Source organism: Martes martes, assembly GCF_963455335.1.
Source record: "Martes martes genome assembly, chromosome: 1".
In the NCBI taxonomy this organism is placed as follows: Eukaryota; Metazoa; Chordata; class Mammalia; order Carnivora; family Mustelidae; genus Martes; species Martes martes.
Window position 1 is genome coordinate 130,429,270 of NC_137888.1, and position 144,179 is coordinate 130,573,448.

General features: G+C 40.3%; 1 protein-coding gene across 1 annotated transcript; it reads right to left on the minus strand.

The window, feature by feature from the left end:
• Positions 1 to 17,399: 17,399 nt before the first annotated feature.
• Positions 17,400 to 114,292, minus strand: LOC308345533 (collagen alpha-4(VI) chain-like; the record flags this gene model as incomplete). Its single annotated transcript, XM_080807767.1, has 36 exons — positions 17,400 to 17,575; positions 23,620 to 23,684; positions 24,189 to 24,285; positions 25,327 to 26,010; positions 27,290 to 27,380; positions 40,320 to 40,813; positions 43,545 to 43,581; positions 44,548 to 44,583; positions 45,783 to 45,845; positions 47,148 to 47,210; positions 47,315 to 47,350; positions 52,297 to 52,347; positions 54,572 to 54,634; positions 55,172 to 55,234; positions 56,306 to 56,368; positions 58,131 to 58,193; positions 63,451 to 63,486; positions 63,604 to 63,657; positions 70,285 to 70,350; positions 70,685 to 70,747; positions 72,815 to 72,868; positions 75,102 to 75,146; positions 76,745 to 76,771; positions 77,834 to 77,905; positions 85,892 to 85,945; positions 88,175 to 88,267; positions 88,428 to 88,573; positions 90,124 to 90,202; positions 91,213 to 91,547; positions 95,160 to 95,714; positions 96,058 to 96,603; positions 101,408 to 102,037; positions 105,848 to 106,453; positions 107,155 to 107,742; positions 110,109 to 110,711; positions 114,217 to 114,292. The coding sequence occupies 36 exons, from the start codon at positions 114,290 to 114,292 to the stop codon at positions 17,400 to 17,402; spliced, it is 6,873 nt and encodes a 2,290-aa protein (XP_080663893.1).
• Between the last annotated feature and the right edge of the window lie 29,887 nt (positions 114,293 to 144,179).

A 144,179-nucleotide genomic window follows, 5' to 3' on the forward strand; every position in this document is an offset into this window, starting at 1 on the left:
GATTGAAACAGTCATCGAAAATCTCCAAACAAACAAAAGCCCAGGGCTAGACGGCTTCCCAAGGGAATTCTACCAAACATTTAAAGAAGAATTAATTCCTATTCACCTGAAACTGTTCCAAAAAATAGAAATGGAAAGAAAACTTCCAAACTCATTTTATGAGGCCAGCATCACCTTGATCCCAAAACCAGACAAGGATCCCATCAAAAAAGAGAATTACAGACCAATATCTTTGATGAACACAGATGCAAAAATTCTCACCAAAATACTAGCCAATAGGATCCAACAATACATTAAAAGGGTTATTCACCACGACCAAGTGGGATTTATTCCAGGGCTGCAAGGTTGGTTCAACATCTGCAAATCAATCAATGTGATACAATACATTAATAAAAGAAAGAACAAGAACCATATGATACTTTCAGTAGATGCTGAAAAAGCTTTTGACAAACTACAGCATCCCTTCCTTATCAAAACTCTTCAAAGTGTAGGGATAGAGGGCACATACCTCAATATCATCAAAGCCATCTGTGAAAAGCCCACTACAAATATCATTCTCAATGGAGAAAAACTGAATGCTTTTCCGCTAAGGTCAGGAACACGGCAGGGATGTCCATTATCACCACTGCTATTCAACATATTACTAGAAGTCCTAGCCTCAGCAATCAGACAACAAAAAGAAATTAAAGGCATCCAAATCAGCAAAGAAGAAGTCAAACTATCACTCTTTGCAGATGATATGATACTATATGTGGAAAACCCAAAAGACTCCACTCCAAAAATACTAGAACTTGTACAGGAATTCAGTTAAGTGTCAGGATATAAAATCAATGCACAGAAATCAGTTGCATTTCTTTATACCAACAACAAGACAGAAGAAAGAGAAATTAAGGAGTCAATCCCATTTACAATTGCACCCAAAACCATAAGATACCTAGGAACAGACCTAACCAAAGAGGCAAAGAATCTGTACTCAGAAAACTATAAAGTACTCATGAAAGAAATTGAGGAAGACACAAAGAAATGGAAAAATGTTCCATGCTCCTGAATTGGAAGAAAAAATATTGTGAAAATGTCTATGCTACCTAAAGCAATCTACACATTTAATGCAATCCCTATCAAAATCTCATCCATTTTTTTCAAAGAAATGGAACAAAGAATCCTAAAATTTATATGGAACCAGAAAAGACCTCGAATAGCCAAAGGAATATTGAAAAAGACAGTCAAAGTTGGTGGCATCACAATTCTGGACTTCAAGCTCTATCACAAAGCTGTCCTCATCAAGACAGTATGGTACTGGCACAAAAACAGATACATAGATCAATGGAACAGAATAGAGAGCCCAGAAATAGACCCTCAACTCTATGGTCAACTGATCTTCAATAAAGCAGGAAAGAATGTCCAATGGAAAAAACACAGCCTCTTCAACAAATGGTGTTGGGAAAATTGGACAGCCACATGCAGAAAAATGAAATTGGACCATTTCCTTACACCACACACGAAAATAGACTCAAAATGGATGAAGGACCTCAATGTGAGAAAGGAATCCATCAAAATCCTTGAGGAGAACACAGGCAGCAACCTCTTTGACCTCAGCCGCAGCAACTTCTTCCTAGAAACATTGCCAAAGGCAAGGAAAGCGAGGGCAAAAATGAACTATTGGGATTTCATCAAGATCAAAAGCTTTTGCACAGCAAAGGAAACAGTTAACAAAACCAAAAGACAACTGACAGAATGGGAGAAGATATTTGCAAATGACATACCAGATAAAGGGCTAGTATCCAAAATCTATAAAGAGCTTAGCAAACTCAACACCCAAAGAACAAAAAATCCAATCAAGAAATGGGCAGAGGACATGAACAGACATTTCTGCAAAGAAGACATCTAGTTGGCCAACAAACACATGAAAAAGTGCTCCACATCACTCAGCATCAGGGAAATACAAATCAAAACCACAATGAGATACCATCTCACACCAGACAGAATGGCTAAAATTAACAAGTCAGGAAATGACAGATGCTGGCGAGGATGTGGAGAAAGGGGAACCCTCCTACACTGTTGGTGGGAATGCAAGCTGGTGCAACCACTCTGGAAAACAGCATGGAGGCTCCTCAAAAAAGTTGAAAATAGAACTACCCTATGACCCAGTAATTGCACTACTGGGTATTTACCCTAAAGATACCAACGTAGTGATCCGAAGGGGCACATGCACCCAAATGTTTATAGCAGCAATGTCCACAATAGCCAAACTATGGAAAGAAACTAGACGTCCATCAACAGAGGAATGGATAAAGAAGATGTGGTATATATATACAATGGAATACTATGCAGCCATCAAAAGAAATGAAATCTTGCCATTTGCGATGACATGGATGGAACTAGAGGGTATTATGCTTAGCGAAATAAATCAATTGGAGAAAGACAACCCTCATATGATCTCCCTGATATGAGGAAGTGGAGATGCAACATTGGGGGTTTGGGAGGTAGGAAAAGAATAAATGAAACAAGATGGGATCAGGAGGGAGACAAACCATAAGAGACTCTTAATCTCTCAAAACAAACTGAAGGTTGCTGGGGGGAGGGGGGGAGGGAGGGGGGGAGGGAGAGGGGGGTGGGGTTATGGACATTGGGGAGGGTATGTGCTATGGTGAGTGCTGTGAAGTATGTAAACCTGGCGATTCACAGACCTGTACCCCTGAGGCTAAAAACACATTATATGTTTATAAAAAAATTAAAAAATTTAAAAAAAAAAGAGAGATGAGGGACTTGTCTGTGTTTGAACTAGAGATTTAAAGGAGGAGTTTTGAATACCTATGTATCAAGTAGGGTTCTGACTGGTGGCTGGTTCCCAAAAGCCTAGTAAATAATAGCTCATACAAATAAGGAATTTATAATCAAATGACTAGAAGTCCAAGATAGGCAGTAGACACTGGTAGGTTTGACAACTCTAACAAGATTACAGACTTTTTCCAATTTTCTGCCATCCTTAGCAAAGAGGTCTTTGTCTGCAGGCTCATGTCCACATTGTAGGCAAAAAGAGCAAGGAAGTTGAAAGGCAGCACAAGCTCCTATGAACTTCTGAGTCACACAGCTTCCCTGGCTACAAAGGAGTCTGAGAAATTGGGCTATCAGCATTTCAGGCTATAGAGTAGAATAGGGTTGGAAAGGTTGAAAGCCAAGGAGACAATGTGATAGTGGGCAGTAAGAAAAAGAGGCAGTAAGAAAGGAAGTCAGTACTCAAGAGACAGAATTTGTTTTGTCAGGTGTTTTTCCAGCTGGGAGATTCTCATCCCATTGCCAGTTTGGGAGAGTCCTGGGGAGGTACAGATTGTGGGGAGCTGCCACTGTTAAAAGAAATGATCATCACAAACACCATTCTATATTTTGTTTAAATAAAAGAGAAAAGACACAAAAAATACACAAAAGGAGAAACCATAAAGGAAATGATTGCCAAACTGGCTACATAACATTGGAAAACTTCCACCCTCTATATTTCATATATATATGAAATCATATCTATATATGTGTATATATATATAGATAGATAGATAGATATGATTTCATATATATATGAAATATAGAGGGTGGAAGTTTTCCAATGTTATGTAGCCAGTATATATATATATATATATACACACATATATATGTATGTATATGTATATATAAAACAAGGTCTAAAAACTAATGACAAACTATCAAAAATATTAGTTACGCATATGACAGAGAATTTTCTTTATTTACGAAGAGATCCTATTATCAGTAAGGAAAAGATAACGAACTATGTAGAAAATCTGACTTAAAGACTATAAATAGGCAGTCTTTAGAACAAACAAACAAAAAAAGAAATCCAATTAGCCATCCCAAAAAAGGTGATCATATTCATAATTAAAGAACTATAATAAAAATGAGTTACCATTTTTAATATATCAGATTTATCAAAATTTTGAAATTTGATGAAACCAGTGCTGATAAATGTAAGAGAAAGTGGGCACTCTCACACCACAGGTGGGAATTTAAATTAGTGCCATCATTTCAAGGGCTATTTGGCAAGATCTATTAAAATTTAAGATAGATGCCTCTTTTGTTGCAACAATTTCATTGCTAGTAGTGAATTTATTTATCAACATTTGTCAGAACACAGTGCGATCAAAACTGATATTCAACCATTATATGTTGATATGGTCTTCTGCTGGTGTCCATCTGTATGATAAGTGTCCATGTAATAATGTCTTTAATATCAGTCTTAGTGTTTATATACTAACTAAAAACTGGAAATTACCAGTTCATCTGTATGTTGGAGACTAGTTAAATAGATTGAGGTCTTCCAGTCCAAGAATATGTGATATCTTTCTATTTCTTGGTGTTGTCTTCAATTTCTTTCACCAATGTCTTAATAAACTTTAGTGCATCAGTATTTCAACACTGTGGTTTAATTTATTCCTAAGTATTTTATTCTTTTTGATACGGTTGTAAATGTGACTGCTGTCCTAATTTCTTTTTCAAATAGTTTGTTGTTTGTGTGTAAAATGCAATTGATTTTTTTATGTAGACTCTGTATCCTACAGCTTTACAGAATTTGTTTATTATTATAACAGTTTTGGGGTGGATTATATAGGTTTTCCAAATATAAGACCACATCATCTGCAGAGAAGCCATGTCTGATTTGGATGTCTTTTATTTCCAACTTTTTTTTCCTAATTGCTTCTGGCTAGGACTTCCAGTACTATGTTGAATAGGAGTGGGGAAAATGAGCACCTTTGCCTTATGCCTGATATTAGAGGAAAAGCTCTTGACTTTTCACCATTGAGTATGATCTTAGCTGTAGGCTTGTCATATATTTCTTTATTAAGTTGAAATACATTCCTTCTTTACCCAATTAATTGAGAGTTTCTATCATAAAAGGATACTAAATTTTGTCAAATGCTTTTTCTGCACCTATTAAGATGATCAATTTTATCCTTTGTTCTGTTAATGTAGTGTATCACATTTATGGATTTGTATATGTTGGATCATACTTGCATCCCAAAGATGAATCTCACTTGATCATGGTATATTATCTTTTTAATGTGCTGTTGAATTTTGTCTGCTAGCATTTTGCTGAGGATTTTTGCATCTATATTCCTCAGAGATGTTGGTCTGTAGTTTTCTCTTCTTTAGTGTCCTTATTTGGCTTTACTAACAGGGTAATTATTATCTCATAAAATGAGGTTTGTCAATTTTTTGGAAGAGTAGGAAAAGGATCCTGTTAATTCTTTAAATTTTTGGTGGAATTCGTCACTGAAGCCATCTGATTCTGGGATGTGGTGTAAATGCCTGGTGTAATTAGCTTTTTTGACTGTAATATAAGTGCCAGACATTAAGCTTCTCATTGCCAAGTCATCCATTATAAACACATTCATCTCAAATAAACATATTGCTATCACACAAGACAAAGAGCCAGGACGCCTTACCCATGAAAGTCTTGGTTTACCTACATAATTAACCATTTGAATGACTCTGCTTTTCCCTTCTTGTGACTTAATTCCTGGTCTTATGTTTTAAATTCACCAATAAAAATTGAGCCTGTGAAAACTTAGGCACCCCTCCTTCAACCCTAATAGATGCAAAACTGAGGTCCACCCTCTCAATCTCTCTCTGCACACAGCTTTGCTGTGTGGCCCTGGGGCATTCTGCCTGCCCTCCAGCTGGTAATAAACCTTGCTTTTTTTCAAAGTTCCCAGATAGTTGTTGCTGAGGTGCATCTTTCAATCATAATAAGAACCTCAAGGGCCAATGCAGCTATAACATTAGTTCTGGCAAGAGAAATATCTGTCAGGACTCACCAGCCCATGTACCAGTCCAGGTGAATGCCCCCACTTATTTCTAGCCCATAGCATCACTATTGATAGGTTGAGAATAACACAAAACATGGGCTTTTCTTTTTTGGGAGATTTTTGACTACTGATTCAATCTTCTTATTTGTTATTGATCTGTTCAGATGTTCTATTTCTTCATGATCAAGTCTTTGTAAGCTGTTTCTAGGAATTTATTCATTTCTTCTAGGTTATTCAATTTGGGTATATAACTGTTCATAGTAATCTCTTTGGATCCATTATATTTCTGTGGTATCAATTATAATGTCTCCTCTTTCTGATGTTATTTGAGTCCCCTCCGTTTTTTTCTTAGTCCAGCTGAAGGTTTGACGGTTTTATCTTTTTAGAAAACCACACTTTCTTAGGTTGATCTTTTCAATTGTCTTTCTAGTCTCTGTTTCATTGATTTCTCCTCAAATATTTTTTAGTTCCTTCCTTCTGCTAACTTTAAGCTTAGTTTGTTCTTTTTTTATGTTCTTGAGGTATAAAGTTAGGGTTTTTGAGATTGCTTTTTTCTTACTATAGACATTTATTTCCATAAACTTCCCTCTTAGAACTGCTCTTACTACATCCCCTAAGTTTTGATATGTTACAATTCCATTTTCATTTGTCTCAAGATATGTTTTTATTTCTCTTGATTTTTTCTTTGACTTACTAACTGTTCATGAATAAGTTCTCTTTGATATTTGACAGTTTTTTCATAACGTATCTCAGTGAAGTCCTCTTTGTGTCGAATCTCTTTGAGGACTTATGAGCTTTATGTACCTAGATGTTCATTCATATCACTCCTCACATTTAGGAGGTTTTTAGCCATTATTTCCTTAATAATATTTCTGCTCCTTTCTTTCTCTCCTTCTCCTGAAGTTCCCATAATGTAAATATTATTTTACTTTGTGGTGCCCTACAATTCACTTAGGCTCACTTCATTCATTCATTTTTTCTTCTTTCTTCTCTGACTTGATAATTTCAAATGACCTACCTTTAAGATCAGATTCTTACTTTCTCCTTGTTCAGTTTGCTGTCGGTGCTCTCTATTGCATCTCTTAATTTAATTTGTTATATTGTTTAGCTCTAGAGTTTGTTTGTTCTTTTTAATGAATTCTATCTCTCCGTTGAGCTTTTAATTTTATTCACATATTGTTTTCCTGATTTCATTGAGCTGTCTGTGTTCTCTTGTAATTTGCTGGGCTTCCTTAAAACAATTATTTCAAATTCTTTGTCAAACAATACACAGAGCTCTTTTGGGGAGCAGTCAGTTACTGGAAAATTATATTCCTTAGGTGGTATCATGTTTCCTTAATTTTTCATGTTTCTTGTAGCTTTGTTTAATGTCTGAATGTTTGCTAAAGCAATCACCTCTTTCAGACATACAAATGGTTCACCTGCAGGTGGGTACTAGGGTAGATGTGGTGGTTTCAGATTTGAGGAGTGCCTACTGGTATAGTCTCTGTGCAACTCAGTTTTGGTTAGTGATGGCAAAGACTGTAAGGGTCCTCAACAATCAACACTTAGACCAAGGTGTCTGTAGCATCAGTAAAGGCTACTGGAATCTTCAGTGGTGAAGACCACTGGGGACCACCTGATCTCTTTTTCTCCTCTAAGGGATGTCATGGTCAAGAGGATTCCTCTTGGTACTGGGTCAAGCTTATGGGTGCCCTAATGGTGGTGGCAGTATTGGTATCTGATGCATTTGTGAATCAGCCACCGAGCTTAAGTCTGGAGCACTGGTGCTCACAGAGTGACAGCAGCTCCAAGGACTGGGCAGTGTCTAGACTGAAGTGGTAGTGTCCCCAGTGCCTCAGGTGTGGGTGTCTGTGGCACAACTGTGCACTTGGGATCTGGAGTATGGGCATTCACAGAGAAACAGTGGCTCTGAGGTCCAAGGCACTGGCTAGCACATGTTTCCTTGGGTGCCTGAGACAAAGCTGAGCACTAAGTGGCCACAGAGCCAGATTCTAAAGCAAAGATATGCATGGGGAGGTAGCACTTGAGAATCTGGGGTGTTGGTTTGTCTGCATTAACAGTGACTTTGGCACCTGAGAGGGAGCCGTATACATAGCAATTATTAAGCCAGGATCTGGAGTGTGGGTACACACAGAGCCAGGGCCTGAAATGCAGCTGCATATGGAGCAACTGTGACTCTGATGTCAGTCAGGCATGGGCCTGTGGGGGACGGGGGGGGGGGGGCGGCGGGCAGGCAGTCCAAGTTCCAGGGCAAAAACAACAGCAGCTCATTCTGAAAGGTGCACAGCAGCGTCTTTCTTCTGGAGGTCCATGGCAGCTATGGCTGTTGGTATGTCAGTGGCCAAAGCTGTTTAATCTCAATAGAGTAGGCTGCTGGGGTCCATGGCGGTGACATTATGGGGTCCCCTGCCATGAAAGCTATGGGGAATCTGCAGCTGTTGCTGGGGCTATGAGGTCCTCAGCAGCAAAGGCAGAAGTGGTCCTCGGCAGAGTAGGCCACCAGAGAGATGGCAGCAAGTGGCACCTGATCATGATAGAAGAGGCCTCCACACCTCTTCTTTGTTCCTAGTCATCTCCAAACATCTCAAGTAAGACAATCTCCTCAGTGATCTTTTATCTGTAGTTATTCATTTATTATCCTAGTGTGTTACAGTAGATTCTTAACAGGGCTCTTGAGCTCTTTCAGGATTATTTTTGTTTGTGGATAGCTGTCTAATTATTGTTGTTGTGGGTATGAGGAGACAAAGGCCAGTATCAACTACTCTGCCATCCTATATTGATCAGCAATGATTTTTTTAATGTGACACGAGAAGTTTAAGCAGCAACAACAACAACAAAATAAATAAATATAAGAGTGGAACAACCTCAAACTAAAAAGCTCCATGCAGCAAAGGAAAGAATCAGTAAAATGAAAAGGTAACCTATGGAATGGGAGAAAATATTTGCAAAATATATATCTAATAAGGGGTTGATATCCAAGATATATAAGAAATTCCTCTAATAGCAAGAAAGCAAACAACCAGTTTGAAAAAATGAGCAAAGTACCCAAATAGGCATTCTTCCAAAGAAGTTGTACAAATGGCCATAGGTAGAAGAAAAGGTACTAAACATCACTAATCATCAGGAAAATGCTAATCAAAATTATGATGAGGTATCACCTCACACCTGTTAAGATGGCTATTAGTAAAAAGAAATAACAGGGATGCCTGGGTGGCTCAGTTGGTTAAGCATCTGACCTCAGCTCAGTGCATGATCCCAGAGTCCTGGAATTGAGCCCCACTTTGGGCTCCACACTTGGTGGGGAATCTGCTTATCCTTCTCCCTCTGCCCTTCCCACTTGTGCACATTCTACTTCTCTCTTTTAAATAAATAAATAAAATCATTCTAAAAAAGAAATAACAAATGTTGATGAGGATGTGGAGAAAAGGGATCCCTTATGTACTGTTGGTGGGAATGTAAATTGGCATAACCATTATGGAAAATAGTATGGAGGTTTCTCAAAAAATGAAGAATAGAACTATAATATGATCCAGCAATCCCACTTCTGGGTATATATACAAAGGAATTGAAATCAGTACCTTGGAGATATCCATGCTCCCACCTTCACCCCAGTATTATTCACAATATCCACTTTGTGAAAACAACCTAAGTGTCCTTTGGCAGATTTAAAGATAAAGAAATTATAGTATGTATATACAATAGAATACAACTCAGCCTTAAAAAAGGATGGATATCTTGCCATTTGCAACAACATGGATGAACTTGGAACACATTACACTAGGGAAATAATTCACATACAGAAAGAAAAATACTCTATGATCTCACTTAAATGTGGAATCTAAAAAAATTCAAATACATGAAAATAGAGAGAACAGTGATTACCAAGCTCAGAGAGGTGGGAGAAATGTGGAGATGTTGATTAAAGGGTACAAAGTAGCAATTATGTAGGTTGAGTATTTAGAGATATAATATACAACATGGTGACTATTGTTAATAATTCTATAAGATACACTGGAAATTTGCTAACAGGGTAAATTTCAGGTGCTCTTTCCACATAACAATAACAACAAAAAAAGGTAACTTTGTGAGCAGATAGAGCAAGGACTTCTTTCTTTATTCTTTACTTATATATCCCAAGCTTAAAGATGTGTTCCTAGCATATAAGAACTAAGGTAAGTAAGTGCTCAGTAAATATTTTTTTGGATAAATGGACATTACTTCTTATTTCTCTCCTGATAAATTTCTTTTTAAGCCCTGTCCAATTCTAAGAGTTGAAATTAAAGCAACCTATTAAATAGGAGAAGATATTTGCAAATGATATATCTGGTTAGGGGTCAGTATCCAAAATTATATAAAGAACTTATACAACTCAACACCAAAAAGAACAAATAATCCTGTTAAAAATGGGCAGAAGACATGAACAGACACTTCTCCAAAGAAGACATACAGATGACCAACAGACATATGAAAAGATGCTCAACATCACTCATCAGCAGGGTAACACAATTAAACTACAAGGGGCTATCACCTCACACCTTTCAGAATGGCTAAAATCAAAAACATTTAAAAAAAAAAAAGGGTTGTTGAAGATGTGGAGAAAAAGGAATGCTTGTGCACTCTTGGTGGGAATGCAAAGTGGTGCAGCCACTCTGGAAAAGAGTATGGAGGTTCCTCAAAAAATTAAAAATAGAACTACCCGTATGATCCAGTAATTCTATTACTGGCTATTCACCCAAAGAATATAAAACACTAATTTGAAAAGATAAATGCACCCCTATGTTTATTACAGCATTATTTAAAATATCCAAAAATATGGAAGTAATTCAAATGTCCAATGATACATGAGTGGATAAAGAAGATGTGTTATTTATACAGTATAATATTACTCAGTCATAAAAAAGAATAAAATCTTTCCATTTGAAACATCATGAATGGATCTAGAAAGTATAATGCTAAGTAAATAAGTCAGTCAGAGAAAGACAAATACCATGTGATTTCACTCATACATGGAATTTAAGAAACAAAACAAAACAAAAAAAGAAGACAAATCATAAAACAGACCCTTAGAGAACAAACTGATGGTTCCCAGAGGGGAGGTGTGTGGGGGATGGGTGAAATAGGTAAAGGGAATTAAGATTACACTTATCTTCATGAGCCTGGGGTTATGTATAGAACTGTTGATATTGTACACCTGAAACCAATAGAACACTGTACATGAATTGTACTGGAATTAAAAAAAAAAAAAAAGGTATTTCAAAGGACTTTGAGATTAAAATGAGTCTGAAGATTCTGACATCACTCTTTAGTTTCCCCTGAGGAAAGTGATCAAGAAATCAAAACCAGGCCCGGTCTGAGTATATCTTTTTGTAAGAGAAGGAACTCTGATGTAATTGCTATCTTCTGATGAATGAAAAATCATGCTTTTAAAATGTGCCCAGTCATAAATGCATAATGAAGAGTTTGCCACCACTTCCAAAGAAGAAAATTAACTCAGACCAACATAGAATATGTTCTACTTTCCTGAATCAAGGGTTCTATGAAGAGAACATTAGCTCACATGTTCTCGCTTCGTATTTCTAAGAAATTTTTGTATTATTATGATGCATAAAGCATAAATTTTAAAAAAGCCAAGAATCAATGGCATAAAACATAAATGTACACTCTAATGAATGCATGTAAAGTAAATACCTATGAAAATAGAGAAAGCTTGAACATTTTCCGACACCCCAGTTGTTTCCCAGTCCCCGGCTCCTCCCTCTGCAGAAGGATAATGGGCTAGGGACCCTAGGAAGTAGTCTCTGGAACAGAGCTTAGCATGTAGGATGTTTACAAGAGAATGCTCTTGAGATCAATGCTTGTGAAAAGGAAGGGAAGAAAATCTAATTAGGCAGAGAGTCATTGGGCTGCACTAGTAGTCTCATCGAAGTTCTCAGCTGACCCCCTCTACCACATTGCCATCCTGACTTCAATGGTAACTGCATCTTTGCTTTTTTTTTTTTTTCCTAGTCTCATCACATAAAGGATAACAATATAATTTAATTTTGTCTGTTTTCAAAGCTTTGATAAATGGAACCCTATTCTGTGGATGCTTCTGTCTTTTTGTCTCAAAAATATCTCTTTTAAGATTCAGCAATGTGGCTGAAACTTAACTCAGTTCCAATAATTCATTTTCACTGTTGTACACTCTGTTTTAAGGTATCCCAGCATGTTTACTCATCTCACTATTAATGGACATGTGGACTGTTCATGACTTTAGGGGTCTGAACTTGGTGATGTGAACATTGCACATAAACGTGTATGAATCCCGGTGATCGTGTTCGTAAGTTTCCAAGGGATATGTGTAAAAGTGAAATTGCTGGTTCGGGATATTTACATTTTAAATTTTAATAGAAAACGTCAGAATGCTTTCTCATTTTCGCTCCATAGAGCCATGTTTGAGAGTCCCCATTGCTCTCCATCTGTATCACTGGGACTAGGCTTTGTAATGCTGCAGTAACATCCCCTAAATCTCAGTGGTTTACAACAACAAAGGTTACTTTCTCAGCCATATTTTGTTTCCATCACAGTAAATTGTTCCTGATCCCTGTAAGATCCAGGCTGATGAAGCAGGCTCTATCTACAGCACTGTTGTTCTTTTAGAACTTTTTACTTTCCCAGAAACATATTCATGTCATCTACAAAAAGAGATTGTTACTTCTTCCTTTCCAATTCTTCTGCTTCTAAAAGCTTTCTCTGGGTGCCTGGGTGGTTCAGTCAGCTAAGCAGCTACCTTTGGCTCAGGTCATGATCCTAGGAGCCTGCAATGGAGTCTCACAACAGGCTCCCTACTCAGCGGGAAGCCTGCTTCTCCCTCTCCCTCTGTCTGCTGCTCCCCCTACTTGTGCACTCTCTCTCTCTGTTTCAAACAAATAAATAAAATCTTTTAAAAAAATAAATAAAACTTCCTCTAACCTAACTGCATGGTGTTTTACATAGAGTAAGGCTATATTATTAGGTGCATACGAATATATAATTTTTTATCATTATGAAGTGACCCTAAGCCAAACACTCACCAGTAGACTGGTGCTTGGCTGTATTCACATGAGCCAGCTCAGCCACAACTTTCATCAAATTATAATCACCCCAAAACTTAGTGTTCTAAAACAACAACCATTTATTTAGCTCATTATGCTAGGGGTCAGCAATTTGTGTGGGACTCAACTGGGTGGTTCTTTTGTCCTCAGCTAGGCTTGCTTCTTTTAGATGCCTAAGATAAGAGATGAGCTAAAGAAAGAACGATTTAGTTTGCATGCATAATTTAGAGAGACTACAGGAGGCAAGAGATGTGCCTCTCTCCAGTCTCCTCAGCCAGAAAAGACTTGGCCCAGAAAAATGGAGTGAGTTGCACAAGGTCACCAGGGAACTCACAGAGGGAATCAGGGGCTGAATTCAAGTACCCCAGTCTTGTTATTTCCCATAACACCATAATTATAACTGTGAATCCCCAGCGGCATTGAAAGCATACCTCTGGGACTCTTCAAAAACCAAAGGAATAATCCACCATGAGATCACAAGATAGAAAAAAATGTAAAAAAGGAGAAAGGCTGGGAAAGTGCCTGGTCAGCATGAGTCCCTACTCAGGAGAGCTCAGGAAAAATCCTTGGATTAATTTTTACGCTTTAAGAGAAGGCTGGGAACCAAGTTCAGAGCCTAACAAACCTAAACCCTGTGATACTCTGGAATCAATGAAATCCACTGTATGTTTAAAAGCACAAAGCAATCAATTCACAAATGATTAAAACCTCTCCACTTTGCCCAGTGAACCAGGCAGATGCCATGTTAAGTCCACACACTTTTTAATTCTAATTTTAGGCCAAACTTATTCATTGAATAAGATTAGATGTCACTTGACCTTTCTACATCTTAATTCATCAGAAAAACCATTATCTCCACAGCAATGCATAGTGACATTGTGATAACAGATCCAGGGAAGACATTAAAAACACATGAAATTTTTTTCCACTTGGCTGCTGGAGCACTGATACCCGGGTGTCTGGAACAAATGCAGAATATCTACAAAGCAGAGGCTTCTTCTAGAGCAAGAGGTATGGAATGAAAGAGTCACACATTGTTGTGGGGAGAGGGTGGTTCATTTCTAATAGTCTTTGAAAACAGAGAGTTACAAATTCAGGACCAAAAGAAAATCTGCCTGACCCTGTGCAGGGCAAGCAGTTTCAAGGTGAAAGGCTCACAGTCTAAAGAGACTCATGGGCAAATGGTGCAAATATGATGGAAAAAAAGACGAATTCTTTCTTGAAAAGGGATGAGTTTTCACAGAGGCAATGAGAGCTAAGCTGGATTTTGATACAGATAGTGGCCCTGGTAGACAGCAAATACCTATGAAATACTTCTCAAACAAATGAATTAAAAGGCCACTACCCACAGAAGTATCACCACAGGCAATGGCATGGATGAATGGGTTGTGCAATTTCTAGGAAACTACACATGATTTATTTAGTATTGCTCAAGAAAACTTGGAGGGACAGAACAACCATCACCATCGATAAGGCTAGAGACTAGAGGCAAAAACCTGATTTCTGAGGCCTTGAATGCTGCACCAATGCTTCCTAGTGAGTCCTGTTGGATTTGGGAGGTTTGGGATGTGGGAAAAAAATGAAAAAGGACATTCCCCACAAAGGAACTGTGATGGAGATGCACCCCCCAACGAATCCCCCTCAGCGGAGGGCTTGTTGCCCCAGCTGTAGGAGTGCAGTTGGCAGACAGCCTTTAGCTGAACCCCTTCAGAGCTGCCTCACCCATGAGCACACCCACTTCCAAAGGTCAGTGGAGCCCACGTCCAGTGGACCCACTTCCAATGACGAATGGAGGCAGAGGATACAAGTCCAGCCAATTCCACACACTCTAGGGCAACTCTGGCAAGCCCTTACCTCCAGAGCTTCCTGAGTTCGTGGAGGCAGTCATTAAGATTCCCTGCACCATAGTTCAACTTTTCTTTCAGTCCATGCCTGCTGCTGCTTCTCCCAGACTTGGGCCAGACCAGAACCCCAGGGGCAGGTGGGGAGCATCTGAGGCAGACAGCAAAGTCAAGCTCCCTTATTTCAAGCAGGAAATTTCTCTCTTCTGTCTCAGTCCATCCTCCTTCTCCCACCACCCCTAACGCCCAGAGCTCTGACTTTCAGAATTCTCTGATGGCATCAAATGCTTTGGAACAGTGGAGTAGAGCCCAAGGAGCCCTGCTCTTGGGATCAAAAGGAATTCAAAGCCAGTTTCTGTCAAGTGCCTGGTCAAGACACTTCACTTTTCTGAGAATGGGAAGAACAACAGGAAAAATAAAGAACAATGCCAACACCCAAGATTTAGCAGTGGGAGTAGGTAAATACTTGAAAGACTGTGGGAAAGCACCTTGTAAACTGCAGACTATCGTGGTTTCCAGTCCTCAGTCAGATTGTCTCTCCACCTCGGCTTTTCAAGTAAACTTTCTGCCAAGGTCAGTAGAGATCCATGGAAGGCTTATACCACCATCTTATAAATGCAGGGAGATCTGCAGGTGGGTCTCATAAGCATTCCAAGGATGAGAACAACCAACACCTGAATGTCTCCTCCCACCATTCCTCTTATATTGAATCTTTGCCTTTGGGTTAGGGAAGGACAGGGTGGGAATAAGAAGTGGAAAATACATCACAACTCAATTTATATACCCTTCTCAGGATAGATACGCTCGACTCCTACCTGCATACCACAGCTGAGGGTATGCCTAAAAGAGAGAAATGCACGATGAGCAGCTCTGTCAAGCAAGATGGAGCATGCGTTATTCCGTTCCCATCACAAACATGCTTTAGCCAAAAGCAGGTACAATGTAGTATATTAAGGAAGGGGGGGAAAAAGATCGTATTCCAGTCATTCCTGGATTATACCAAAATGATTACCTTTGGGAGTAAAGATTATAAGTGATCTTTATTTCTTCCATATGCATTTCTGTGTTTTGCAAATTTGCAACCATGAACACATAGTTACCCTTTTGTGATCAGATAAAAATAATTGCCATGAAAATAGAATAAAAATTTTAATGTTCCTATGATTGTTTCATATAAAGCTGGTTCCCATCCCATCTCCTTTGTCACTGGGCTGAGAGGAAGAACAAATAGGATTCTAGAAATGACAGCTTTTGTTATCAAACCAGGAACTTGCCAGAGAGTAAGTGCCACTTTGTGTCCCTTGGGGAAACCACCAGCTGCTTGTGATCTGTTATGCACTGAATGTTTGTGTCATCCCAAAATTCATATGCTGAGCCCTAACCTCAAGGTGACTGTATTTGGAGATACAGCCTTTAGAGGTAATTAAGGTTAAATGATGTCATAAGGGTAGGGTCTTAATCTATGGAATTAGTGTCCTTGTAAGAAGAGACACTAGAAAACCCTTCCTCCCTCTCTTTTTCTCCTCTCTCTTTCTCTCTCCCTCCCTTCCTCCTTCCTTCTCTCTCTCCACAGAGGAAAGACTATTTAAGGGCAGAGCGAGAAGGCAGCTTTCTTCAACCCAGGAAGGAAGCTCTCACAAGGAACCAAATTGGCCACACCTTGATCTTAGACTTCCAGTGTATCTTAGGCTTCCAGAACTGTGAGAAACAAGTTTCTGATGTTTAAGCCACCCAGCCTGTGGCATCTTGCTACGGTAGCCCAAGCTGATTAGTACACGATCCCCTGAAGGCCCCACACGAGACACCCTCAATACCCAGCAGCTCTAGAATTCCATGCAGTGCCCACTTCTTCCCTGAGCCTGGGCCAGAGTCAGAGGCCTGAGGAATAGAGCCATGAAGCCCAAGGAAGATCTCACAAAACCACAATTTCCTCACAATCTGTATGGAAAAAATTTTCATCCGGGGTGAACCTAGACCCTTCACTTCATATGTGCATTGACGACCTCGGCTTCAGTTGTTGAGTCACCGGGTTTCAAAAGAACAAGAGTCATTGTAATTGACGACAAAGGATGGGTCCCAGGCGAACTCACTGCTTCCTCTCTATCAACAGCTACGTCACAAAATGGAACACAGAATATAACACAATAAGCAGGTATCACACACGGTTTCCCATAAGTGGTTTAACCAAAATACCTTTATTTTTACTTTAAGTGACAAGGATTAAATATCACATGAAAAATCTCCAGACCCCGCTTTGACTAACACTTCCCTGTTCTCTAGTGATAAACAAGAATTCAAGTTTCAACTCATTCCCAAATTAGGTTCTACTCACTGCTCACACTGAGTTTTCTTCTGCTAGAGCCGAAAACAAAATTTTAAGTAATGTTACAGGTCAAGTTAAGTTTCTTCTTCATTCAATTCTCGGTCCTTTACAAACTCGCAGGAAAGTTTTAGTTACTCTTTTAGCTCCTAGAATGCAGTCCTTCTCAAGTCACAAATCATCTGGCCCAAGTCCTCGCTGGTAGGAAAAAATTCAGAGGGTTAGGAATCCTACCTATGAGATCAGAGACTGAGCTACTTAATTGCTGTGTTGTGTGGCACTGTCTCAGGAAAGGTAAACTTGTTTTCATCGGCTATGAGAACAGAAGCAGCCAGAACGAGGTTCTGCCCTAGCGGGGTGTTGGGACACACCGCGCTTCACACTCTCCCTGGGTTTCGAACCGGTTAGCATTGCCCCCACAGCTGCCATACCAGAACTGTTGGCAGGACTGCTTCTTCTTGTCGTAGTACCATTTCAGGGTGTAATCCTGGCACTCCCCTGCCATTGGGTCCATGGAACAAGGATCTGCAGCAAAACAAATGCAGGGAGAATTGAATGTCCTGCATGAGCATGACCACAAAAGAAAGATGGTTTGGAGACAGAGCTTGGGAATGAATCCCAGCCTCACCACTGACTGGCTCTGTGAGCCTGAGCTTATCCTGAACTTATTCTCTCTGAGCCCCAGTTTCTTCACCCATAAAAGCAGTGAAAAAACCCACATCACAAATTCATCATAAGGTGGCATGGAACATACATGAAAAGTGCAATACAGTTACAGCTCTTATTTTGCTCGGTACTCACCATACAAAAGATACATGAGATAATGTGTAAATGAGTGAATGAATGAATGAATGAAGCTTTCTGATGCCAAGAACACCTCGCTTGCCTGTTATGTTCATTTCCCTCTTTTTTCAAATCATATCAATCCCTTGACTAATCCTAAACCCATCCAGCCTTCTAGCGACCTAGCAAAATATCCACCTTATTACATGTATTTCTTACTATAGTACCCTGACACTTGCCCAAGAAGTTAAGATGTATCTATTATAAGAAAAACATGATGTTCCTGAAAAATGAAAAATAGCATTTATAATTAACAAGTTACAACAGAACAAAATCTGAGATGCCCTGAATTTTACATCAGACATTAATTTCCCTGTGTATGTAACTTCTGTCTTCCAGGGAGAACAGATTTCCTTGGATACACTTGATGTCACAGAAAAATACTTGTCTTAGGTCCGCGGCCATAGAATAATGGTATCCTCCAGATAGGATTTCCCCCTGGGCCTTCTAAGCACCACCAAATAAAAATGATAAGGTCTTCAGAAAGCAAGAGGATAAAATTCACTGTCCGTTCCTTGGAAGACAACTCCCATTGCCATAACGCGCCCAGAGCAGTTTTCTTGAAGGAGTGACCACATGTGCTGGGCCCAAGGGAATGAGATACACTCTCAGTGAGGTAAAGAGCTGCTCATGGAAATTGTCCAGAAGAAACCAGAGCAAATGCTTCTCCAAAACTTGTCAGAGTTAATAGGAAAATACTCCAAAGGTGAACTTTTGGCTGTATTCTGTAGATTCAATAAACAGATCTGGGGCTCAGCAATCAGCACCCTCTGCCATTACAAACTAATTTAAACTGACAGCCAAGGACTTGTTCAAACAGATCATTCACAAAGCAGAAATAAACTACTGGGACTTCATCAAAATAAAAAACCTTCCGCTCAGTGAAGGAAACAGTCAACAAAACTAAAAGGCAACCTACAGAATGGAAGAAGATATTTATTTGCAAATGACATATCTGATAAAGTGTTAGTATCCAGAATCTACAAAGAACTTATCAAACTCAATACTCCAAAAATAAATATTCCAGGTAAGAAATGGACAGAAGACATGAATAGACATTTCTCCAAAGAAAACATACAGCTGACCAACAGACACATTAAAAGATGCTCAACATCGGGGCGCCTGGGTGGCTCAGTGGGTTAAAGCCTCTGCCTTCGGCTCAGGTCATCATCCCAGGGTCCTGGGATCGAGCCCCACATCGGGCTCTCTGTTCTGCGGGGAGCCTGCTTCCTCCTCCCTCTCCACCTGCCTCTCTGCCTACTTGTGATCTCTGTCTGTCAAATAAATAAATAAAATCTTTAAAAAAAAAAAAAAGATGCTCAACATCACTCATCATCAGGGAAACGCAAATCAAAACTACAATGAGATGTCACCTCACACCTGTCAGAATGGCTAAAATTAACAACACCAGAAACAACAGATGCTGGCGAGGATATGGAGAAGGGGGAACTCTCTTGCACTATTGTTGGAAATGAAAGCTGTGTAGCCACTCTGGAAAACAGTATGGAAGTTCCTCAAAAAGTTAAAAATAAAGCTACTCTATGACCCAGCAATTGCACTACTAGGTATTTATCCAAAGGATATAAACATAGTGATTCAAAGAGGCACCTGCATCCCAATGTTTAGAGCAGCAATATCCACAATAACCAAACTAGGAAAGAGACCAGATGTACATCGATAGATGAGTAGATAAGGAAGATGTGGAATATGTATCTATCTATATATATATAGATACATATATATCTCTCTCAAAAAGAATGAAATCTTGCCATTCACAACAATGTGAATGGAACTAGAGGGTATTGCACTAAGCAAAATAAGTCAGTCAGAGAAAGAAAAATACCATATGATTTCACTCATATGTGGAATTTAAGAAACAAAACTGGTGAACATAGGGGAAGAGAAGGAAAAATAAGATGAAACAGAGAGGGAGACAAACCATAGGAGACTCCTAACTATAGGAAACAAACTGAGGGTTGCTGGAGGAGAGATAGGTGGGGGGACGGTAATGGGCATTAAGGAGGGCACTTGAAGAAAGGAGCACTGGGTGTTATATGCAACTGATGAATCACTAAATGCTACCTCCAAAACTAATAATAGAGTATATGTTAATGAAATTGAATTACATTTTTTAAAAGTCTTTTAAAAAGTAAAATAAAAATAAATGCTTAATGTCCACTGAGCATTTAAAATGTGGCTATTGCAACTAAGGAACTTATTTGTTTATTTAAATTTAAATAGCCAATGTGGCTAGTGGGTGGTCAGTACAGCTATAGGTGAGTAAATCCTGATGCTTTCTCTCCGAGGTATTCTTTGTAAGACTCCGAGCCCCTGAGTCTTCAGTTTTATCTTATCAGTAGGGTATGGCATTGGGCAATATATGTCACCCAAGCAATTATTGTTAGCCCCCAATTTTACATTTGCATTATTTTTATCATGAACATTAACTTTTACCTTCTTAGAAAGGTTCTACAGCAGTGTTACTCAAGAGGCCCATAAAATCAAGGAATGAAGGAAAAAAAGGAGGAAAGATGAGTGTTGGGTAGGAATGGGTGTTTCTCCTGGTATATATGTCTTATAGTGTAGTCATGGAGGAAAAACAAAAACAAAAACAAAAAATAGATCTGTGTGCTTTGGAGAGATCACTGGAATTGAAAATATGCCAAGATTAGCCTGGTTCTGTGAAAGAAAGGACACTCACTTAATTCTTCCCAAGTAAGTACAATAAAAGATTGCCAGTGTTACGGCAGAATTTGACTGAAGATACAGGGGCACAAAGGAGGCCATGAAAATTTAACACTCCCTGGAGTCAGAACAGACTCTAAGTGGAGGTGAACTTGAGTAGTGAAAGGTGAGTAGAGGTAGTCCAGGTGGCCACCATGGTGAGGAGGCAGACAGGCAGGTGAGGGTGAGCACCTCTATGGTGACAGGAAATAAATAACAGGGCATAAAGGGACAAATACTGCACAAGGCATCTGCAGGGGAGTGGTGGCCAGAGGGGCCCCAGAAGACCACGGCAAGGGTCTGATTGAGGGACCTGTGTGCCTTTCCCAGGCAGAGAGACACTATCTTCTAAATAATGGGGAACTATTGAAGAAGAGAAATGGCATGGTCACACATGTGCAGGCAAACAAGAAAAATTAATTTGGTGCCCAGACAGCAGTTGGAAACAGGACACATTGGAAGAAATGAGATGAGACAGAGAGTTCCGCCATTACCCTAGAAGTGAAAGCCAAAGTGTTGGAAAAAAGATGTGGGAAAGGGGGATGGACTTGAGGGATGCTGAGGAGAACCACACCAAGGTATAGTCACCAGCTAGAGTGGGGAGGCCAGGAAAGGAGAAGGACCAGCATGATGTTTGGGTTTTGGCTTTCCATTCCTGGGCTGATGGTGGTGCATTCCAGTAAAAGAATAGATGAGGAGAAGGTTTGAATGGTAAAGACAAGTGGAGCTCATTTAACTGAGTTTGTTTGAGATAACTGAGGATGTGTGCCACAGCCCAATCTAGAGGGTAGGTGAATACAATGGTCTGCAGCTCAAGAGAGTGAAGGTAGAAGATATGGATTTTGGAGTCATCAGTCCAGAGGGGAGAGCCAAAGTCCTGGCAGAAGAGTTCACCCCAGTGTGTGTGTGCAGAGTGCTCGGGGGCTGACCGCAGGCCCTGGGGGGAAAGCATGGTGGGTTGAGCCTGAAATTAACAAAGCCTAAGCGTCTGTACCCCTCATTTGCATAAGTTTCCTCTAAAGAAATACTCACTTTGTCCTTAATTTTAATATCTTTTTTTCCTATTCTTAAAGACTGGCTTATATGTAAGCATTGTATCAACATCAGATTCCATAAAACCCAGATCCCCCTGTGAGGATGGACCTGGAAAGAGGAGCCCACAAGAATGGACAAGTGAGAAGTGGGAAGACCAAGATAAGAATGCTGTTTCTGAAGCCCAGAGAGGAAGAGGTCTGAAGAGAAAGGTAGTGGGTAAAGCCCCAAGGAGCTCAAGTCAGGTCTGAAGAGGCCCTTTGGTCTTTCTTGACAGCTCGAAGCACACTTGAAGACAAGGGCTGGCTGTTCTTTCTGAAGAGGTCTAGAAACGAGGGCGTGCAGCCAGTCCTCTAGGATGTCACAGGAGGCTGTACCTGGCCACTTTTATTTCTTTTGAAATAAAAAAATACAAAATAAAATAAAATAAAATAAGGGTATCTGCTAGAGAAAGAGACATGGCAGAAGGAACTTGAAGAAGTGGTGAAGGTTTAGAGGGCCCTTGGAAGGCAACAGGAGAGGAACTGGCCAGAGCCATGTTACTGACTATGGGAAATTGGGGGGAACTTCCAGCCTCAGTGTTTGGCTGTGAATAGGATTGGATGAGATGACCGGTAAGCTCTCCTCCATCTCCTTCACCTTGAATTTGTGGGAGAAGGTGCCTTAGAGCAGTAGTTCTCACACTTGGTTGCTCAGTGGACTCACTGGGTAAGTTCCACACGCAGAGATTCTGACTGAAAGTGTCTGGGGTGAGGTCTAAGCATTGAGAAGGTTTAGATTCTCAAGCAATTCTAATTTACAGCAAGACTGAAAATCACTGCCTTAGTAAGATTACCTGAGGACATTATATAGTGGAAATACAAGAACTAGCAAGATCAGTTCTTCTATGCTTAATGTTTAACTGTCCGTGCCAAGAGTGCCAATTCCTGAGCTGTCTGGTTTTGTTATTTCCCTTTGGACATGTGTTTGCTTTGGAATCTAAGAGAAGAGGACATATCATTGGTGTCTTAACAGCTAACTTGTATCCTTCTATGTGGCAAACACAAATTATCCAGTTTTATTCTTAAAATAATCCTATGAGGTGGATATTCACATAATCCCCACCTCACAGATCAGAAAACTGAGCACCTGGAGAACCACCTGGGCACATTCAAAAGTTCTGGGCAATTATCTCTCATTTAATCAAAGCAGGACTGACCCCCACCACTCACTAGAAACCTCTTTCAGATATCTTTTCCCTGCCTTTTCAAAACTTCAGGGTCAAATTTCCCCCCACTATATCTCTTTCTGTGTGTTTACTGTTTTGCTTAGTTTGCTCATTAAGAGGTAAGAGGTAACATGGCATTTGCATGATCACATGCCATAATCAGAATCAATGCTACCATTGTTTTAGATGGATCCAAAACATTCCAAACACGATTCTAAAACATTCTTTAAACTTGTCCAGGTTATATGTAGCCACTGATACAGAGATGAAGGAAACTTCTACTTTCCTTCAAGGTTAGCAGTATGTTCGTCACTTCTGCAATAGATCATTGCTTCTGGGCCATGAAGTAAACACTTTACAGGGTTTGTCTCCATAATAATATTCCCTGAAATAACTGCTGTTCAGTTCTAGTTTTACAGTCAGATGAGAGTCAGCCTTCATATGTTTTCTTAAATTAATGGCTTTAGTTACGTACATGACTTTGTGCATTTGAAAGGAAAGTACCTAAAAAGCCAAAATTTGTACTCTAACACTGTGCACAGGAATTTTTTTTTTTAATGAAGACAATCTAAGGAGCAAGAAATAGTTTGGTTTTTACCATAGGCAGTGCCTGAATTTCCTTCTTTTCCGGTTTGTTTTTGTCTTGTAGACCTTTCTTGTCCATTTCTTTCAGCACCATATCCATTCTTTTCATGACTATCAAGTGCTTCTTGCCAAGTTACAGATTTCATTGTGGCTTTTCTATTCTCCTTTAACAAAACACCTGTCCCTTCAAGTGCTTCCAGATCATCCGCAAACCCAGATCTGCCAAACTGGGGCTTGGGCAACCTGCATAGAAACAATTCTGTCTCAAATTACAAAACAATCACAAAAACTGGGAGGTTCAGTCCCCAACTGGTACGAGTGGGCTCAAGAAACTTCAGGTTTGAGCATTTCCTGATGACTTTGGTGTGAGATTGGCTAGTTTCTTAGGTTTGCAGAGATGTTTGTACAGAAATCAGAATAATATGGTTGGCATTATTAATTTTGCCTCTGAGACATGGAATTAAAGGCTGGGAGGATGTAGTAGAATGGAAAATTGTTATTTCTTTGCTTTTGTATACTGATGTGCCCTTTAAATTTGTTATATTGGTCCTACATTATTCTTAACATTAAAAAATAATAACTTAAAAAAAAACACAACAGATCAAAGTTGTTAAACAAAGGAGCATCCTAGCCCAATGGTTTGGGTCAAGTCAAGGACTTGGCATTGCCTGTGACCTTTCTTTAGGGAAAGAGGCTCCTGCATGGGGACAAAGCTGTGGGATAACCTCAGCTCTGCCTTCAGCCTACCTCCTGATAGATCTAAATGGTTTCAGCAGAGTATCCCCTCGGTTCGGGCCTCCACATTTTCCAATAAGCTCAGGGGGTGGGTATTGGTTTATTCCATCTAAAAATAAAATAAAATAATTAAATCAAGTCAAATCAAGCATAAAATAATATAAAACTTTTAAAAAAATACAGTAAAATAATGTAAAAAAACAAAATATTATCCATTAAGACATAAAATTTAAAAGACAAGAGGACAAAGCATAAAATAAAACAAAATGAAATATACAATACAATAAAATAAAAAACAAAAAAATCAAGCAAAACATACAAACCAAAAAAATCTAACATAAAATGAAAAAAATATATAAATTCAAATAAATCAGAACAAACACCAAAATAAAGGCAAAGAAAATAAAAATCCAACAAAATAAAAACATGAAATTCATTCTATCACATAAATAATATAAAATAAAATCAGAACATAAAAGAGTATACTAAAACATAAAATTAAACCTAACATAATGAAATATTTAAAAATTAAGTAAAATGAAATTGGAACAGACTGGGAACATGATTCCCCCAACCTGCTTCTCCCTCAGAGTCACTAAGCCACCAGCCATCTATTAGAATTCTGTCCTCCACTTCCTACAAAGGTAAGGAATCAGAATCCACATTTTAACAAGATCCCTGAAAGATACATGTGCACATTAAAATTTGAGAAGCACTGTTATATACCACTGGATTCTGTAATCCATATTCCTGGATATAGGAATAATAAAAATTATTCCTTGTATTTGCACAACACTGGTGCTTTCAAAGTCCATTCACATATATACTGGAATGTAGACTTCGCAAATAAGGATGAGACTGTAATTCTCATTTTGGTAAAAGAGAAAATCAAGAGGTTAAAGTAGAAATCTGAGGCCTCTCAGACAACAAAGGAGAGGGCCCAGATAAGAAACCAGCACTAGGCTTGGCATACTGTGGAGTCAATTGATAGCTCAGGGTTTCAGGAAATGCGCTGGGGGTGCTTTCTGGGGACTCCCCACAGGACACACTCAGCAGCAAGGGTGAAGGTTCAGTGGGCACCTACTTGCCCAAATACCAGGCTCTAGTAAGTTCCTCTCCCTCCCCTACCCAGGGCATCCTCAGTACTTACTTTTTAGAAGGTTCAGGAAGGCCCTCGTGAATCCCTGGGCATAAGCTACTTCCTCGTCTGAGATTCCCTCCAGACGCAGCAGGTGCTGCTCAGTGGGGAGACTGGCCACGCCCTCCAGCTCGGCCAGCTCTTGGGTACTCACGCCCGGGCCCAAGGCCAGCACAAACAGAGTGATGCCCTCGCACTTGGCCTTCAGGGACAGAGTCTTTAACTTCTCCTGGTCCCAGCTGCTGGTCTCGCTGGCCACGATGGTGAAGAGGACCCGCACCGGCCTGGGCAGAGGGGCTGCCAGGAGCACCTTCTCCAGCGTCCACTCCAGGGCGTGTCCCAGGGCGGGAGGTCCCTGCAGAGTGCGCCGGAAAGCCTCCCGGATGTACTTCCGCATCCGTATCTTTTGGCCGTAGGAGGTCAGGTGGAAGCCCTCCAGCACAGGGGGGTTCCCTGCACCTGGCCAGAAGTCTGGAGTCGTGTGCATCACCAGGGCAGCACGCGCCCCACGGGGGGACACGCTGGGCTGTGCCGCCACCTCCAGGTCATCGAGCACAGCATCCACTAGACTCAGGGCAGTGCGGTACACATCAGCACCAACGCCATAGGAGCTGTCTACCACAAATGCTATGTCCATGTCCCCTGTGAGGGGTCCTGGCACGCTCTGTTCACACTCTGGGTCTGGTCTGCACTTGTCTGGGGAGGAAGAGCCAGGAGAGACTGGGGTTACCATGCATCCCTTTCCATTCCACGCAGACACATTCCCAGACTCTCAGTAAGAGCAAATGCTGCTGAGTGCGACCTGCATTGTGTTAACAAGGTGAGCTGATGGGCAATGTAAGTAATCATGCCCATTTTTTCATAAGAATGAATTCAGACAGTCTAGTCCTACTGTTAATGTTTTTAACCACTAGGCCATGGCTTTCTAATCTCTGTGTTCACAGACACCTGCATGATTCATCCTGGCTCTCTTATCAGGCGTGTGATCTTGGGCAAATTATTCAGCCTTCCACATGCCTGTTTCTTCATCTGTCAGTTGGATATAATGATGATAATAGTATGTACCTTATGAGGTTGTCTGCGAGGTTTAAATAAAAAATGAGTTAATACAACTAAGTACTCAGTAAATACCAGCCAGGCTTATCCTTCTACAGGAGAAGGAACCAAGACCCAGAGAGACCACATGTCAAATGATTTGGTGGATGTGAAAGCAGCTCATCAACTGTAACATACGCTATAAACAGCAGTCACTGTATTTGACTTGACCAACTTCTCAGGGCAAATCTCCCACGTAGTGTTAGGTCTAAGTGTGGACCAGTAGAGGGAACAATTAAATCCCCTTTCAGTTTCACCTATAGGACTCCCTCTGGCCCTGGGTGCCAGGGGTGTGGATGAGAGTGCTTTGCACTTGGGCAGGCAAGGGCTTCAGCACAAAGTTCTCTCTGGCACAGATGAATATGAGTGCAGGTAGTGATGGAAGCCAGAGACACAGACACATCAAATGACTTGCCAATATCCCACTGGTAGTCAATGGCAGTTCCAGGCTGAGAACTCAGGATTCCGGACAATTAGTTCAGTGGTCTGCTTTGCACACTAAGGGCCCACTAAGTGAGGAACACAAGCCCAGCCATCTACAGGAGCCTGGCTGGACAGATAAATAAGCAGAGCAGACCAGGGATAAGACTACAGGGACAGAAGGGACTGTGGGGCCCTCCAAGACATTTGCCCATCAAAAGAGGTCAAGTACAACTCAGTTCAGGCTGACTGTGGCCACAAAGGAATACAGTGTCTGTGATTCTCAAGATGATTCCTAAGAAAAACTGGAAATCCAGACTTCATAGGAATTCCCAGATCCTAAGACTCTGCACATATTCAAGTGAAAATACATCTGTAGGGCCCATCTAGCCTGTGGCCACCAGTGAATTCATCCTGCTCTAAAGACATCAGTCTGATCAGAAATGCTGTCTGGGCTTACCATAGCAGAGAGTACAGTGGGCCATGTGTTCCACGTCCTGGTGACTCTCAGTCTCCCAGACGAACAGCTGAAATCTATTGGTTCCATCCATCTAATCCAACACATATGCAAGGTTATCAGTAGTGGAATTAAATTTCAGGTCACGTTTTTTTATGCTTTTTCCAATTCAGATGAGAAAGACATTTGTATGATAGTTTTAGAGAATACATGTATTTATATACAGATAAATAATTTGGTATTACCTATTACAGTTATTTATTGTCATTTAGTTCTCTAGTTCTAACCTGACCATTAGACTACTGTTGCTGTGGGGACATGCGGGTCTTCAGACTCCCGATGTGTATAAAACTCAACCAGTGTTGTGTTGTGTTGTGTTGGAATGAAGGTCAGGGAATTGAAGATTCAATCATTTATAAATTCCATAAATGTTTAGTGATTATCCACAGTATGCAAGATGCAATATGGTGGGAGATTTAAACACAAACAGGCAGACCCTTCGAGGAGGTGGTCATGTAGGTCATACACCATTAGAATGGAAAGAGGTAGATACCATAAGGGAGGCCTCTCTAGCATATTCCTGGTGTTCAGGGCTGGTACATACCAAAGCCAGAAGGCAAGAGTGAGGAGGACTCAGGGAAGGCTTTCTAGGGATGGCAAATCTATTTACCTCCTTCCTTCAACCTTTCCAATTATGATTAATGTAATAACTGATATCAAAACTTAAAAGCAAACAATGATAACAACAATAAATCCAACAAATTCATGTGACAACTAGGTAATCAACAAACTCATTCCCTCTTCTTCCTAGGGCCACAAGAGATGACATTTTCCATTGCCCTTGTAGTTAACTGGGACCATGAATGTGGTCTAGCCAATGCCATGTGGGTGGAGGGATCCCATTTCTAGAACATGCATGATACTCTGTGTGTGCACATCTGCCAGCCAAATATGAAGGACTCAGAGAAAGATTTAGAAGCCCCTGTATGAGGTGTCTTTGGTAGAAGCCCAGGTCCTGAAATGGCTGCATAGAGCAAAACGGTCTTCCCCTCCACACTTACATCCAAGGACCCATGTTCCCTTGTGGCAGATGAAGAAAGAATACTTGATTATGTTAAGCCACTGAGACTTGGACATGAATGTTTCTGCACTTAACCTTCCCTGACAGATGCAGATTATTTGCAGGCCTTCCACCTCATGATGAAATTTGGAATACTGTCAGATTATTTATGTCCAGGTGTGAGGGGGTATCTAAGATTAATCATGTCCATCACATTGTCTGCTCTCTGTCAAAATGTGAAAGACAGGGCACCACTAAAGGGCCTCTTCCTTAATCCCTGTGGCCAAGTAGGTTGTAGACCCACCTCTAGAATCAAGGTGCTAGGGACATGAAGCTGTCATGCTAACCCTCAAGCAGAGAAGACAGGCAAAGGCTACTTTGGGAAAGAATTTTCTGTAACATGTCCTCCTAACAGAGCTCTTCAGTCTTTCTGGTTGGGACTACAGCATATCCTCAACTTTAGCTCTCAGAGTCAGCTTACATGAAAGAAAAACCCATGTGGAGAAATAAATATAAAGAGTTGAACTTTTGGAGAGAGGAGCAAGATGGTGGAGGAGTACCTAAATTTCATCTGGTCCCAGGAATACAGCTAGTTATCAAACCATTCTGAATACCTACAAACTCAACAGGAGATCGAAGAAAAGAATAGCAGCAATTCTAGGAACAGAAAATCGACCACTTTCTGAAAGGTAGGACAGGCAGAGAAGAGAATCTGAGGGGATAGATGGAAAGATAGACCACAGGGGCAGGGGCCAGCTCCTGGCAAGCAACAGAGTAGCGGAGTACAAAATTGGAATTTTTACAAGTCTGCTCTGTGGAAGGAGGTCACTCCAGTGGCTAAGCTGGGGGTGGAGCCCTTGTGGGGACAGTGAGGTCTCAGGACCTGCAGGATCATAAAAAACCAGGGGTGTCTGAGTGTGGCAGAGCTCCAAGGTATCAGATGGGGAAGCCAGCTGCAGAGACAGAGCCGAGGAGTGGGCTCTCAGCTCAGGGTTGCCATAAACTGTGATCTGATGCACAGTCAGGCCACTGTTCTTTGAACAGGGATCCCACAAGTGGCAGATCTGGGGAGACCCCCTCCTTCCTCCTCTGGGAGAAGTGGCACAGGAGTGCACTGCAGGAATCTGGGCAGGAATCTGGAGCAGGGGCCTTGCATCAGAGATAGAAATTACCCAGTCAGCTCTGTCACAGACTGGGTAAGCAGAGTGTGGCTGGAGGCCAGGGAGATGGGAGTCACTGACTCCTTTTCTTTGAGGGCACATTGAAGAGTGGGACCCCAAGCTCTCGGTTCCTCTGGGGCCAGAGACTGGGTGGCCGCCATTATCATTTTTGTCCCCCAAAGCTGTACACAAAGCGTTCAGGGAACAAAAGCTACCAAGAGCAAAACCGAGCATATTACTTGGCCTGGCCCCTGGCAAGTCCCATGCAATTCTGCCTCAGGCAAAGACATTTGAGAATCACTGCAACAGGCCTCTCCCCCAGAAGATCAGCAAGAATATCCAGCCAAGACCAAGTTTACCGATCACTGAGAACTGCAAAACTCCAGTGCTAGGGGAATATAGCACCTAGAATTCACAGCTTTTTCCCCATGATTCTTTAGTTTTTCAAAGTTAAATTTTTAAAATTGTCTTTATTGTTTCTTTTTCTACTTTAAAAATTTTTTTCTTCTTTCCTTTTCCAACCAACATCTTATCAATTCCGTTTTAAATATTTTTTAATTTTCATTTTTATAGTCATATTCCATCCCTCCACTGTATTTGCCCTTATTTTTGTATATATATGAGTTTTCTTTCAAAATTTTGGGAGACAATTTCATCTAAAAACCAAAATATACCCAAATCTAGTGTATATTTTTCCAGGGTTGTTGTTACACTATTAGCATTTTGTTCTCATTCATCTATTCTTCTCAGGATAAAATGACAAAACAGAAAATCTCACCTCAAAAAAAGAGCAAGAGGCAGTACTGACTAATCAATACAGACGTTAGTAAGATGTTGGAAATAGAGTTCAGAATGATGATTATAAAGATACTAGCTGGGCTTGAAAAAATCATAGAAGGTACTAGAGAATCCCTTTCTGGAGAAATAAAATCTTACCAAGTCAAAATCAAAAAGGTTGTTAATGAGGTGCAATAAAAAAATGGAGGCTCTAATTGCTATGAATAATAAGGTAGAAGACAGAATTAGTAATATAGAGGACCAAATGATGGAGAATAAAGAAGCTGAGAAAAAGAGAGACAAACAACTACTGGATCATGAGGGGAGAATTCGAGAGATAAGTGATACCATAAAACAAAACAATATTAGAATAATTGGTATCCCAGAAGAAGAAAGAGAGAGGGTGCAGAAGGTACACAGGCGCAAAGTACAGTGGAGAACTTCCCTAATTTGGGGGAAGAAAACAAGCATCAAAATCCAGGAGGCACAGAGAACTCCCCTCAAAATCAATACAAATATGTCAACACCCCATTATCTAATAGTAAAATTTACAAATCTCAGAGACAAAAAGAAAATCCTGAAAGCAACTCAGGACAAGAGGTCTGTAACCTACAACAGTAGAAACATTAGATTGGCAGCAGACCTATCCACAGAGACCTGGAAGGCCAGAAAGGACTAGCATTATATATTCAGGGCACTAAATGAGGAAAATATGCAGCCAAGAATACTATATACAGCTAGGCTGTCATTGAAAATAGAAGGAGATCCTGGATATCAACCTTTTGTCTGTACTATAAAGAACTTCTCAAACTCAACACACACAAAACAGATAATCATATCAAAAAAAGGGCAGAAGACATGAACAGACACTTCTCCAATGAAGACATACAAATGGCTATCAGACACATGAAAAAATGTTCATCATCACTAGCCATCAGGGAGAGTCAAATTAAAACCACATTGAGATACCACCTTACACCAGTTAGAATGGCCAAAATTAGCAAGACAGGAAACAACGTGTGTTGGAGAGGATGTGGAGAAAGGGGAACCCTCTTACACTGTTGGTGGGAATGCAAGTTGGTGCAGCCACTTTGGAGAACAGTGTGGAGATTCCTCAAGAAATTAAAAATAGAGCTTCCCTATGACCCTGCAATTGCACTACTGGGTATTTACCCTAAAGATACAGATGTAGTGAAAAGAAGGGCCATCTGTACCCCAATGTTTATAGCAGCAATGGCCACAGTTGCCAAACTGTGGAAAGAACCAAAATGCCCTTCAACGGATGAATGGATAAGGAAGATGTGGTCCATATACACTACGGAGTATTATGCCTCCATCAGAAAGGATGAATACCCAACTTTTGTAGCAATATGGATGGGACTGGAAGAGATTATGCTGAGTGAAATAAGTCAAGCAGAGAGAGTCAATTATCATATGGTTTCACTTATTTGTGGAGCATAACAAATAACATGGAGGACATGGGGAGATGGAGAGGAGAAGAGAGTCGAGGGAAATTGGAAGGGGAGGTGAACCATGAGAGACTATGGACTCTGAAAAACAACCTGAGGGTTTTGAAGGGGCGGGGGGTGGGAGGTTGGGGGAGACAGGTGGTGGGTATTAAGGAGGGCACGTATTGCATGGAGCACTGGCTGTGGTGCAAAAACAATGAATACTGTTACGCTGAAAAGAAATTTAAAAAAAAAAAAGAAAGAAAATAGAAGGAGAGATAAAAAGCTTCCAGGACAAACAAAAACTAAAAGAATTTGTAAACACCAAACCAACCCTACAAGAAATATTGAAAGGGGTCCTCGAAGCAAAGAGAGAGCCTGAAAGTAACAGACTAGAAAGGAACAGACAATATACAGTAACAGTCACCTTACAGGCAATATAATTCACTAAATTCATATCTCTCAGTAGTTACCCTGAAAGTAAATGGGCCAAATGCTCCCAATCAAAAGACACAGGGTATCAGATTGGATAAAAAGGCGAGACCTATCAATATGCTGTCTGCAAGAGACTCATTGTAGACCCAAACCACACTTCCAGATTGAAAATGAGTGGGTGGAAAGCCATTTACCATGCTAATGGACATCAAAAGAAAGCTGGGGGTGGCAATCCTTATATCAGACAAATTAGAATTTAAGCAAAGACTGTAATAAGAGATGAGGAAGGATACTCTATCATAATTAAAGGGTCTATTCAACAAGAAGATCTAGCAATTATATATATTTATGCCCCTACCATGGGAGCAGCCAATTATAGAAACCAATTAATAACAAAATCAAAGAAACACATTGACAATAATATAATAATAGTTGAACAGTAACACCCCTCTTACTACCACAATGGACAGATATTCTAAGCAAAAGATTAACAAGGAAATAAAGACTTTGAAAGATGCATTGGACCAGATGGACATCACAGATATATTCAGAACATTCCATCCCAAAGTGACAGAAAACACAATCTTCCCTAGTGCATATGGTACATTCTCCAGAACAGGTTACATCCTGGGTTCCAAATTAATTCTTAACCAGTAACAAAAGATTGGGCTCATTCCCTGTGTATTTTCAGACCACAATGCTTTCAAACTAGAACTCAATCTCGAGGGGAAAGTTGAAAATAACTCAAATACATGGAAGCTAAAGAGCATCCTACTAAAGAATGAATGGGTCAACCAGGAAATTAAAGAGGAATTTTTAAAAATTGTGGACTCTGAGGAACTAACTGAGGGTTTTGGAGGGGAGAGGGGTGGGAGGTTGGGTGAGCCTGGTGGTGGAGGGCACATATTGCATGGAGCACTTGGTGTGGCACATAAACAATGAATTCTGGAACACTGAAAAGAAATTTTAAAAATAAATTTAAAAAATTCTTTAAATTAAAAAAAAAATTCATAGAAACAAATGAAAATGAAAACACACTGTTCAAAATCTTTGGATGCAGGAAAGGCAGTCTTAAAAGGAAAGTACATAGCAATACAAGCCTTTCTCAGGAAAGGTCTCAAATACACAACATATCCCCACACCTAAAAGAGCTGAAGAAAGAACAGCAAAGAAAGCCTAAACCCAGCCCAAGAAGAGAAATAATAAAGATCAGAGCAGAAATCAATGAAATAGAAACCAAAAGAATAGTAGAACAGATCAACAAGACTAGGAGCTGGTTGTTTGAAAGAATTAATAAAATCGTTAAACGCCTGCCCAGATTTATCAAAAAGAAAAGAGAAAGGACCCAAATAGATAAAATCATGAATGAAAGAGAAGAGATCACAAACAATAGTGAAGAAATGCAATTATAAGAACATATTATGTGAGCAACCATATGCCAACAAATTAGACAATCTGGAAGAAATAGATGCATTCCTAGAGGTATATAAACTACCAAAATTGAACCATGAAGAAATAGAAAACCCGAACAGACCTATAACCAGCAAGGAAATTAAAGCAATAATCAAAAATCTCCCAACAAACAAGAGCCCAGAGCCAGATGGCTTCCCAAGGCAATTCTACCAAACATTTAAAGAATAATTAAAACCTATTCTTCTGAAACTGTTCCAAAATAGCCAATAGAATCCAACATACATTAAAAAATTAAAATTTCCTCACCTGATTATGCTATTTCCTGACTTAATTCAAATCAACCAAGACTGATTAAACAACTACAAAACAGAAGTTTTAACAATCCCTACAGAGATACAAAAATGACAATCACACCCTCAAAATGTGTAAGACCTAGCAGGAAGGACAGATAAACAAATTTCAAGAAAGAAAGAGGTCAATAATATGTTTTAGGAACAAAGGAAGAGGGGGTTCATTTGAAGCTCAGGAGATCTAGGGAGCCTGAGGAAGATACTGACATCTGGCACTTTGGGAAGAATGAGTAGGATACTTACTTAGCAAAGAAGCAGGCAAAAGGATTAGAATCTGAAGGAATAGCATGTACAAAGGCCCAGAGGTACATAGTGGTTTTCTCTAGAAGTCTCTATTCCCACTCCCTATAGATTAGAGAACGCCCACGTCCAATGTGCAGCCACACACCACATCTGAAACCCTGGAACCCCCTGCCAGATGGTGGAGGCGGACGTGAAGAAAAAGGGCAGAGCTGCCCAAATTCAACATTTAGATCTATTCCACATGGTCATCAGATCTGAGTACTGACCAAACCAAATGGTCCTAATTAATCACCAGGGGTTAGAGAGAACAGTAGACATTTGATAGCTTTCCTGGAAATCACATGAAGCTGCTGAAATCAGGATCCACGGCAGTGTTCCAGGAGCTAGGGGAAGACTGAGATAACCCTAGGAGCACCCATTTTATTCCAAGAGTTGTGGAGAAACATTAAATTCGGGTACATTACTTTTAAATCACAAGAAACATACGGAAATGTGCTATAAAATGCAGTTTGTGTGAATTTTTAAGATTGTATGAAAGACATTAAAGAAATCCAAATATCCCCCCAAGTTTGGTCCCTGAGAAAAGTCCAATGCGGCAGTAACAGACGTGGTGTCAGTATCCCAGGTCTTTGTCCTTGATCTGCCGTGGTTGGCTGTGTGACCTTGGACAAGGGTCTGGTGCCTCAGATTCCTCAGCAATAGAGTTGAGGGCCTGAATGGATGCCACAAGTTTTATTCCTGTATCAACACAGCCTGGTCCTCTGTTTTAATCTTCTGTATTTGCCTCATGTTACCTTGTCTATCTGAGAAACTCGGAGGATGTAACTCTTCCATCTGTTGTCTGCTTATTGGAAAATTACCAAACCCAACTGAATTGGAATAGTTACAAAACTTACATCTTTTTAAAAACTTTTCTTAGGAAGAATAATTTTGTGATCATGTCTAAAATGTTTAGTGTTCTTGCAAAAGTAGAATTGTGGGAACAAGTACACAAAAACACAATGGAAGTCCATAGGGAACTATGATTCAGTATAGATTCATCCATACCCAGTTGTCATTAATGAACCTCTAATTACTTTGAATTTGGGCGCACCAGCGTGGTCCTAGTCACTGATAAGGTAAACAAGATAATTCCCGGGAAAGCTCAAACAGAGAGACAGTGTGGGAGGGAATTCAGTATGAGGAGAGGAGAAAATTGGCTCTATGAGTCTTAGTGAAAACTCCCATCAGCATCAGAGAAGGAAATTTCAAAAACAGAGTACCTTACACACAGACTAAGTGACCTGCTTGAGGCGCAAAGCTTTATGGTAGTTTGAATCAATGCCTCTGGCAAGTTTCTCAACTTCATTCCTGAGTGTCCAGCTGTAGTTTGTTGGGACTAGTTGTGTACTAAAGATGGGAGTGGACGGGAGTGTAGGGAGGGGAGAAGACATGGCACATGGATTTGCATTCACATCCTCTTTTATTTCTTAGACAGAAAGATACTTCTTCAAAGGATTCAGGCAACTCTCAAACTCCAGCCCCCAATTTTTAAAGAAGTCCCGATGAGCCCTGAGCTGGAGAGACCCACAGGGTTCAATCCAATGTTCTAGCTGCTGCACAAAGCTGCCAGGGTCATGGGACAATGTTTATTCCTGGGACTGAGCTGGGGAAGGCTCTCGGCTTGTATGGGAATAGAAGGAAAGAAAGCAAGTGCTGGGGAGGAGGATTTGTCTTGGACGGAGGGAGAGCTAACTGGACCGTAAGGAGAGAGACTTAGAAACCGTCTGGCTTCCAGTTGAGACAAGAACTTGGGGAACAAGGGAAAATGGACAAACTGGCAAAGGAGGCAGACAGAGTAGTCATGCGACCTGTGACTGACCCTAGGAGCTTGAGTCCGGCCCTGGCTCCTTGCAGTTGCCATGACCCCATCCTACCAAGACTGCCGTGAAACAGCTGCCTACTCCTGGACTTCCCAACTACCATTAGGGATTGGCATTGGATTGAGGTGGCAGGTGGCAGAGTGGGACTTGGAAACCTGACAGATTAGAGTACAAATTCCAGGACTATGCAGGTTAAAACAAGTTGCTTTACCTCTGGCCTTCCCTTACCTCATCTGGGAAATGTAGATTATCATTATTAACTTGTGGGATAGATTGGACCAACACTCCTCAAACTTTAACACTCATGCAAACCATCTAGGGATCCTGTTAAAAATGCAGAGCCTGGGATGGTGCCCCCATCAGGCTCTACCCCACTCTCAACGTGGAGTGTGCTTGAGATTCTCTTTCTCCTTTTCCCTCTGGCCCTCCCCCTGCTCGAGCACGTTCTCTCTCTAAATGAATAAATTTTTAAAAATCTTTTTTTAAAATGCAGAGCTCAACTAATTAGATCAGTGGTAGAGTCTGAGATTTGGCATTTCTCATGGACCCGGGTAATGGTCTTGCTGCTGGTCCCAGGACCACATTTTGAGTATTGATGGGTTAAGGTGACAAGGCATGAAAACCACATAGCACGGTGGTTGGAACTTCATAGGTGCTTACTAAACAGAAGCTGTCTAATTTAATAGTTCTTGGGTGAAGAGGCACTCTTCAGGTCCCTGAAGAAGAGATGGTAATAATAATGACTACCCACTAAGTATACACATAGAAAGTGTCAGCCCAATGTCCCTGTAGGCACCACCTCTTAGAACTCTTACAACATATCTGTGAGCTTATCCCCATTTTACAGTTGAATAAGTTGATGTCCCAGTGTCAAGAAAACATGCCCAGATAACATACAGGACCAAAAAAGAGTGTGAAGTCTTATTTTTTTTTTGAGATTTTATTTATTTATTTGACAGACAGAGATCACAAGTAGGCAGAGAGGCAGGGAGAGAGTGGGGGGGAAGCAGGCTCCCTGCTGAGCCAGAGAGCCCGATGAGGGACTTGATCCCAGGACCCTGGGATCACGACCCGAGCTGAACGCAGAGGCTTTAACCCACTGAGCTACCCAGGCACTCCCAGAATGTGAAGTCTTTGCCTAATTTCTTCCCTTGGCTGCTGATCCTGGACTTAGAGGAGTAACAATCTAATGGAAAATAGCAACCCACAAGGCCTCAGCTGCAGGTTATCCATGGCCTCTGAAAGAGGCTCTCCAGGCAACCCAACACTTTCTTAATTTAAAAAAAAAAAAGTCCTCCTGTAATTTTTCTGAATCCTGAAATTACACAAAACTTAAAATTACCCACCCCCATTTTTTGACCATCCTCTTAATGTTTCTATCCTTTAAAGCTGATTTTCTTGTCTCCATGATAGCCAGCACTCCATTCTTTAGATTCTTCTTTTTTAATACACAGAAATAAAAAGAGAGCTAGTTCATAGGTTTATCTCATAGTGTTATAAAGATAAAATGAATTAATACATGGGAAGAATTTAGAACGTCTAAACTCCCTTCCTGTTCTTGACTTTTGAACTCAAAATCTCATTGCTGAAGAAAATTCCAGACCTTGAGCAAGTTATTTAACTTCTCCATGTCTCAGTTTCATTATCTGAGAAATGGTCCCATAATAGTTATCTCACTGGGTTGTTATAAGGATTACAAGAACCAATAAGTGGAAAGATCTTAGTACAGTGTCTGAGTCAATAAACATGAGCTATTTTCCTAGGTACTGTTTCAAGGGGAAATGTACTAGACTTTTCATAAAGAAAAATTAAATTTGAAACCTGGGACTCAAATTTCATTTTCCCTGCAATCCTCTGCTTTTTAACTTTAAAAAACAGGGCAAAGATTTTGAGATACATACAGACAATTGGATCCAGACACAAATAGTCCAATGCTGCAAAACTTTTTTTAGGGCTAAGATGACTCCATGGATGGCTTAAAAACCCATTTTAATATGCCCCACAGCCTCTGAAAACATTTAAATGGACTGAGAAGTTCGGGCATCTGTTTATATAATGATTTTAAATTTAACAACTATCATTTTTCCAGAAGAAGCATGTGGGTGTTGTTTTGTGAAATAAAACAACATAGAGGTGAAAGACAAAAGCCTCACGGAACGTCAAAGAGGTTCCTCAGGCAGATAATTCCAAAGACAAATTACAGGATATTTCTACTCTCCTAATAGGATACCCCTAAGGATAATGCACAGAGTAGGAGAGAGGTTAAGGGCTGCAATTATCTCCAGTTATGAAGAAATGAGGATTTTTCTGACAGGCCTTGAGAATGGAGCTGTCATTCTTATGGTTTCTCTCCTTGCTGGTGTCAACAGAAACGAGGTCATGCATTACATTTGAGCGGGCAAGCAACACTTAGCACCATGTAACATTTCTACTTTGTTACATTTAGGAAACAGAATTGGTTTCCAGCATCCCAGGGCAAGAATATGTCTAAGAAACAGAAAGGAGAGCAGAGAGAGGTGACCGAGCTGAGGTCCAAGTGTACTGAAGCTAGCAGATTCTTTTCACATATGATTATATCCTTTTACCTGGAACCTAAAGCAACTAAGAGGCCGAGAACATCCTGACCAAATATTAACTCTACATCAGATCCCAACAGTCTGTCCAGGATCCTCTCAGACAGCCACACTGCTGGACATTTGAGGAATGTAACTGTACCCTAAGGGTCACTCTCCAAATGTTAGGGAGATGCTTTTTTGAAAATAGATCCTTACACCAGGAAGGGAGCTAGATAACATTTACTTGTGACCTTCTCTCCATTTTAGAGCTGAGCAAAATGAGACTCAGAAAGATGAAGAGACTTTTCCAAAGGCACTCATTGTTGATGGAAGAGCCAATCTCTAATTTTAACTGTTATTTGGTTATACCCTGTCTTTAGGAATCCATTCAGGAAGTTATTGAGGGCTGCTCCATCAACAACACATCTCTGCCCGCACATCTTCCAGGACAAGAGGGATGTAACAGCAAGAAAAGAACTCAGCACTTTGCATTTTAACTTTGTTTCTCAAAACCCAGGGTATGTAGTCCAATGGTTGCAAGCTATCATAATTTTATCTATTGATTCCTAGAAGCATATCCACAGCTGTGATAACAGTGTCTGTCACCTACCATCTCTCTTTAAGAGAAAATTAAATGGTCTAGCACAGCTAAATTAACTAGCTATTAGGCTGAACTATATGACACTTTCATTTTTGCTAGCCCAACACAGTTGAATATTGGCAATGGAGTCTCTTAGAGAACCTGTCTCTATTTTGATAGATCATCCCATATATTCCATGAGAATGTGTTATGTGGGTTTCAGTTAGAAAAGTCAAGTCTGGAGAATAGGTAAATAAATTATGGTATGTACACACTTAGCATAGTTCAGAACAGCAGTAAAAAATAATGATACCCATATACACAACATAGATAAACAAGGAGAACAGACATTATGTTGAGTGGAAGAAGCCAGATACGAAAGAGTACATGTTATAGGATTCAATTGAAATGAAGGTTCAGAACAAGCCAAACTGCTTATTTGACTGCGACAGAAGCCAGAAGAGCAGTGACTCTGTGGAGTGTATAGTTTGGGGAAGCATGAGCAAAACTTAAAGGATGCTGAGAGTTTCATATCTTGAACCATGTCTTGGTCACAAGGGGTTTAACATTTATAAAAATCCATCCAGATGTGCATTTTAAATTAATGTGCTTTACCCACTTTGTTATATGGGTATGTGTTTTATACAAGAAAGGAAGAAAGAAAGAAAGAAAGAAAGAAAGAAAGAAAGAAAGAAAGAAAGAAAGAAGAAAGAAAGAGGAGATGAGGGGAGCGGAGGGGAGGAGAGTAAAGGGAGAGTTACATTCTATAAACCCTCATGATACAGTTTAGCATAGTGTTTAAGCATGGGCTCTGAAGGCAGATCAATCTGCTACTAACTAGATATTTGACTTTTGATGGTATACTTAACTCTCTATACTTAACTCCTCAGTTTTCTTATCTCTGAATAAGATATTTCTTATCTTCTTATCTACTCACCTCAAAGAGTCTTGGGGATATTAAATAAGTTAATGTTTGTGGGTAGCTCAGAGTAAACACTCAAGAGTGGCCAGTTGGTGCTAGTAGTTACACTTGTAGCAGAGTCCATAATAAGAACACCTCCCTCCCCCTGCATACACATCAATGCAGTCCTTGATGGAGGGATAAGGAGCAGGTACTAAGCCGCCACCCCCCAGTGACTCCCCCACTTACCAGCAGGTCATACGGGAGGTTGTGCACCTCTGTGAAGGTGATGATAGCAGAGGTGATGTCCAGCGCGCTGAGCTCCAGGGTGGCGGTGCTGAAAGCATCTTGGTCATGAGACCAGCCCGCCTGGAAGAACACAGCCACTTTCCTCACGAGAAGACCGGAGCGCACACGTTTGAATACATGTCTGGCCACAAACCTCATGGCCTCCCCAAGGTTCCTGCTGCCAGAAGACCCTTGCAGAGGGATCGTCCTGACCGCCTGCAGGAGTGTGGGCTTCCCCTTGTGGTCTGAGAAGCGAACCAGGTAGTCAGTTTTGGCGTTGTACAAAACGATGGCCACTCGGGCACCCGTTGGGCAGTTACTGTCACTTATTTCCATCCTCTCCAACAGAGACAATAGAATGTTTCTCATCCTCTCAAAATCCGACTGGGAGACGTCGTTTGACATGTCCAAGGCAAAGACCACTTCGCTAGGGAACGCTGGGCATTTGGAAATACCTTAACACAATAGACACCCAGATTTAAGATTTTCTGTAATGCCTCTGAACAGGTGATGTCTGAGTGAATAAGAAGATATATTGCCTACCTGTCGAACAAGCTGGAAGGGAAATTGTTTTGGAGGAAAAAAACGAGACATGGTTAGTTTATATAGGCAGTGGTATGGTTTCTAGGTGAGTGCTTCAATATGAAAAACTATCTTCTCTGAGAAATTCAAGCAGTGACCTTCTCTGACTCCTGCTTGAGTTTGGCCAAGACCTCGATTTGCTCCCCAATATCCATTTTCCCTTTTTTCTATAGCAGTAAATCCTCAGTCCCGGGGCATATGGCTGCCCGGAAAAAAGACTCCATTTCCCAGTGGGGAAGCCGGAAGAATGGAAAAAGAGATATGGTAGAGGAGCACCTGGGTGGCTCAGTGGGTTAGGGCCTCTGCCTTCGGCTCGGGTCATGATCCCAGGGTCCTGGGATCGAGCCCCACATCGGGCTCTCTGCTTAGCAGAGGGCCTGCTTCCTCCTCTCTCTCTCTCTCTCTCTGCCTACCTCTCTGCCTACTTGTGATCTCTGTCTGTCAAGTAAATGGGTGAAATCTTTAAAAAAAGAAAAAGGGGAAAAAAGAGATATGGTAGAAACAACTTCAGAAAGATATCCTTCCCCTTTCCCTTTCTTTTCCTGCTGCCTGAAGCTTAGTCAACATCTTGGACTTCGAGCTGATTTTGGAAACAGAACACCCTTCCCACAATGCAGAATCAAAAAATATAAAGAGCCTGTGTCCCTGAATACTGTGGACATCCATTTCAACTCCAGACTGACCCCTTCATGGCTTTGATCTGAGAAATACATTTGTGTCATTATTACTGAGTACTGAGGTCACACTGTACTGAACTTAAACCTGACTAATACATGGAGCTATTCTGAAACTATATATACACACACACATATATACATATATATACATATCTAAAACTGTATATAATACATTATATATATTATATACTATATATTATGTATATAGTATATATACACATATATATTGCTCAAGTAATATATATATTATACATAATATACATATATATTGCTCAAGTAATATGTTTTTATGGAAAATATCAGAAAACAAAAAATTAAAATTATCCTTAATTCATAATGTCTATGTATGTGTATATATGTTTAATTTGTTATTTTATTTTATAAAGCTTGGACTTTAGTATATGTCCTATTCTGAATCTTTTTTCACTTAGTATATGATGAACATGAATTCTTTTCATTGATAAATTTAGAGCAGAATTGCCTAGTCCACTATAGATGTCTCATGATACTCTCATGATACTTAGATTTTTCAATCTAAGAGTTTTTTACATTAGGTTCAATGTATATGAAATATCTGAGCTTGTAGATAAAAGTGATTGAGCAGGGATGCCTGGGTGGCTCAGTCATTGGGCTTCTGCCTTCAGCTTGGGTCATGATCCCAGGGTCCTGGGATGGAGGGGCACATCAGTCTCCCTGCTTGGTGGGAAGCCTGCTTCCCCCACACCTCCTCCCCCTGCTTGTGTTCCCTCTCTCACTGTCTCTTTCTCTGTCAAATAAATAAATAAAATCTTTAAAAAAATGATTGAGCGATTATATATATTTCGACATGACAGAGTTAACAAAATTAGGTCCTTGGCTTGGTATATTGTGTATATTTTTTGCCCATTTTTCTGTTCACTTTTTTTTAAAAGATTTTTTATTTATTTACTTGACAGAGAGAGATCACAAGTAGGCAGAGAGGCAGGCAGAGAGAGAGGAGGAAGCAGCCTCCCCAGCAAGCAGAGAGCTGGATGCGGGGCTTGATCCCAGGACCCTGGGATCATGACCTGAGCCAAAGGCAGAGGCTTTAAGCCACTGAGCTACCCAGATGCCCCTTTCTGTTCACTTTTGACTTCACAGTGGTCTTCAATATAAACAGGTTTTAACTTTTTACATGGTCAACTCTGACATTCTCCCTTTGTGGTCAAAACAATTGTATTATTTTTTGTGATTTCTAGGAAAAAGGACTCCAGAATCTCTTTCAACAGCAACTAAATGGGAATGGACAGAACATGAAGTTTAAATAAGCAGGGCTAGGCATTTGTGGAGAAAAGCCAAGCACCCAAATTAAGCACTCTGCCAAATCAATGTTCTCTCCCTATTGCTAGTGAGTGGAGAAGGGTACATATTACAGGAAGCAAATATCCAGGAATACACTGAAGACAATGAGTAAATTCCAATCTGGGGATGTGACCAAATATTAACATCTGATTATTTGCAATTCCATTGTTAAAACATAAATGCAAATAAAAAAGGACACATTTCTTATTGAAGGCTCCCTGATGATCCCTCTTGTTTAAATGGATGGAATAAGAATAGGAAAGTTTTTCTTTATTTGTTTTGTGATAAGAAGCACTGAGATGCAGACATGCAGGTGTGCAATTGGCATTTCCCTTCATGAGGTGCCACATTATAGTGGAATTTCTCTTCACTATTGAGACAGCATCCCTTTCAGCCACTTCATTTCTGAGACCCCACTGGCAAAGGTTACTTACCCAAAGGGAGACTGAGCCAAATACATTAATTTATAAGAGTCTTTCATGATAGACAATGGCTTCTCCCAACCCTCAGTCAAATCCACAGGTGATTTATGTCCCCAGTCCATGACCATGATCCAGCCTCACCTCACACCACCGGCCCCCACTTGAGCCTTTCCCAAACAACTTACGGCAGTTCTCTTGTATGACAGCAATGATTTCACAAGGCTGTTAGAAAGATGGAGAAAGAGGGAAAAGGGAAACGTATTTAATCTGAAGCATATTCCATCGTTCTCTCATGACTTAGAAATGTCATCTGTGTATTATCAGTTTCTTTCTGAAGCTTTTTAAGCTACAATAGAAAACACAAAAATTGTTACAGCAGATGAAATGATTCAGAAATTATGTTTCTAGATACAGCAGATATTTTGAAACATTTAAAATGTAGTTTATATACCATACAGTGCTCATATTACTAGACATAGATAAATAAGGGGAACTCTTTTTTATTTTTTTTAACTGCCTCAAAAAGCAATGGAATCAAATCTGATTTTGAGGAAGTTTTGATCTAGAAATCTTGGCCTAAAATGCAAAGAACTGTCTTCAATTCCTGGATCTCTATGTCAGCAATTCCTGGAACAATTCTTTAGGGTGAATGCCAGGACACAGACCCCTCACACCTCCATTAGAATTCTGCTTCACTCCTTTGATCTCTTCCTCTGTGTTCTGTTTATCCCTTGGCCCCTTTATTTCTTGGTTCTTGCTTGCCCCCACTTCCTTCCCACCACAGTAGTATTTTTGTGCCTCGGAGATGAAAAATGGTCGTAACTTTTGAGATTGTTTTCAGGTGTGTCATGAAACATGAAGATGGATTCTACCATCTATAGACACTTTATAAGCAACTTCTGAACTTTACAAAAAGGCATATTGTGTGGGAGTTGTAGCCTCAAAGTCTTTCCCTTCGTGTCAGCCAATAGTAGCACTCAGAAACATCCAGATTGCCTCCATGATTTAAAACATTATTCTACTCTTCTCATTGATGTGATTATAACCTTTCAGAGGAAAGTCTATAAACTTAAGGTACTTAAAGAATTTATAAGAGGAGAAACAATAGAATATAGATTTCTACTGTGTGGAAGAGGAAAGCCTCGTGTGTTAAAAAGAACAAGGTTTAGATTTAAAATGTTTACCTACCGTCATATCTGCCAAACCTTTGGGACCCTTGATGCCCTGAGAAGAGAAGAAATGGTTTAAAATGTAAGATTCTGAGGTCTGACAAATTATTCTCTGGAGTTAGCAAAACATTCTCAGAAAGATATCATAGTACATAGACCACCTTCTTCCCCTGCAGTCCTGGCCCTGGAATTCTGGCTGACCCGCTAAGGAAAAAAGTCAGAGTGGATTGGAGGTGTGCTCAGACCTCAGAGTCTAGGATATCCAGGAGCATGGGACATAAAGATTCTTAGAAGATCAGGTCATCTTGAGAGCAAGCCACACAGTTTAGGATCCAATTCAAGAAAAGGCCTGTCAAGATCTCAGGGCCATTCAGAAACAGTTCTAAAGTAGACCCCAGCCACTTCCTATCCCTCCTCCTCAGGCTACCCACCACCATCTTATCCCGGCTCTAGTGCCAAATAAGCCGTCCCTGGAACCCTTCAGAACAGATAGTCCTGACTGGGGTACTCTGGGAGTCTAGAGATCCTTGTTTTTATTTAGATTCTACAAGCTAGTGATTTGTCACCTCAGGCAGGTCACGATGATCTTTTTCAGCCTTTGTTTTCTCGTCTGTAAAATAGGTGTGTGCATCATTCTGCTTCCAAGATTTTTGCTTCTATGACTTTGTGGCTCCTCTATAGTAAATCCTAAATGCAGTGAAACCACCAGGTTCAGCCCCTGGCTTACTCACTCTACCATCTCTTGTGAAAGGACTGCCTAGCCTCATGGGACAAGGGGTAGTGCAAAATGACAAGAGCCCCAGAGTCTTTCCCTTCATACCAAATGACCTCCCAGGGAATTAAAAATATATATTATTTGTGGACTTGCAACATTGTCAGTTTAGTTCAGATTATATAAATGTCACATTTTGTTAGGATTTCCTTCCAATGTTTGCACAAATGTTTTTGCTCATCTTGTTTACATTGATAAGCTCAGTCTCTGGTGAGTTTATGTATTATGTATTTAGACAGGTTTATAAATCTCCAGCTGCTCTAATATCTTCCCGATGTTCAAGTAAACAATATACATTGAATAAATATACTGTGTAAGGACTTAAAGCTAATGTCCTCAAAAGCAAACTTGGCTCATTCCCTATACAGATCCTCTAGTGCCTCCCAAATGTTCATTTCTTCATTCATTCAGATGGCTCTTAGCAAATCCTTATTCACTTTTACACAAAGGTTGAAAATAAAAGAAAGAAGAATCTATGTTACCACTGGTCCTGGAGGGCCTTGGTCACCTGGAGTTCCGATAAGTCCAGGAAAGCCAGCATTACCCTAAAAATATCCAAACCAAAGGAATAAGCTTCTCCTCTTGAATACAACTTGGTTAAAACCATCAGACCCACTTTGAGATACTAAACTGTCATTCTTTCTAAGCTCCAATGAGTCTGCTTTGGACTAGTTAAGTTTATGAACTGTATCCATGGAGTGAGATGCCAGTGGTAGAAAGGGAGGTGGTCTCCTTCAGGAGCCATCTAAACTGCCCCCTACAGACCTAACCTCAGCCAACATGTGGACATACACACAGACACACACTTTCAAACCCGGCCTTAAAGGATGGCTCAATAGTCAGTTTAGACTCCAAGTCATATAATTAAAAGAATATAGGAAATACACACTGAGGACCTGACATAAAGAGAAAGGAAAATTTCTTTCACCACCTTCTGGTCTTTAGAGTCTGATAAAAGGTCTATGCCGACCATGGTTTACTGGTCATCTTATAGGTATCTGAAACATGTAGCCGATGTTTTGTCCTTTTTTACTTGAAACCAGAGACATCAGTTATTTGAAACCAGAGACATCAGTTATTTGAAATCAGAGACATCATAGAGCAGGGCAATATTAGCCAGCAGCAAACCATGTTAGGCATAGCTTAGTTTTTTCCTTTATGCCCTTGCCAGTGTATGAAAATACCAATTATTGAGTGCCTAGATAATAAATATTCTCTTTCCTCTTTTCTGCACCGAATACTAGTCCATGTCTTTCCCAGAAGGCCTTGTTCTCTAATGTCTATCAGCTAAAAACTGTCAAGGTTTTAGATATCCACAGGCTCTTTCCAAAAAGAGCTGCCAGTGATTGTAGCTTTTCGAGACTGAATCTTTGGAACCCGAGGGAATGGATTTTTAATGGTGGACTCCACAAAGCACAGTGAAGACGTGGCTCAAAGTCCACCAGGATGGCAGCCACGTTCCTGAGAGTCTAATCCTAAATTAGCTAAGACGAAGTTAAGGCTTAAAGGAATCTGACAGAAATAGCGATGTTTGCTCTGCAGCTAAAACACTATCCTCCCAAGTGATATCCAGACTTATCATAGATATTGATATTGTGTAACTGAAACTCCAACTTGGATTTTCTTTTATTATGCTTTGATGAGCTTCATTTGCATTCACAAGATCAATGAGAGTGGTATTAATTAGGGGGTAGGGGGAGTGGGGTGGCCAGAGAAAGGTGTGGAATGTCTACTGAGAAGGACAAGAGCTTCCTGCTGAGAAGTCCATTAACCCAATAGAAATTCTCCCGTGAGTAGTGTCATGATATGTGCAGTTATAGATCTTGGGAAATTCCTTTGATTCTTACCCTCCGCCCTCGGATTCCCTTTGCTCCCTTCTCTCCTCCATGGCCTGGGTCACCATCTTCCCCCTTCACAGAATCAAAAGCAAAACCTTGAGTTTGAAGAAAAACAACTACAAACAAATGACACATGCTGCATACCAGTTGCCAGACCCAGAAAGATATCTTCTTACTTGTGCACCAGGAGAGCCAGGAAATCCAGGTTCGCCCTAGTGTCAGAAATGAGATAAGGTTTTGTTTACTGTCATATGATTAAGTCTTTCTTTGACATTCCTCAGGGAATAAGAAGAAACTATAATTTTGAGAAAACAGACTCAAAACAGGTGCCAGGAAAAACAACTATAGTAACAGTTGTTATCTTGAGCTACTCCCAAATGACCATATTTGATTTCTATAATTCAATGTGAAACAACCGGCAAATGATCTTTACCAATCTTCCCCTTCCTTCTTTGCCAGACAGAAAGGGAACTATGGGACTATGTATTACATATTGCGTAATGGAATGTCCTTCTTAAGCATTTTTATCCAGTGGTCTAAATAATCGGAGGTCTGATCCAATGTAAACCAAAGGAAAGGGTACCAAACTGGCTGCAGGAAAGCAGGTGGTCATTGTCAGATCAAAGGCACACTACAAAGCAACTGTTCATTCAACAAGTATTTAGTTAGCCCCTGCTACATGCCAGGCACCTTTCTAGCCACTGGGAATTGAGCAGCGAGAGAACAAAGACCCTGCTATCGTGGAACTTACCTGCTAGTGAGGAAGAAATGTATGTCAGGGAGAGATGAATCCTATTCTAGAAAGAGGATTAAGGGATAAAGAATGACATGGATAGGTTTGGACAGGGGTAACTATTTTATACAAGGTGGTCAGACAAAGCCTTTTGGTAATGGCCGCATTTGGGCAAAGACCAGCGTAACTTGAGGAAGCCAGCCAAACAGGTATCTGGGAGAGAGCATTTTAAGCAGAAGGATGAGTGTGTGAAGAACCCTGAGGCAAGAATATGAATGTGTGCTGTGTTTGAGGAACCCTGGAGCAGAATGGCAGGAGGGGAGCAGGAGGAGAGGATGTCAGGGAGTTCACAGAAGGACCAGATTGTAGAGTCTTGTAGGCCATGTTAACAGAGGGGCTAATTCTGAATGACATCAGGAGCTGAAGCTGGGCTTTGAATAAAGGAATGACATGGTCTGATTATCCATTTAAAAGATGAGTCTGGGGACGCCTGGGTGGCTCAGTTGGTTAAGCAGCTGCCTTCGGCTCAGGTCATGATCCCAGCGTCCTGGGATCGAGTCCCACATCGGGCTCCTTGCTCGGCAGGGAGCCTGCTTCTCCCTCTCCCTCTGCCTGCCACTCTGTCTACTTGTGCTCACTCTCACTCCTCTCTCTCTCTCTGACAAATAAATTAAAAAAAAAAAAGATGAGTCTGGGGGTGCCTGACTGGCTCAATTAGTAGAGCACATGACTCTTGTTCTCAGGGTTGCAAGTTCAAGCCCCATGTTCAGTGTAGAGTTTACCTGAAAATAAAATATTTAAAAAAATAAATATAAAATAAAATAAAATAGGGCTCTGGCTGCTGCTCAGAGGACTAACTAGATGAAGCAAGAGTGGAAACAAGAATGCCAGTCAGGTGGCTTGGTCCAGAGGGTGGCAGTGGCAGGGGTGAGAAGTGATGAAATACTAGATGTATCTGGAAGGTACACTCACAGTATTTGATGATGAGGTAAATACAGTAGTTGAGAGACAGACATTTATTAAAGATGGAGCAAGTATCTTCCTTGCACAACTGGCAGATGGGAGGCTGCACTCCCTGAGACGGGGAAGGCTAGAAGAGGGGCAGGTTGTCAGGGGAATCAGTTTTGACTGACCAGATATTTGATGATATTAAAAGATTATTGTTAATTCTTAGGTTGATAATGGTACTGTGGTTATATTTATAAAGAATCTTTTAGAGATGCAACTTGAAATATCTACTCATGGAATATATGATATCTGGGATTGCTTCAAAATAATTGGGGGAAGGATACAGGTGTGGTGGGTACATATAAAACAAAATAAAACTGGCCAAGGGTTTTTCATTGCTTGAGTTAGGTGATGGGTACCTGGGGAGAGGTGTCATTATATTAGTTTCGCCACCTATATCTGTGTTTGAATTTTTCCATAATCAAAGGTTAACAAACAAAAGAAGAAGAAAAAGGAAGGAAGAGGGGGATGGAAGAGGAGGAGAAGGAGGAGAAAGAGGAGGAGGTGGTGGAGGAGAAGAAGCAGGGAGAGGAGAAGGAGGAGGAGAAGGTTGTTTTGTTACATGCCAGGCTTAAGGTGGAAACATGTTTAGAGTTTACGACACTGGTCCAAGCTGGAGAAGTGCACTGGAGATCACAGGATAGATTAAGGATACTTGATGCCATGGAACTGGATAAGGTCACCTGAGAAGAAAGTAAAGAGGAGAATAACAGAAGTATAAGGAACAAAAAGAGCAAAGGAAAAAAAGAGACAGACAGACAGACAGAGAGAAACCAAGAAACAGCCTCTTAACTATAGAGAAAAAACTGATGGTTACCAGAGGAGAGGTGGGGGAAGGGATGGGGGAAATAGGTGATGGCGATTAAGGAGGGCACTTGTGATGAGCACTGGGTGTTGTATGGAAGTGTTGATCACTATACTGTACACCTGAAACTTTGTTAACTATTTTGGAGTTAAAATTTTTAAAACTTAATAAAAATTTTTAAAAATTAAAATTAAAAAAGAGAAAAGTGTAAGGATAGAGTCCTGAGTTTTCTAATATTTAGAGGTCAAGAACATTCAAAAGAAACTAAAAACAAGAAGCCAGCAAAAAACCAGGGAAGTGGTATGTTCTGGGAGATGAGAGAGGAAAGGTTTTAAGAAGAAGGCCATGATCACCTTTGTCAAATGCTGCTGAGACTTGGAGTATGATGCAGACAGAGAACTGACCACTGGATTTAGCACCATGGGTTTTACCTTGACTAAAGCAGATGTCATTGAGTGGGCAGGGGCCAGGGGTAAAGGTTCAACTGTCATCAGTTCAAAAGAACCAGAGGACAGAAAGTGGAGTTTCTCAACCATGGCACTACTAATATTTTGGACCTGATGATTCTTCTTAGTTGTGAGGGCCTGTCCTGTGTATTACAGGATGAAAAATAGTACCTCTGGTCTCCATCCACTAGGTGCCCTCTGCATCCCCTCTCCTAGTCGTGACAACCCAAACATCTCCAGACATTACCAAATATGCCCTGGAGGGTAAAATCACCATTGGGCAAAAACCACAGATATAGACCTAAACTGTCAAAGAATTTTGCCAGAGAGAAAGGGGACAATGGGACTATGTAGTTAAATGAGGGGTTTTTATGTTTGTTTTTTTCGATGGACTTTATTCACACTTCTTTGTATACTGACAGGAATATCTATGGAGAGGGAAGAAAATTTGATGATGAAGAAGAGAAAAGACCCAAGACCTTAATGAAGCAAAAAGGGAATGGAATCCAGCCCATGAGAGACGCGATCAGTCTTAGATGAGGGCACAGACTCGTATCTATAGCAGTAGGAGGGAAGACAGGGTACAGAGGCAAGTCAGTTGGCCTATGCCATGGCAGATGTATGCAGATGTTCTCTGTTCATTTCTCCTATTTGTTTCATGAAACAAGAAGCACAACTGTCTGCTGAAATTTGGAAGGGAAAGCAGGTCTTGGAAGTCTGAGGGAAGGGGAGAAGGTACGAAACAGTCAATTCAGAGAGGAGAGTGAATAGACATGGGGAAGGTAGCCAGCCAGTCAAGCAACAATGAGGACTGTTTAAAATGAAGCCATTAAGTCTTGCCAGGAAAAACCCACAAAATGTGGACTGAATCCCTGTGTTCCACAGTGTTGACCACACCACAATAAGGAGAGTCTGCCCTTGGATTTAGTGCAGAGCTGGTATGTGGCTTAAAACATGGGCATTTGAATTCTACCTAGAATTCCCCAGCTATGCAAAGTCCCCACTAGAGAAGAAAGACAGAATGTGCCAGGATGGGGCTCCAATGGCATAGCTTCTACACTCAGATCTGTCTCTAACCATGTGTGACCATGATGTGTGACCAGTTGTGTGACCATCGGCACATTACATCACTTCTTTGAATCTCAATTTTCTTATCTGTGAATCAAAAAGGCCAAACTAGATGATCACCGAGGTCCCCATTTTTCATCATTGCACAGATATTTACTAAAAGTTTACTATGTTTTGGGAATTTATGCCCATTAATTATACTCAGGGCATTTTTCTGGTCAATAAAATAGCAGCAGTGCCATCAAGGGAAATAAGAGAATTGCAGAGAAGCCAGCCCAGGGTTAAGTAGCTGGGCATCACTAAACATCCCAGTGATTTCTTATGTTGTGAAGCAATAAATGGTAACTCACAGAACAAAGCACCCAGAATAACTGTAACTATTGACATCTGATGAATTGAAAGCTTCATGTGAGTTCCATTCTTCAAAACCTCTGTCAGTAACCCTTCAACTACAACATGCTAAAATACCATCTTCTTTGGGAGCAGAAATATTCAGACACATTTACTGAGTACCTACTCTGTGCCAGGCTCATTCCAGCAATACAAAACTGAGTAAGATGCAGTCTACTGTCAAGTTCACAAACTTGACAAATACGTAGGGATAAATTATAATACAACCTCAATGGAAAGGGACTACTGTAGAAATATGACTAACACACCTTAGGAACACAGAGTATAGGACAACCAAATCTGTCCATGGAAGTCCAAGAAGGCTTCCACAAAGAGAAGTTGATATTTGAGTTGGTCTGAGAAAATGAGGAAAAATTGTCAAAAGGAGGGAGATGGGTAGGGACATCCCAAATAAAGGCAAGAGTGTTTGCTGAGGTGAGGAGTTGGGGAGGTTCCTGGCTCAGGTGGGACCATGTGGCACAGGTGGAAGATGAGAAAAGGAGTTTGATTTTTAAAAAAGGCAGTGACAAAAAAATCAGTCTTTTTTTTTTTTTTTAAGGAGAGAACTCTGGCAGCTACAACATGTCATAAACAGCATTCAGAAACCATGTCTGGCATACCACTTGGATAGTAAGTCTTATTCTATCTAGTAAAATAAAATAAAAACTACAGTCCTTCATTCAGAATACTTCATAACTTAAGCCTCACCTTTTTTCCTTTTCTTCCTGGATGTCCATATCCATCTGGACCTAAAAGACCCTAAGAAAATGACACAAGATGAATGGTAGAGTTATCCATACCAGTGCTTGGTTAATTATGTTATCTGAACCCTTGGATTAATCAGCAGTGAAAGGAAGTGATCAAAGCAGACGGGCTGGTAGAGGCTTATCTTATCTCATAGGATAAACTCTAAGCTGCCTTTATAGGATAAGGAGAGGATAAGGGCTTAAAATTTTTAAAGAGCAAGGTATAAGCAGTTTGAGGGTTTTTTTGTTCTGTTTTGTTTTGTTTTCAGTTTTTAAGTCCTTCAGCAAGATTCTATACCTCACCAAGATGATACCATAGTTGCAAGGAACCATATCACCATTTAAAATCCCCCTTGGGCTTTTCTTGCAGGATAGAGTAACAATGGCAGAAACTCTAGAACTTGGTAAGTTTCTAGAGATAAAGACAGACTTTAGGAAAAAAGATTGGGATAGAGGCAATGAAGTTGAGTGAATCAGTGCATAGGGCGTAAACCAAGACAGACCTGAATTTTCATTCCATTTCCCAATTGGTTGTATGAGGGGCATTAGCCAAGTTATTCAACCTAAATTTCAGCTTCCTCACCCATTAAATGGGGTAAAACACCATGTACACAGCATGGCTGCTGGCAAGATTGAGTGAGATTATGCATGGAAAGCACTTCGCACAATGCCAGCTCAGAGAAAGTAGTCATTATTCTGCTGCTGATGGTGCAGCAGTGATGATGTTTGCAGAGGAGCAGTAATGATGGTGGAGGTAGAGGCGATGGTGGTGGTGGTGGTGGAGGTGATGGTGGAGGCGGTGATGATGGAGGTGGTGGTAGTAGTGGTGGTGATGGTGATTTTGGTCACAGTGATGGTGTTGTTGGTGGAGGCAGTGACAGTCGAGGTGGAGGTGATGGTGAGGCTAGCAATTATGACTATGTTGATGATACTACTGGGATTTTAGCATCTGTACACAGTGTGCTTCCTATATTAAGGAGTGAATTCAGAACCTTTAGGTGCTTTTTTGCTCAAGGGACAAGAACTGCACCTAAACCAAGTAGTCAACTGCAAAGGACAATTTTAAATTTTAAGCCACAAAGATCATTCTTATGGCCTAAGGAGGAAAGTTTGAAATGTTAGAAAATGAAAAAGAGTAAGATTAAGAAGATTGCCAAAGATTAATTATTGGGAGACCAAAAGAATGCAAATGAGGTTCATTTGCGGTTTTCCCATCTTCTTTCCATTGAAGGACACACAGAGCTTCAGGCATTTATAACCCCAGAGACCCAAATTGTCTATTATGGAGATATCTGCCTCTGACTTTCCTGAAATGACACCTTCCAGGAAGGCACTGCTCCCCAGCTTTGTCTGTCCCAGGGAGAGATCAGTAGGAACAAACTTTGCATTATTTTAAATCAGGATATTTTCACAAAGTTAAACAGTGTTAACTTCATCATCTGGATTGAGTGTAGATGCAGAACACTACTTGTCTCAGATTCTGGTTGACGGTAACCCTGTTTGTTCTTTCCCTTTCCACGTTTAAATTTCTCAGCCTGCTTTTTTCTCCACCTCTGGCTAACAAATGCAATTTCAGTACTGAGTGCAAAACAACAGCAGGTTTTGCCCATTGTTCATAAAAAGAATCTCAGAAACAAATCGAAGCTGCAGGGAAGGCAACATTTTTCCGTATCATAAAGCTCTTTCCCATAAACTGGTGACTTGAAAATAGCCATAAAATAATTAACTTGTTCTCATGTTTAGAAGGATGACTAAGGAAGGTCTAAATGCATAGCTGTGTCTCTGGTAGTTTTACCTATTGAAGTAAACCTCTAACGATCCTTGGTCTCCAAGGGTTATTTCTGTGCTCTGGGCAATTGAGCCCACACACTTAAAAGTTTGCATTCTGATGGCCAGTCTTATTTGTTTCCCTGGAAAAAATGTTTCGTAAAACATGTCTGTATTCCAAAAAGTCTCACATGCCTGTAAAACAGCTTTGTCAAACAGAAGAGGCTCACTGGCACGTCCCTCTTCAACAGCATGGGAGAAGGCAAAATAAATCCCGAGATGACTGTAGGTTCTTTATTTGTAGGAAGAGTTTGAGAATCTTTGACTTTTTAGATTCACAACAGTTCTGGGGACCAGATCATATTTTTGTCCCAAATATTCATGAAGAATATGAGAATTTGGTGGGAAACAAGAAGAAATAAGAAACAAGAAAGTGAATCAAGAGTCCAAAACAGAGAAAGCAGACTTACAGGTTGTCCTCTTTGTCCTTGTGGACCCCGCGGGCCTGTGGCTCCTACATCACCAAATTCCCCCTTTTGCAATAAAAGGTAAACATGAAGTTAATTTTCTCCTGTGAGTTCATGCAATCTTATGACATTTTCCTTAGAGATTCTACACTCACACTTTTCAGGTCCTATTGGCATCACCGTATAGTCCAAGGTAAGTCTCTTCCTCTAGACTTCGTTACACACAGATAATAACAAATAGAGATTTTGGCACTGAAAATTAGCAAAACCAGGTATGAAGCACCAGGAACAGAATTTTGTATTATTCTGATTTTTTGAGGTGTGAATGTGAGAATCTGTATTTGTACTGAATCCATATATGTATCTTTTTATTGATATGTCTTTGCCTACTGATATAGGTGGCCAACTATCCATCCATCTTTCTATATGTCAGTCTATATGTCTTTCCTTCCCTGTATCCATTGGTCCATCTATAAGGTAATGGCCAGTCAATACCACCTCCAACCATATCAGAAACTCCTGCTGGAAACGATCATGTAAGGAGAGATTTGCATAAGGAAACCCAAGTTGCAATTAAAAAAAGATGTGTTTTTCGACATTTACCTTCATTCCTGTTGGTCCAGCTTTTCCTTTGGAACCAATTGGCCCAGGAGGCCCAGGAATCCCCTGCAATAAGATCAGGACTAAAATCACCTCAAGGGGCACAATGTTAACTGTCTGACTCTCTTGCTATTATTGAAATAGTCTGGAACTGGTCCTATACTCACAAATCACCTTTAATGTTTTGTACAATTAATCATATCCTTCAACAGACAAAATGTTTCCTATGCACATTTAATCTCTGGGCTGCATGGTGGGGTGGGGGAGGAGGAGGGAGGCATTCTGGGCAAGAGGTCACATCTTCCAAGTACTGAGCACTGAAGCAATGATCTGGCTGCTAAAGGGAAAAACACCATTTGATTAGGAGATCGAGAAGACAAACACCTGGACTTTCACCCACTCCAAACAGAAAATATTATCAAATGAAAATGAAAACAATACAATGGGTTTACAGGACTAGACTCTTCCTGCTTGAGAGAGAGTCAGAACAGACTTAGAACATAGGCCATCCTGGAGATGTGAGTTTGAAATCTCCAGATCAAGATGCTTCTGCCTAACTTAAATCACGCTGCTCAGTGTTGAAGCCCAGATGCTCCCATCATTAGAAGCCACTCCTCATCACCTGTCTCAATGAGGTCCGACCCTTCCATGAACTGCTGGGATCCTAGGTTAGGAGTAGAAGGGACACCAGAGGGAACCAAGCTGGGAGCCACTTCAGCCACTTCCTATCCAGATGACAAATCATTCTTAATCCCTTTGAGCTTCAGTCACCTCATCTATAAGACTGGGATGGCAATGCTTCCTTTTATGTTTATAAGCAGTAAATTAGTCTTTGATGCCCCTTTTACAGTTCTATTTTTTGTCACACTATAGGTAAGGCACTATGAGCTTGGGTTAAACACCCTTGGGGCTCCAACCCAATCTCGTTGATCACTATATTCCCACAATACCTAGAGAAGGGGGTATACCCAGTGATCAAATTAGCTATTTCTAGAAACCCCTGATACCCACAAATCCCAGGGCAAAGAGCGTAGCTTTACGTTATTCGTCGGGAACACTCAGGTATCTGAATGCCATGGCCACTGTTAACATTGTTAATGAGCAGCTCTGCTGTACCTTTTAGTGCTTCCAACTTACCTCAGCACCCGGTAAGCCTCTTTGTCCAGATTTGCCTGGTGTTCCTTGTCTTCCTCTCAGTCCCTAGTCCCAAGATGAAATTGAAGTTCAATCAATGTTTATGGAGCTATTTATTCCCATGTAACCCCAAAGTCACCTTAGTCAACAATGAGAGCACAAATCAGGGTGTCCTGACCCATCACTAGTGTGTTTATCACACTCCACTCAGCAGCATCTGCAAGGGAGCCCCCCAGGCTCTTTCTACCAGAAACACCAGATGTGAGCCTTTTCCATCTGTACCTATAACCACCTCTGCAGCTGAGTCCAATGAGCCCTAAAATTTCAGAACACTGCTTTTATATTTTAATATGCCCAACTAATTTTAAATTCTAAAAGGGGAATGAGAGGGGCTGCTAAGATACTGATCTCCTTTCAAAATTCAACCTTTGCTTTATATATCCAAGGGCTGAGGACCAGAGAACGTATTTTGATTTTATCAAGAACCAATAGTACAGTTGCTTGTTCACAATAGTACAATAGCCTAATCTCACTGGGCATGTTGCTGGGGAGGTACTCATTTTCTCCCTGACCTATTTAACTTTACTGATTTCAACACTCATTTTTCTCCAGCTTTTCTGAGAAATGCTTTCCTGTTAGAAGCATGGATCGTGGCTTCTATACCTTCTATACTCTTGCGTGAGGCATTGTAATCACCCATTTAAATAGAGCATCATACTCACATCCCAGTGGGTGGGGAAATTAAGGAGAGGTTTTTATTGATTATCTTGCTCATGGTTCATAACACAGCTTGCTCCCCTTGCACTCAGCGGTATGATAAAGTGAACATAAAAAAGAAAACCACGACGCCACAGTGGCAGGGGGTCCAAATTTGAATTATGTCAGTGATCAAAAGAAAGGCAAAAATCCATCTCTCGGTTGTTTCTCCCTATGTTCAGACACTATTTTCCATCATAAAATAAATACAATCTCTAATTACACTTCAATCACCCTTTTCATTCTTTTGTACCTTTGTCAAGTCAAAAAACAACAGAAACCTTTCAAAATTATCGCGTGACGCTCATAGACTTTTTAAAGTTATGGAGAATGATTCAATGTGTTAGTAAGAGTTGTTGTTTTAAAGTTCTTCCATTTAATACTTGGAAACAATTTGGCCTTTAAAAAAAAAAGAGGTAGGACATGTTCCAGAAGGATTTACAGAATGACAGATTTGGGTTATACTTAGAAGATTCCAAAAGAACTGGTTGGAAGTTCAAATTTCCAGTTATCACTGAATAGTTACAACACCCGACTTGAGGACAAGTCCCTTCCTTGCCTTAATGTTCTGAACATCCCACGCCTATTAGCAAATTGCCCTATGTATAACAGATACTCAATAAACCCTTTACTGATTTTTCATGCCAAATGTGAATACTTTGAAGACACAGTTTCAGAGGCAGTAATTAAGAACATATATTTTACAACTAGCCTGCCTGAGTTTGAATCCCATCTTTATCATTCAATAGTTGTGTGAGCTTGGCCAATTTACCTAACTTCTCCATCCCCCCTCCATTTCTCTCTGTAAAATAAGGATAATAACCTTCCGTTAAATGTTGAATGTGTTAATACAAGTGCTTAGGGCCGTATTTAAGACATAATAAGAACTTAGTAAATATTAGTTATTGGAGTTTAACTTGCCCAGGAGAGATACTATACAATTTGCTTTGGAAGGCCCTGGAAAAGAGATATCCAAGGCCATTCTGATATATGTTAAGTCCCTATCCAAGAATCTGTGTGATAATTTCAAACAAATATCCTTTAGCACTAAAAACAAGTTCACTGATACAACCTGTGAGCCTGGGTATCCAAGCTCTCCTTGGTAACCCCGTTCACCGGGTTCTCCGCGCACACCCTGTCAAAATAAGCAAAACTTAGTGAGTTCACGAGGCACTGATAACATTTCTATTGAAGGCAGGTTTTCCTGCAAGATGTCACTTGAAAGCCACAAGAGAAAGAAAGAAAGAAAAAAAGGTTTTGATTGTCCGTGCTCCGTTCTCTTGGGATTGGAGAGGATATGGGAAGAAGAGCCTCCACTTATGTTGGAAAACCAGATTCTTACTGTCTTTCCCAGTCTTTGCACGTCTCCTTCCAATATCTTGGCTGGTGATAAAAGCAAAATTATTTTGTTTAAATAACCCAAGCTCCCACTTCACAAAAGGTTCGTAAAAAGCCCATTCATTCCTTTTAAGTGATACGGCTAAATGCTTGCTGGTGTTAAGGACACTTTGCCCTTGTGAAGAAACTTAGAAGGTTGAACACAGCAACAGGTGTGACATTCTGGGGCAAGGCACATGAAACACATAGAGAAATGGCAGAAAACTGGCTTTTTTTTAAAGATTTTATTTAATTTGAGAGAGAGAGAGAGAAAGAAGGAGCTGGGGGAGAGGCAGAAGCAGAGGGAGAAGCAGACTCCCTGCTGAGGAGGGAACCTACATGGGGCTGGATCTCAGGACTCTGGGATACTGAGCTGAGCCAAAGGCAGACGCTCAACTGACTGAGCCACCCAGGTTGCCCCCAGAAAACTGGCTTTAAAGCCCTACAGATTCAGGGCACCTGGGTGGCTCAGTCCTGGGATAAAACCAGCATCAGTCTCTGCTCAGCAGAGAGCCTCTTTCTCCCTTTGCCCCTCACCCCTCTCATGCTCTCTCTCTGTCTCTCTCTCTTCTGAATAATAAATAAATAAAATCTTTAAAAAAAAAAAAACACCCTACAGGTTCTTACAACATTAAGCTGGCTCTCTAGGCAAAAGGTGAGCTGTTAATGTGATTCATCTAATAACTGATTAATTTCACCCTCAAATTAATATTTTCACTTCTACAGAGAAGATACGTTTTGTAAGATTGAGGATAATACCCATTTTGTGAATTATTCTGCCTTCTTTTTCATGTTATTCAGGCTTTGGGAAGGTTACTATTTATTCATGGATTTGCAAAGAGAAAAAAAATCTTGAACTCAGAATTAATCACTACATAGATCAATTCCTCATGCTTCTGAAGTTTTTAAAACTATTCAGGTAAATGGGAAGGACTTCTCTCAATCATTACTGCTGTATTATTCTGGTCTTTAGCGGTTGATTTCTAGAGTTATAAACATAATTTTTTATAAACATTTTATTTATTTATTAAAGATCACAAGTAGGTGGGGGGGGAGCAGGCTCCCTGCCAAGCAGGGAGCCCGATTCGGGGCTCAATCCCAGGACCCTGCGATCATGACCTGAGCCAAAGGCAGAGGCTTTAACCACTGAGCGACCTAGATGCCCCAACTTTTTTATTTTTTTAATTTAAATTCAATTAGCTAATATATAGTACATCATTATTTTCAGATGTAAAGTTAAAAAAAAATCATCAGTTGTCTGTAACACCCAGTGTTCGTCACATCACATGCCCTCCTTAATGCCTATCATCCAATTACTTCGTCCCCCCATCCACCTCCCCTCCAGCAACCCTCATTTTGTATGTTTTAAAGGCACATAGCTAGAAATTTTGAGATAGGTTGTGAAATGTTTGCCTATCACATTACTGACATTGACAGTGCAACATTCTGAAAACAATTTGGCTCTATGGAACAAAGTTCAGACTCTTTTATTGTACCTCCATGTCTATACATTTATATTAAGGAAATCATTTCAGCAAAGCAAAAGCAGGAACAAGACAAAAACCTTATAATACAGTTTTTCTTTACATCACTGACTATGATATCTAACATAATAGAAATTACCTAAACGCTCAACATAAGAATTGTTTAGCAAATCATTGTTCTTCTACAGAGTATGCTATAATATGTTAAACTGATAACAGGAAGATTGGAAACAGAAAAGCAGACTGTAAAATAGTATACCCATTAAAATAACTCCTTATTATCTATCTAGTACAGGAAACACACAAACATGAAAATAATTGCTGGAGGCTAGTGGGTTTATGGACATATAAAAAACAAATGATATTCTTAATTTTATCATAATTAACAAGTTCAAGTTTTTCCTTATTGCCAAAATAAACTCTGCATTGATTTGTTTGCCATAATACAATGTTTTCCATAAAAAATATTATTTAGGGGGCACCTGGGTGGCTCAGTGGGTTAAGCCTCTGCCTTCAGCCCAGGTCATGATCTCAGGGTCCTGGGATCGAGCCCCACTTTGGGATCTCTGCTCAGCAGGGAGCCTGCTTCCCCCTCTCTCTGTGCCTACTTGTGACCTCTCTGTCAAATAAATGAATAAAACCTAAAAAAAAAAAAAAAAGCAATGTTTCACAAGTGACACACAAGTCACACTGTGTCAGAAACATGCAGAGGGAGAATGAGCATGGACCCCCTCTCCTCCCCCTTAAAAAAACATATTATTTAGAATTCCAGTTTGTTATGTATCTTGTAGATGCCAGCATCTCTAATTTTATAGACTGTAATGAACCACCTTTTTCCATATCCAAGGGATGCTGTGATTCGGAATTCAGCACCTCTGTAAACTGTACTCTGCCAATAGTACTTGCCCATCTTTAGCAAGCTGCAGCCTCAAAACATAAATGCATCTATATGACCAGTGTTCCGACACTGGGTTAACTAGCAAACTACTGATGTGTTGAATAACCCCACTTCACCTTGGAGTCTGCAAATAGTTGGGATTTTATCTCTTATTTTTAAAAAAATTTTAATTAAAAAGCAAAGGAAAAAGAACAAAGACAGGGATTCATCAAGATTACAATGTGCTAAATGGAGAGGCTTTCTATGAAAGGCAGAAGTTTGCACACATTTTTCTCTGCTCCCCAAAAGAGAGGTCACTGTTTTACAATTTGTCCCGATAAGACAACAGTACAGAGGCCCAGAGAAAAATGGATCTGAATTAGAGCAGGAAGACAGAGGGCCCAGGAAGGAGGAAATCCAAGAGAAATATATCCCACCTGTTTGAATACATTGGGAAGTTCTCAGTTTTCTCAAAGAGCTTTAAAATTAACTGGTAATAGGCACGTAGAACACAAAGCAAATAAGAAGAGAGGCTGGCTCAAGGAAAACATATTTGCCCAGCCATATGAGCAATCAGCTGGCTTGACCAGAAGTGGAGAAGTTAAGCGTACGGCAAGGATGAACTGGAGACAAGTGTATGGAGAAGGAAATGCACAGGTTAAGAACAATCTTTCTCCCCCATAGTCAGAAATCGAGAGAAAAATATCCCAAACTGAAAACCAAGAAACAGCAAAATAAGCATGTTGTTTAGAAAAACAGCAATAGAAAACCATAAGAGACTCTTAATCTTGGGAAACAAACTGAGGGATGCTGAAGGGGAGGGGTGGGAGGGATGGGGTCGCTGGGGGATGGACATTGGGGAGGGTATGTGCTATGGTGAGTGCTGTGAATTGTGTGAGACTGATGATTCACAGACCTGTACCCCTGGAACAAATAATACATCATATGTTAATAAAAAATAAAAATAAAATCAAATAAGGTAAAGTAAAAAAAAGAAAAGAAAACCAGCAATAATACCAGAAGGAATTGCCCAGAGATGAAAGAAAGTGTTCCCGAAAAGCTGGAAAGAATGGACAGGAAGATATCTTTCACTATTAAGCTTACAAATGCAGTTTGACTTTCAATATATGCACAGGCTTCACTCTTATTTAAATTAAATTTAAAAAAGAGTAACACAGGAGATGGGGTGACATAGGGAAACAAAAATAACCATGACCCAACTGAGCAGAGAATCCACAGTGAACTGAGTGGACATTTAGATAAACTACACCTAGCATCACAAAAGACTTAAATAATTCAAGAGTAAGAAATTCCTTCTATTGCCTAGAGCCACTTAATTTCCTCAAAACTTAGGCTATTTCTTTCTGCCTTTTGGGGGTAAAAACAATAGGATAAAATGATAGCTCAAGACATTTATTTTGTAAGTATTAAAACCAAATTAATAGTACAAGAGAGTATCGATTTAAGAATTTATTTCAGGACACCTGGATTGTTCAGTTAGGTGTCTGTCTCTGGTCATGATCTCAGGGTCCTGGAATCAAGCCCCACATCAGGCTCTCTGCTCAGCGGGGAGCCTGCTTCTCCCTCTCCAACTGTGCTTGCTCGCTCACTCGCTCTCTCTCTCCCTTCCTCTCTCAAATAAATAAGACTTTTTTAAAAAAGAATTGATTTCAAATCCTAAACATTTTGTGAGAAATAATATTTTACTTGGTGTTGACAGAACTTGTTTGACTTTGAATTTCTCAATATCCATGCTTTTCTAACCTGTTTGATCTGAAGACTAGCAGTTCCATCTTCTTTTATACCTAGGAGGTCAGAAGTCACTACCCAACACACACACACACACACACACACATAGGGACTTAGAGTTGACATAAATCAATCTATGGCTTTTTCTCAATCTCTAAATCATGAGAATGCTAAAAACAAACAAACAAACAAACAAACACAACCAACAACAGCCAAGCATGACCACACTGTGTTAGAGAGAAGACTATATAATAAATTTATTTTGTAAAAGAATTTCTAAGAGCACCCTGATCTTCAGATTTGAATCCTGTTTCTACTGATTATTAGCCATGTGCCCTCTGACAAGTTTTGCTAAATCTGTATCTTTTCTTTTATCTGTAAAAGTTAACCAATGGTGCTCCTAACTCCTGGGGCCTTAGAAGGGTTACTAAAAGTGTTAGAAATAAAGGCATAGCACAGTGACTGATGCTAGATAATTGCTTAGCAAAATACAAGAATCCCCACAGAGATAGCCTCTATCCCACCCACAAATCACATCCTTCCCCTTTGAATAAATGCTAAAAGCTCAATCCTTTTTCATCGTTTAGGGACTATGAGATCCCCTAGCATACCCACAGGAAGTCTCACTTCTTTAAATGAAAAAAAATCATGATTTCAGAGGTAAAACCATTCACTAAGGTATTAGCTTCCTTTCAACCTAAATGAAATATTATACCAGGTTGGAGGGGAAGCAGAGAACCATATTAACTTTTTCTTCTTCATGGAAAAGGTCTTAATGAAAACTTCTCAGTGATCCTCCTGCAACCTCAGACAGCCCAACCAGAACTCCCTTTGACCTCAGAGAGAACTATTTGAAATAGGTATATCTATGAAGTGAGAAGCAAGTCTTTCCAGAAAGCACTGACCTTCAGCCCTGGTGCACCTTGTCTTCCTCTTGACCCCTACGAGTAGAAGGGAAGCAGAGACCTTAGAGAAGGAAACAAGCCAATTTTCAGCCCAGCCAACCTCTCTCCTCCACAAAAACAGCTGAAATAAGACCCATGAGTGGTTGTACTAACCTGAGGGCCAACATTTCCAGGCTCCCCCTGAGGTCCATCAAAACCAGAACGTCCCTGAAAAGGAAGAAGTCAAGGGAATAAAAAAGTTTAGAGGTCTGCACTCTTCTGCCTTTTTTTCTTCAGACACGAGCTCTCCGATACAGAGGCCACTGGTCACAGGTGGCTCTCAATTTTAAATTCATTAGAATTAAATTAAATTAAAAAGGTCGTTTCTCAGTTATACTATACACATTTCAAGGGTCCAGTAACTCCATGTGGCCAGTGGCTACCATATTAGCACAGATATAGGATATTGGAGCTCAGAAAGTTCTGTTGGTCAGTAGTTCTCTAGAAGCAAATGCATTAATTCTGGGGTTTTAAAATAGCCATGTTGTAGGCACCTTTCCCCAGAGATTGTTCATGTGACAACTTTTCAGTGTTCATCATGCTGGGACAGTAGTCAGAGATATTCCTGAATAGCCTGTGCTTAATATTTGAAAAACACCGGTACTTCCCTTCCTACCCGTCATATAAGGTGCAGAGTGGCGGACAGAAACAGAAGGCAGAAGAGCGAGTCTCTGCACGTGCGGAGTGACCAATGCGGACTGATGATGACAGAGGGAGAGGTTACACACGGTCAGGATGAGGAAATGCTCTAGTGCTCTCATTTCCTCAAGGTCAGAAGTGAGAAGATGAGTGATGTCCAGGGAAAATGAGTCCATCTTTCAGGAGAAATGGAAACCACCTTGGATTCCAAGTAGGGATATTTTCAGATACGCAGTAAAGTCACATGCCAACTCAGTAAGAACACATAAATAGGAAGAGAATGTGAAATACAGAAATAAAAACATTTGTGCAAAGCTGTTCTTCCAACTGTTATTTATAATAGATTAAATTCTGAAACAATATAAATATCCCACAGTATGAGGGAAATGTTGATAAAATTATGATAAGAAACGCTTTTTGAAATAGTATGCAATTATTAAAAATTATGTTTTCTCAGAAGCATAAGGAGAAAAAATGTGTCATAACATTCTTTTCAAGTATGTTAAATTTTCTGAAAGAATAATTTATCCCGAATATGGAGAAAGACAAAATGATGTTTCCTCATTTCTTTATATTGTACTAGAACATTTTAAAATAAGCCCATGGGATCCTTATCTGACTTTCTCAGGGAGAGTAGATTTGCCATCAACAAGTTAGGAAAGTTCCGTAAACTGATGTTTTTCTTGGCTACTGGAACTATTAAATTTTTCTCTACATTTTACTTTTCTGTATTCCCAAATATCTGTAGTGTTACTTTTTTTTTTAAAGATTTATGTATTTATTTGAGAGAGAGGAATGAGGGACAGAAGGAGAGAGAGTATCCCAAAGCAGACTCCCGGCTGAGCATGGAGCCCCACACGGGGCTGGATCCCAGGACCCCGAGATCACGACCTGCCCTGAAACCAAGAGTTGGACGCTTAACCAACTGAGCCACCCAGGTGCCCTGGTAGTGTTACTTTTATAATGGGAATTATTTTTAATATGGTAGGCTGTATGAGAAAGGAGTCTTCAGACAAGGCACTCTCATGATTGGTCTAGATTTTTAAAAAGATTTTTTTTTTCTTAAAATGCTTATCATTTTCTCATTTCAATAGTAGACAGTTTTTTGCAGCATAGCAAAGGAATTATCTGGGCAGATGTTGGAATCACTGGGTGAAAGACTGTCGGGAAACAAGAAGTTTACAGTCTCAGAGTATCATCGCCAGATTACTTGATCATTACAAGGAAGGAAAAAGTATGTTTACAATGGATAAGTATGGTGAACCTCATCTTCCTCAGGTGACCAAATTAATGTACCAGTAATGAGACAGCCAACATAGTGTCCCTCCTGATGATCGAGAAGGGTACCGCCTAGGAACATCTGGGTGGCTCAGTCAGTTAAGCATCTTCCTTCAGCTCAGGTCAAGATCCCAGGATCTTAGGATTGAGTCTCACATTAGGCTCCCTGCTCAGCAGGGAGTCTGTTTCTCCCCCTCCTGCTGCTCCCCCAGCTTGTGCACTTTCTTTCTCTCTCACTCGCTCTCTCTCTGGCAAATAAATAAATAAAATCTTTTAAAAAGAAGAAGAAGAAGAAGAGGAAGAAGAAGAAGAAGAAGAAGAAGAAGAAGAAGAAGAAGAAGAAGAAGAAGAAGAAGAACCACCCTAGGGCAAATAATACATTTTATGTTCATTAAAAATAAATAAATAAATAAATAAATAAATGAAAAGAAGAAGGGTACCGCCTTGCTTAATCTGCCAAAAATGCTTAATCTGAGTCTAGTCATGCGGAAACAATCAGACAAATCTTAACTGAAGGATGTTTAGCAAAATAACTGGTCAGAAATATCAATGTCATGGAAACAAATAACTGGACAACAGCTGTGACTGAAGGATACAACCAAGGCAAGACAATTAAATATTCCAAACAGTCCTTGATTAGATCTCAGAACAACAACAATAAACACAGACATGAAGGGCATCATTTGGGCAAGTGCAGAAATCTGAATATGAACTGCATATTAGAAAATAATTTTGTGCCATATTAAATTTTTTGAGTGTGATGACTGTATTTTGTTTATATGAAAGAATGTACTTGTTCTTAAAAGATACTTGCTGGGGGCGCCGGGGTGGCTCAGTGGGTTAAGCCTCTGCCTTCCGCTCAAGTCATGGTCTCAGGGTCCCGGGATCGAGCCCCACATCCGGCTCTCTGCTTGGCAGGGAGCCTGCTTCCCCCTCTCTCTCTCTGCCTGCCTCTCCACCCACTTGTGATCTCTGTCAAATAAATAAATAAAATCTTTTAAAAAAAAAAAAAGATACTTGCTGACTATTTGGAAGAGAAATGTTATAAGACCTTCAATTAATCCTTGATTAATTAATTAATCAAATAACTCAATATCAATATATCAAATATTACCTATGTATTTGTATAGAGAGACATAAAGTAAATATGGCTAAATGATAAAAATTGATGTACACTATGCTGTTCTTGAAACTACAACTTTTTCTGTAGATTTAAAATTTTTCAAAATGAAAAGCCAGGGTAAGAAATAATACAAGTTCGTCATAGAATATTTCAAAAATTCAGAGGGTAAGGTTAAGAAAGAAAAAAAAAAAGCTTAATTTCTGGGTGTTTATCTTTCCAGAACAGATATAGCTATATTCTACTAATTTGGACTCTTGGGTGCCTGGGTGGCTCAGTTGGTTGGGCTACTGCCTTCGGCTCAGGTCATGTTCCCAGAGTCCTGGGATCAAGCCCCACATCGGGCTCCCGGCCCAGGAAGGAGTCTGCTTCTCTCTGACCTTCTCCCTTCTCATGCTCTCTCTCACTCTCTCAAATAAATAAATAAATAAAATCTTAAAAAAAAAATTTGGACTCTTGCTGAATACAGAGTTTTGTAATCTGGTCTTTTCACTTAATATTACATCATGAATGTTTTCCTTGTTATGAAATAGTCTTCTAAACTATTTTTCACGGCTTAGTAATATTTGATTGTGTGCCATTGTTTATATAAACAATCCCTTATCATTGGACATTCAAGCAGTGTAGTGATTTAAAATCTAATAATCTAATCTCCATCCTTGGAGCTGAATTTTTGTGCTGGTCCATGATTAGCTTCTAAATAAATCTCTAGAACTGGAGAGACTGGATCAAAGGACATACACACCTTAACCCTTGGCAGATACAGTTGGGGGCTACACAACACTCTTGCCCCTTTCTTTCTTGCTGAGAAAATGTTTCATTTGGGACAACACACTCAGCCCCAAGGAACGAATTATGACAGGTCTGAACCAGTCATGGAAATCTCATTGCCTCTGTCAGAAACTTGCTTTCTCTGGTATCTTGGGCAGGCGGGGTGCACATGAGCCAGCCAACGTGCCAAAGGGGACAAAAAGAGAATATTGCTGACCGTGACCTGATCAAAGGAAAGTGCCTTTCCTTCTGGCATTTTATGTAAACATAAAGACAAATGCTTGGGCTGCTAAGTCCAGGGACCACACTGAAGATGTAACCATGGAAGAAAGGGGCTGAGTCCCTGATGACATCCTGGCTTTTAATGATATCATAGAGCTATGTATCAATCCAGGAATGAACTTTCCCTGGATTATCAAAAACATGTTTAGGGGCGCCTGGGTGGCTCAGTGGGTTAAAGCCTCTGCCTTTGGCTCAGGTCGTGATCCCAGGGTCCTGGGATCGAGCCCCGCATCGGGCTCTCTGCTCAGCAGGGAGCCTGCTTCCCTCTCTCTCTCTCTCTGCCTGCCTCTCTGCCTACTTGTGATCTCTGTCAAGTAAATAAATATAAACCTTTTCAAAAAAATGTTTATTAGCTAAACACTGTTAGTCAGGCTTTGTCACTTGCATATGAAAATATATAAACTTGTATATTAAAATATACAAGCAACAAACAGCAGTCCCAGCTGCTGTACATAGCCAGACTGCCTTCCAAAAGGCTTGTATTTGTTTTCCTCCTCAGAAGTGAGGAAAAACATGATGGGTTTTGCATTCTTTCCCCCATACTGGGTGTATAATGAAGTTTCTGTTTCATTTAAAAGACTGCTTCCTTCAGGGGACTATCTCCATCCAAACTGCAACATAGAATCTGCTCTTTGGTTCAACTCAGAACCAAATACAGGTATCCTCCCTCTTTAAAAGTATGTGTTCAGCCACTTCACTTTTATGAAAGATCTACATTAGTACCAGGTTTCACTAACCAAAAGAAATACAAGGAGGATTTTCACTTTTACAGAAAAGGGCAAAAAGTGAAAACAACGTTCAGTATGTGTTTTGCACTGAGCCTTTACAGAGGCCCTGCCAAGCCAAGCTTCTTCCCCAGGGACCACACTCAGCATCATCTCAGCCGCAGCCACCCTAGCTTTGAACTCTGTGAGCAACCATTCATCTCAATTTATTTTGTGCATCCCTTAGCAAGATGTGTCCTAAGGTATCAGGGAAGCCTAAGAGAGGTTATTTGGGGGATCTGGGAACACTTAAACATGTCTCCGCGGAAATTAATGGTAATTGCTTCTTTGCTTACTCCGTTTCTGTTTATGATTGGTTTCATAGTAACTCTCTGCTTCTGCTTCAGGATAGTCAAGGAAACCTGTACCGAGGAAAGACTGCCCCCTAGAGGTCTATCTTCTAATGGAATTTAATGGAATATCTCAAGAATTTCAGCCTCTGCAGCAGCAAGCTTATGTAACTGGTGAGAGTGACTTTTATTACCCAAGTTTATTCAGGAAATACTTAGCACCCTTCTTTGAGCCCAGCACGGGAGTAGAAACCACGTGGAACACAAGTGCAGTGTGACGTGGCATCACTTCAGAGGGTCACAATTGTGGTTTGCACACGCAATTCAGGGATCTAATGTTCCAAGTTAGCCCTTAGCTCTAAAGTCAGCAATGGAGACCTCTGAAAACTGGGAGCAGGAGGTTCGCCCCATGGCTGGGGCGCTGTGATGCGCAGAGTACTGGACAGTTTGTCTAGAGGCTGGAGTGCTTTCCCAGCTGTAAAACCATGAGCAAACCATGGAAATGAACTCAATTCATACATTTTAATTCCCATGACAACCACTAACTCATGGAAGCTTGCAAATGTTTTCTGTAACCTTCCCACCTTGCAGATGAGGAAACCAGGGCTCAGATGGGTTAAGGGGTGCTGGCCTGCTCTTCTCTTAGCTCAATCCCATAACTGATTATCTATTCACTGGGCTCTCTGATCTCAACTCACCCAAGAGAACCCTCTCAATGGAGTTTGTTCAAAATAAATATAATTAACAACAAGATGAGAAATTATTGTAGTAAGGAGTGGCAGTTTTCTGGCATAGCTACATAGTACTGATCCTGTTACAAACTGGATTGTACTTGGGACCTGGACATATATGAAATGGATATGAATGAGCCACAATTCAGGGAAGAGAATCAACATCCTAAAGTTTTGTCAAAGAAGGTAATTTGGAGTCCAAAGCAAATAGAGGGTACTTCCCAGTTATAAACATTTTGCTGTGCAGACCCTGTTTCTGGAAATTGGGAATGATAAGAGGTGAGGACTGAGACACTTGGGTTACTTTAGTCATTTTTCAGTCATGCATTTTAATGACTAGGACATAAAACATCTAAATATGTCTTCCAACCAGTTAGCAGTATCTACAAAGTTAACAAGTCTTCTACCTTCGGTAAGGTCTTCTGTCATGACACTTCCAATCTTCCAAACTAGACAAGGATCTTGTCTTTAAAAATGGCTAGTACTCAATTCACATCAACACTGGCAGTGGTGAAAAGTGAGTCAGCCGTGTAATGGCCTAACCACTTTTAAATCAAGACATCATTATGAAATTGAAGAATTTTTAAACTGAAAATATCTTAGGCATCACTGAGCCCAATGCTTTCATTGAGGAGATGAAGAAACCAAGGATAAAGGAGATTAAGTAACTTGTGTTACTAGTATTGTGGGAAATGAGATTTTTTTTCAGGGAAAAAAAAAAAAAAAAAGAACCACAAGACAAGGATGCCAGGACAAGGCTATAAGTGGAGATTAGCATTCTGAGCTCCTGTCTCTACAGGCAGTGGAGTCCCACAGTTTTGCTCTCTATGCTCATCCAACCAGAACGTTCAAGCCTTCTTCGCCAGCTAGCATCCTTCCCACATGTACCAGCATCCCTGAACAAACAGAGGCCATCTTACCCAATGTCCATGCTTTCCTTTTTCTCCCTTAGGGCCTTGGATGTAACTATCTGCTCCAGGATCCCCCTGAGAAAAGAAAAGTTTGCTTACCTCAAATGGACAGGAAAGATAGGAAAAGAAATGAAAGGATTTTTTTAAAGGTACCAAAGTAGACATTTTAATTGTCCAGACTTGCTCAGAAATCCTGAATACTCAATGCAATTAAAGTTGCATTCAGTTCTTTAAGAACCTAAATGTTCTATAAGATGGGGTCTTTTCACAAATCTCTTATTCATTGCAAGGCTAAGATAGGCTGAACAGATGCCTCATTGATGAATAATTAATTGTTGTCTTTGTGTCTAAGCAAACTGTTTGTAAGTCCCTGGATAAAAGCAGCTCTAATCCTTCAACCAGCACTTACAGGGTCTCCTCTTAACCCAGGCTCCCCGTGCTCTCCAGGAGGTCCAGGTGGTCCTGTCAAGCCCTTATCACAGAAAAAAAAAAGTGTCACTTTAAAAGATCATCTGTTGCCTAAAGGAAAGAGAACATTAAGAGGGAAAATGAGAATCACATTAAAAGAGCAATTTAGTACTTGAACTTTAAAGCATTTGCAGCTAAATAGGTGAAATTGCAATGCAGAAAAGAGCATACTTTTATTGGAAGTCTGTTTATGTGGCCCTAGGTGTGCATTACCTTGCTGAATCCTTACAACTCAGGAAGTACATAGTGCGGGCAAGGAACCCAAGGCTCAGGGAAGTTGGACCCAGTCCTCCCTACCACTGAGTCCCTGATCTTTCCACTTCTCCCTGATATTCCTACGCAGAAACACACATAAGAAGAAGGCTCTCTCTATCACAGACATGGGCAGCACTGACACAGCCAGATCTCATGAAAAAGGGGCAAAAAAAGAGAAAAATATTTCTAGAGCTTGTACTATAGAAAGAGAACCAGTGAGGTGAAGCAACTTGCCATAAGACTATGACCTTATAAGCAAATGGTTGCCTCTCTTAAAACCTACCGTTTTATGGTGACATAACACAATTTAAAAAAAAACACTGTTAATGGTACCCGCTCTGTGTAGTAGTTCCTGCAGAGTTGGGAAGAGCCCCCACCCTAGGAACCTTTCTCAAATTGTGTTATATGCCTTGTTCTAGAGGGTCTATGCCACACTCTGACCCTAAGGAAGTGGGACTCATCTCTGAGATCTGGTTCTCAGACACGCAGGGAATGGAATGTTCTCTACACTCTAAAAAACAAAAAAAAAATGCCACTTCTTATTGTTACTTGTAACTCCACCTTATCTCTTTTCTCACCTGATATAATGATAAAAGGGAGTTACTTAATTCTAAATTCCAACTCTGCTATCCAATTTACCAGCCAGGCAAATTTCTCTGACTTCTCTAAGATTCCATTTTCTCATTTGTGAAACAGATGTACCCATTCTATCGGGCTGCAATGGAAATTAAATGGAATAATCAATTAAAATGTTGAGTATAGAGCCTGGCATTTGGTTCTTATTATGATGTGCCTAACTTTCTAAGTGTTTTGCTGGATACCTTCTACAAGTTAGAAGCTCTTAACATGCATTTATTGAATTTAACTGAATTGGATGGAAACTAAGGCTCTCCAGTCTTGAAAGAAGCGGGGTGTCCCCCACCTTCTCCAAAATCTAATCCCCAAATTGCAGCTTATCAATTAAGCTTCCCTCAATAAAGAACCATTTCTTGTGACTCCCTGTGTTACTTATCAGGAAATCAATCCCCACCTTGGGGTAAAAGCATTACTCTAATGCCATGAGGGGTACACAAAAACATAACTCCACCCCTTATCTAATTCAGTCAATCAACACAAGCTGAGTATAACAGTTCTGAGATGGATCCCTCTGGCTGGATTCCATAATTGCTTAGTAATATCTGCCATGGGCACAGGAAGGCAGAGCTGTGGTACACACACCAGGCATCTGCCTTCCCTTACACAGAAATATAATGTGGGAAGGATGTAGAGAAGGGAGAGAGCACTACAGACAGATATGGTCAAGAAGGGGGTATCATGAGGGGGAAAGAGAGGAGTTGGAAATTGGAGGGAAAGTGATATTCAAATAAACACTGGAAATGGAAGCTGGAAAAGCCACTCGGGGATAGGGTACCTAGCATGAGTTAAGACACAGAGGTGGGCATGTACGAGGATCCTCAGGGGACAATGAATAGTACAATCTTATTGGAAAGGACACTTTTGGACTGACAGTAGTGAAGGATGTGGCTGAGAGGGCTGGGGTGTGAGACTGAATCACTGGTGACAGGGAGCCTTGCAAAGCCCATGAGGGCATGGTGATTACTGATCCAAAGGTTAAGGACGCCAGTTTCCATCATTCATTTCACTAGCAGCATAAGAGGGTCTTCACTAAAGATTCCAAAGAGCTAATATTTATTGCCCTTTAACTCCCAATCTAGAACTTGAACCACTAGAGGATTATTTCCCAGAACTTAAAAATAAACTGTCAAGGTCAGTTTATGCAGTAGAAATTTGAGAGAAGAATATCTTCATACTTTACCCGATTTCCCCTATTTCCTTTTTCTCCAGATGACCCTGGGGCTCCACGATTACCCTAGAAAAAGAAAAATAAATATACAAAGAAGCTTTGTATATCAAGTCACACCAGAAACTTTTTTCACGTAGTTTCACATTCTATCTAAGAGCGGAAAGTTTCTTTACCATCCAACTTGTACGTGACAGACTAAATGCCCTGAATAATCCTTCCTTTGAAAATAATATAAATTCCAGATAACCAAGTTTAAGATACTCCACATATGTTCATGAGCTGGTAAAAAAAACAAGAGAAATCCTTAGAGTTCAGAGTAAAGAGAAAGCAGAAATCCAGAGAATAGTGATTGGCTGTCTTTAGGACTTCTGATCACTCCATGAGTGCAGTGTGAAAAACCAAATCCCATCATTTATTTTGAAGTGATCTCAAGAGGACATGTCACCACGTATGAGACAGAAGCAAACAACCGCAACGCAGAACTTAATGACATCTCACAGATGAAGTTCATTTAAAAACAAACTTAAATCAAAAGTCACCAAAAAAGGGAAAAAATAAAGAAAAAGAAGGAAAAAAGAGAAAAAAGAAAATCAAATCAATCAATCCATCAAAATTCACAACACACGTGAAGGAAACACCATGAGGGAGAAGCCAGCAGAAACAACAGGTAACAAAATCAGGCTTGTAATGACTACAGCTATTGGAATTATCATACGCAGAATATAAAATATTTCATTCATTTAAATAGGTTAAAAAAATGAGTAAAATAATAAGCAACTGTTAAAAAGAGACCAAACAGAATCGAGAAAGAATCAAATAGAACTTCTTAAAGTGAAAATCAGAATAACTGAAATTAAAAATCCAATTGACAGGTTAAATGGTATATTAAACACAAGTGACATAAGAATTAATGAACTTGAAACTGGAGAAAGTACTCCAAATGCAGTACATAAAGACAAAAAGAAAATATGAAAGAGGTTAAGAGACATTGCAGATAGCACAAGTTCTCACAGATTTCTAATTAGACTTCCATAAAGAGATAATAGAGAAAATGGGAAGGATAAACATTTCAAAATGAGAATTTGCTAAGGAGTCTCCAAAACTGACTGAAGGCACAAATGCTCAAATTCAAAAGCCTAACGAGCTCCAAGCAGGATAAATAAAAAGAAACCCACACCTGGACACAACATATTAAAACCACAGAACACTAGAAAGAAAGGAAAATTTTTAAAGCAGCATGACAGTATTTTTTTAAGATTGCTGACAAAAGTAACAACAAAGAGTTTGATGGATAACTTTTTTTTAAGATTTTTTTTTATATTTATTTGACAGACAGAGATCACAAGTAGGCAGAGAAGCAGGCAGAGAGAGAGGAGGAAGTAGGCTTTCTGACGTGGGGCTCAATCCCAGGACCCTGGGATCATGACCTGAGCCGAAGGTAGAGGCCTCAACCCACTGAGCCACCCAGGAGCTTCTTAAGCTGGAAGGTTAAGAAGGATAACTTCTTAAACAGCACTAGTAAGAGACAGAAGACAAGAGAAGCCAGAAGACTATGAAATTCCATTTTCTAAGTGCTGAAGGAAAATCATTACTTCCCCAAGATCTCTTTCAAGAAAAATGGTAAAATAAAGAAATTTTCAGAAAAACAAAAACCAAAGGAGTTTATAGACTCCATTAAAGGAAATTCTAAAAGCTGTACCTGAGGCAAAAGAAACAAGATCTTTCATGTTCCTTTGAAGGCATACAGGGAAAGTAACAAATATGAGGGTAAAGCTGGATAAGCAATGATTAAGTAAAGCAATAAAAATAACAATATCTAATTGATAGAATTTAACAAAAATAAATGGGAATAAAATACTGGACTAGGTGCCTGGGTGGCTCAGTGAATTAAGCCTCTGCCTTTGGCTCAGGTCATGGTCTCAGGGTCCTGGGATTGAGTCCCACATCGGGGTCTCTGTTCGGCAGGGAGCCTGCTTCCTCCTCTCTCTCTCTCTGCCTACTTGTGATCTCTCTCTGTCAAATAAATAAACAAATTTTTTTAAAAAGATACTGGACTATAACATGTTATTATGGGAGACAATTGATTAGAGCTATGTTTCTAGGGTCCTTATATTTTGAGGATAAGGGCAAATAATAGATTAGACACTGTTGAGTATGCATGCTAACATTTATAGACTGTGTATAAAATATACATATAAGTATAAAATACAGTATAGTGTTTTATATTTTAAAGTATAAATACAGAGCATAAATACCAAACTAATAGAGGAGAAACATAGAAATGAGAAACGTTCTATACCTGTTCTCCAACAAAGCCATCAACACCTTCATCACCAGGGCTTCCCTGTGGAGCAAAGGAAGATGAAACTGTTAGGGAAAAGAGGACCAGGTGTACATGCTTACTGCTTTGATGTTAACTTCCTTGCTAATGTTTGTTTTAGTTGGGAGAAGAATCTAGACCTTCTGAAATGGCGTTTATATACTGCATTCATATATTAAAAAACAATGATCATTTTCATTCCCAAAACAGTCACTAGTGTTATACACTGTTTTTCCTGACCGTTTTAATTTCCAAAGAAAACGATAAGAAACTCAAATCTAAGGGATAGAAAGACTTCTTTTCCAACTTTTGCACTGGGAACAAGTAGTAACTCTTTCACAAGACTGAATGAAACATTTCCCACTGGTCCTCTGCAAGTTAAAAGTGGTTCTTTGGTCATTGGCATTTTTAATATTAAAAAGACTGGCAAATATGCCTGAATGAATTTACATAATGGAAACTCAGAAGATCTCTTGGATTAAGGAGGAGTTAGATGGGACTATATCCATATGTATGTATTTGGGGAAACTTACTATAAGAAAACTCCTTAAGAATGGAAAACCTGAAACTAACTAAATAAGAGTAAAAACTAGCCCCTGCAGAGTGCCATCTCATCGAATATTCCATCACTTCCAACTCATGGCCCTTTGTTTTGCCAACAATCTCAGAATGACAGTTGTATTTATTATAGGGGCACCTGGGTGGCTCAGTCAGTGAAGCTTCTGCCTTCAGGTATGGTCATGATCCCAGGGTCCTGCTTAGTGGGGAGTCTGGTTCTCCCTCTGCCCCTCCTTCTGCTCATGCTCTCTCTCTCTCTCTCCCTCTTGTTCTCTCTCAAATAAATAAAAATAACAATTTTTTTAAAAACATACTTCTTATAAAGCATCTTTTGAAAAAGAATGTCCAGAGTTTTGTAAGCCAAATAAAATGCATATTACATGTGTGAAATCAACTATTTACTCCTACTATCTAAAAGGAAATCAAGTTTCAGGCACTTTTTTTAAACCAGAGGACAGCTGAGTTAGTGCATGAAAATAAGCACACCAAACTCTCAGACTACAATTATGTGATATATTTGCTACAGGCCATATGGATGAATCAGTGGCTCCAGGAGACATGAGTAAAGAAGCTCAATCAGCCCTTGTCTGTCTTGTTCATCACTTTGTAGTCACTCCAAGGATAATGTGGGGAACAGAGTTGGTACCTACAAAAATATCTTTTGAGTGCATGAATGAGCGAATGAGTACTTTGCCTCCAAATCTGAATGTAAAGTCATTATCCTACTGTGCCATCTCCTTTCCTATCAACCCGTACTGGCCTCCATCTCCCATTTGACACTCCCCTTCACTACCACTCCTTGCATTCAGGACCCTCTCTTCAAGAGCATCATGTGACAAATATGGTGGCTTAATTATTACAGATAAGTATACATTTTCATATATGTCCCTGCTTTATACCATTCATGAACATGGCAGTTTGGCTATTAAGATCATCCCACCTATCCCCTTGTCAAAAAATTTTAAGTCCCACCGCAGGTATGCAAAGGAAAAGCAAGTGGAATCCGGACTGTTTCCCAAAGAAATTGCTCTCTAGCTTAAGCAAGAGGAAGGACGGTCACCTACCTTCTCTCCTGAAAATCCTCTTGCTCCCTAAAGTTAGAAAGTAATAAAAAGAATTGAGCTTGAATAAGATTTTGAAACCTTTGTTTCACTTAGGAAACCACATATTCCTGAATTCCAAGAAAATGCAATGAGTAGACCGAAATGAAGATTTCCTCTTCTGCCACTATAATGGCCATCACAGCAATCTGATTATTGCCACTCCCCTTTGCCTGTGACTTGGAGAAATTCATATCGGTAACTCCTCACACAGTAGGGGTGAGCAGGAAATGGTAATGACCTGCCACTTATTAATAGCACAATCATATGTTTTCAAACAAAAGTGAGAATACACTGGCTAGGAACCTTAAGAAGGCTCCCAGGAAAAATAGGAAAAATTAATTGAAGTGTAACTTATTAGAATGTACAAAATATGGTGGCTATGGTCAGAAAAACTCTCTATAGGACTCAGAGATTATAGAGAAAATTTTCTAGCCTTATTAAAGGAGATTCTCTAATCCTGGAAGGTTAAGAGACATTTATGAAACCACTGAAAAAGTAGCCCCACCCTTTAGTTCTTTAGGCTTTGAAATTTCAGTATTTTCAAACCCCCTTCCAACTGCCAGAGCTATGACTTGTCCTGAGGGCGTTTTCTGGTACCAGAGCCTATCCACATGCAATGCAGCACAGGAGTGCTGAGGAATTAATACCCACTGGGAGCAGCTTGCAAATAATACCTGATAGGATTTGGGGTATAAGTACCTCAGCTCTCTCCCCTTGGGTGGGACCACATTGAGGTGCATGTTCAACATTGGTTCACACAGTTCCTCAGCAGGATTAGGCTCTATCTACCCACCATGGTCATCTAATTGATACCATACCCTTTTTAGGTCACCTTTCTTCCTTAACTTCTCTCATGTCTTGTTAGTGTTTACTGAGACCCCCTCCTAAGAAACTATTTGCACTTGGTTCTTTTCCTTAGGCTCTACTTCTGGGAAAACCTCAGTCTGAGAAAGAGCTAAGACACTATGTTGAAAAAGTAAGATGCTCCTCAAACTCAAGGGATAAAACCAGGACAGGGAAAGAATTCCACAGCTTGAGGTCTATACTCACCTTAGGTCCTCTCACACCTGGGCAACCTTCCTCACCTCGGGGTCCAGGAAGGCCTTGGGGACCTCTTTCTCCCTATGGAATAAAGACACACACAGAGACAGTCAAGCAACTATCTTCATCATCACCCAACCAATAAAGACCGTCAGAATGATTAAAATATGACACTGTCCTTACAATTACTTCTATAGCCTCAAAGACCTGACCAGATCACCAGACAATCAGAACGTTCATTTGTCAACTACCCATACTAATAACCCCAAATCTTACAAATTCGTATTATCTATATTTTTTGACTAATTCATTCAAGCCACATGGACAAAACTTCAGTACCCACGCAAAACTGAAGGTGTGTCTGAACATTTCCTTCTGGAAGCTAGAACTGGATAAAGTTTTCCTTGTGGTTCTACAAAGAATCAACCATTATTTAACTCCTTTTCTTCTAAGTGAAATCTTGCCCATTCCTAAGGTATAGATCATACGTCACCTCCTCCTCTGAGAAGCTTTTTCTGTTACATTGTGTGCTATTACCCGTTTCTGTGTTATATTGTTTCCTGCTATTTTGAGGACTTCTAGGAGACAAGGACATGTATTTGGTATTTATCTCTGGGTTTCCAACCCTAAGTACACGGTGTGGCATGCAGCAGACATCCAATCAAGATTTGAAGAATGACTTCCTAAATTACATTAGTGAATATAAACTTTTGATCTAGGTATTGGATAGGGAAGGGACTGGTAGATACTATACCTTTGCCAAACTGATTAAATATAAATTAGAAAGCATTGTATATCCCATGAGCTTTCATCAGGAGGGTCTACAAATGTAATCTCATTTTGATTTAATGAGTTCAAATGACTTCACGACACAAGCTGCCTGGGACAGTAAAAGAGAACACGGTAAAGTGAGAAGCATTTTGGATCAAAAATGAAAGGTCCTGGGATCAAGCCCTAGTTCTGCCTCCAACTTGCTTTGTGAGCTTGGATAAGTACATGACTCTATGAATTACAATTTCCTCCATTTATAAAATGTGGACCTTAGTAATATCGATGCTAACCATTCATAGGATCATTATATTGAATGCATGAGAATCTGCACTGAAAGTACTTCACAGGCGCCTGGGTGGCAAAGTCGATTAAGCATCTGACTCTTGGTTTCAGCTCAGGTCATGATCTCAGGGTCGTGGGATCGAGCCCTGCATCAGGCTCTGGGCTCAGCATGGGAATGTGCTTGGACTTTCTTTCTTCCTCTGCCCCCCTTCCCCTGCTCATGCACACACTCTCTCTCTCAAATAAATAAATCTTTAATATAAATAAATTAAATAAATCAATAAAATCTTTAAAAAAAGAAGGAAAGAAAGTACTTCACAAATTATACAGATTGGACAAATGAGGTGTTTTGTACTTAAATAGGAAGAGATAATGAGAAAAGCACAGGTTCTGACATCAGACTGACAGGGGGTTGGGCACAACTCTAAAATTATCTATCTGACCTTATAAGTCACTCTCTCTGAGTTTTGAGCCTCACATCTATAAAATGAAAGTATTAGCCCATATCAGTAGAAATGTCACAAAGGTGAAATGTCTTAGTGGGTACAAAATGCCAAATGCAAAGCCTCAGACACAGCAGATGTCAAGTAAATGTCCATTTCCCCCGCTCTTCCTCATCTGCCTGCATTTTTAGGTTCAATATGTGGTGGTGAAGTTTCATCTGGAAAATTTAATTTTAAGATGTCTCTTTACTCTTTTGTCCTACACAGTGTTACCAATCATGAATAATTGGTCATTGCCTTCATTAGGAAATAGTTGCTATATACAAAACAAATGTCCTTAACAAAGGAGCACAAAGGGAAAATTCTTAAAGTTTATTTCTAACAAAACGTAACACTCTTAGGATGGCTATTATCAAAAACAAAAACAAAAAGAAGCTAGTGTTGATGAGCATGTGAAGAAACTGGAACATTTACGCACTTTTTGTGGGAATAGAAGAGTTCAGCTGCTGTGGAAAACATACAATAGTTTCAAAAAAAAAAAAAAACCAAACCCTAACAATAGAATTACCATATGATATACCAATTCCACTTCTGGGTATACACTCCCAAAGAATTGGAAGCTAGGTCTCAAAGAGATATTTGCACACACATTCATAGCGGCATTACTGACAACAGTCATAAGGTGGAAGCAAGCCAAGGGTCCATTAAGAGATAAACTGATAATAAAAAAAAAGTGTCCTTATACATACAGTAGAATACTATTCAGCTTTAAAAAGGAAAGAGATTCTGATATGCCACAATATACCTGAATCTTAAGGATACTATGCTAAATGAAATAAGCCAAATACAAATACTGTATGATCCTACTTCACAAGGACTAAGAGTAGTGGAATTCATAGAGACAGAAAGTAGAATGGTGGTTGGCAGAGGCTGGGGATATGGGGTCATCGGGAGTTAGTGATAATGAAGACAGAGTTTCAGTTTTGCAAGATGAAAAGCGTTCTAGAGATGGATGATGGTGGTTGTTGGCAACAATATTAATGTACTTAATAACACTGAACTGTACACTTGAAAATGGTTAAGATGGTCAATTTTATGTTGTGTGTCGTTTGCCACAACTAAAATTTTAAAAGAAAATTGTGAAGAAAAATTTAAAAACCTACTCTCATGACTTCTATTCCCAGTTTCTAAAGTTTTGGGTGTTATACAGACATAATTAGGTATGAGTTCTCCCAAAATTATTCCTTAGAAAAAGGGATATTCTTAAACTTGAGTTTTCACAAAGATTTTCATATTTCAGAATCCTCTGCCCATTGCTTAACCTTGAACAACATAGTGTTGACACCCAGGCAATGTCAATATTTGATTATTTATGGGATCCTCAAGGATATCACCTACCAGATCAGTTAAAAAAGAAAAAAAATAGAGGTAAAGTAATCTAACAGAGATCACTTATTTATCGTATTTGACCATGAGGTCTCACAATTTCAAATGTTAGATGCCGTGCAAGTAAGATTTTTCAAAGCAATAGAACTCATAATTATACTGTGAAGACCATAAAAATATTCTCACAAGAAAAATGAGGCAATGGGTTTTTGAAACTGAAAATAAATTTTCAGTGACAGACTTTACAAACAGAGCTAAAAAGCAGTTTATCTTAGAGATGCCTGGGTGGTTCAGTTGGTTAAGCATCTTCTTCTTGATTTTGGCTCAGATCATGATCTCGGGGTCGTGGGATCGAGCCCTGCTTCGAGCTCCATGCTGAACATGGAGCCTGCTTAAGTTCTCTCTCTTCCTCTCCTTCTGTTCTCCCCCTGTTCTCTTCCCCTCTCTCTCTCTCTTACACACACACACACACACACACACACATACACGTGGTTTATCTGAAACAACTTAGACAGAAATTAACAAAATATACTCTAGAAAACCAGGTAAGGTGTTTCCAAAACAGAGGCTCCAGTAATGCTGGGAAAACTGATACAGAAACTCCGTGGGAAGAATTTTTAATACACTTGTTAAGCCAGAAAGATTATAATAAATAAAAAAATACACTACAGTGTTCTTGGGAAGTTCACAAGTGGCATATGAAGGAGAGAAGGGGAAAGGTGGCAAACATTTGGATAAACACTTCTTAAAATTAATAAACTATAAATAATTTAAAAATTAATTGATAAAATATGAGAAAGAGAAAAAAGCAGAATTTCTATTACATCACTTTACATAATGAAAGACTTTAAAAATGTTAATAAGTAATTAAATAAGTCAAATAATATAAGCGTACATTTGTCACCTATCCTTCAAAGTTTATATCTTCTAATTGGGCAAAAGAATTTTTTAGATTATTCTCATGAGAAAACAAGAATCACTTTATAACAGGCACCTATGTCAAATTGTTTTGAAAACAAAATTTGGGCTTACAGTGTTTTTCATTCAAATACTAAGCTCTATCCTGTTTAAAAATTGGTCTCCCATTTGTCCACACTAGTGGCTTAAAGCTATGAACTATAGCCATGATTCTATGGAAAGAATAACATGATCATAAACTGTTCAAATGCTAGGCTGGTTCAAGTTATTTTTGAGAAATGAGAATAATAACATTAGTATCTTATTTTGTAGATGAAATGAGGAAATGTATACAGAATGTTTTGCCATGCATCCAACACATATGAAGTCTTCAATAAATGTCAGCTAGTTTTGTTCCTACTGAAGTTACATAACTGTTTTGGGGGGACCCTAGATAATCTAATATGATATATAAGGCTTTGATTGGTAACCAATGCATATGTAAACCCCCATCCCATATGAGGTATATTTTGAAAATAAATAGAATTCGTGAGTCAGGCAGATGGTCTTTTCCAAAGATGGCCGCGACAAAATCTCAGTGCTCTTCTGGAACCTTGTCACACCCCCAATTGAAAAGAAGGGTCTAATCCCCACCCCCAGCCACCTTGAATCCAGTCTGGAGTTAGTGACTTGCCTGTACAAGTTACCACGTGACTTCTGAGGCTTCCTCAGAAGATTTGAGCTTAGCCTTCATCTCCTGGAATCCTCCCTCTCAGGATGGACCCTGCCTAGTGGGAGCTCCCTCTCAGACCCAGCAGCCATACCTGTCCTTGGACCACCATGGCCCATCCTTCTCCCATCGCAGCCAAGCTCCAGACAGTGAGAGAGGAAGTCATCTCTGCAGGGGGCCCTCCAGCTGCCTAGTCAGCCCAGCTGAGACCTCAGACACCTAGGAGACAGCCACCCACTCTTCCAGTCTTAGAGCCCATGGATATAATAAATTGATTGTTGTTTTGGTTTTGTAGGGGGTAGGGAGGAGTGGGGAGAAGAGGAGTAATAGAGAACTGTAACTATGAATTAGCTCTTTGTCGTTATATGCTTTCAATTTGAATCTACAAATTACAGCCCCCTTCTGAAGTCTGCCATCTGCAGAGAGATGTCAGTCATTACACAGACCAATCTGACCTACTCTGGGGGGGAACAACATTAAAAGCCATTCAGGAGACAACATATTTTGTAGTTACCTTCTCTTGCAAGAAATGCAGGAAAAAGAAAATAACACATGCTAGAGCCCTACACACCACACAGAGCTACTGAACCCTTGCAATATGTCTCGTCCAAACTGAGATGTGCTACAGATGTAAGATACACACAGGATTTCAAAGACAGTGTAATTCTAAAAAATAAAATACTAACCATTTTGTTAGTATTGTTTGTTAGTATTTGTTAGTGTTTGTTAGTATTGTTTGTTTTGTTAGTATAGTTTGATATTGGTTATCAAATATTGGTTATTGATATAATTATTGAAATAATTATATTTTGGATAGACTGGGCTTAATTGTTAAAAATAACTTCACCTATTTCTTTTTATTGTCTTTAAGATGGCTACTATGAAATTTTAAATTCTATAAAATTATATGTATCACTCACATTTTATTCCTAGCTCTGTACTGGACAGTCTTTATAAACCACCTTGGTTTTAGGATGTTAAGACAGCAGAAAAGGGGGACAAAATTATCTCTTACCCTAGACAGACAAGGGCTTGTTTATGTTATTTGTCTGGAATTGGTGTCAATGTTCCTAATAGGATGGTAAGACTCTAAATTATTCTCTTAAATTTGGCCAGGCTCGGGGCACCTGGGTGGCTCAGTGGGTTAAAGCCTCTGCCTTCAGCTCAGGTCATGATCCCAGGGTCCTGGCATCAAACCCTGCATCCAGCTCTCTGCTCAGTGGAGAGCCTGCTTCCCCCTCTCTCTTTCTGCCTGCCTCACTGCCTATTTGTGATCTGTCTGTCAAATAAATAAATAAATAAATCTTTAAAAAAAATTTGGCCAGGCTCATTGAACCATAGGCCAAGCAGACAGAAATAAAATAACATTTCTAGGACATTTTAAAACATCATAAAAATGGAAAAGAATATTTTCACCATACCTGAACAAAATAGCAAAAACCCACAGACCACACTTTTGAATGTATTTCTAACATCAAAGACTATAATTGCTGAGGCAAAATAAAGACAGAAAAGTTGAGCGATTCTCCCACAAATATAATCAGAGAAATGAATTGGCTGATATAGCTCCCAACAGCTGCATTTCTTTTCTAATTTCTGCTGATTTTCCAAGTTCCAGCAGCCAAAATATTCAGGACAGTAAAACAATGTACAACTCTGAGGGGCCGATGAGAATATTAATGCTTAGATATCCCAGCAGTTTGAAAAGTGTGGTCAAAGGACCCCACAGGTCCCCAAGACCCTTTGGGAAGGGGTGCTCACAAAATTAAAACTACTTTTCCAATTACACGAAGATGCTATTATCTTTTCTTACTCTTGTTCTCTTCCAAGTGTACAGCAGAGTTTTTAAGAAGCCACAAAGCAAGTGATATCACAACCAACTGAACACAGAAGCGGACATATGAATCTAGTTATCTTCTAATAAACCAGATATTGAAAACATGTAAAACAATGCCACTCTTCTCACTTATCTATTTTGTTTTGGAACATATAGTTATTTTTCATAAAGGAATGTCTCATTTATATTAAGGGCTTGTTTTTGTTATTTGGGAGTAAAATAAATAAATATTTTAAAATTATTTCCATTTGGGGGCTCCTGTTTTGCTCAGTTGGTAGAGTGACTGACTCTTGATTTTGGCTCAGGTCATGATCTCAGAGTCCTGAGATGGAGCATGGTGTCAAGACTATGCACTAGGCATGGAGCCTGCTTGGGATTCTCTCTCTCCCTCTGCCCCTCCCCTTCTCCATGAGCTCCCTCTCTCTCCCTCTCTCTATAAAACAAAACAAAATAAAATAAAATAATAAAATTCTCTCCTTCTTAGTTTCTAACATAGTAAATATCAACAGACAGAAACTACATCAACAGATGTTTTCTCATCATCCCATCTAGTTTTTAGTGTAATTTACTCTTTATCAGGAATTGAGTGAAATGTTTCACATACATATTCTGTAATGTTGATGACATCTCTGTCAGGTACATACTATAAAACTTATTTTATCAGTGGAGAAATGGATGTGAAGATAGTTGAATATTTCGCCTTTTCTTTCCATGTTGTGTAAGTGACTGTTTGTGTATTGACTGTTTGAATCTAGGCAATCTGAATAACCTTAGAGAGAGTACAGGTGCCCTGAGACCAAAAGTTTGAGAACCAGTGGTATGTACATATCGACTTTAAAATAGACACCTGTGATAAAGTGGTTTTCCATAATTAAAAATCAACTGAAAACTATGGCATTTAAAAACCCTTTTGATAGGGGTGCCTGGGTGGCTCAGTGGGTTAAAGACTCTGCCTTCAGCTCAGGTCATGATCCCAGGGTCCTGGGATTGAGCCCTGCATTGGGCTCTCTGCTCAGCAGGGAGCCTGCTTCCTCCTCTCTCTCTGCCTGTTTCTCTGCCTACTTGTGATTTCTGCCTGTCAAATAAATGAATAAAATCTTTTAAAAAAAAAACCCTTTTGATATCATATGTTGTAATAAAGATGGGCCCCATCACATTCCAGTCCCTTTGGTAGCAATTCTCTCTATGATAGACATTTTTCCCCACAGCTAATCACACGATGACTAATTTTCCCATGCCCAGGGATATATCCAGGGTTGTAAACAGACTTTTGGTGAGTAACTATAACTCTGTCACCTTTTTGGCCACTCAGAAAGGCATCTGAGGGGTCTTGTTGTAAGAATGGCCTTAGTTCTCTTCAATTATTTTGTTAAATTACTTACAAACACAGCTATCTCATTAATAGTAACAAATTACCTGCAATTCAGCTCACAATTAATAATTACTATTACATACATACCCACGAGACACAGCCCACATTTTCAATTATCTCGAATTCAGATTAAAATGACCACCTTTCACCATGAAACACATTTTAGAGCCTGAATCTACAAAATTTGTCCACCTAACATTTGTTATAACAAATGATTATTTTTATACAGATATTTAAGGCCATCTTAAATGGCATAGAAAAATCTTCATGACTTAAGTGCAGTTAAGTATTTCTAATATTTGACCCATTTTACCATATTCCTTCAAATAAAAAAAAAGTCAATACTTACATGTCCACCTTCTTCACCAGGATGACCAGGTAATCCATCAGCACCTGGCTTTCCCTGAGAAAAAAGGAGAGCAAAGGAAATAACTTGGATTCTAAATCCTTTCCCTAAATTTACATGAAATAAAAATTGTTGTTAGTAGGGTCCTGGGTGGCTCAGTCCGTTAAACATCGTCTAACTTGGGGCACCTGGGTGGCTCAGTTGTTAAGCCTCTACCTTCGGCTCCTGTCATGATTCCAGGGTCCTGGGATGGAGCCCACATAGGGATCCCTGCTAGGCGGGAAGTCTGCTTCTGCCTCTCCCACTCCCCCTGCTTGCATTCTCTCTCTTGCTGTGTCTCTGTCTCTGTCAAATAAATAAATAAATAAAATCTTTTTTTTTTTTTTTTAAGTCTAACTCTTGATTTCAGCTCAGGTCATGATCTCACTGTCATGAGATCAAGCCCTACATCCAACTCTGGGCTCAGTAAAGCTTGAGATTCTCTTACTCTCCCCCTCGGTCCCTCCCCACTCAGGCTCTCCCTCTAAAAACAAAAATAACAATAATAAATTTAAAAATTTAAAAAAAACTGTTACTAATAGATACCTTTTTCTTACTGAGTTGGCATTTTATTGAGAATCAACTAAATGTTGAGCACAATGTGTAGGGATGTGAAGAAACAAATATTTTTAGCCTTTTTTTTTTTTTGCACACAAGTAGTTTTAATTTATGGAAAGTTTTTTGGGCCATGTTCCTTAGAAACCCATCTCCTGAATGTATTCTTCTAATAGAAAATCAGTCTGGTGATTATCATGCACAAAAAAACTTAAATTTTAAATTAACATATCTTTATTCTGTTTTTGGCTTGTCTTGAAGTGAAAACTTGAATACCTGTTTGTCTTAATAACTGGCACGTCAGCCTATTTTTATTTTTCTAAAATACCATTTTGCCACTCTATTCTGAAAATCCAAATCAAAACTAGTTTCTAGTTAAATGTTTTAGGAACACTGCTCCTCTTAAAGAGACCTTTGACCTCGTTTTTCAAAATATCAGTAAGCAAAGGTGTTACCGTCTATGCTACTTATGAGAAATGGTTGTTTATTTCTGTCCGACTCAGCTGTTTAGTCTCTTCCAACCTCTTTCTCTTTCTCTTTTTTACTTCTTCTTAGATAACCAAACACACAAACCATTTCCCCTCAGGGAACTTTGGCTTGCCATGTATAGCCAGATGTGTTTACTTGATTTAAAAATGGTCAGTAAGACACGGGAGCCATATTCTCTTTGGGATCAACAAAGACATGAACATCAACACAACCAACCACTGAATTCTTAGAGACAGAAAGAGCAGAGAAGTCAATTACTCAAAACATTCCCATTTTTGGCCTTTGTGGCTGAGTCCTTGAGTTACAAAAAAACATGTCAAGAGGTTCCCAAGCTTGATTTCCTGATTCTCCAGTCTGATATTTAAGAACAATGCAAGGGGGAAAAATCTTGTGCTAAGGCGTATCTACAATTTTTCTCAAAAAGTCATTATATACTTTATACTCTTCTAAATCAAGATTAATGTGCAAAGCCAGTAAGAATTCCAACAACCTCACAGAAAACCGTACAAAGAGAGAATGTGAAAAGATGGGAAAAGCCAATAGGTTTGATTCAACTTTACATGAGGATTTGTGATGATGCCACCATCATGTAGTTCATGTGTGAAGGGTACTTGTGTCCCTGCATAACTGAAGACCATTTTTAATGAGATTTATTCTCCCTTAATAGTGGGATATGGCAATTTTGCTATTGCTTCACCATGGAGTTAACAGAAAGACAAAGTGACCACTCATGAACCAGCGATTGTATCTCTCCACAGAGTTTAATGCCACAGAATGGAACAGTCAGCTCGAAGGGGAAGAGGCAGTGACTCCTGTAAAGAGAGAAGTTGGTGTACAAGGGAACATTTTGTAGACAAGCGAAAACCACTATGCAGCAGGAGAGTATGTGAAACTTGTCTGTGAAATTATTTGTCAAATAAACATGAGGGGAAAGCATAATATAACGGAAAGAACGTGAGCCTTGGTGTCAGGTAGACACAGGGGCTTAAGTCCCAAAATGGCTCTTCGTACCTGTGTGACTTTGGGAAAGCAATGTTCCCTCTCTAAGCCTCTATGCCACACCTGCAAAGTAACATTCACCCCGAAGGTGTGTTAGAGGGCAGAATTACAAAGGTGTGTTAAAGACAAAACACAGGGCTTGGTATGCAGTTGGTGTTGAAAAGCCCTCTCTCAACCCCACCATCCACATCTAACAATTCTCACCTTGCTCCCGGGGTTCCCACTATCGCCCTGGTACCCATCTTCTCCAAAACACTTTATAAATATGTTGCAGCATCTTCTTTCCACAATTGAGTCCTGAAAAGCAGAATTCATGTAACATGACTTTTTTTTTTTCATCTCTGTTAACCTGTGTCACATGACGCACTAAAAAAGACAAAATTCCCTCTGGGTTTTTTAAATTATTAGGGTGAATAGACCTAGTGAAGGACGGTGTTAAAAAGGAAAAAATACTTACAAGTTGCTTCAGTAAGACGCTTGGGAGGGATTGCAGTGTGATGCTCAGGGGCTGGTTATATATGAATCCTCTGCCAAATTCTAGCTCCTGGAGCTCTTCTAATTTATGCACACCTTCCAGGCCAATGAAGAGGAGCCCAGAGAGTCCTTCAAAATACCGGCAGGTAGGAGAGTTACTTGCACATCTTTTGAAAGGTCTTCGTCCTGGCCCTAAGACAGTCGTGTAGCATCTCACCCTTCCTATATTCATCACCAGTCTTGTCTCAAACTGTATTTTGGACCAATGAAATGGGAGCAGAAGTGGCATGTGTCACTCGCTGGGAGAAATTTTCAGAACAGTGTATAATTTGCCCTATTTCCTGCCCCTGCCACAGGAAGAGACCCTTTTTCAGCCTGGGTCTTTAAGGGATGAGAATGAGACACAAACGAATGGTCACAAGGCCTAAGATAAATATATTCTAGCTAATTTAAGCCACTGGGATTTGAAGGTTGTTTATTACTGCAGCATGAGCCCATTCTACTGAGGAAGGCACTAAAACATCATGTGGATTTGCCCACATAACAGAGAACAAATGGACAAGGACACTTTACAGATAGGCTAGAAATCACCATTCATAGAATTACAGAATAAATATTTGTTCATATTTTGAACATTAAGTTCACACACACACACACACATACACGCATCAGCTTTTGGCCATTATAGACAAGCTACTTAACAATCTTGTGGTCAAAAAGTTGTTTACATGTTCTTAATTATTCCTCAAAATAAATTTCTAGGAATGGAAGCCTGATCTAGCATGTAGACAAAGTTTGCCGTCTTTTGTCAAATGCTTCAAATTCCCTTCCAGAAGATCCACAACATTTTAAACTTCCTGTGTGGTGAATCCAATTGGGAGCAAGTTATCACAGTAAATATTCCAGCACCTTGTTAACCAAGGGAAAGCATCATCTCAAGAGGAATATTCTGGACATACTCTATGGAGAAGGGAGAGGGGCACAGGGAGCTTGAGTGACTGCTTGTTCACCTTGAGTTTGCCTTCGAGCTTTTATATGACACAAAACGGGAACAGAAGAGCAAGGGCGTATAGCTCCACAGGTGGTACTGCCCAGCTGAGGGAGCTGGGGGGCCCTGAAATCCAGCCAGCCCACTGCTCTTTAAGCCAAATGCCCAAGGAACTGGGTCGCATACACCCAGAGCATTGGCATCTTGTTCTGATTTCACCAAGATGCCATAGAGACTAGTGGCAGCCCTTGGGGGATGGAGAAAGAGGAAGAATTGGTGAGCAAAGGAGGGAGGAAGGGCAGTGGAAAAAGCAAAGCTCAGCTTGAGGGTGATTCCAGAGTTTAAGGAAAAGAGACGTATGGACCACCTGGTAGCCTGAAAGAGCAAATGGGACCCCATTTATCAGGAAGTAGGAGTTGCACATACAACCCTCAAAAGCAGATGCCAGGCTGGTAACTGGTCAGTCCTGTCTCGGTCAGTGACCCTTGGTCAGTGTCGGGGATATGGGGCCCAGGGTTCTCTCAACCCTGATTCATACAAAGCATCAGCCTTGTGGGCACTGATCTCCAACCACCTGGGTTAGTCTGTGGAAAGCTTAATGGAATCCAATACCATCAGGAAATCTGAAAGAGGATCTTAGTCCCTCAGCTGTGGGAGGAACAACCCACCCAGAGCAACTACAAGCGCTTACCTTTGCTGCGGAGAAGCTCAGATGTTATCTTCAGTCTCTGGAAATTATCATCCAGTCCATCTGTAAACACTAAAAGGATCTGTTGTTTATGAGGGAGGGGGAGGGGAGAGTGGAGGGAGAACAAGGATGGCAGGGAGGAAGAGGAGAGGGGAAAGATAAATGCTGGAAGTTATACATTTTGTAAAAATGCAAGGATAAGCTTAGCTTTTCTGGTTGTATCCAGCCTTTCACCCTGTTTCATTTCACCTATTTATTTATTTGTTATTTTATTACACGTTCACTTTTACTTCAACATTTCCAAAGACAGCTGGCAAAAAAAAAAAAAAGAATTTGAACCAGCTTAATGTGTTCCCTTAAAAATACCTTCCAAAAATGGTCTTACAATGTTCAGCTTTATCAATGCAAAAAAAACAAAATTTAATGCAGTTTTATAATTAAAATGGGTTACATTTACTCACAGAAAATTTTAATTTAAAAGTGAATTCCGTATTTTAAGAAAGAAACCCACTGAATGCATGATTGGAGGAAAAACTAAATGTAACTTGCAAAGTCTGGGGATGTCATTTCCTAATAAACATCACATAAGACCTTTTCATCTCTGCAGTCTTTAGTGGGGTGTAGTTCTTTGGCACCAGGAAGGGAGGACCCTGACAAACCATTAGCTAGTTACTAAAGATAGTTCAAAGAGCTGACTGGAAAATAATGGGCCCTACTCTACTTGATAGTCAGTGACCATAAGGAGCTAATATCTTCCAGGTTGTCTTTGGAATGAACTTGTACCATGGAAGAATCTAGATCTCCATGTTGTGAGCAACTTGAGGGCAGGAATTTATCCTTTTACCTCTACCAGCATTGTTGAGCACAGAACCTCTAGGGCTTAGTAAATATCTGTTGATTGAATGAAAACATATCCCTTGTTGTTCTTAACTGAGTAAGATTATGGTTTTCCTCTGTGTAAGTGATTCTACTGGAGATTCTACACAGAGTTTATTGGCTTACTGGCTTCAGTTTATTGGCCTCAGTTACAAAAGCCTTATCCCTCCCACCCTGTCAATTGGTACCATATCATGGGTTCTCAGCATTTATTACCTTCACTTTAGCAGAAGAGGGATGGATAGCATGATCTCCCAGGGACTGCAAAAAATCCGCATCCATATAGTTGCTCGTGGCAGTCTGATGAATTAGGAATGTCTGAATAATATCATTACTATACTTTTTAAAGCCTGAGTCAAAGATAAGCTGGCCATTTGAGCCAGGGACCAAGTAGCGGAACATCAAGTCAAGGCCACCAGCATCACTACAGCTGATGTTGGAAAGCAAGGCCAACTGTTGCATCACCTCTGGCAGTAACCCTTGAAGCTTCTGCTGAACTTGACTTGTGGGAGTGGAAATATCAATTCCTATGGACAAATCTATGTTGCATCCTTTGAAGGTGGAAGAGAAGAAAATCAAATTAGTCATCAATAGATTCATGATGGAGCCCAGAAGACATTAGCCAACCCTGAAAGAAGAATTTCCAGCCAACCCACAGAAATATAAGCTAAACAATGGCAGTGATTTTTTAATTTGGGGGCTGGTTTGTTACACAGCAAAGCTAACTGATACAACATACATACAACAGAGGTGTGTCACACCTCTGTTCCTCTGCAGATCCTATTCCCTCCACCTGAAGTGTCCTTTCCCATCTCCTCCACCCCAATCTGGCTAACCCATACATGTTCTTCAAGTTGCAGTTCCAAAGACACCCCCTTCTTAAAGCCCTCTCTGACTCATTTTCCTAGGTCCTCAGGTTGACTTACCAAATGCCCCTGTATGACCATGCTACTTTATTTGAACTTCTCTCCTACTAACCAAAGATTCCTTCATAGTAGGGATTATATTATCTTCCTTTTCCAATGCCTAATACAGATACATGTTCAGTAAGTGTTTGATAAATGAATAAAGAAGGGAATATAAATGAGCCTTGAGTCTCTTTCAGCACATGCTGTACTATTTCCTTCTTCCCCGGAAGTTTCTTTTCTCATTCACCACCTCTGCACACATCTTATTTTAGGGGAGCATATTAGAAAAGATCAAGACTTATGTTTCTTCTATCTGAAAATTGTTAAGCACTACTGGAAGAGTGTTGTAAGAATCTGAAAACCCACTGATCTTTCAGGCTATACACACCCGCCCACTGGTGAATAATAAGACCGTGCACAGAATTCCAATGGGGAGGCCAAGTTGGTCACAGACGCACCTGAACTAGAATCTGGACAAATGACTTAAAATGTAACTTAACAATCATAAAAGGGCCACAATTATTAACTACCTCTGGACAACAAACATAACATGCAATTGTCCAGGGCAAGTCAAGACATGTGGACATTTTCTCCTTAGACCAGCACACACTGGAGTATTCGGCTCAGAATCAATAAAAACAAAACTGCAGATTTTAGGGGAGAAATTTGAAGAAAATAAATAAATACTGGACCCTTAACCAGGGAAAATGGTCATAAACAATGTCTTAAAGTTTCTCATGGATCTAAGATCCAGGGCTGAGCCATTATTTTTCCATCCCCTAAATAATACACTCTGTGCTAGGTGACCAAATGCTTCCAGAATTACCAAGACAGAAAATGCACTCCTTTCATATAAAATCTTGGTTTTGTTTTGAATTTTAAGTCTCTAATTGAAATTCACCAAAAGGAGTTTTCACAGATGTAAATCCCATTTCTACATCAGATCTCATTTCAGAAAAAAAGGAATTTCCTTTCTGCAGTATGGTATATCATTCCAACACTTCTAATTTACATTTTCCCCCAGAAAATGTCAGTTGGTTTTATTCTGTAAATGTAAGAATCTGCAAGCATTTTTTTTTCCCCTGTTAATGGAGAGGGTTGAACCTTGCCAGGTAATCTCTAAGGTCTTTATGATTCAGGTTTATGATTCTAGAATTCTAGAATTAATTAGGTTCCAGCCATTATTGAGGTGCTCAGCTAATTTTATCAAAAATTCAAAAGACAAAGCTGAAGATGAATGTAAATCCTAATTTACTATGTGGTACAAAATAATCTGAAAACAGAAGTTAGAATCCTGTATCTCTTAGCCTGCCTGGAATAATACCTAGGTACATATAAACAAACAAACAGAAATGGATTTTAACTCCTGAAAAATCTGAACTACATAATGCAGGACAACCCATAATTCATGCTTATTTAAAAAATAATTTTACATATCCACTCTTTTCGATTGATTTCTGAATTCAGCAAGGACACGGCAAAGTGATATCCTTTATGCAGTAAAACAAAAATATCAATTTAATACTCAAGAAAATTAGCTCCAGCTTTCAACACCAAGCTTCTGGAAAATCCAAACCCTGGACTCCCATTATTTCCTATTGGCATTTCTTACCTCTTCCTTGCTTTTCTCATCTGGTAATTTGGTATCATAGTAATAGTATCTGCTTCACATGGAGTTGATGCAGGAATATTAGGCTTTATGGGTTTCATTATACACTCCTTTATATGATTTCATACTATAATATGCTTTATTATACTATACTACACTTTACTATGTATTACTATATTGTATTATACCATTGTATACCATCCTATGACATTCTATACTATATCATACTATATTAAACTCTTCTATACTATACTACCTTTCGTGATACCTTACAATATCATACAATACTGTACTACACCACACTACACTATACTACGCACTATACTATACTACCCTCCTACTCGAAGTGTAGTTTGAGTACCAGCAGGATCAGCATCACCTGGGAGCTTGTTAGAATTGCAGAATCCCACCCTAACCTACTGAATCAGAATCTACATTTCAATGAGAGCTCCAGGTGATTCAAAAGTATATTCAAGTTTGAGAGGCCCTCTTCTGCTCTACCATGCTGTTCCAAAAAACAGTATAGAACAATACCTAGTATACAGATTCTAGAACAAGATGGCCTCAAGTTTAAATCTCAGCTGTGCTATTTACTTGGGCCAAATAGCCTGATTTTGCTGTGCTTTAGTTTCCCCAACTGCAAAATAGTATCTATTTAATAAGATTATGTGAAGATTAAGTGTTTTAATATGTGGAGGCCAATGGAATCGCTCCTGGCACCAAAAAGAGACCATCTAAAGGTTAGCCATTCTGATTATAATGTGATTTGCTGGAGAATCTCACTCCCTGTGGATAAGAGGGAGAGTTGTCCATGAAAATATGCTGCGGGTCAATGGCATGTTGTAAGGCAAGTCTTGGGGAAGAGCAGACCTAGACTGTTGGGAGGAAGAACACCTGTCTCTGGACCTTATTGTTTAGGATTAAAACTTGAGGAGATAAAATGGTGTTGAGGATGACCTCAGCCATAGGAAAGCTTCCTGGCAACAAAGTAGAGAGGCCTCTGTACAAAGCCATGTAGAAAAAGACCTGTTCAAAAGAGCACCTATGGGGGTGCCTGGGTGGCTCAGTGGGTTAAAGCCTCTGCCTTCAGCTCAGGTCATGATCCCAGGGTCCTGGGATCAAGCCCCGCATAGGGCTCTCTGCTCAGCAGTGAGCCTGCTTCCCTCTCTCTCTCTCTGCCTGCCTCTCTGCCTACTTGTGATCTCTGTCAAGTAAATAAACATAAATCTTTAGAAAAAAATTTTTAAAAAAAAGAGCGCCTATGTACCTGCTATTATTCTCTGCTTCTGTTTTCCTTCTGGTATGCCCAAATCTTCAGTAAATTGTGTTTACATATTCTAGTCTGGTTCTTCTATCTACAATGAATAAACCTAAGAGTTGTAAGGATATTCTAGAGACAGAGTTCTGACAAGGTTCAGGCCCCTGGAGTCCAGAGTGGTGACGGCCATGAAAACAATTGAAAGAAACCCTAGGGAAAGGTGAACCATAGCATCCAGGATTCAGGCCCACTGTCCTCCCCTCAGAGTGACCCTCCCTCCCTCCCTCCTCCAGCTAGAAGGATCAGTTTCATTTTATTAATAGAGACAACAGCATCCCTGACACTTACGGTGGGCTCATAGATCAAATAACAACCCTCTGTCACTCACCTTGTGGAAGGCAGACCTTAAGAAGAATTTTCTTCTCCAAGTTCTGCAGGGACTCAAAATTCTCTTCATAGTATACTTTCTGTGGGTCATCAGTAATCTGCAAAAGCTGAGCACTTTTGGCTTCTCCCACCCCAATGGCAAAAATAATGATGTTCCTGTCCCTGAGAGCCTTGGCTGGCATGACTACATCATCCTGAGCAACCCCATCAGTGATCACAATCAAATACTGTTGAACATTGGGTCTCCCTCCTCTTGAACTATCAAAAAAAGGCCGAGTGAAATTCAGGGCTTTCCCAGTGCGGGTGCCATCATTCATCTGCTGAACATCTGAGATGGCTCTGTGGATGTCCACCTTTGAGGAGTATTGGTCAAGCCTAAATTCTTCCCGGGGGGCTGAGCTGAACTGCAAAAGGCCAATCTGAATTTCATCAACACCAATATCAGCTTGGTTCACCATCCTCTTCACGAATCCCTTCATCTTTTCAAAGTTTTCTGGGGAGATGGATTCCGAACCATCTATCAGGAAGATAATATCAGCTTGCCTATTCTTACAGGCTGGGGACAAAAGGGAGAACAGAACATTCACTCAGAGTCTGAAACCAATAAACTGTAAGGCCCCAGGGACAGTCCAGGGTGGCATATAGACAACATGAAAATATTTTTAAAGGGGGCGGAAAAGGAAGTCAATGAGATATATTTTCTTTGACCCAGCACAAAGGAGACACTGCTGATAAAGATAGAATCTAACCAGCTTACTTCATTTCAGGTCGTGGTCACTCTGTGTCCAACATTCAATTTTGGACCCCAATGAGTCCACACTTTGAGAATGAAGCCTATTTAATTAGATTTGATACATGTACTTGGAGGGAAAGAGAGACTAAAAAGAAACAACGCTTACTCTCTGAGGAACAGATGTCTTGTACCACATCTTTTTGGATGGCCTTCAAGGAATCAAACTCAGGCGTGAAAAACGTCTTGTCTTTAGCTATCTCCTTGAGCTCCATAACATTAGCATTTTTTACTCCAATAGCATAAATTGTGACTCCTTCTCTCCTCAGTGCCTCTGCAGGCTCAGCCACTGGGTCCTCAGATTTACCGTCCGTGATGATGATGAGGTACCAAGGCACATTGTTGCGAGTGGTGTTCGCAAAGACCTGAGCCATGCTGCTCAAGGCTTCACCAGTCATGGTGCCCCCTTTCTTCTGCTGGATGTTGTCAACAGCTACCTTCAGCCCTGACACACTGGAATACTGGTTAAGGATGAAATGAATATCAATTTCATCCGAGTACTGAACAACTCCAAACCGTACTCTGTCAGGTCCAATTTGGAACCTCTTTATGGCTTCATTCATGAATGTTTTCATTTCAAGAAAATTGTCGTGGTTGATGCTGCTAGAGCCATCGACGAGGAAGTAAATATCGGCCTTCTCCATGTGTACACAGTCTAGACAATAAGAAGGAGTGACCTATTAGAACGGGGTGTGACACACCCCATAGCCAAAGCTGTTCATCCTGATCCCCACCCATAGGCCCTCAGCTCTCATTGTCCCCTTGAGAGCCAACAGCTTTCTACTGAAAGTACCTGTGACTCTGCCTAGGGATATTGTTTGACCAGAAGCAAAACCAACTACATAGCAGGCAGGCCACAATGCCTGGGAGTGAGTTTGGAAGCACCACCAACCAATGACTGAGAGGGGAGTAGTGGATACATACCCAGTTCCCTTGCCCTTTGGGTGGGACAGCTCTGAGGTGAACTCTACGTAATCTTCCTGAGTCCCCAGAAGAACTGAGCCCCAACTGCCTACAGCAATTACCTCATTAATTCAGCCTCAGTTGGCTGCCTTCCTTTCCTTTCTCAAATCTCCACCCCCCTACCATATTCCTGGGGGGGCACCTCCCAGATAAATCACTTGCATCCATATCCTTGTCTCAGAGGCTGTTTCTCAGAGTCTGTTTCTGGTGAACCACACTTCAGACGTGAAGTAAGTAGTACTTGATATTTCTCAAATGGGGAAGTTGAGGACAAGCCAGAGTAAACTATCAGGACATATTTGAAGTTAGGAATTTTCTGACTATCCAATATTCCTGTGTCCCGTGCAAGTCAACCTTCTTAAAATACAGGCAAAAGAGTATACTTTCTGAAACTTAATTAATTTAATATAAAGCTTTCTGTTTTAAATGAGCCTTACTTAAATGAATTACTGTGTATGAAGGCTTAGACTCCAAAGGGCAAAATGGTTCTACGTTTAGGTCCTTTCTCAACCACTTGGTATCCAGGCTTGCCCCTTGGTGTCTCAATTTCCTAACCTGTCAAACGGCAATCTGAACACCTACTCAGTAAGATTATAGTGAGGACTAAATCAGATCATAGAAAAACAGCAGAGCTGAGTATTAAAAACGAATAAGATCACCCATTGTCACACAGCAGATTCTTAAAAAAAAAAAAAAAAGACACATAATTTTCTTCTTGCACCACTCAGAAAATGTGGTCCAGCCTTGTGTTTCTAATCTCTAGACTCCCTTGCCCCAGGGAAGAATCAGGAGACTTTCCATGTTTCCTGGCTGAATGGGAAGTGGTCTGAGGCGGCAGATGAGCTCCTGTGGTCAGGCCTTTCACTTGCAAGGACCTTGGTCTGCATGATACATGGGACACACTTATAAAGTATTTATTGTTTATCTGAATGAAGTTCAAAGGCAACTGGACATCCTGCACCGTATCTGACAATTCTAGTCTAGCGGGGCAGATATTGGAAGGGGGTGTGACTTGGAAGGGTATGGAAAATAGTTATCTACCTCTCTGGTAGAGTGTTTGTTGAATGCTTAGAGACTCAAGAGGAAGTTATAGAAAAAGAAGGCAGAAATGCAGACCTTACCGGAAGCCATCACCCACTGATGACAGCTAGATGGCTTGCCCAAGTCTACAAAAAAGATTATTGGGCAGGAAGAGGAATCTCTGGAGCCAGCCCCATGCAGCAGTAGTCCAAAGAGGTTCCACTGCAGCGCAGGGCCTTTGCACAGTCCAAAGGATCCCAGAGCCCTAAAGAGTGTCTGGCACTATACATTCATGCCAATCTTGGCAGATGGAAATTTGAGGCAAGAGGGAAGAGAGAGAGAATAACTTCTACAGTCTGGACACTGTTATGCATCCCTATGTATCACATATACAAAGTGCTTAGCAGAGTCTGACACAGAGCTGATGAGTAATAAATGGCAGATATTATAGTCATGATCTTATAAGACATTGGAAGTCATGATCTTATGGTCATCTGGGACAGATTTCTTGTAAAATTGCCCCAACTTCCATTTACCTCTAACCACTCTAGATTTTGGGCTGATTTTCCTGATTTCAGGTTTCATTTTAGCTGTTATGCAGTGTGGGAATGAAATCAACCCTCACCCCTTAGGCTGTCTATGAATCAGAAAAGAGAAATGGAGACTTCTTCTCCCCTTCTCCCCTACAGATTATAGGGAGCGGGTGCCCAAGGAACTGAAATTCATAATGATTTTGTTTCTCATTCCCATAACAGAGAAAGGGACCAAAAATACATGCCAAAGTGAAAGATGGGAATTTATTTAGATATTTTAAATCTCTAGACCTCAGCACAACTAATGCAAGAAATTACAAGATTATTTATTGATTGTTAAAAAAAAAAAAAGGTTAAGTGATTTTACCCTGAAGATACAATCACAGCCTTGAATTTTAAGTTAATTATCTACATTTCAAGTAGTCAACTTCTTTCTATTATCCTGATTTGAATCTTGGAAATATTAGCATGGGTGGACAAAAATAGTCAAATGAACAGACACAAAGATACTTAGGATAGCTGGTAAGTGGAAAATTAGGGACTTAAAATTCAGGCACTTTGACTCCAAGGTGCATATACTTAACTGCTATGTTTTCTCTGGTGTTTTTTTGAAACTGCATACATAGCAGGAGCTCTCCTAACCAACTTCCTCTTAAGCAGCTCACCAGGTAACTAACTTCTTCTCTTCCTCCAGTCACACATGAATGATGCTCCCACAATACACTGAGTGCCCTCCCCATGGGACACCCAAGGGTAACACAACACAGTTCTGCTTTACTCAGTGGAAGATGTGAAAATTAATAAAGGGAGCCTTCTCTAAAATGGAGATAGGAGAGCAGAAAGGGGAACTCTCATGCTCTACCACTTGTCCATTTCAGTCCCCAACAGAAGAATCCTCAGCAGGAAAAAAACAATTATAGTCCCAACAGGACAAGAATGAATAATGCATCTCCTATAAGAAATCAACTATCCCAGGAACTCAGCCAAGGGAAAACTGCCATCATTCTGAGCTCTTGCATTTTTCTAATGGACTTTCATTCAAAACAATCCCTTCCAATTTCTTCCTTCTCAATAAAATAATATTCTTCTCCTTTGTTTGTTGGACTTGCCTGCTGTCATTGCTATAGCTTGCCTGTCCCGAATCGCAGTTCTCTGCCATTCCCAAATTAACCCATTTTTACTGGTGAAGTAACTGACTGTTTTATTTGTAAAGTTAACAAAGAATAAGCCTACCAAGAATAACGTGGGTTTATGCTCAGCCTATGTATGGCAGTTTTGTTACTACAATTACACAACGAATCAAATATTGTACAAATCAATAGGATATGAGTGTGAATAAAAGAGGTTTATTATGTCTATGAAAACCAGGTTAACTGGTTTAACTGACCCAATAAAAGCAAATTGCTTTAAAGGAAATTGTTGGTGTACCAGATAGCACTACAAAAACTGAATTTTTGAGACTATCAAAAATCAGGAATCTATACTCAGATTGTTTCAAAAGTAGCTAAATTTTCTTCCCACTCTAAAGAAACTAGAAATTAGGGGCACCTGGGTGGCTCAGTGGGTTGAGCCTCTCTGCCTTAGCTCAAGTCCAGATCTCAGGGTCCTGGGATCAAGCCCCACATCAGGTTCTCTGCTCAGTGGGGAGCCTGCTTCCCCCATTCTCTCTGCCTGCCTTTCTGCCTCCTTGTAATATTTCTCTCTGTCAAACAAATAAATAAAATCTTTTAAAAAGATAAAGAAACTAGAAATTACACAAACTATACTATTGGATGTTTGATGAAGAAAACATATGGAAATCCAATCAGCAGGGCTCATTTTCAAAGAAGCCTTGGCTCTACATAGAAGACTGGCAAATTAATGTTCATTTACATTTTAAGTTAAATTTTTTTAATTTCAAGAATGTTCTTATCCTTTTAGAAATAATGTTCTACTTCAAGAAAGTTAAGATTTAGTAAATCCATACTTACATCCCTAAGGCTTCTACTGTAAATTACATATTACATATATTTTCATCAAACTGATAAAAAAGGGGCACCTGGGTGGCTTAGTGGATTAAGCGTCTGCCTTCAGCTCAGGTCATGATCTCAGGGCCCTTGCTCAGCAGAAAGTCTACTTCTCAGGTGCCTGGGTGGCTCAGTCTTTAAGTGTCTACCTTCGACTCAGTTCATGATCTCAGGGTCCAGGATCAAGCCCCGCATCTGGCTCCCTGCTGGGCAGGGAGCCTGTTTCTCCCTCTCCCTCTGCCCCTGCCCTTGCCGTAGTCTCTCTCTGTCTCTCTGTCTCTCTCTCACATCTGTCTTCCTTTCTCTCTCTCCCTATCTCTCTCTCTCTCAAATAAATAAATAAATAAAATCTTTTAAAACTTAAAAAAAGAAAAGAAAGTCTGCTTTTCACTCTCCCTCTGCCTGCCACTACCCTTGCTTGTGCTCTCTCTCTCTCTCTCTGTCCAACGAGTAAATAAAATCCTTTTTAAAATAAAAAATAAAAATAAATTTTAAAAACTAATAAAAGGGATGAAGGTTAAAATAGGATGAGGGAGGAATATTCACTTTTTACTTCATATTCTTTCGCCCTGTTTGGAATCAAAACAAAAATAAGTTTTGTGGGGTTTTTTTTAAAGATTTTATTTATTTATTTGACAGAGAGAGACACGCAAAAGAGGGAACACAAGCAGGGGAAGTAGCAGAGGGAGAAGCAGGCTTCCCACTGAGCAGGGAGCCCAAAGCTGGGCTTGATCCCAGGACTCTGGGATCATGACCTGAGCTGAATGCAGACACTTTACCGACTGAGCCACCCAGGCACCTCCTGTGTTCTTATTTTTTAATAAACTGACTCCAAAATCTTTCCTTTGTTGAGGAGTGGAGGAAACAGGTATGGGGAACAAGCAGAGTGAAGATACTTTAAAAAAAAAAAAATCAAATTTGGAAAAGGTTCTCCTACCTTCTTGTGGCTCCTGGCCCATCCCAGAAATGAAAACCCTTCTGTCCACAGTCTCAGGGCAGAGCTGGTTCTTAATCTTGTTTCCCACAACAGACAGTTGCAGAAAGGATTCCAGTAAGATGACATGCTTCCAAGGAGGATATGACGCTATAGTCTCCAGGTCCTTACTCTCTGAGGCAAGGTGGGTGCCCACCCCGTAGATGATAACCCCTGCCTTACGGAGGAGTGAAGCTGGCTTGGACAACTCATCTTGAGAGAAGCCTTCTGTGATGACCACCACCATCTGCTGCACACCATGCTTGGACCGCCTGCCCTTTTCCTCAATGAAAACCTGATTCCTTAGGAACTCCAAAGCAGCTCCAGTCTGCGTCCTTCCACTTTTTCTCCGGTAAGTTAATTTGTCCAAATACTCCAAGATTTGGGCTGGGTTCTGAAATGCATCTAAGGAAAACTCCAGTCGTGGTTTCTCACTGTAAAAGACCAAGCCAATTCTCACACCATCTGGATGAACGTTTAGAGAGCTGACAGTGGTCTTTAAGAAGTTGATAACTTGTTGGAAATTTGATTGCCTGTCCCAACTGAATTCCTCAATGAGAAAGACCAAATCAGTGGGGATAGTTGTTGGACATGCTATAAACAAAAACGGAAAGAAGGACTTTAGCATGAGAACAGAATAATAAAGATAATATACTCATTTGGTATCATGTTATATTTTATGTTGTACTATGCTCTCTTTTTATATACTATAATAATATATTTAGTATTACAAACTCTAAAAGTATATCATACTAATTTATATGAATGGGTTTTAGAATTTAGTGGAAGTCTTTATGAGCAGTATTCGGCATGATGGTCAAAGAACATCACAGGTTTCGTACTTATCACAGAATTTTTCACTGGGAAGAGTATTCACATCACTTGCAAAATATGTAAATATGTGAATATTCACAAGAAGTGCTTTAAGATCATTTTTTTCAATTTGTCAATGTCCATTAGAATCATCTGAGCCTGCCTCGACTAGTTTTTTTTTTCCCTTCATTTTTCTATTTTCAAGAAACACTCAATCAAATTCTCTATTATAGGCCTAAAACCTCCTTGATTTAATAATTTTTCCTCTCAGTACAGATGCAAATAAGAGATTGTGACTATTAACTTGTGTATCGTTCTCTGATAAATCTCATGTCACTTCAACAGAGGCAACATGAAATGTTGCAATTGCCTATGAAAAGTCTTTGTCCACAAATTGGGCTAACTGGCTTTTTCATTCTGCTATAAAAGAGCCTTTGCTTGAACCTACCTCAAATGGGAGCATGGAGCTGTACCTGCCTAAACTCCCTTCCAAAAGGAGTGCAGATTCTCCCTCCAAATTTAAGATTTTGCCTGCCTAACGCAGGGAAACCCACTGTGTCCACATATATATGAGAACAGAAACCTCCCTAACACAGAACCAAAATCACCCATGCAAAAGACTGAAGCCAAGGTATAGAGAGCGGAGTCCTGTTAAATAATGTTTAGAGAGACAACAATCACCTTTTGACTCACCTTTGGCCTCTCAAGGTCCTGTGATTTCCCTTTTTTATAAAGACCCTCAAATAATCCTAGATTTAAAGAGTGTTGCCCCCTGATTTTGCCAAGTCTAAAACATGTTCTATAGAAACTCCAAAGCATTTGACTTCTCCCTTCCTTCATCTGCTGGTATCAAGTGCTATTACAGTTGACCCTCAACCAACATGGGTTTGCCCTATGATGGTCCTCTTATATACATGGGATTTCTTTTTAAGAGTTGACACCAAAAGCCACAAGGCATTTATTTACAACTGCCCACCTAAGTCTCTAGAGACACAATCAAAGGTGCCTACCAGCTTCTGAGTATGAGGGAGGCCCGCCAAGGCTGTCAGCAGCCCCTGGGGCCCTGGGACTCGGTAGGGTTGCAGGTTGCCCTGTGTGTCCATGGGGTGGTTGGGTAAAGTGCCAGGGTTGGGGCAGGAGGCTGGGCTGAAGCAGAGGAACATACCTAGAGGTCAGGGACAGCACTGGGCAGGAAACCCTGAGCTCCTGGTATACCCACACCCTCCCACTTGGCTCTCCACTCACCAGGGTCTCAGACAGACCCCTTTCCATTGTGGTGCCTCTCCCCTCCACCTTCCAGAAGCCAGTGCACTCAAGGCGGGCCACATCTGCCCATGTCCACAGGCTAGTGCTACAGCCCCAGGCCAATGGGGCAGCTATACTACACCTCAAGGTTACTGCCACAAGCCACAGACCCACCTGGCAGCTACCTCCACCAACTGGAAACCCCCAGGCCGTAGGACATCGCCATCTCCATGCCAAGCCTAACCTGTGCAGCCCTGGCTCAGCCTGCATGTATGCGGATTTGTTGCAATAAATGTATGTACAGTACTATAAAAGTATTTTCTCATTGTTATGATTTTCTTAATAGCATTTTTCTCTTCTCTGGCTTACTTTATTGAAGAATGCAGTATATGATACATATAACATACAAAAATGTGTTAATCCACTGTTTAAGCTATCCGTAAGCTTTCTGATCAACAGTATGCTATTAGTAGTTATGTTTGGGGGAAGTCAAAATTTATATGGAGATTTTCAGCTGTGGGGGTGGGGTAAGGGCCCCTAACTCCTGAGGTGTTCAACGGTCAACTGTATTCTTCTTTGAAGTTGTCTTCAAGATTCATTCCTTTTCCTCATTATCAGAGCCAGCATTGGTCTTGACCCAGGTAGCTCCTCCGTACGTGGATAGATGACAGCTCAGCCTTACAGTCTTTCTGAGTCTGAGGTGTTGTGTGGAACTCAGCCTGCCTCTTGAAGCCTTCCTTTAAGACCATTTCGGTCACGTTATTTTTCCTGCCTAAAAGCCTACAGTTACTTCCCAGGGCCTTTAGGACCCTTGGGGTCCATCCTACCTCATCAGTCTCATCTCTACCTACCCATCTCTACTACCTCTCATTTCCCACCCCCAATCGGCTCCATTTTTTCATTTTCTTCCGCATTTATCCAGCCTATTTCCACTTTCACTTTCCACTTACTGAAGGTCTTCCCCTTACCAAGAAGGCTCTTCCCTTTTTCCTATATATTAAGACCATACCCATTATTGATGGACCAACACAATTCTGCCCAGGTCAGATTCTCCATTACCCACCCCCCTTCTATTCTACCCCTACTTAATGTAATGTCTTTAAAGTGCTTCTTAGTTCCTTATTATCTGTGCTTGGATTTTCCTCATCTTGTCTCACATGTGTTGGTCTCTCTGACTATAAAATGCAAAGGACTTTCAAGCTCTACATGTTGAGAGGTCTGGGCAGAGCTCTGATAATTCAGAGAAAGAAGGGATTTATCATTTCTGTTGTGAGGATCAACCAGAAGCTCTGCCAAGAAGATAACAACTAAAGGATGAAGTTTTGCCTGTGGGCATCTAGGCTGGTGGTCCAATGCATTCAAGGACAGAAACAGTGATGGGAAAGTATGGCACATATATAGCAAATGGTGAGTAGTTCAGCTTGGCTAATGGTTAGAACATATAAAGGGACTTAGCAGGAGATAAGGTTCAATGGTTCTCATCCCCAGGGGACATTTTGAAATATATGAGAATATTTTGAATTGTCATTGGAGATGCTTTTGGCAGGGACCAGGAATGCTAGACCTTTGACAGTGCACAGTACAATCCTACACTATGAATGTCTCCCTCAAAATGTTAATAACACCTCTCTTGAGCATTTTGAACACCAGCTTCTCTGGGGAGAAGTCTGAATTCTCCTTCTCCTAGAAAAGGCATATGGTAACTTGAATTATTGTTCAAAGATATTAACTCCCCACATCTCACTTCCATGGGAGAAATATACTTTCTTATTCCATTGATGATGACATGACTATATGACTTGGTTGGCCAATGGGATGTTAGCAGATGATGAAGCAGAGGTTTTAAAAGTGCTTATGTAATTAGGTTTTCTCTCTTGCACCCCTGCAATTACCATGGGAATAATATGCCCAGACTAGCCTAGTAATTACAGGAGGAAGATGAGAGCTATGGAGCAGAGCCAAATGTAGATCAACCAACCCTCAGCCAAATCTCAAATCTGTGAAAAAGCCCAGGGAAGATCAGCAAAGCCATTCAGTTGAGCCCAACAAAGATCAGTTGATCCCCAGCAGATCAACGAAAATAAATGATTCTTTTTGGCCACTGACTTTTTGGATGGCTTCTTCTGCAGGCTCGTTGTGATCATAGCTAACTAATACATGGTATGTGCCTGAGGAAACCCCATGCCGCCTCCTCTTCCCCATCCGCTGGTGCTGGTATCCCAGTACTGGGGAATCCAGAATTCTCCCCTTCTCTACTCTTCCCCAGAGTTTCTTTTTTTTTTTTTTTTCTCCCCCAGAGTTTCTGAGACCTCCCAGTGGCTGACACATGTAGGGACCAAATCTTACCTACTACAGGCTCCTTCTCAGATGCAATCCCAAACCCAGGCTGCCTGGTCCCTTGGATCACCACACCCACATCCTGCATCAACTGTCTGACTCCATCTTGTCCTTCCATCTCATATACAAGGGATGGAGTTGCCATCCCCTCCAGTTCTCTCCTGTCGAAGTCCTGGACACCCACAGACATGACTTTCACGCCTTTCTCCCTCAATTTCTGGGCAGCATCCCAGATCTCATCCTCAGATTTGCCTGAGGTCATGACCACTGCATACTGGGGAACACCCTGGAGAAACCGGCTTCCCGCTGCCTCCTGGAAGAAGGTCTGATGAAGGTATCGCAGAGCTTTGCCTGTCCTTCTGGAGCCACCTCGGAGCAAAAAGTGGTCACGGATGTGAGCAGTCATCTCATTCCGGGTCTGGTAGGTATTGAGCAAAAATTCGGTATGACCTTGACCACCATACTGAGCCAGCCCAATCTGGTACTTGTTCCTGCCAACATCCAGCAGGTCAACCACTCTGGAGATGAAATTCTGCATCCACTGGAAACTGGCCCGTGATGTGCCCTGTGAGGTGTCGGCAAGAAAGACCACATCTGCATAAACCTGGGAGAATTCTGGAATTGAAGAGAGGAAGAAGAAGGCAAAGACATAGAAGAGAAAGTAAATCTAATCAAGATCTCATGAAAACTGAATACAAGACTGCAGGAAATATAAGAGGGAAAAGTACTGTACTTATGTAACAATGTATATATTCTACTTCACCTCCTCAGTGTGAGCCTTTACAAGACTCTCTCCCTCTTGCACCCTGCTGCCTTTGTTGTCTGTTTTATTACACTAAAGCACCTCTTGCCTACTCTTCTTCCACCAATGGAAGAGGCAAAGGAAATGGACATATATGGAGGAGTTATTTTGTGCTAGCGATTTTTATACTCATACTCATTTGATTTAGTCTCCAAAAACCATCCTACTAGGCAAGTGTTATTATCTTCACTGTACAGATGAGAACATTGATGTGAAGAAGTAAAGCTACTTGTCCACACTCACCTAACTATAAAGTGGCACAGGCAGGATCAAGAACATAGGTCTTCTGGACTTCCTCTGGACAACATGGCCAGATGTCCTTTTCTACCCATGAAAACTGCGCACGTTGTTCAACCCCCAGCTCTGAGGTTCCTTCACCTAGGAAGTCCCCCCAGGTTCTCCAGTGATGACAGCCAGCTCATTCTCCTGCCCTCCCACTACACTCAGTGTGTCCTGGCTCATACTGTATTTAGGTGTCCTGGTCAGAATATTAAGCTTTGACACCCCTTCTTACCTCTTATCTTACCCTCCACTGTGGAGCACAGAGTCTGAAGAATGCTTCCTGAGAAATCCTGAAGGGTGTTAAAGTTTTCGATGTTGAAGAGATAATTCTCAAATGGCTCACTAGCTATTTTTTCCAATTCCTGGACATCCTGAACATTGACCCCTACCACATACACAACCACTCCATCTTCTTTTAATTTGTTGGCTGCCTCCTGGACTTCATCATTTGACTCCCCATCTGTCACCAGGATAACTATCTGAGGAACCCCGTCCTTGGCCCGGCTGCCAGCTGCCTCAGTCAAATAGTGCATCCTGATAAACTCCAGGGCACTTCCTGTGTTTGTGTCTCCAGTACGGTAGGGAAGATTCTGGATCTGCTCTAGGATCACACTCTTCAGAGGGTACTGGTTCAGCTGAAAGGCTGGGTAGATGTTGTCATTATACTGAGCAAGTCCCACTCGGACCTGGTCACTGGTGATGTCAAGCCCCAAAACCACAGAATAAAGGAAGTTCTTCACTTTCTGGAAGTTCTGGGGTCCAATGCTGGTTGAGCTGTCTACTAGGAAGACAATGTCTGCTAAGACTGCCTCTCTGCAAGCTGCAAGAAAGAAGACAAAAGTCTTGGAGTCACTCAAAATGCTTGGAATTAATGGGGCAGAATGGTATACAGAAAGGAGAGTGGGGCCAATCAGACTATACTCTGTGGCCTTCAGACCCCCAAAATGACAGTGCTCAGAGAAGTAACAACATTCACTGTGCCTTTCCTTCCCTCAACTCCATCATCTCCCGAGGGTTCTGTCTTGTTCTACTGATATGTCCAATCTTGAAACTCACTTGGACATCCCTTGAATCTCATAAAGAAGAAACTCCCTTCTATAAATGTAGCAGCATGCTGAAAAAGGGGTTGTCCTCTTTCCAGTGATAATAAACTTCATCTCTACAAGTGTGCTGGTACCAACAGTTCAGAAAGCTGGAATGTATCCTGTGTTTCATTTTACACATCATTGTAGCTCCACCACTTAGAGCCCTATGATCTTATCAACCACCTTTCAAAGACTCGGTTTTCTTCTCTTCAGCACTGAAAACTTTATACCAGCCCTCACACTCTCAAAGGGTTGTTTTGAGGATAAAATAAGATAATCTACTGTAGCCAACATGATTTGTGCTCTGCCCAGGTTCTTTTGAATTCCTTTTCACTATTTCTGTTACACTGTTCGTTGGAGGACTTCCCTTCAGCTGCTGGAGCTGCTTTGCCTACTATATATGAAAGCCTAGCTGAAGCATAATTTATATTTCTGAGTTCTCCTGTAGAATCAAGCTAAAACTACCCTCTGATTGCCTGAGATTACATTCTTCCTTTCTTTCCTCTACCTCTCTGTCTTGCACCCCCCACATCCTTACCAATCTCTTGGGAGCTCTTCCATAATAAATAATGTATATCCAAATCCTTGCCTCAAGCTCTGCTTCTGGGGAATGCAATCTACAACACTTGTCCTATTGGAATGGATCTGGTCTTAAAAACCTGGGACCAAATCCTAGCTGTGCCATCCAGTCATGTTACCTTTGCCCTCAGTTTCCTCACTTAAAAAATGCAAATAATAATACCAGTTGCCTCACATATCTATGTAAAAGTAAATACTAATTACCCTACATATCATACACATCTCCATGGGTCTAACAAAGAATCACCTTGCATATGTATCTATCGGTCAGAAGGGCAATGTAAACAAGTTTGGCAAACAGTATAGTACCAAGCAAATGGTATTTAGTATTACTAGGTATTTAAAACCTTTTTGTAAACTCTAGAGTGATACACAAAAACAAGGTATATGATTTGGCTATACAAATGCAATACTACCACCACACACCTGCAGCATCAAATGGGTAAAAAGCTTCAATACTTCTTCCAATTTACCTACCTTATGTAAAAATGCCAAAATAATGAATAAGTAATGAAGGCTCTATCCTCTTATGCATTTTGATGAAAACCACCAGCAAGCTTCTCTTCCTCTGCTAAAAGTTCCTTGCTTTCTCATAGAATTAAGTAATAAACACCTAAAGGATTTCTGCAAGTCTCTACCCCGTCACCACCAACAGAAGTACAAAGCTAATGACAGTTAGATCATCATGGCTAATGGCCATAATGCTATCACCTCTGATGGGCTGAACACTAGGATAAGTACCCGACTTGCATAATTTTATTTAATGACTTCAACAACTCTCTGAGGCAGGTACTACCATCCTAGGAAGAAAATTTAGATTCAGGGAGATAAAGTAACTTGTTCAAATTGACACCGTTAAAAAGTGGAGGAGTGGGATTTGAGCCCAGACCTCACTTTTCCCTAAATTCATCCTCATAACCGATACTTTATACCAACACAGTGGCAATAAAATAAGCAAGCTTCCTGGAGGATCTACTGCTGCTCTCTTCTCCTCAGCCCCCCACCCAGGCAACATGGATAAGTTAATCCAGGAAGAATATCATTCTAAGAACAAATATTCTTCCTCCAAAAACGACTTCCATTACATCTGCTTAGAGAACCAGCATATGGCCCACGGGATTTATTTAAAAAGTTGCTAAGTCTCAGGATGCCTGAGTGGCTCAGTGGGTTAAGCCTCTGCCTTTAGCTCAGGTCATGATCTCAGGGTCCTGGAATCAAGTCCCACACCGGGCTCCCTGCTCAGGGGGAAGCCTGCTTCCCCTCCCTCTCTGCCGGCCTCTCTGCCTACTTGGGCTCTTTCTGTCAAATAAATAAATAAAAGTCTTTTTTTTTTTTAAGTTGCTAAGTCTCTGGTCAATGATTGGAGAGGAGCTTTGAGTACAGATTGTTTAGTGAGATTGTAATATTAAAATTCAACATACACACATATGGAAAATAAGGACAGTGGGAGAGATGAAGAAGAGATAAAGCTTTGAGTCCTGTGACTTCTATATCAGAAACAAGAAGGGGAAATTCTCTGTACCTGGAAAGACGTCGTCAGCAGGTTGAGCTGCCTTTGCCAAAGTATCGCACAGCTGTTGCCGCAGCTTCTGAGCGTGACTGCCCAGATCAGAGAATTTGGGAACAAAAGAAGCGAACTTCTCCTCGGGACTGCTCGCAATCTCCTTGAGCTCTGCCAAAACTGCATCTTTAACACCAACGGTAAAAATGTGGACTCCAGCCCTCTTCAGGGCCTCGGCGGCTTCCCGCACACGGTCCTCAGCGGGGCTGCTGCTGATCACCATGGCCACCTGAGGCACGCCCTGGGTTGCCCGACTCCCCGCTGTTGTCTGGAAGTGCTCATCTAGAAGGACCTGCAGGGCCAGGCCCAACCTGTGGCCCCCAGGCCTAAAGTGAAACCTCTGAATTTGATTCAACACATCACTTTTGCGGGGGTAAGAGGAAAGTAGGAATTCGGAATGGAGCTGGTCGCCGTACTGAGCCAGCCCCACGCGGACGGACTCTTTGCTGACATTGAAGCTGTTTACCATGATGTACAAGAAGTTCCGCACGCTGCGGGTATGTTGGGGGTTGATGTTGGCGTCCACTAGAAACACGACATCTCCCACGGACGCCTTCCTGCAGACTGGGGAAGAGAGTCAGTTCAAGATAAAACAGCACAAAATTGACAGCTACCGGCTGTGACTCTATCTCTCCCCACTTGTTGCCTTCACAGCCCACAGCTCTGCCTGCGCAGCTCTTTGACAATAGTTAATATGCACAGCCTAAGCGTATGGTCATCTTCCTTTGCCTCCTCGTGGCCACCATCTACCCTTGTTCACCAGCCACATTCCAACAGATATCTGATCCCCTCAGAGAGATCCCTGACTATGGCCCTCCACCTATCCCTTAAATTTAATAAAAGAAAATACTTTCGACCAGTAGAGGATGTGTTGGTGCCCCACCTAGATCTTTGCTGGCTGGCACACCTGTGCCCCAGCTGCTTCAAGTGCTACAGTTAACTGCTCCCCTCTGACACTTTGTCTAGAGACCTGTCCGTGGCTGTATTGAGCAAAGCAACCACATCTGGAGACACCTGGAAATTTATACCACCTTAGTGGCCAATGGTTGATCATATGGTGTCACAAGCACCTGGCCCCCTTGCCTTAACTGAAACAACTCTGGTGCCGTTTATGTTCCAGCATCTTCCATGGCTCAGGCCAAGGCTAGATGATACCTGAGGGTACGTCCTTGCTTGGCTTCTTCACCCCCAGCCTATCTCACTTCTCTTATTCCCTTACAGGTTTTCTAAAGAGTATTCCCTCACAATAACATGTTCACCAAATCCCTTGCTCAGACTCTGCATCTAGAGAACCTGACCTAGGACCTCTGCTTTCTAGCTTTGACTCCTGGCATTCCTTAGCTACCACCAGCCCCTTTCAGTTTTATCTTCTGGCATTACCATAAGTGTGGCTCCTATTTGTCCGTTGGCTCCCTGAACTCAAGCCTGCACTGTACAACCACGTCTCCCAAACCCAGTTCTAACCCCGGAAACCACAACCCCAACAGGGACCAGAGTGAGTGTCACTCCAGCTGGGCCCACCCTGGCCTCCAGCATGGAAGGGATCAAACACCAGGTGGCTTGCAGGACCGGGGCCAGGAGCTCATGTTTCTGCTTCTCAGATTGCATCTCTCTATGATAAGGGTTTGACCAGATGACCTGGTCTCTTCCAACTCAAACACTGCATTGCTGTGGCAAGAAGTAAATGCATGGATTGAACACTGTGCTTGTGGGGGCCAAAAGAAGGGAAGAGGTGATTATGATCTCCCTGTTCATCAGTAACTGGCATGACTTTTCCCCCACACTTGGCAACGTGATTGTCCATGATGATGGTAGGAAAGAACCCATGAATCAGTGATGAGAGAGAAGAAAAACAAAACAGAAACTAGCTGACGAGGATGTTAGTTTCAAGTGGTCCAACAACCAGCAGATGATCATCCCACGCTGATTAAATACATCTTGTATTTGATCTTGCGTCTGGAGAGTTAAAATACTGGCTGGGCCTGGCCCTGCACATACTGTCCCCTCTCCACTTGGCTCTCCATGGTCCAGGCTCCTTAGTCCAAGTTCTCACAGCTGCCATGTGGCCCCTACCTGCTCTTCCATCTGCTGAGTTTCTTTCTCTCGCTTTCTTTCTCTCTTTTTTTTTTAATAAATTCTCATAGAATCATGTTCATTTTTCCCATTTTTTTAACGTAACATTCATCAATGTGCTTATTCAACTAATGGCAATCTCCCCAACTAGACAGTGGGCTCCATGCAAACTGATACCCTATCTTTTGTTTGTTTGTCCATCACTCGGGTATCTAGCATAGCATAAGTCACCCAAAAAAATATTCAAGGAAGGAAATATTTGGGAAAGAGGGGAGGAGAGAGGGAGGGACAAAGGGAGAAGATATCACTTATAAGAATGGAAATATTGAACATTAATGAAACCAAATAAGGGAATCAGAAAATTTTAGAGCTAGAAAGAATCCTATGAGATTATATAATACAATACCATAGCCACTAGGTACATGTAGTGATTGAGCACTTGGAATGTAGCTAGCACAAATGAGAAAATAAATTCAAAATTTTACTGAATTTTAATCTAATTTAAATAGTCACATGTGGCTAATGGCCACCGTATTGAAAAACGCAGGTATAGGGGTGCCTGGGTGGCTCAGTCCGTTAAGCGTCTGCCTTTAGCTCAGGTCGTGATCCCAGGGTCCTGGGATCAAGTTCCACCCACATTGGGCTCCCTGCTCAGCAGGTAGTCTGCTTCTCCCTCTCCAACCCCCTCTCCACTCCCCTCCCTGCTTGTGTTCTCTAATAAATAAATAACATTTTTTTAAATGAAAAATGCAAGTGTAGAAGAATGAATCCAGTTTGTCCATCTCACAGATAAGGACAATAAGACCTAAAAAGGCAAATTACTCACATAAATCAGTTAGAACAGACCAGTTAGAAACCAGGTCTCCTGACATCCAGGACTGCCATAAAGAAGATTAAATTAAAAATCTATATTATAGAAAGGCAAAGACCCTATAAGAGTTTAGGCAGAGAAGGGCTGACAAAGAGTGGTGTGCTCCAGCAACACTAAATCACTTTAAGTTTCCAGAGTCCCACTTCTCAGAAGTTTGCCTAATCTTGGTCATAAAGCCAAGTGGAATCATGATTATTGAAAAGGCAGATGGACCTTTAAGCGTTATTTCCCTTTGGCTCTCCAGAATGCAATGCCATGTAGGGATGACTGAGTGTTTTGTCCCCTTTATATCTCTTTCAGAGGAGATAAACACAGACATGAGAGTGTTGCCCTGATCTTTCCAATCAGGAGAAAATTCACAGTTGTGAAACGGTTTTCCAGGCAAATAAGTATGGGTTCCAGACAAGCACCTGGAGAGATGTATTGCATTTTTATACATTGTTCCTTTTCTTAACCCCTCCACCAGCCCTTTGTCATTTTAGAAGGTGTTTGAAACATGAAGAGACAGACTGTCACAGCTTCTGTTCCCAATAGCGGGGAGTCAGAACTGGGGGTAAATTTTAGAGAGCTTCACGTGTTGTTTTTTCCCCCCAACAAATAACAGTCTGTGTAATTATATATAAATATTTAAACCTCAATATTGTCTCAGTGGGGCTTCAGGCTACTCAAACAATCTTTTCTTCCTGAGACTTTCATCGTGAAAAGTCACAACAATCTGTTAAAATGACTGCAAAAAAAATACAAAGGTGTCACAGGCGTTTAGTGAGGGGATCCATCTTGCAACGACAATTACCTCTCAGAACAGCTCTGCCAAAGGAGACAAAGCAAAATGCAGAGTCAAGAGAATAGGCCTGTGTTTACAAAAGCATTTGAGAGCCTGGTAATGCATTCAGAAGTATAGCATTTTTTAATAGCTATTTTTTTTTTGTCATTTGAGGCTTAGCTTTGGAAAAAAAATCATGTGCCCACTGTTCCCTAAAAGCTTCTAGATTCTAAGCTCTCCTGAAAAGAAGCATTTCCCTTCCATTGATTATAAAGCTTCTGTACTATTTTCTTTTAAGACAGTCACTACCATAGGTCCCCGGCAAGGTCATCATTTTTAGCTTAGAGAATCCAATGCATTACCAATTCTCTGTGACTTGATGAAGCCAAAGCTAGCTGCAAGAAAGATGAACTCCCAAAACGCCTTCCAAGTCTCCATTCTGGATATGGGCCTAGGGAGAAAAAAAAAGAAGGAAAAAACCTCATAATTAAAATTCTGTCTTCATATGTTTAAAATGAGTGCATCATGTCATATGTTAATTATATCTCAAAAAGTTGAATTTTAAAAAAATATATATAGAAACACGTCTTTCCCCAGACTAATGGAAACTTGATTAAATAAATAAATAAATAAATAAAGGGCTTGTTGCTACATTGTTTCAATTATGCAAGGAAGATGGTCTTGCTGACCCAGCTCAGGAAGAGTTTTGTAAACACCTGGCATGAATACCTCAGACTTCACTGTTTAAAGTTGTCCAGATATGACCTGAAAAGTCTGAAACATATGGGGCATGGGTAGAATTTCTGTCTCACACACTGAATTCATTCAGTGGAACATAAACATTTCTGGATGATTTTGTTTGTATTTGTATACAAGCATTGGATGACCTTATAAATATTTGTGGCGTGCAGAAATATTCAAATATCTCAGGAGCACATTGGTCTGATAAAATCAAGATAGCCTGGAAATATTTTATATGTTCCCAGAAAAAGCTGAATATCAGACTTGAATTCATTTCTGAAGGCCTCCATGAAAATTATCCAGTCCCAATTCCATTTCTGTTTTTTTGACTCTAAAGAAGTCCATGTGTTTAAAAATAAGAAATTCGCATTGAATGAGGTTTCAAATGGAACAGGGAACACCTTCTCTTTCTATTCTTAGCCAGCCATCCTCAGCATCCTCAGGGAGCTGAAAGTAAGGATTCTTGACAGACTGAGTTTGAATGCCAGACCCACTACTTAGTAGTTGATCTCGGGCAAGTTGCTTCACTGCCCTGTGCCTGTTTCCCCATTTATAAAATTAGAACCAGAATGGCATCTACCTCAGAAGTCTTGCCATCAGGATTAAGTGAGCTCATTACTGTAAAACGCTTCACCTATGCCCAGTACATAGAAATCCCTCCTAAAGTGCTTGTTAAATAAAATAAGTCATCTTGGCTACCCACTATGAAGTAAAGAAGTATTGCCTCTAACTTGAAACTCAGAATCTGCAGAAGTAGAGGAACAGTAATACCTGCATTGTGCACTCATAAGGAGGTTATTTGGTGTATGTGTTTTAATTTGTATTTTTTACTTAATTCATTTCATTTTCACCCAGCTGATTGCTATTTTGTAAGTTACTATGCTGATACCTCCGTGTTCCTCACCTCAAACCTGGGAAAGGCCAACAGAGCAGACCTTACTCTGCTCCTCTTGTTGATGGAAATGAAGAAATGAGGCCCCAGCAAGGCTAAGTAGCAAACCACAGCTACACGGCCATGGACTGCCAGGCTCTGTTCCATGTAACCCTGCCCTAGGTACAGCGCATGACAGGAACTCTAACCCCTCCATGAAAATTCCCAAGTCCAGACTGTCACTCAACTCTCCAGAGCCCAACTCACGTAAAATGAAGACCTGTGAATAATTTACCATGGGGTGAAAACGCAAACACAAGCCCTAAATTCCTGTATCCACCAATTTGTCTTCAGAGAGCACAGTTTTATCTACAAAACGCTGTGTGGGGTGCTCCAGAGAATGGAATTACAAACCTTGCTTTTATGTTTAGAAAACTGAACAATCTATTGGAGGGGGGAGAAACTTTACATAATAGAAACACTAAGAAATTCAGGAAACTTTAAACGCATACTTTAAATGTATCAGAGAGTTTAGGCAAGTATCTCCTTGTGTCTACATCACTTTGCAGTCTTGGGCCCTTTAAGGGGAAAGTTGTGTGGAAATCATAGCATGATGTCTAGATCCCAGCTATCCAACAGCTGAGGCCCTCTTTCCAGAAAGCCTAAGTGGAGCCATCCTGTTTCCCTAAGGACACATTTCTACTGTGCATGCTTAATTTACTACTTACAAATGACTCAAGGATGTGGGATAACCACATCTATTTTTACCACTTTATGGTAACAGAAAATACTGGGAGAAGCCTTGACCTCAAAAGAGGCCCACAGGCCTTAATTCTGGTGTCAGTTTGACCATTTGCTTTGTGGACTTGAGCTAGCCAGTTCCCCTTTTGAGGTTTATGTGATGACTCTCAAGAGTTTGGTACTGATTTGGGACATCTACTACATTGCCCACTATATTGCAAATGCTCCAGAGGGTGTTGGTCCAATAATTTTCCAATAATAGATGTGATACAATTGGATTTCTCAGTTCCTCAGAGAAACATCAACTTCCCACTAATGTCTCCTCATGGAGGCTTATAGGTAATTTGAAGGAAGATACTTTATGACTGTAAATATCCTATTCCCTAATAAACTTTTATCTAATGGCAAGTAAACAAAAGCATGATTACAAAGAATAGAGCTCGAGAGTAAAGAGCTTGAGAGTTTGAAAGGGCCAAGAAGAATGGTCCAAAATAAATTCAGTGTTATTTTTATGATTATTATTATTGTTGTTATAATAAAATACTATGCTGCAACTTTTTAACTCTTGGATTAATAAAGTTGGATAAAATAGAAAACCTTCAAGTAGGGTATCTACATCTTCATATTTGGTTACATCCTAATTATTAGTATTAATGCAGCTAATGACAAGAAATGAGAAGTATTTTTAGTTAGTTATAAATAAAGTACCAGAGCTTTTTATGGAAATCCAGTGGGAAAGTCAGATGTTTATAAACATTTTATAGCTGTGCATATGTGTATTTACATTAATGAAGAGAAAAAGTTCTATAGATTAAGAACTTAATACCTATGTTGTATATACAATTTCATGAGGATGTTTATATCTAGTTTAAGTTTCTGAAGGGGTTTTGCATTTGAACATGTAGAGTTCATTGTGGAGGGGAAAAAAAATTGAGCCATTAAATGAAGGCCATAGCAATAATTGATTGAGGGAACAATCATCAAATGAAGCTAAAACCATTGGGTAGACACATGTTGGGGGAAAAGGTTTTAACACGGTCTCAAAGTATCTCCTAACACATTACTTGTAAGTTACAAAGGGCAAAAAGGTACGTTTACAACTGAAAAACATGGTAGACATGATGTAACCAACAATGGTAGGCTATACCAATATCACATACTTCCTGATGTGATGCATGAGAAAACTACATCACTTATATGGTAGTCCTCCTCCAATCCCATGACTTAAGTCTAATAATGAGGAAAAAATCATACAAAATAAAACTTGGAGACAGTCTAAAAAACACCTGACCTGTGGCTTCTCAAAAATATTAGTGTCATGAAAAAACAAAGAAAACCTAAGGAACCAACTGAGGTTAAAACAGTCTAAGGAGAAGTGGCAATTAAAGACAATGAACAATCTTGGACTGGGAAAAAAATGCCTATAAAGGACATAAAGGGAGACAACAGGTAAAAATTTAATATGGACTGAATGTTACATAATAATTGTGTATCAATGTTACATTTCCTGAGTTTGATCTTGTGTTGCAGTTATGGAAGAGAAAGTCCTTGTTCTTAAGAAATTTACATAATATGAGGCAAAGGGTCTTAAGGTCACCCACTTACTCTCAAAGATTCAGCAGAATTATAATAATTCATAGAGAGAGAGAGGAAAAAATATTGTAATACTTTGCAACTTTTTTAATGAGTGTTTACTGTTTACCAAATAATATGTCAGGCACTAGAAATAATATTAAAGAAATAGTTCTTCTCTTGAGAAGACTTGGAACTCTAGTGGACAAAAAGAGATGGATACACTGTAATATTGTGACATGAGAAAAATAATATAGAAAACTGTACAAGGTGCTAAGGAACACTTTGGTGAACATCTCCCTTCACTTGGTGAAGGCTTCACAGAGCAGATGATGCTGGAGTTGAGATTTAAGGGAGGAATAGAAATTTAAAAGTGAGCAAGTGGGGAAAGGGCATTCCAGGTATGGAACAGAGCATGCAAGGTCTCAGAAGAGATATTGGACAACCCCAGATAGAGCTCATCCAAGGCCTTGGGAGCTAAGGTTTTGGAGTGCAAGGAAACTGGGTAAGCCTTCTTGGAGCTCACACAGCTGTGCTACATAAGCTCTGAGGGCATACATCTCATGGAGTCTTTGGTTTTCTGAAATGTGTGAACTAAGAAGGTGGGATAGAAGAGGGAACTGGGTAGAGTTTCTCAGTCTTCAACCATAAACCCCCTTCAATTTATTTAATTAAATCAGCTGTGCTTTATACACTAGTCTCATTCGAGTTTCCTGTTCTCCCTCTATTAACCCCTCAAAAATAAAATGAGAAGATGCAATCTCTAATGTTCTATGCCAGTGGGTCTTAGATTGAGCATTGTATTAGAATCATCCAGAGGGACCTGTTAAAACCCGGCTTCCTGGACCCCATCTTCGGAGTTTCTGATTTAATAGGTTTCTGTGGTAAGAATTTGCATATTGAGTGGATCCAAGGCACCACACTTTGATAACTACTCTTCTCTGCATTTAGCATGCAGTGGTTACCAACCAGACAGATGTCTGCTGCGCTTACTTTCAACAGCATCTGGAGCTCCACATGGAGAAAAGCCAAGTGTCTATTACCCATTAAGTGGGGAAAGGGAAGAGGCGATCAATTAAAAATGTTTTCCTTATACGTACCTGACTGAGAGGTAAGCAGAAGCTTCAAAATATTTAGATGAAAGACCCAATGCAAATGTGCCAAATTAACTTAACACAATTTTTCAATTTGTTTTTTAATTATACTTTATTCCCTGAAAAAATAAAGAACACTCTTCTTTCTCTTTTTTTTTTTCCAAAATTTTTCTAGTCATTTAAACAGGATTATTTTAAGCACTGTATTATCTGGCTTTCTTACAAGACGGTCTTGGAGTGTACCACATCTGGGGCACAGGAAGCTCCAGAAGGCAAGCAACTGGGGGACATGAACAGATTCTTCTGTACACATCACATCAGAAACCACATGGCATGTTTAACAGTTAAGAAAAATGAAGGTTATCCTTAACCTATTGCATAAACATTAGCATTTGCTTTCTGTGCCCATTCACAATTCCTATGACTGCTTGGATATATATAAACTGTGTTGTAACATATTTGAGGGAGGCTGTGTCAAACATTTCAATGAAAATTAATGTGTCATGGGGCTCAGAAAAAAAATAACAAGATGCAGAATCCTGGAGCATTCCTCCAGGGAAGGATAAGGATTGCAATGGCAGAGTTCAGCAGGGCAGTGTGTAAAGCAGGAAATGGGTGCTCATGGCCATGACACTCCCATCAACTGTGGTCATGTGAAAACTAGCGCACAATTTGTGAGGTGTTGAAAATTTCAGAACCGAATAAAATCTCAGCTCTTGGGCAGTTTTTAAATATCCTAGTCCCTTTTCATATACTGATTCACCTAGTTTCCCACTGTGTCTGACTCATAGGTCATCTACTCTCTTTGCCATATGGCATTGACATTGCTTAATCATTTATCTACCTTACTGGGCTGTGAACACACAGAGGGAGGAGCCACAATCCGAGAAATCTTGGCAGTGCTGGATTCTTTGTTGAAACTAATAAGTCTTTCCCTTTTGTGATCATTATATAAATGTTTGAACTGCTGAGTGATTTAATCCAAGGGAAAAAGAATACTCAAACGCTTTCAAGTTATGTGTCGCTTAGAAACTCCATCACCCGGCATTTCATGAGCTTAGTTCTGGCAGAAATGGGAATAACTACCCTATCTTTCTCAAGTGTTTCATTCAGGAAGAATGCCTACAATCCACTAAATAGATCAGGCCCCTCTAAACACCCGAAGCAGGTCAGGACACTCTGCCACTCCCTACTTCCTATCACCAAGAAACAGAGAAGGAGCAGGTCATGGTAGTAAACAAGGGCACAGTGGCCCTCTTCAATTGTCTAGGGCTTCATACACCCAGTCCCTTATTTCTTTGATGTCCTTTAAGAAAGTTGCTCCAGAATCTGGAAAGAAAGTGTAGTGTGGAGCAATAAAAATTGCATGGATCTTGACTTCGAATTTTCTGGTTCAAGAGTCAACCCTACCACATTCTTGTTATTTGGCATCTTGGAAGTCTCTTGAACTCATGAAACCACAGCTCTGTCAGCATAAAATAGAGGTAATGATACTGTGCCATCACTTATATCACTTTAATAACTTATAAGCGTTATTGTGAAGATAGCATAGGCTAATGCAGTAGGAAAGACTTTGTAGAAAGCTATAAAACTTGAGAGGTTACCATTACTTTCGATCTACAAAACAAAATTCCAAAAACTGAATCCTTTCTCACTGATAGAACCAAGCCTCAGAGTTTTTTTATTCTAAGAGGAAAGAATGCATTGCTTGAATCAAAGAGCTGTGGCTACATTTCTGCTTCATTATGTCAAGGAAATAATCACACTATGATGAAAGCGTATAGGAACGGACGTGCCACAGCAGAGAGAAAATTCCCTAAATCGGAGAAGTGGGGCACCAGGTGTGACAGCAAGCTGATGGTCACCTGGATGAGATAAGCTCTTGGAAATCTTATATTAGGAAATCTTAGCTATGTTCTTTGGGTCGAATCTTTCAGTTTTGTCTCCAGGGCCTCAGCTTAAAAATAACAAGTGCCATTAAACCATTCTTTGTATCTTTTTTGCATATCTTAAATAGTGTATAATAAAATTTTTACAGACAAACTGAAAAACTACCCACTAAATTCAGCAACACAAACCTATTGCCCCTTGGAAAGGTGATGATATTCTTTACAGGCTGCAAGAAGTGTTGACCATGCTACATATCTTTCTGGAGCTTACAGAATTATAAGTTAGTGTGTTTTGCCAAGTCCACTCAGACTTGGATGATTCAGAGTATGTCTTATTCCTTCCCTCTGCCTAGAAGGTGGCATACTACTCCTTGGCCCCAATACACATGTGCTGGTGCACACACACACACACACACACTGACACACCTGCAGGCTCCATTCACCCTTCAAAACTCAGCTTACATGTCACCTTCCTAACCCAAGCCTGATGGCAAATCACTCCCTGAAACTTGTACGTTTATTTCAGGGGATAACTGGGATTTATTAAAACTGTGTCTTTATCATTAATATATGCTCAGCACCTAAAACAGTTCCCTTTGCTCTCTTTTGTTCTTTCTCTCTCCCTTCCTTCCTCTTCCCTCCATCTGTTTGTTTCTCTCAGTTCCTGGCAACTACAACCTTGACCAAAAACCATGGAGTTATCATTAACTCCTCTCTCACGTGCACCCTACATCCAACCTGCGAGAAAATCATGCTGGATCAGCTTTTGAAGCTGTTTACACAGAAACTGATCCTCTCATCATTTCTCCTGCAAACAGGCTGGTTCAAGCCACCATCATCTCTCTTGCTTGGTTACTAAAACAACCTCCATGGTTCTCCCTGCTTCTAACCTTTTTCTCTGAAGCCTATTCTCAACATACATCCAGCAAAATCCTTTTAAAACTAAAGTCACCTCTGCTCCAAGCCTCCCAATGGCTCCCTGTTTCATTCAGAGTGAAAAAACAAAATGGGCTATAAGGTCCTATGTAACCTGGCCCCCAGTTTTCTCCAACTCACCTCTCAACCTTGCACATTAGACCCTGATTGCTTTGGCCTACTGGCTGTCCTTCAAATAAGCCAGTTACACCCCCTGTTAAGGGTCTTTGTACTTACTGTTTCCTCCATCTGAAATGCTCTTCCCCATGAAACACCATATACCCACATATAACCCTATGTAATAACCACACACATCTACACATATCCACAGGTAACTACGTATATCCACAAATATCCGTATATATCCTATATGACCATATATGTCTACATATATCCCCACATATGTCCCCATATATCTACACACATCCCCATATGGTCCCATATGTCATACATAACCCCATATATCTGCATGGCTGATTCCCTTGTCATCTCAGTAAGTTCCACTGTAGCCATTCTACTTAAAATTGCTACTCATCCTTGTACTCCCAGCACACAACCCCATTTACCCCCCTCTGCTTTCCCTGTTTTCTTCTTTTATCACCTCCTAACATGCTATGTAATATTCATCATGGTTTTTATGAATTACCTGTTGCCATGCCCCACCTTTAACTAGAATAGAAGCACTATAAAGAATTTTGTTTTCCATGATATATCCCCAGTGCCTGATATATAGCTCAGAAAAGATTTGTTGCATAAATTCATTTTCTCAGAAAAAAAAAATTCAGGTCCTTAAGACAGAATGTTGTGTACAAAGACACAGAGGCATTCTTGGGAAGATCGGTGCCCCCAGGCCATTATTTTTTGCCAAGTGGAAGACTCAAAGCCAATTGGGCTCACTTTTATATTTTAATTATAATTTTATTTTTAATTCATTTGAATTAAAAAAATATAATCAGAACAAACATCATAAAACTAAACATTTGGCAAATTTGTAGAATAAGTAAAACCAGATCACAGGCACAGTATTAGAAGAGATTTAAGATCTCTGGGAAATCTAAAATGGAGCCAGTCTATGACTACATGCATGCCCAAGAAGGCAGGGGAGAGGTGAAGCCAGAGGTAAATCTTTTAAAACTCACAGCCACAGAAGTTCACTTATACGGTGAGTTGCTCAAACCTAAGACATAAGATTAGGTTGGAATGTTGGGGCAAAACAATTTCTTGTATGATCTTTTTAAAGGACTCATGGTGTTTTTATTTCAGGCCAAAATATCAGGTAGATAGCATCCATTATTTTACTTCCTAGTGACTCTGTAATGCACTATATGTGCTATTTTGGCAAAAATGTAGACGAGGCTTCATTACTCTTGGTCAGTGATGGAATAAACGCATCCATAGACCTCTCAAAGCCCATTCCTATGAGTCAGAATCTACCAGACAGAATATATGTGATGGCAGACTACTTTCAAAGGCCGGTGGCATACACATTCAGGGCTGAAATGAAAAGGACCCTTCTGCATTTGTAACTCCCTGGGCCAATTTCTTAGCTTTTGAAGATCAATACAAAAGAGAACAAAAAGATGCTAGATTGTTCTCCTGTGGTCCCGTGGAATAATTCTCAGTCAATATTTGATCCTTTCACCCCACAGAAGTCATCCTTAATAGCTGTCACCATCCCTATCTTTGTCCAGTGAATTTAAATGTGTAAGTACCAACCCCAGTCATCAAAAAATTGCCCGTAAAATCTGAATCTGGTCAATTTTACATTAATTTTTCCTGAGGTACTTTATAATCATTTTCTTGAACTCTAGTAAATGTTATGCATGCTGATGTATTTAGGGAATTTGCTGATGTTTATAATTTACTTTAAAATGCATTTAAAAATAAGAAGGATTAACAGATGGCTAGAGGGATGGATATGTGAAAAAAAAAAACAACTACATTAAAACATTCACGGTGAATCTCAGTGGTGGGTACATGTATTCCCTGTGAATTCTGTAACTTTTGTTCTATGTTTGAAATTTTTCATTAAAATTTTAAATAATTATCTAACTTATTTCTTAAAATTATGTATGGTAGTCAAATGGAAAGGAAAATGAGAGCCTAATTCTATGAATCCTGGCAAACTAAATAGGAGAAAACTCTATTTCTAACTCAAAATTGCCTCTAGGATTGTTCTGAGAGAGTCATTTTTACCTGAGTTTTATAACTCTACTAAAGCCTTATTTATTCCCTGAGTCTTTAGTGTTTTCTTTCTTCCTTTGGCCTTACAATTCTAACACTAATCTCCATGTTTAAATTCTCCCAAAGATTCACATCAGTGAAATAATTCATGAGACATGTGTGAATCCCCATAAATTGGTTTCCCCTTCCCACACAGATGGTAAATCCTAGGCCCAATCTTCAAATATTTCACATCTTCCTACTCCACAAAAGTTCAGAGTTACAGATCTCCTTTCATCATACTTTGAATCTTAAAGGTTACCCTTCTTCTGTATATCTAACAGAGATACTCTTTGGGGTTTTCCCTCCACATCTTCATCCCCATCTCATTTTGTGTCCATCTCTTTGCTATGCGAGGTCTCTCTGTATCACTTTCTTTTCTGTTGGTCTGTCTATGTGTCCCTGTCTCTCTCTGCCTGGAAGTGATAGAGAAGCAGGGCATTTGCAAAAATACATGGAAACAAAGTAGGGTTCCCACCTACCAAACTCTCCCTGGGAAAAGGCATTTCCTCCTACCTGGCAAAACCTTTCGGACTTGTTCTTTTAATTCGTCCTTCTGGTCTTCATCCCTTAAGAAGCTGTTTGAGCCCTGGGAATTCCCTAGAGTACAGGAAGGCTCAAGGGTACAGTGACACATCAGCTTTTCCAGTATTTAATCCTCTCCTGGGGGAAAGGAAGGGGGGGTGAGGGGAGGAGCAAAATTGGTGTTTATGGTGACTGATGCATTGTTTTTTTCTCATGCGTGTTTTATTGCCATTAAATATAAAGGGTCCTTCTGTAAACACTGGTCTCAAAAATGCATACAAAAACTTACCAGGAAGAGCATTCTCAAAAAATGGCAGTAATAATAATAAAATAATAGAAATAAAACTAACTTTTTTCAAATTTAATTAAAAATTCCTAGAATAAAAATTTATCCTAATTATCCTTATTTCAATGATTTGGTGTCCACCTAAAGTCTCTGGACTGTGAGCCTCTTGAAAGCAGGAACTGAGTATAATTCATTTTTGGGTCACTCATGTTCCCTGGATATTCCCCAGCCAAGGGTCTTATACATACATACTTATACATACAAATCATTTTAACACAGGTCTCAAAATAGTAGGCATAAGGGTTGGATGAATTGGTGGATAGATGGTTGGATAAATTCATGAACTGGTCAATGACAAAAACTGTCCACATGGACAATATTTACCAACTGTCTGTACTCATCTGGGATGTTCTAAACCAGCCCACACCAACCAGATTACAAATCAGGATGGAGTCAAAGGAAATATATAAGTATTTATACATATATATACATGAGTTAAACTAAGCATTAAGCAGCTACAACAAGAAACCAACAATGAAGGTCATTTCCTTCTCACATAGTTCAGTCCAAGGTGGGTATTCCAGGTCAGCAAGCTGCTCTCCTCCACACAGTCATTTGGGGACCCAGGCTAATATTCAACATGTGGCATCTAGGGTTTCTGCAAGTACCACAATGGTAGCCAGTGGGAAGGGTGAAAGAGCTAACCCTACAGACTTCCTCCTAAAAGAGCAAGGCAGAGGCTGCTCACATTCCTTCCACTCACATTCCACTGGTCAGAGCTCAGTGACACTGTCATATCCAGCAGAAGGGGCGCCTGAGGTTTAGTTTCCCAGCAAGCAACCATGTGCCCTGCTCAACTTTGTCCCCATAAAAGAAGGAGAGGGAGAATGGAGGTGGAGGAGGGGTTGGTCAGCTACCATCTCCATCATATTTTGTATACTTGTCATTCACCATTACCTCAAAATCTGAAGACCCATACTTGGACCCATTTCTGGCAAAAGTATTCAAGGAAATGGGGTCAAGTGAAGTTTCCCAAAAGAAATTATTAATAGAAGGATAATTTATCATTAACAGAGTTGAATTCAGGCTTCTCTGTGTTTTTCCAGGATTGCTAAATTTGACCTAAAACCTAGAGAGCCCGCTACACAGAAGATAACTTCCAAAATGATAAGTTAGCTTGTTCTTCATCAAGTTTCCCTTAATTATTCCTGATGTGGGGATAACAGGAGCAGAGCTTTGCTCTACCTGGAAATAGAGTAACTTCATATACAGCTAAGAAGCTGTAAGTGCTCACTAACTATTCTTGATTCCCTAAGGGAAATAATCAAGCCATCACATGTAAAATTCTTCAGTAAAAACAGTGTTGTTCAGATATTCAAAGCCAACCAGCACTTTCAGTCTTTTGTGCCTTCCTGCTCAGCAGGTCATGTTTCCTCCTCCCCGCTGCCCCCACCCCATGACTCACCCACCTCACAGCATCCCCCCTTCTGTCTCCCTTTCATTCCCCAAAGTAGTAGGTTAGACCCCAAGATAACTTTAGGCTCAAGATCTTAAACTCTTTAACACAGACCCTGGTTAAATAGCAACGTCCTTATTTCTCCTGTTACTTCAGAACATTCACCATTCTGTTCTGCTCTGTAAACTCTTCTTGACCTTCAAGCAATATTCCTACTTCTTGTCTCCTCTTCTCCCATAAGGGAGAAGCTTGCCATCTTCATTTGGGTTCCCCCAAAAGCAGACCCTGAGAAAAGGACTTGGAGGTATGTCATTTATTTGGAAAGCCATCCAAGGAAGGAAGAGAGGGAATATGGAAAGTTAGACCTGAAAGAATAAAAGCCAAAAAGCTTGCCTTGATGTGTATGTTACTGTGGTAGGCAACTGAGGTTCAGTCTCTCTGGGAACCCTCTGAGAAACTCAGAATGGCCCTGAGAACAATCCCAGGGAGATATAGTTGGGATTTATTCCCTGAATGCCACCCCTCAGTGGTTGAGAACTGAAAGGGGGGCGGATGTGAAATTCTCAGCACTTCCCAGCTGCTCTGTGAGCAGGCTGAGTAAGTAAACTCTCTTGGCAACCGAGAAAGCTCTCAAGTGGAAGACTATGGTGGGAAGCTGAGCACATGGTCAGAAACTGTCCACAGCTTCAAGGAGCTCAGAGATGCACTGAGAGGATCTGGAGCATGGATCAACAGCCTCTGCTACATGTGCCAACTTCTTCAACTCGAAGTTGCCTCACCTCAAAATCTCAGATTCTTCCTCCCCTTGGCTATTCTCCCCATGAGTTGAGCTAAATTCCTAAGCTCAAAGTTCACAACTTCCTCCTCTTTGCTCTCGAAAATGTCTATGCCAAAATCCATTGTTGTCTTCACCCTTACATACTGGGCTTGTTTCCTTCTGCAATGTTTCCATCACTAAATTGTGAGCTGCTCAAGGATAGAAATTCTATCTCCTTTGCAAATATTAGTCCAAAGTAGAAGCTCCACAAATATTTGCAGAGTGAATAAATGGCAAATAATTGCCTAAATAATATACGTAAACTTCAAAAGACCTTTAACTTATCTTTGTGACTGACATGACATTTTCACTTTAACTCACTCCTTGATGTTTGATTACAAAAGCCATGTTGTTATTTCAAGGGAGACTCTGATCAACTGTGTATCTGATGAGTGGAAGAGAATCTCCTCTGTGAAGCTTTGGGGAGGTTGGGGGGAACACTTTTGTTAATTAACAAAAGGACATGAGAAAATTTGTTCTCTAAAAACACAGACTGTCAGAAACTGATGTTTGGAATCACATTTAGTGAGAATGAAACACCTCTTTTTTGCCTAGAGGATCTAAATTGTTTTAACACAGAAAAACAGACTCAATTTCCAACCCAGGTGCAGAGCTTCAGATAAGAGTTTTGAACACAACATTCCACATTTATCTTAACTTTGTGGTTTCCAAGGAAACAGGACCCTGAGTTCTCATCTCAGCCCAGACATGATGTCAACTCCTTTATACAACCCCCTGCTTCACTTTGAGTGAGAACACTGCTTTGTTGAAATTTCACTTAAGCCCCAACTAAATACTAAATACTACAACCCTCTAAATACTACAACAAGCCTGAGTCTTCCTTTGGTGAGGTGCCCCTTTGGTGTGCAGTCCCTTAACTCAGCAAGTAACCTTATTGGATGACAAGTGGCTCCTTGGTGGTTTTTATCAGATGGACTTTATCACCTCTGGCCAATTTGTTTGTAGCACAGACAAATAAATCAAGGTTGCTAGTGATTACCATGAAAAGCACTTAGACACTGAGAAGACTGGGCAGGCAAACTCTGGTCAGGAGATAATTCATAATTTTTTTTTAAAGACCTAAGTGCTTTGAGTGTATAATGGACTTCTGAGAAGGGCAAATTTATATGGTAGACCCAAACCTAGAGTTGAAGGGATAAAGAGAACAACCAAGACAAGATGAAACCCTCCTTTACTCCTCACCTACCTGGAATGAAAACCTCCTTATGAAAAGCTTCCATTCTACCCTCTGCTCCAGTGGGAGCTGCAGTCCCCACACTATGACTGGCCCAGAAATCAGCATGTGACCCAAGTCTGACAAATGAAAATCCTTCCTTAAAATTTTTCCCCAACATCTCTGGTTATGAAGCTGTAAAGATAAAATGTTGAATTTGTCTGTCGCCATGGTTTCAGCACTGTGGGGCCGGCAGCCTGACCCAAGAACAGAGGAAAGCAGAGATGAAACTTTGAGGACATTCAAGTACCTGCCCCTCCACTGTTTTGGGGGCTTTCTTGGTTTTGGTTTTAGTTTTTGGTTTTTGGGGTTTTTTTGTTTGGGGGTTTGTTTTTTTGTTATTTTGTTGGGTTTTGGTTTTGGTTTTGTTTGTTTGTTTGTTTGTTTGTTGGTCATTTGTAACTCAGAATCATCATTACAACTTTTACACAGACAATCTAAAACTTTTTCCAGGGTCCTAAATTATACTTTCTTACTTGCATTTTACTATGTCTCTGCAGATGCAGCCTGCACTTCTGTTCATCAATGAACAATGGATAATTCAATATCTCTTTCAATTTTCTTTTGCTACCAGGAATTCTAGAGCCAAATACAATATCCAGCAGCAGCAAATGTTTGTACATTTTACAAAATTTAGCCCTGGAAGGGATCTTACAGATCATCTAGTCAAACCTCATTATTTTACAGAGAAAACTTGAGGTCATAAAAGGTGATACAATTTGCCCAAGAGACACATAAACAATTAACAACCATATTCGCCAGTAACTGATCTCATCTACACACTCTACTGTCTTTATATTCTCTCTGTTCTTTTATCTGAAAACTGCCTTAAGTAGGCATATCCATTTTCCTCCTTACTGATGGGAGGGAAGATGGCAGAGGATGAAGGGATGATTCTCAGAAATTAGGGAGGGAAAAGGGCAGAGATAATGGGATTTAACCAAGGAATTAATGCTACTCAGATCTGATAAAACCTGGACATGAAGTTCACAGTAATTCCAGAAAGGGAAGGGATTATTGATGAGTGAGGAGGGGAGTTTGAAGACTGTCAAGAGAAGACTCAGACTTCATGCTATGGGCAGGAATTCCTAAAAAATGTTTATAGCTATAGTTTTCTAAAAATTTAAAGACATTTCCTCATATCTAATGCAGTGAATTAGGCAATGCTAGTCACAAATTTGTAACTTAGAGTATCCAATTAGAAGTATATAGCAGCCAGCCTGTGGCAGAATCTTGGATGTAAGCCACCCCTCACAAGCCCTTCATGGATAAGAAATAGCAAGAGGGGAAATGATGCAAAAAATGTTATCTGTGATTCATAATGTCTTTGTGAAGCCTTCAGGAGCTAAGATTTGAGCAGCCATGAAGAAGAGTGATAATTTTCAAATCCGTGAGCCAATATGAGACCCTATTTAGAAGAACATGTACATATCAGTGTATAAACTAGTTTCCATTGGTGACATCTGACTTGTCTCCCTCTAAAATTCCTCTTTTAAATTTTTTTAAAGATTTTCTATTTATTTATTTGAAAGAGATAGAGCACGAGTGGAGGGGAGAGGGAGAGGGAGAAGAAGACTCCCTGCTGAGCAGGGAGCATGCCACGGGGCTCGATCCCAGGATCCTGGCATCATGACCCAAACTGAAAGCAGATGCTTAACCAACTGAGTCACCCAGGCACCCCTCAAGTTTCTCTTGATCCGGAAGCTGGAAAGCATATGCAGGACCACAGTCTTGTTCCCTACCCCCACCCCCTACAAACAGAGACATAAAGGCCTTCTTTCTTTTGGGCCAGAGAGGAAGGCATTGGAATTTTTGGATTCCCAGAAACATGAAGAATCTCTATTATCACCCAAATGTTGGCTGAGTATTCACAGTGGGAATGGCACTCGCTGGCTTCCTGGAATCCAGACTAATCCCAAAAGCTATGTTCCTTGGAGAGATAAGATATCTGCACCCATGACAAAGAGCCGACAGAAAGGGATTGAGAAACCAAACATAAGCAAATACCCAAACTTCATATAGTCAAAGCCTGGACTTTTGGTCATTCATATAATATCATTTTTAAAACTATATCCAGTATATTCAGTAATTCTCTTACACAACTTCATAACTTCATCAGGCTACAGGGCAAGAGATCCAAACCCACTATAGGAGAAAGAGAATTTGCTTTGTGTCTTTATCTACTAAAGTCACATATTTAGTGTTTATTTGGATAGCATATGTGCAAAAACTTCCTCAAAAAAAAGTCATAGCATAAATTTTCATGCTATGACTAGTGATTTAAAAGAAGATCGAAAGATCATATCGATCTGGCAAGATGATGGAGGAGTAGGAACCTAAATATTATCAGATCCCAGGAGTTCAGCTAGATAGTTACCAAACCATTCTGAACACCTAAAACTCAACAGGAGATCAAAGAGAAGAAGGGCAGCAATTCTAGGAACAGAAAATTGACCACATTCCAGAGGGTAGGACATGCAGAGAAGTGAATCCGAGGAGACATACAGGAAGTTATACCATGGGGGGGAGGGGAAGGCTCCCGGCAAGTGAGAGAGCAGCAGAGCACAACATAGGAACTTTTAGAAGTTCTCTCAGTCCCACCACTGAGGGATGCCACTCCAGAGGCTAAGAGGGGGGTGGGGCCCTCCCAGGGACAGTGTGGTCTCAGGACCCAGAGGGTCACAAAAAGACCAGGGGTGTCTGAGTGTGGCAGAGCTCCCGGGTATCAGAGTGGGGAAGCCTGCTACAAAGACAAAGCCAAGGAGGGGGTTCTCAGCTCATAATTGCCATAAACTGTGATTGGGGCACAGACTACTTCTCTTTGAGCAGGGACCCCACAAGTGGCAGATCCAGGGAGACTCACCTTCCTCCTCCGGGAAGAGCAGCATGGGAGGGTGTTGCAGGAATCTTCTGGGTTTGGAGACTCCAAAAGGGGCTGTGCACCAGAGATAAAATGATCGGTCACAGGCTGGGTGAGCGCAGAGAGCGACCAGAGACCAGCAAGATGGGAGGGATTAACTGTTTTTCTCTGAGGGCGCACTGAGGGGTGGGGCCCTGAGCTCTCAGCGCCTATGGGGCCAGAGATTGGGAGGCCACCATTTTCATTCCCATCCTCCAAAGCTCTATATGGAAAGCATTCAGGGAACAAATGCTACCAAGCGCAACCTGAGCAGATTACTTAGCCTGTCTCCTGGCAAGGGTGGTGCAATTCTGCCTCAGGCAAAGACATATGAGAATCACTGCAACAGGCCCCTTCCCCAGAAAATCAGCAAGAACATCCAGCCAAGACCAAGTTCATTAATCAATGAGAACTGCAGAACTCCAGAGCTAGGGGAAAGCAACACATAGAATTCATGGCTTTTTTCCCATGATTCCTTAGTCTTTCAAAGTTAAATATTTTTAATGTTGTTGTTTTCTTATTCTATTTTTTAATTTTTCCTCTTTCCTATTTTAATGTTTTTTATCCATTTTATCTTATCATTACCTTTCAAAAATATTTTTTTAATTTTTATTGTTATAGTCATATTCTGTCCCTTCATTGTATTTAAACTAATTTTTTGTATACAGATGGGGGGGGTTGTTAAATTTTTGGGATACAGTTTCTACGACTAGATCAAAATATACCCTAAATCTAGTGCATGAATTTGTTCTAGTCTCCAGCCTGATCACATTCTTTCCCCCCCTTTTTTTACCTTTTTTCAACCAAATTCTTATCTTACCAATTCCTCTTTCAGAATCTTCTTTAATTTTCATCTTTACAGTCATATTCCATCCCTTCATGACTGCCAGCTATCTACAGATATTTTTGTACATATATGGTTTTTGTACATAGATAAGGTTTTCTTTCTTTAAAATTTTAGGAGGTAGTTTCCTCTAGCAGACCAAAATACACACAAAATAAAGTGTGTGCTTTTCTATTCAGCAGTTAAATATATATACATATATATTCTTTCTTTCTTTTTTTCATCCTTTTTCTCTCCCCAGTTTTGGGTCTCTTCTGATTTGGCTAGTGTATATTTTTCTGGGGTCATTTCCACCCTTTTAGTATTTTGTTCCCTATTTTGTTCACTCATTCATCTATTCTTATCTGAATAGAATGACAACACAGAAAAACTCACCACAAAAAAAAAAAAAAAAAAAAGAACAAGAAACAGTACCAACAGCTAGGGACCTAATCAATATGGACATTAGTAATATCTCAGAACTAGAGTTCAGAATGATGATTATCAAGATGTTAGCTGGGCTCAAAAAAATATATGGAAAATACTAGAGAATCTAGTATTCTAGTAGAATCTAGTATTCTAGATTCTAGTATTCTAGTAGAATCTAGAATCTAACCAAGTTGAAATAAAAAAAGCTATTAATTAGGTACAATAAAAAAAATGGAGACTCTTTTTGCTAGGGTAAATGAGGCAGAAGAGAGAATTAGTGATATAGAAGACCAAATGATGGAGAAAATAAAGAACCTGAGAAAGAGAGAGATAAACAACCACTGGACCAGGAGGGGAGAATTTGAGAGATAAGTGATACCATAAGACAAAACAATATTAGAATAATTGGGATCCCAGAAGAAGACAGAGAGGAGCAGAAGGTATACCAGACCAAATTATAGCAGAGAATTTCCCTAATTTGGCAAAGGGAACAAACATCAAAATCCAGGAGGCACAGAGAGCTCCCCTCAAAATCAATAAAAATGGGTCCAGACCCCATCATCTAATAGTAAAACTTACAAATCTCATTGACAAAGAGAAACTCCTGAAAGCAGCTAGGAACAAGAGGTCTGTAATGTACAATGGCAGAAATATTGGATTGGCAACAGACCTATCCACAGAGACCTGGAAGGCCAGAAAGGACTGCCGTGGTATATTCAGAGAACTAAATGAGAAAAATAAGCAGCCAAGAATGCTATATCCAGCTAGGCTGTCATTGAAAATAGAAGGAGAGATAAAAAGCTTCCAGGACAAACAAAAACTAAAAGAATTTGAAAACACCAAACCAGCTCTACAGGAAATATTGAAAGGGATCCTCTAAGCAGAGAGAGCCTAAAGTAACAGACTAGAAAGGAACAGAGACAATATATAGTAACAGTCACCTTACAGGCAATACAATGGCACTAAATTCATATCTCTCAATAGTTACCCTGAATGTAAATGAGCTAAATGCCCTAATCAAAAGACACAGGGTACCAGAATGGACAAAAAAATAAGACCCATCGATATGCTGTCTACAAGAAACTCATTTTAGACTCAAAGACACCTCCAGATTGAAAGTGAGAAGGTGGAAAATAATTTACCATGCTAATGGACATCAAAAGAAAGTTGGGGTGGTAATCCTAATATCAGATAAATTCGATTTTAAGCCAAAGACTATAATAAGAGATGAGGAAGCTCACTATATCATACTTAAAGGGTCTGCCCAACAAGAAGATCTAACAATTTTAAATATCTATGCCCCTAACATGGGAGCAGCCAATTATATAAACCAATTAATAACAAAATCAAAGAAACACATCAGCAACAATACAGTAATAGTAAGGAACTTTAACACCCCCTCACTGAAATGGACAGATCATCTAAGCAAAAGATCAACAAGGAAATAAATGCTTTAAATGACACACTGGACCAGATGGACATGACAGATATATTTAGAACATTCCATCCCAAAACAACAGAATACACATTCTTCTCTAGTGCACATGGAACATTCTCCAGAACAGATCACATCCTGGGTCACAAATCAGATCTCAACCAGTACCAAAAAGACTGGGATCATTCCCTGCATATTTTCAGACCACAATGCTTTCAAACTAGAACTCAACCACAAGAGGAAAGTTGGAAAGAACTCAAATACATGGAGGCTAAAGAGCATCCAACTAGAGAATGAACGGGTCAACCAGGAAATTAAAGAAGAATTTTAAAAATTCATGGAAACAAATGAAAATGGAAACACAACTGTTCAAAATTTTGGGGACACAGTAAAGGCAGTCCTGAGAGGAAAGTATATAACAATACAAGCCTTTCTCAAGAAACAAGAAAGGTCTCAAGTATACAACCTAAACATACACCTAAAGGAGCTAGTGAAAGAACAGCAAAGAAAGCCTAAACCCAGCAGGAGAAGAAAAATCATAAAGATCAAAGCAGAAATCAATGAAATAGAAACCAAAGAACAGTAGAACAAATCAATGAAACTAGGAGCTGGTTCCTTGAAAGAATTAATAAGACTGACAAACCCCTGGCCAGATTTATCAAAAAGAAAAGAGAAAGGACCCAAATAAATAAAATCATGAATGAAAGAGGGGAGATCAAAACCAACCCCAAAGAAATAAAACAATTATAAGAACATATTATGAGTAACTATACACCAGCAAATTGGACAATCTGGAAGAAATGGATGCATTCCTAGAGACATATAAACTACCACAACTGAACCAGGAAAAATAGAAAACCTGAACAGACCCATAACCAGTGAGGAGATTGAAGCAGTCATCAAAAATCTCCAAACAAACAAGAGCACAGGGCCAGACAGCATCCCAGGGGAATTCTACCAAACATTTATAGAAGAATTAATACATATTCTCCTGAAACTGTCCCAAAAAATTGAAATGGGAGGAAAACTTCCAGATTCATTTTATGAGGCCAGCATGACTTGATCCCCAAACCAGACAAAGACCCCATCAAAAGGAGAATTATAGACCATTATCCCTGATGAACACAGGTGCAAAAATTTTCACCAAAATACTAGCCAATAGGATCTAACAGTACATTAAAAGGATTATTCACCACAACCAAGTGGGATTTATTCCTGGGCTGCAAGTTTGGTTCAATATCCTCAAATCAATCAATGTGATAAAATACATTAATAAAAGAAAGAACAAGAACTATATGATACTCTCAATAGATGCTGAAAAAGCATTTGACAAAGAAGTACAGCATCCTTTCTTGATCAAAACTCTTTACAGTGTAGGGATAGAGAGTACAAACCTCAATATCATCAAAGTCATCTATGAAAGACCCACAGTGAATATCATTCTCAATGGGTAAAAACTGAGAGCTTTTCCCCTAAGGTCAGGAACATGGCAGGGATGTCCACTATCACCACTGCTATTCAACATGTACTAAAAGTCCTAGCCTCAGCAATCACACAACAGAAAGAAAGAAAAGGCATCTGAATCAACAAAAAAGAAGTCAAACTCTAACTCTTTGCAGATGATGTGATACCTTATGTGGAAAGCCCAAAAGACACCACCCCAAAACTGCTAGAACTCATACAAGAATTCAGTAAAATGTCAGGATACAAAATCAATGCAGAGAAATCAGTTGCGTTTCTACACACCAACAAGACAGAAGAAAGAGAAATTAAGGAGCTGACCCCATTTACAATTGCACCCAAAACCATAGGATACCTAGGAATAAACCTAACCAAAGAGGCAAAGAATCTGTACTCAGAAAACTATAAAGTACTCATGAAAGAAATTGAGGAAGACACAAAGAAATGGAAAACTGTTTCATGTTCATGGATTCGAAGAACAAGTATTGGGAAAATGTCTATGCTACCCTAAAGCAATCTACACATTTAATGCAATCCCTATCAAAATACAATCCATTTTTTTCAAAGAAATGGAATAAATAATCCTAAAATTTATATGGAACCAAAAAAGACCTCGAATAGCCAAAGGAATATTGAAAAAGACAGCCAAAGTTGGTGGCATCACAATTCTGGACTTCAAGCTCTATCACAAAGCTGTCCTCATCAAGACAGTATGGTACTGGCACAAAAACAGATACATACATCAGTGGAACAGAATAGAGAGCCCAGAAATAAACCCTCAACTCTATGGTCAACTAATCTTCAACAAAGCAGGAAAGAATGTCCAATGGAAAAATGACCAGTCTCTTCAACAAATGGTGTTGGGAAAATTGGACTGCCACATGCAGAAGAATGAAACTGGACCATTTCCTTACACCACACACAAAAATAGACTCAAAATGGATGAAAGACCTCAATGTGAGACAGGAATCCATCAAAATCCTTGAGGAGAACACAGGCAGCTACCTCTTCAACCTCAGCCGCAGCAACTTCTTCCTAGAAACATTGCCAAAGGCAAGGGAAGCAAGGGCAAAAATGCAAAAATGAACTATTAGGACTTCATCAAGATCAAAAGCTTTTGCACAGCAAAGGAAACAGTCAACAAAACCAAAAGACAACTGACAGAATGGGGGAAGATATTCGCAAATGACATATCAGATAAGGGCTAGTATCCAAAATCTATAAAGAAATTATCAAACTCAACACCCAAAGAACAAATAATCCAATCAAGAAATGGGCAAAAGGCAGGAACAGACATTTCTGCAAAGAAGACTTCCAGATGGCCAAAAGACACATGAAAAAGTGTTCAATATCACTCAATATCAGGGAAATACAAATCAAAACCACAGTGAGATACCACCTCACACCCATCAGAATGGCTAAAATTAACAAAACAGGAAATGACAGATGTTGGCTAGGATGTGGAGAAAGGGGAACCCTCCTACACTGTTCATGGGAAAGCAAGTTGGTGCAGCCACTCTGGAAAACAGTATGGAGGTTCCTCAAAAACTTGAAAATAGAGCTACCCTACAACCCAGCAATCACTGGGTCAGTTGTTACCCTAAAGATACAAATGTAGGGATCCAAAGAGGCACCTGCACCTAAATGTTTATAGCAGCAATGTCCACAATAGCCAAACTATGGAAAGAACCTAGATGTCCATCAACAGATGAATGGATAAAGAAGTGGTATATATATATACAATGGAGTACTATGAAGCCATCAAAAAATGAAATCTTGCCATTTGCAACAACATGGATGGAACTAAAGGGTATTGTGCTAAGTAAAATAAGTCAATCAGAGAAAGACATGATCATCTGATCTCTCTAATATGAGGAATTTGAGAGGCAGGGCAGGGGTTGTGGGGGGAGGGGTAGGCTGGGAAAAAATGAAACAAGATGGGATCCAGCAGGAGACAAAGCATAAGAGACTCTTAATCTCACAAAACAAACTGAGGGGTGAGGGATAGGGTGGCTGGGTTATGGACATTGGAGAGGGTCTGTGCTATGGCAAGTGCTGTGAAGAGTGTAAGCCTGATGATTCACAGACCTGTACCCCTGAAGCAAATAATACATTATATGTTCATAAAAGTTAATTAATTTCAATAAATAAAAAGAGATCACAATCAGGGGGTCAATGACCTCAAAGTTAGCCATAAATTCAATCTTCAACAAGAAACCTAGCTTTCAACTTTAAGTGATAAACACTGTTATCTATAATAAATACTTCAATGGGTGTAGTTCCTCATAACACAAACTCATGATCTCAAGATTACTAATCAATGGTCTTTCCAAGGTTTATATTAAGTAAACTTTTGACTATTATAGGAAACTGTTTTTCTCTAGACAACTAACTTAGCCTGAAAATCAACTTTATAACAACATGATACAGGTTAAAAACATGTTGAACCCTATTTTTTTGCAACTTCCATATAAATCTTATCTAATCTTCATAATTCATGTAAAGCAGTGCTTTGCATTTTCAAAGCACTTACTATTCTTTCAAATTTACTGCTATGGAAATTATGAAACTTAATTTTAATCAAGACTGATTCAAAAATATTCTGGCTTAATTCCCACACAAGCCAGATACAGCACAGTAGATGTTCCCATATCCTGAGTGGGATGTGGTTGGTAAATCTTTAAAACACTTCTCCACCATATGGCAGGTAGCTTTTGGTTTTCACCTATGCCCTAGAAGTGGATTGCCCTAATCTGGAAGGTCAAGTAGGATTTAATCAAAAAGCCACACACCAGAAATGGCCACCGTCAGTTCTTCAACCATCCTTGTCCCCAGCTAACACCAGGTATTTTGTTAATTAACATGACCATTGGAAATGGGTTCTTTGGTCAAATCAGTGATGTTCTAGATGCATGCATTGTCCAGTTATATTATGGATACTACCCATCATTATACAACAGGATATAAGAATGTAACAAGCCCAGTGTATTTTTGGAAATGCTGCCTGAGACTTGATTCTCAAAAGTTCTGGTGTCCAGCCCCTAATTTGGAAGGATTTGTGGTTCCCTCACTTACCTAATCGGTGAGCCAAACCATGCCCCTAGAACCCTGTCATATGGGAGAGACTTTCTTTCATGCGAGGTGCTATCAAGAGCTCCTGCAAAAGAAAGAACTAGCACTTTTTCCATTTGCCAAACTGGTGGTCTGTAAACTAATTCTATCCTAACCCTACTCTGCCTGTTTGTTCCTGCTTAAGTATAAATGTCTAATTGGATAAATGTAACCTGACACTTGCTCTCTTCAAACTTAATAGTAAAGACCTATATCTCAACTTACGGCTCCAGCTTCAAACTATTGGACACTACAGATATTAACCAAAAATTAAAACAAAATAAAAACAAAGGGCCTCATAATTGTGAACAACCATGTCCACTTAGGTCAAGTTGTAAGACTACCTTTATTTTGTTGATCGATTTTTCTCTGCTTAGCTAGAACAGGAATTTCAACAGCTTATAATAAGACAGTACCTCAAATAACAGGAAAAAAAAGAAAGAAACCAAGTAAGAAAAAAGTAAGATGGGGGAAAATGAATCAAAAACTCTGGGCTAAAACTATGGAAAGAACCTAGATGTCCATCAACAGATGAATGGATAAAGAAGATGTGGTATATATATATATACAATGGAATACTATGCACCCATCAAAAGAAATGAAATCTTGCCATTTGCGACGACATGCATGGAACTAGAGGTTATTATGCTTAGCGAAATAAGTCAATTGGAGAAAGACAACTGTCATATGATCTCCCTGATATGAGGAAGTGGAGATGCAACGTGGGGGGTTTGGGGGGTAGGAAAAGAATAAATGAAACAAGATGGGATCGGGAGAGAGACAAATTATAAGAGACTCTTAATCTCACAAAACAAACTGAGGGTTGCCGGGGTGGGGGGGTGTAGGGAGAGGGTGGTGGGGTTATGGACATTGGGGAGGGTATGTGCTATGGTGAGTGCTGTGAAGTGTGTAAACTTGGCGATTCACAGACCTGTACCCCTGGGGCTAATAATACATTATATGTTTATAAAAAAATTAAAAAATTATTTTAAAAAAAAAACAAAAACTCTGGGCTGGAGAAGGAAAGAACAGTTGAGCACAGGACTTAGCACTGAGCTTCCTAACAGGGCAAGAGTTGTGTGACTGGTCTGGAATGGTGCCTCAAAATCACCCTGGTCCAGCCCAGTGACACTGCATCCAAGCAGTATGACATTTGTGAGCCTTGTCATGTTCATGACCTTCATCCTAAACTGCTCACCTCAGCTCTTCCAGGGCTCGTCCTTTCAGTTGGCATCTGATACATGTAACTCTTAGCCCATTGACTGGTTTCCTGTTCACTGCCTCAGACCTAAAAAGACAGTATGCTTCGCCAAAACATTATTTGAAGGTTATCATAACTCTCCTATGAATAGATAACAAGCACACTCAACATTTTATTCAATTCATTAACGTGCAAACCAGAAGAAAGAGAAAGCCAGTTCTGTGAGGATATGAGAAATTTCATTTATATAGTCAGCGGAGAAAATGAATGCTGAATAAGAGTGCCAACTCAGATACAATGCTGATTCATGCCCCATGAGGCGATAAAACCTTAATGTCTGGGTTATCTTCCCTACTGGACAAGAAAAAAAAAAAGTCCTTTCTTAGTTTAATGCAAGTTAATCTCTAACTTTTCAAAGCTGTAAAATAAATGGGATCTAATCAATTTGTGAATAGCAAATCAAACAAAGTTATACTCCCTGAGATTCAGATGACCCTGAGGCAGGCTTAGAAAATGCTCTAGTGTGGCATTTACATTGCCAGGCAATCATCTTTTTTACCTTATTCCTAAGTTTTAGATAACTCTCCTGAACACTTTCTTTTTTCTCAATGTCAGTCAACAGGTGACCTGTTTTCCCTCTGGTGGCAAGCCAGAAGCAGCCCTCATACTTCCATTTGCACATGACCTTGCCACCCATTACAGCTGAGGGAGAGCCATGAGGTTTGCTCTAGTTGTCCTGATGCACAACAGTAGAATGCCAGTTCGTGGGTGAAGCAAAAGTTTTCCGGACCCTGCAGACCAAAGGATCTCAAACTTGAATAGTTATAAAATCCTCTGGGGGTTTCTGATCCCATTAACTTGGAGGGGTGTTCAGGTTTTTTAACAATCATCCTCAAGAGATTCTCACCTTTCCACTTCCCACCTCTGCTTTCTCTCCTGATTCGTTTACTTCATATGTTGGCTTATGGTTTGCAGGAGGATAAATGATTTACAAATGTATACATGTTATTGGTCTGCGCTTCCCCAATTCCTACTTTGGTAGCAGAGATCTGCACTAAGATACCTTGCTCCCTCCTTCAGGCAACCTCGAAAACTAATCAAAAATCCTTTGTTTCAGCACAACAGAAGATTTGGCTGGGTGTTTGCAAGAAGATATGACAGAGCCAGATGTCATATGAGGGCTGCTTATAGCTCTGTCGTTATTTGGGTTGAGAAAGAAGGGAGAAATGTCCATGAGACTGTGCCCCTGGAGTGGGGTTTGGGGTCCCCACGCAGGACAGGCCCTGGGCTCACATGCCCACTGAGCTCCAATAGATAAGGGCCCATGCAGGGTCATGAGATAGCCCCACACTGGGCTCTGTGTTCAGCATGGATTCTGCTTGTCCCTTTCTCTCCTCTTCTCCTCTCCCCAAACCCCCACTTCCTCTCTCTCTCAAAAAAATAAATCTTTTTCAAAAATACAGATAAGCCTGGGGTACCTGGGTGGCTCAGTTGGTTAAGCATCTGCCTTCGGCTCAGGTCATGATTTCAGGGTCCTGAGATCTAGCTCTGAGTCAGCCTTGGGCTTGACATCAGGCTCCCTGCTCAGCCTGCTTCTCTCTCTCCCTCTGTGTCTCCCCTACCCCCACTTGTGCACTCTCTCTCTCTCTCTCTCAAATAAATAAAATAAAATAAAAAAAATACAGACAAGCCTAAAGAAAAAATAAACATCAACCATAACACAACCCATCACTCAGAAATAACCTCAGGGATCCCTTCTAAAAAGGAAAAAGTGCCTTGCTTTGTCCTTTGAAGGTGGTTTTCCTTCTTGTGTTTGGGAGTGGTGTGAGATAAGCTAGGTACTGCCCAGAGAAAGAAAAAGAACTGCTCAGTGGGCAGAGATGAAGACACAGTTTGGCCACATGACCACCAGCAGCTGAGCTCATCTCTCTCTGATTCACATGGCCCAGGCCACAGGCAAGTTTTTCTTGTCAGGTCTTTTCTGAATCCAAAGGATAAAAGCTGAACTTTCAGCAAATTTTTGCCTCTGGCTCCAGCTTTTGGACACAATGCTGGAGATGTCAGTCCCCCTGCAAAGCTCATTTAAAAGCTGGAATGAAAGAGCTGATTGCCAGAGGAAAGATGAAAAATCTGTTTCTCCATCTATCTGATCAGGGCTTAGATCAGAATTCAGGCTGCCAGGCACATTTACAGCACAAGAACAATGGTCCAGACACACTCCTGGCAGAGATGTGCACCTCGGGTCTGTGTTCTCCCTGAGTACTTTCCTTTTTTCTAATCTGGAGAGAGGTTAAGTATCTTAGTTAAAGCAGAGCCTTTAACACAGCAACTTGGAGGCCGGTGATTAATTTGGAAGGTGAGGCCAGGAAACAGAAAAGAGGAAGACAGGAAGGAAGGACAGGCAGACCAGAGGCTGTGTGTGGCTTTTTTTTTTTTTTTAAGATTTTATTTATTTGACAGACAGAGATCACAAGTAGGCAGAGAGGCGGGTAGAGAAGTGGAGGGTGGGGGGGAGCAGGCTCCCCGCTGAACAGGGAGCCTGACTCGGGGCTCAATCCCAGGACCCTGAGATCATGACCTGAGCCAAAGGTAGATGCATAATCCACTGAGCCACCCAGGCACCTTAGAGGCTGTGTTACTGAACCAGGTGAGAGCTTGATCCTATTGGAGACTCCTGAGAAGCAAACTACACTGAATGCCTCTGTTTTCTGAAAGCTAAGGGTTGTTCCCAACACTGTCAACTTCAAGCAAGCTCACTAAAAGGCCCAATGGACCATCCCCCCCGTCCCCCTACTTAGCAGAGAAAGTCCTGGATTAGAAAGAGGGAAGATTCAGGGGCACACACTTCAGAGGTGAGTCGTCAGGGTCCGGACTGGTGGTCAGGGTGGCTAGACTTCTTTCATATTGGCTGCTTTCCATAATATGAGCAACCCGAGTGAACTGGGTAGAAGCTCCACAGCCTTTTATGGCATAGCCTTGGAAATTATATAGCGTCACTTCCAACATGCTATTTGTCGAAGGATTCAGATTCAGAGGGAGGGGAAACCTCTCAATGAGAGGTACATCAAAGAATATGCAGACATGTAAAGACGTCATCTGGTGGTATTCAAAAAACATCCACCTCACTCATCTACTTGCTTGGTGGGAAAACAAATTGGTAGAAGTCCCACAGAAATCTATGTGGAAATATTTATCAAAATTACAAATGCATATACTCTTGGACTGAGCAATTCCACTTCCAGGCCAACTCAAATCACTACACGTCATCTTCATTATTTCAGGAGTGTTAAAAATGTAGGGTCAGTCTTTCCACTTTAAAAAAAAAAAAAAACTGGGTGCATTTACTCCATTGAAGGTAACTACAACATTATTAAATATATTAGATAATCCTAATTATTACTTGGCCTCCAGTGTGCGTAGCATACATCCTGCTTTCTATTATTTCTAATCCTTTGTAGAACTCTCAAAGGTTAATTATTCTATTTCTCTGGAGGTTTGGAAAATTGTGACTTGCCCAAGGTCACACAGCTGGTTAAGCAGGGGACCTAAAATCCAGTTCCAGTTCTGCCTGACTCCATATCCAGCTCACAGTAGCATAATTCAGTCTTTAAAGTATATCCTTTCATTTGAGAATCTCTAGTATCTTTGTATTCCCAAACCACTGCACAGTATAAAGGAATATTTCAATACAGTTGTTTCCTGTCAGAAGTAATAAAATATTTAATTTTAACATAAGAATAATTCCATATAATTCTTTGAAGGAGAAAGACTATGAGATTAATGTTGGTACTGAAAATTTCCTTAGAAATGTAAATTATTCTTGCAGTGTACAAGTAGAAAAAGTATCAGTTTGCATATCTTGTTAAGAAATTCCTAGAAATTGAATCTTAGCACAGTTTTCTCTCATCTCTACTCTTGCCAACACTGTATGAGGACAGCTGAAGATTTGGGAAGAACAGAGGTTAATGTGAATCATCAATGGCTGTTTGTTGCCCAGACTAAAGAGCAAGCGTAGATAATGAGCAAAAATGCTTTGTCTTAGTAAGTTAGCCAACGTGTTCACCATTCCCTGATTCCTCACAAGTGTCACTGAAGGGAGCTGTCCAGGGAAGGAGCTGCCCAATCCTAGCATTTCATACACACTCACACACATACACACATACACATATTTTGCACCTGAAATTTACCCTTGCTTTTTTTCACTCAAATACAAATGCACGAAAAATTCTCTAACTTAGTAAACTTTCCTAGTTTTCTGAGCTAAATGGACCACTTCCTTGTTCAGACATTTAGAATAGCTCCATGTTGCTCATGCCCATAAATCCACACTCCTTTCATCAGCAAATTTAAAAAGTACTATATTCCAAAAAATAGAAATGGAAGAAAAACTTCCAAAGTCACTCCACAAGGCCAGCGTTATTGTGATACCAAAACCAGATGAAGACACAACAAAAGAAGAAGACAAAGATGAAGAAGAAGAAGGGAGCTACAGGCCAATATCTTAACCCTCAGCAAAATATTAGGAAGCCAAATTCAACAATACATAATAAAAATTAGTCACCACAACCAAATGAGATATATTCCAGGGATGGAACAGTGGTT